This window comes from Haliotis rufescens, unplaced genomic scaffold (assembly GCF_023055435.1).
Source record: "Haliotis rufescens isolate VD_foot unplaced genomic scaffold, xgHalRufe1.0.p SCAF_13, whole genome shotgun sequence".
Lineage (NCBI taxonomy): Eukaryota > Metazoa > Mollusca > Gastropoda > Lepetellida > Haliotidae > Haliotis > Haliotis rufescens.
In genome coordinates, this window is record NW_025963813.1 from 29,456,898 (window position 1) to 29,601,076 (window position 144,179).

The following is a 144,179-nucleotide window of genomic DNA, read 5'->3' on the forward strand; positions in this document are numbered from 1 at the left end:
GATCAAATGTGTTACTGAAACAGCTGAAACATATGGAATACTGTAAGGGACATTCTCGCGATCTCGAGCTATGGAAACGAGCTAAATATGCCCAAAACACAATTTGGCCAAAATCTCGCGTTCTCGCGATCTCGCATTCTCGTGTTTTGGGCATATTTAGCTCGTTTCCATAGGTCGAGATGGCGAGAATGCGAGATCGCGAGAACGTCCCTTACAGTATTCCATAGAAACATGGTTTTATTGAAGGCTAGTTGTGTGGAAACACTATAGCAATGACAATTTCATTGTATGTACGTTATGTGATAGCCTGTCACAATCCCTTAACCATATTATTTTCCTTTCACCCATCCCTTACAGTAACGCTAGAGCTCTAAATGAAGCAAGTCTAGATTGTCCACAGGTTCTGAATCTCCCATCTCACTGGGACACCTTTTCAATTTAAATGTAGTTGTTGTTTTCGTTTCTATCAAAATTATACATTTTCAGAAACTAATCGGTGGTCTAGTGATGTATTTATAGCGTCGCTAATGGCAAACGACATCTACCTGTGAATAAGTCACATAAAACACAAGTTGATCTAGACAATAAATATTGGATATTTCATTAAAAAAATAAAAAATAATACTATGTGTTTGGCTGTCCGAATATTTAAAAAATAATGACCGACAAATTACCCTTTTTGACTTGTACCATAAGTTCCTGTGTGAAAAAAAATAAAAAAAATAAAAAAAATATGTTTCTATGTGTTTTAGCCATTAGTTGAGAACACATCATGCATTCATTAAAGACATGATCAACACAAAGTTGTAAAAGATTATCACAGACTTTTGAATTAACCTCGATAGATTCATGTAACAACGGACAATAAGGGTGATGTTGATAGTTGTAAATTGTATCACAACACAGTCATGTGACCTCAAATTCATTAAACGTCGACTACTTCATTCTTAGATAACAAAAAGGTTCAAAGGAGTGAGTGAGTGAGTTGGGTTTAACGCCGCTTTTAACAGTATTATAGTTACTAGTATATCGCGGCGTGTCAGTTTATTTCGGGAGGGAAGCCCGAAGTGATGCAGGTCTCAGACGTTCACCACTTCGGTGAAACCCACGAGCACGGGTATGGTGCTGACAAACCTAGAAACATAATCGGGGCGAACCGGGATTCGAACCCCAAAATCATAGGTTTCTGGCGTGCCCAAGGGACGCAACTCTGCACAGCGAATCGCGGCGCCTTAGACGACTGGGCCACCCGTGCACCAGGTTCAAAGGAATCGGCATAACTCAGTTATGTTTTTTATATGAAGTGTTTGAGTAACATATGAAGTTCTTTGATTTTAACGCAGCTTTGAACATTTCCTTAGTGAAGTTTGCAAATCGAGCATGCTCTTTCTACCACGATTTCAAAGAGCGTCATACGAGTTGTTTGATTCAAGGCCTCAGAAATGGACATGTACTTGTTGAGGACATTTCCAAATTTGACGCATTCGTGATAAATATGATGTCTCATGCAATTCCCTATAATGACTTGTCCCATATGTTCCGTGTTGTTTTTTCAGGTGAACAATTGATTTGCCTTTTCATGTGTTTTTTGACGTTTTTTGTTTGTTAGTATGACAGCCGTCTCTATTGCTGAGTGCGGCGTTAAACAACAAACCAACCAACCAACCAAACAATTATGACAGGTTCTGTTCGTACTGAAGGTTATATGAAGGTCAAGTTCACACAGAGTAGTCGGAGCGTTGTTGATTAAAATTATGGATATTTTCATAAAACCTGCTTCCCTTGTTTCAAAAGCTTTCAAACATTCCACATCCAAACATAATTCATCCCTCGTGTGGTTAGAAAAAAAGGCATATCTGTGTACTTAAAAAACGTGCAACGAGTAAAGACCGGTTTATAATGCACTTGGGAAACGCTTGTCTAAACCTCTTATCGTTTTAATGGAAAAAACTATAAAAACGAGCAGATAATTAAGCTGCATGAACCTATTGTCGTAATAACTTAACTGCACGCGCACCTTTGAGGGATGTTTATTGGGCGCCCACCAGAGACAGGACAAAGCCATATCCTGTTAATAAGCAGGGATACATTTATGATGTGTTTACTAGATGCTCTCATCTTGCACAGTTACCGAAACATTTTCTGCCCTTCTACATAAAACTATTTTTTAATAAGTGTTCTTTTACATGTAAGCTGAGACTTACGCTAAAACATTTTGTATAATAAAGAGCATTTATTCCCGTGACAACCTTTTTAATAAATACAAGCAAACGTAAGGTGAGATGAGGTGAAATGGGGTTTAACGTCGCGTCCGAGTTTATAGCGACGTGCATGCACGTGTCAGAGGCTGCTTGTACTAATCCGGACTGTTGCCAGTTTTATAGTGCTAGCCCACTGAGATATTATGCCAGTTTCACATGGAAACCACGCTCAGTCATTGAGTCAGTGAGTTGGGTTTATCGCCGCTTTTAACAGTATTCCAGTTATATCACGGCGTGTCAGTTTAATGTGGGAGGAAAGCCCGAAGTGATGCAGGTCTCAGACGTTTACCACTTCGGTGAAACCCACGAGCACGGGTATGGTGCTGACAAACCTAGAAACATGATTGGGGCGAACCGGGATTCGAACCCAAAAATCATAGGTTTCTGTCGGGCCCAAGGGACGCAACTCTGCACAGCGAGTCACGGCGCCTTAGACGACTGGGCCACCCGTGCCCTCAATACCACGCTCAGAAAGAGTTTACTGACTCCGAGTCAATCAGCCCTTGTTTCACTCCCTTATCGAATCCCGGTTCGCCCCAATCATGTTTCTAGGTTTGTCAGCACCAAACCCGTGCTCATGGATTTCATCGAAGTGGTAAACGTCTGAGACCTGCATCACTTCGGGCTTTCCTCCCACATAAAGCTGACACGCCGCGATATAACTGGAATACTGTTAAAAGTGGCGTTAAACCCAATTCACTCACTCACTCAATCCCCTATTGCCGGGTATAACAGGGTAACAACAAGTACAATCCTTTAGCTTATTTCTGAATGACGCGACTAGAGGATCGAACCACCGACTCTCCGCTCTTCCGCCCCACCGGTGGCAATCGTCACAAAACACATGCAAAGGCAAGTCAATTGTTCACCTGAAAAAAGCGGGAACATATGATACAAGTCAAAATAGGAAATTGTATCAGACATCATTTTTATCACTGATGCGTCAAATTTGGAAATGGCATGTGGTAAAACATTCTGAAAGCTTTGGTAAGAAAATGTTCAACGCTTCTTTTAAGCCAATGAACTCCGTACAGTTAAACTAAAAAAACTACAGCAAAGAACATAACTATGTAATGCCGATTCCTTTGATCCGTTTTGTCGCCTAAAATTAATTATTGACTTATTAGGATGTGTCAGATACAATCGACAACTAGTAACATCACCGTTCATCTATCAACGTTAATCCATAAGTCCGTGATATAACGAAATAAATAACTATCGATGTATCCTGTCACATCTGGTATCAAATGTCAAAAAATCGATATCTCGAAATTCCTGGAAATTTAAAAAGTGTTCCAGAGAATTATAATTTTACAAACACAGAAAAAATACTTGTTCACTGGACATATTGGATATCACTCAAACATGTGTTGTGAAAAAGAGAGAGAGAGGAGGGGAGGGGGGAGAGAGAGGGGGAGAGAGAGAGAGATGGGGGAGAGAGGGGAGAGGGAGGGATAGAGAGGGGGAGAGGACAGAGAGTGGGGGAGAGGGCGAGAGAGGGGAGAGGGAGAGAGAGAGGGAGTGAGGGAGAGAGAGAGGTAAGGGGAGGGATAGAGAGGGGGAGAGAGAGGGGAGAGGGAGAGAGAGGGAGAGAGGGGGGAAAGAGATGAGGGGAGGGATAGAGAGGGGAAGAGGACAGAGAGAGGAGGAGAGGGAGAGAGAGGGGAGAGGGAGAGAGAGAGGAGTGAGGGACAGAGAGAGGTGTGGTGAGGGATAGAGAGGGGGAGAGGGGAGGGAGAGAGAGGGGAGAGGGAGAGAGAGAGGAGTGAGGGACAGAGAGAGGTGTGGTGAGGGATAGAGAGGGGGAGAGGGGAGGGAGAGAGAGGGGAGAAGGAGAGAGAGGGGGAGGGAGAGAAAGAGAGGGGGAGAGGGACAGAGAGAGGTGAAGGGAGGGAGAGAGGGGAGAGGGAGAGAGAGGGGGGAGGGAGAGAAAGAGAGGGGGAGAGGGACAGAGAGAGGTGAGGGGAGGGATAGAGAGGGGGAGAGGGGAGGGAGAGAGAGGGAGTGAGGGACAGAGAGAGGTGAGGAGAGGATAGAGAGGGGGAGAGGGGAGGGAGAGAGAGGGGAGAGGGAGAGAGAGGGGGGAGAGGGAGAGAAAGAGAGGGGGAGAGGGAGACAGAGAGGTGAGGGGAGGGATAGAGAGGGGGAGAGGACAGAGAGAGGGGGAGAGGGAGAGAGAGAGGGAGTGAGGGACAGAGAGAGGTGAGGGGAGGGATAGAGAGGGGGAGAGGGGAGGGAGAGAGAGGGGGAGAGGGGAGGGAGAGAGAGGAGAGAGGTGGGAGAGGGAGAGAAAGAGAGGGGGGAGAGGGAGAGAAAGAGAGGGGGAGAGGGAGAGAAAGATATAGGGAGAGAGAGGAGGGAGAGAAAGAGAGGGGAGAGGGACAGAGAGAGGTGTGGGGAGCGAGAGAGAGGGGAGAGAGGGGAGAGGGAGAGAGAGATATAGGGAGAGAGAGGGGAGAGGGAGAGAAAGAGAGGGGAGAGGGACAGAGAGAGGTGTGGGGAACGAGAGAGAGGGGAGGGAGGGGAGAGGGACAGACAGATATAGGGAGAGAGAGGGGAAGAGGGAGAGAAAGAGAGGGGAGAGGGACAGAGAGAGGTGTGGGGAGCGAGAGAGAGGGGAGGGAGGGGAGGGAGGGGAGAGGGAGAGAGAGATATAGGGAGAGAGAGGGGGAGAGGGAGAGAAAGAGAGGGGAGAGGGACAGAGAGAGGTGTGGGGAACGAGAGAGAGGGGAGGGAGGGGAGAGGGAGAGAGAGATATAGGGAGAGAGAGGGGGAGAGGGAGAGAAAGAGAGGGGAGAGGGACAGAGAGAGGTGTGGGGAGCGAGAGAGAGGGGAGGGAGGGGAGAGGGAGAGAGATATATAGGGAGAGAGAGGGGGAGAGGGAGAGAAAGAGAGGGGAGAGGGACAGAGAGAGGTGTGGGGAACGAGAGAGAGGGTAGGGAGGGGGAGAAGGGGAGAGAGGGGGAGAGCGGCAGAGTGAGAGAAAGAGAGGGGGAGAGGACAGAGAGAGGGGAGGAGGGGGAGAGAGAGGGAGTGAGGGACAGAGAGGTGAGGGGAGGAATAGAGAGAGGGGAGAGGGAGAGAGAGATATAGGGAGAGAGGGAGAGAAAGAGAGGGGAGAGGGACAGAGAGGTTTGGGGAGCGAGAGAGAGAGGGAGAAGGGGAGAGAGAGGGGGAGAGCGGCATATTGAGAGAAAGAGAGGGGGAGAGGACAGAGAGATGTGAGAGGAGGGACAGAGAGGGGAGGGAGAGTGGGAGAGGGAGAGGAGAAAGAGCGCGTAAGAGATGAGAGAGTATGACTTGAATGATTGCACTTCTGTTAATCTTGGCATGTTGTTGAACTATTACTGTTCGATTGACGCCGATGCCAGGCATTCAGAAACCCTGCACTTAAATTGCGTTCATAGTGCTGCTGTACTTGCAGTACGTGCAGCTCCATGGCCCTTTCCGTAATGCACTGGGTGTGTTTTTCCGAATCCTACGTGTTTCCCGACCCGCGTTTTTTTTTAAGAGTATTTATTGACACGGGATTGAGAGAGGGGGGGGGGGGGGGGGAGAGAGAGAGAGAGAGAGAGAGAGAGAGAGAGAGAGAGAGAGAGAGAGAGTTAGGGAACCTGTATTCCGTGTTCATGGTGGCCCGTGGCCCTGTGTATAGCGCAAAGTTCAGTAAGTTAAGTATGTTGAGATGTGGGGTAACAAAAAATCTTTAAATTCCCCACGCCGGTTAAAGATTGAATCAGATTGAATCTCTGACAGATACCCTTGTGTTGTCTCTGATCGCTTAGTGTTGTCAGACGGAACACCGCTCCACATATCCAAACGTATTCTAACACTACTTAAATTGTGACCGACTCACCAAGTTACGACACTGACAACAATATCTGTGATCAAATCAATAATTTTCAATCAACAGAAATCTCCTGCACTTATTACCATCCGTGGTGTCTTTATCCCAATGAAACGAATCATCAATATCTCAAAGCCCTGCTCTCATCTAAGTAAACCTACATCGGTAGTTCCCCGGGGGTGGGGATATAAGGAGGGTGGGGTGAATGAGAGGGGTTAGACGTTTGTGAATGTACTGACTGACCTGTGTGCCCTCAAGGTCAAGATCTGTCTCCCCCTGACCACAAATTGGACATAAAGCCCACAATTAGCATCCTGATCCTCTCCTTCAGCAACCCATGCTTGCCGTAAAAGGCGACTATGCTTGTCGTAAGAGGCGACTAACGGGATCGGGTGGTCAGGCTCGCTGACTTGGTTGATGCATGTCATGGATCCCAATTGCGTGGATCGATGCTCATGATGTCAATCACTGGATTGTCTGGTCCTGTGTTGACCCTCAATTAAATCAATTCTAATATCTACATCATATTTCTAATGCGTGGTTACGTTAATAAACGTCAACAGAAATCCAATACATCATGTAATACAATCGAGCCTGGATCAAGCAAACCATATATTGGTATAGTTTGAGAATCGAAGCACTTTATCAGGGTGCAAGTTAAAATTAAATATAGGTCTTCAGAACAGATTGTCTCCAACGATAAGGGACCAACCTTTATATTCGTGGGGATTTATTTTGAAACACACACCATTTACAGTGTGTCTTTGTTTGTTTGTTTGTTTGTTGTTTGTTTGTTTTGTTTTGTTTGGGTGTGGGGGTGGGTTGCTCATTGGCAACTTCTTTATTCATTCATCTTTCTCTACAATTAACAGACTATCGCATCGTCTTGCATTGATCACATGACATGCATGATAGATACGGGCGGTCGGGTAGCGGCTAGCCTTGTAGTTAAAGCGTTCGCTCGTCACACCGAACACCCGGGTTCGATTCCCGACATGGGTACAATGTGTGAAGCCCATATATGTTGTCCCCCGCCGTGATATTGCTGGAATTTTGCTAATAGCGGCGTAAAACCATACTCAATCAATCAATCATGATAGATACACGCTCTCAAGCGTACGACTAAATGTAAGCTTCAAATGAATGTCAATTGATTGATTGTCAACTTACTTGCCAACTTTCTGACTGAACATTTTTGATAACAAATATCAATCTTACAAAACGTAATCAGTCAAAAAGGTGTTATACTTAAATTCATCGCTGACACATATAGATGATATTTCACTAGATTACAAGATGCATTTGTCTGTCCGCTGTCACGTTGACGCAGCATTGATATCACGTTTCAGACCTTACCACGAGCTTTGAACTTCATCACACGCTACGAATGGACGTAAATGACAGTTTCGACTTTACCGCGACACAAATGACGTTGTGGGCGGTATACTAATAGATAACAGATGCAATATTTATTCCCAATAACAGTGTTTAGTTTCTACATGTTAATGTCACTATGCTGACTTAGAGTGGATTATGAGTAGATTGCTGTATATGCCATCACACACAAAACTAACACATAGCATTTTGTTAATCTTTTGTACAAACACATTACCATGCGTCCATTCTCCTACAACTGCCACGTTCGACTAACGGGATCGGGTGGTCAGGCTCGCTGACTTGGTTGATACATGTCATCGATCCCAATTGCGCGGATCGATGCTCATGATGTCAATGACTGTATTGTCTGGTCCAGACTCGATTATTTACAGACCGCCGTCATATAGCTTGAATATTGCCGAGTGTGGCGTTAAACAACAAACAAACAAAACAAACAAATCATCTATCCGCTTTTAATTAAATCTGTCACAACTGACTTCACTTATATGTATCTAATTATAACAGGATTCATTTGTATATGTCGAGGGTTCGATCCCCGGCCGCGTCATACCAAAAGACGTTAAAAGATGGTAGTTATTGCGGCTCGGAGTCAGTATACTGTGTCTGAGTGGGGTTTCATGTTAAACTGCGGCATGGTATCTCAGTGGGCTAGCAGTTTAAAATAAATTTAGGTCTGAAACGTTGTGCATGTAGAATAAAGATTTTTTTGGCGTTGTTTTACTTGTAATCTGACCCATCAGCTTCTTAGAACAATTATCCTGTAACACTTGACAGTTGAACACGGTAGTATCGAACTCTGATGTGTCGAATTCCCGGTTGAGTCGAAATTCGTTAATGCGGACGCTTTTGATAGGACCAGTACGATCTGGATTAACGGAATATCACGGAATATCACGGAATATCACTGTCATTCGCACAGTACCTGATTTGATAAAGGCGATGAGGATCGATTTAAAATAACTACATACATGTAGGTTAAATACCAGGTCATATTTTGGAATATTTATTTGCAACACCAACATGACCGAGGAGCAATACACAGACCCAGCGCACCAAGTGAGATTGTAAGGCGCTTCTATAAGTGACACTGTATCATTTACGGTAGACAGGCCCAAGTTATTAAATTAGTTAGACCATAGTGTTAAACAAAGCTATGATAGCAAATGGAACCAGAATATCATCGCCATAGAAGGTAGGTAGTATACACTGGATAATGGAAGATGGCTGGAGTGTAGACGAATATGACGTTTCGATGACACTTGACCAGTGAGTGAGTGAGTTGGGTTTAACGCCGCTTTTAACAGTATTCCAGTTATATCACGGCGTGTCAGCTTAATGTGGGAGGAAAGCCCGAAGTGAAGCAGGTCTCAGACGTTTACCACTTCGGTGAAACCCTCGAGCACGGCTATGGTGCTGATAAACCTGGAAACATAATCGTGACGGACCGGGATTCGAACCCACAATCATAGGTTTCTGGCGTGCCCAAGGGACGCAACTCTGCACAGCGAATCGCGGCGCCTTAGACGACTGGGCCACCCCTGCCCCCCTTGACCAGTGAGGTATATGACAACAGTGAGCTGGTTCACGTGTAGGGAACCGTGCAGGAAGCTGCAGTGGACGTAATACCTTGATAAGAGTGAGAGAGTGAGTCAATATGGTTTTACGCCGCTTTCAGCAATATTCCAGCAATATAACGGCGGTGGACACCAGATATGGGCTTCACACATTGTACCCATGTCGGGATTCGAACCCGGGTCTTGGGCGTGACGAGCGAACGCTTTAACCACTAGGTTACCCCACCGCCCCTGAAATATCCTTATAATATGCATGGAGACTGTTCGGCTAATTCCGGGTTCTTTTTCGAGGACCTATAATGTGAATATGTATAATCCACTGTATGAACTCAATGGTACCATTGGAGTGTTTGAACCTACTGATTTGACTTGCTAGGTCGACGAATAACCGACGAGTAAGACCAATGGCCGGCACTTCCGGAACTGCCGGAAGTGGATGCACTTCGGCCGGCTACCTGACCGCCCCACCTTGATAAGAAGCATCAACACGGGGCCAACGTCACTTTTGAATGTTGAATAAAATATTTGTGTTTCGAATGGGGAACTATTGTTTCAAAACGCCAATCGAAAAGATGATGCAATCACGTGCACCCATATGCTACCGGTGACATGTCAAAGTTAACCTATTGCTGTGTCACAAGACTCTGCAAGATGGTTAAACGTGTCCCTGCCGGATACTATCGATCTTTGTGCCTTTGTGTCTTCGGATCAAGTATAGACACATAAAATGTCCCCCTCTCATTATTGTTAGGAAATGTCAAACATAAACATTGGAATTCAAACTGAAATATTACTCAGTGCGGCGTTAAACAACAAACAAACAGTGTTTAGGCAACTGTTTTCATCCTAGTAACATTTTCATAACGTTCGTAATTTTTTTATCAAATCTAATTTTGAAGTGTATACTTTCTTTTGCCCAGCACTTTATATTTACCAATAACTCGTTAATCCAGAAATGCAGTACTTCCGGATGAACGGGGCTTCACTGTAAATACTTTGACAGTTATTCACATGGAGTCCGTCCTTTCAAACGCTTGAATCGATTTGCCGTAGAAGATGATTTCTCATGTCAGAGGACCTCACGCACGGTCCCTGTGTTCTTTAAATCTTTCTTGTGTTCACTCCCAACGGAGTGAAAAGTCTCAAATCAGCTGAAAATGACTGATTGCCTGTAACATATCTCAAAAGTCCGTGGAGTCTCGTTGATTCCCCGAGCTGGAGGACCACTCGTGTCATTCCGAGGCAAGCCGAATTGCTTCTTGCTGGTTTCGGAAAGGTGCGAGTGGTGACGAATGCTGTCATTGGTTGATGGATGTCATCGTATCCCAATTGCTGGTTACGGAAAGGTGCGAGCTATTAAACATGCCATCTTTAAGATTCCCTAGAAAATGTTATAATGTGATGCTTCTCTACGATAGCCATGGGAAACAAAATTGGGCATCAAAAGTTAAAAACATGTTATACGAATGTGGATATTGGTTATATTTGGTTACAGCAACATGTAGATATGCCACAGCATTTCTTCTCCCGTTTGACCCAGACCTTAAAAGATATGTACATCCAAAAATGGCATTGTTCTTTGTCCAGTTCTAGAAAAGCAAACTACTACACTACATTTAAGACTACTATTATACTAGAACCTTATCTATTAAGTGTAAATTTACATAAGTTTAGAACTGCTCCTTCTCGATTTCGTTGTGGCTCACATGATCTATGTATTGAAACAGGCAGATATGAAGGTTGCAAGAGAGCATAGACTTTGTAGGATTTGTAAAACTGATTGTATTGAAGATGAATATCACTTTTTATGTGTATGTCCAGTGTATAAAGATTTAAGAGCAAAATATCTAAATAACTATTTCTACCGCAACCCATACGGTAACATATTTTGTAAATTAATGACTTGTGATTGTACAGAAACTATTAGAAAATTATCAATGATTGTTTATCATGCTACGAAACTAAGAAAATGTATGATTTGTAACACGACCGAGACAATGTACTATAGGCCTTTGGCCTCATAAGTACTATGAATAAAGATTGATTGATTGAGTGAGTGGTGACGAATGCTGTCATTCGTGACCAACTCGTGTTATTCCGGGACAAGCCGAATAGCGACTCGTGCCCCTCTCATGGCCATTTTTGCGACCGGGCTCCGTCTTAGCGCAAACGGGCATACCTAAAACAATTGTCAACTCGTTGCGTAATGGTTCGCATATATTATATATGTTTCAGATACAATTTAAAGCACATCTGGACATGCGGAATTATACAGTATAATTGAACACATTTAACTGTGTCATGGGTATATTGTTAGATGCAAGACATAAAATCAAAACTTATTTCTGGGTGATTCTTTGACGAAGAACTTAAAATCATACACTCATTCTGATTGGTTTGTCGTATTTTCGCACATAATATTTATCGATAGGGGGATGAGTCTTCTTGCAGGTCACGGAAAGGGACGAGTGGTGGCGAATGGAATGCTGTAGGCGTGTGCGGGTCGTGGTTATTGCTATTCCTTTGGGGAAGTGATCAACCGTACGACGCCATCTGAATTGATTGATTGGGTAGGTGAGATTCTTATGATCTCAGTTGCGGTTTCTTTGTTAGACAAGTATCATTATTACATTAACGGCGACTGAAACATTCAACTGTTGGACAGATACAGACGGTTCGTGTTTGAAACATTAGTGTGCTTATAAGGAAGATCGGGGGTAAAAAAAGATTTTCAGCAACCCATGGTTGCCGTAAAAGGCGACTATGCTTGTCGTAAAATGCGACACACGGGTAGTCGGGCTCGCAGACTTGGTTGATGCATGTCATCGTATCCCAATTGGGTGGATCAGTCACTCATGATATCAGTCACTGGATTGTCTCGTCCAGACTCGATTATTTACAGACCGCCGTCATATAGCTGAAATATTGCTGAGTGCGGCGTTAAACAACAAACAAGACAAAAAAAGCTCGATACAATTATGTATATAAAACAAATCACGAAAACCCAACCGACGGAAAAGAACGTTAAGGGGGGATAACCCTTGACTCATACGTTCATGTGGTCTTTGTTGAACAACGGGGTCAGACCGAGCGTGTAATGACTAAGACAGATAGATGGAGTGTTGCGCATCCCCGATGACCAGGATAACCCGATGACCCATCCAGCAGTCACCATTTCACATTTAACGCATCTTATTCAAGGACTTCACAAGACAAGGTGGGATTTGGGCCCTTTGCGGCCGACTGGAAATGTCACATTATAAAGTTACGGAAAGGTTTGGAAAGTTCAGATAGTTGAAATACATGGCTGTTGTCTTTTTTTAATTTAAATTAAATGTTTTCAATCAGTAAAAACGTTCTGGTGTCGCTGTTTCGTCCGGTCCATCACTGGATTGCCTGCTCAGGGTTCAATTGTTTACAGGTCGCCGTCGTTTGACAGAGGGGTCGGGTAGCCTAGTGGTTAAAGCGTTGGCACGTCACGCCGACTATGCTTGTCGTAAGAGGCGACTAACGGGATCGGGTGGTCAGGGTCGCTGACTTGGCTGATGCATGTCATCGTATCCCAATTGTGTGGATCGATGCTCATGATATCAATCACTGGATTGTCTGGTCCAGACTCGATTATTTACAGACTGCCGTTATATAGCTGGAATATTGCTGAGTGCGGCGTTAAACAACCAACCAACCAACCAACCAACCAACCAACCAACCAACCAACGTACCCCGACGGTGTTGATCGATCACTGGATTGTGTTGTTCAGACTCGATTATTTACAATCATATATTGTTGGGTATGATGTTAAAAAATAAACATTGAGTGAGTGAGTATGGTTTTACGCCGCTTTTAGCAATATTCCAACAATATCACGGGGAGGAGTACCAGCTTCACACCTTGTACCCATGTTTGGAATCGAACCCGGGTCTTGGGCTTGACGAGCGAACGTTTTATCCACTAGACTACCCCACCGCCCTAAAAAACAAACAAACAATCATAAGTCCAACAACTTGGGCAAATGAGATGTTTTCTTTCAAAATCTGAAATATATATTAGTTCCCGTCATGGTGCATTCAGTGTGCATAAAAAAAACCTTTAATTTCTTTAAATTATAGAACAGGTTTTTTACCGATGTATTTTAGTCTTTTGTTTCACATTTTATTTTAATAGAAATGTGCCGAGTTGAAAAGACAGCAGATGAACGGGAGATGATTAAACACGACACGACATGTAAAAAGACCTGAGTAAAAAAACAACTTTTAGTTAATATATATATTAACTAAATATAACCTTTTTTTCTGCAAATCGAAGCACCTGATTTAAAACCGAAAGAGCCAGCAAACCTAATTTACTGCGATCTTTTTATCCAACACATTACAAAAGACGCTGATCAATTTCAAGTTTAAACCGCTATTACTGTAGTTACATCGCCCTTAATATCTCAAGCCCAATAAAGGCACACGAACTTGATTAAAATGTATTTCACAGCTTGCGCGAACAGAACCGAATACTTCCAACTGCTTGTTAAACATCATTACGCGTGTCTCCAGTTAGGGTTCCGGGTATTTTTTTGTGTTCTATAAAGAAACATGGTTTTATCCGTCAGTATTAAAGGATCACGCCTGTCAACAAACACGATGTGAGGTGTCAAATGTTATTTAACATGAGAAACTAATTAGAGTCACTCGATAAAAACTTTGACAAAATCAATCACACCTCAAAGGAGCGCTTTGACACGTCATTAGTTTTGGCATATTCGGCTGCATCGCGTTGAGATGCAGAAGTTCTTTGCTTCTAAGCTATTAATGCCTCTTATGAAAGTGAGTTATTTTTATGCTTCCGTGGTATTTTCATGACCCATCTAATTACTGATGTAATTAACTAGAATCCACGATCTAACGGTACACTTGTATGTGTCGAGAACCCAACGAGGACGTCTTCAAGTTCCTTCTCAAAAGTACACGTTCGGTTCTGCATTTTCTTTTATTAATTTATCGGATTTTTTGTTTGTTTTAGTCGCAGTTAATATTTTATATGTTGAGGCATTGGGTGAGTGAGTTGGGTTCAAGGTCGCTTTTAACAGTATTCCAGTTATATCGCGGCGTGTCAGCTTAATGTGGGAGGAAAGCCCGAAGTGATGCAGGTCTCAGACGTTTACCACTTCGGTGAAACCCACGAGCACGGGTATGGTGCTGACAAACCTAGAAACATAATTTGGGCGAACTGGGATTCGAACCCACAATCATAGGTTTCTGGCGTGCCCAAGGGACGCAACTCTGCACAGTGCGGCAGGGTAGCCTAGTGGTTAGTGCTTTCGATTGTTTCGCGTATTCTTGGTGTCCCAAACCGTAAATATTCCTGGATTGATGTTAAAGCGGGTGAACTCAACTCACTCACTCACCGACACACTCATCTCAAAGCTAAACTCATTCGAAAATATATGTCCTACTTTTAATCATGTCAACAACAGAGTGACGCAAGCAGTCCGAAACCGCAACACACATCTGCGCATGCGTATCTAGGGGTGATCAATGTGTATACGAGCATAGATCACTCTCCGTGCTAAATGTCCACTAGCGATAGATTGGCGACTGGCAAACAGATCTATCTCGCCTCAAATCTCACGGGCTAGCGATCACAACACACTGAAAGGGTCATCCTGCTGACGTTGCGAAATTGGCCGTAAGCAGTAGCATCAATTAAGTAAAAATAGATCCTGGATTTCAATCACAACACGATTCATGCAACAAGACAAAGTTCTAATTATTCATCCATTACTGACGTATTTGTGGGGTAACATTGCCAGATCGCTGAATGAGCAATAGGCTAAAGGCTGTCGGGTACTAGATAACGCTGGTTAAATGATGGGGATGTTTTATTGGGTGACCGATTCGTCTGCACTTAGGTTCGTATAAAAAGTGCTTCAAACTTTGATTGGGTTGTTTTAAAAGTGATTTGGGTATTTTTCTTAGATTTGTGTTTTGTTTATATGCCTTTTTATTGTTCACGTTTACTGAGCAAAAAAATATTCTAAAGTAGGCTTCATAATGTTGTGTTCTTTCAACCTTAGAAAAGACTTTCCCTACGCATTAGCAAACATGAAAAAGTAATTTTCTAAGTTGTTTGCCAGTTCTGTTTAATGAGCTTAAACCCTCCGCTGAAACTATGTGGCCATGTAGACTGAGTGTACAGAGAGGAGGGGGGGGGGCGAGAGAGACAGGGGGGAGGGACGGGGTTGGGGATGGTGGGGGAGCGGATTTGCTTCGGTCACCACTTCAAGATACACCGTTTCTTTTGGAACGCGTAAACGAACCAAACCATTTTGATTTAACGTTACATTTTTATTCAAGGACATCAAGCATCTCTAACAGATAATTTATTTTACAATTTATTTTAAAATTTAGCTGACTATATTTCAGTACTTTCTGTATCACACTAAAATATCCGTTGTTGGTCGTGACGCTCCTACGTGAAAATTTCTGAAATTAAAAACGGTACTTCTTAACACTTGTCATTAGATAATTCCGCCGGGATCGAATTTGTCTTCAACCAATGCTTGTCCTAAGAAGCGTCTAACGGGATCTGGTTATCCGACTTGCTGCATGTCATCGTATCCCAATTGCGTGGATCGATGCTCATGATGTCAACCACTGGATTGTCTGTTCCAGAATCGATTATTTACAGACCACCGTCATAAAGCTGGAATATTGCTGAGTGCGGCGTTAAACAACAAACAAACATTAGATATCCCGAATGATCAGCCAATATAAAAGTCATTTAAATCGCGCTTCTTAATATAATATGACAAAAGAAATATATAACGGCGTTAGAACCGATCGAACCACATCTCTTGCGTAACAAATTCGCAATTGATTTTTGTTTTTGGAATAGTTTTCCTTTTGTAACCGCTGAGGTCATCAGTACTGGCAGTTGGGCCCACAAAGGGATCACACAACGCAACACCAATAACAGCCAGTCTTTCTAGACAACGAAGGCTTTAATGATGAACGAACATTGCCTGGTAATGACATAGCATATGGTGCAATTGTTTTCATTGAGTACACGTTTAATGACTGCTGAATGTTTTTGCATTGAAGTGCATTTCCTTCAGATTTTTCGAATATATTTTTTATTGTTGGTGTGTTTGATTGCGACAGTGTCCTAGTACTTGATCGATAAACACTGACGGCTATAGGGTTCATGCCACCTGTTTTCAGTGATTGAGTGAGTGAGTGAGTGAGAGTGGGTTTAACACCGCTTTTGAAACTCCTCTTACCAGGGTGATGCAAGTGAGAGGCGATTACCACTCTGGAGAAACGCACAAGCACTGGTTTATTGATACTGACAAGAATCATAATCAGGGCTAAATGGGATTCGAACCCACGATCATAGGATCCTGGGATGTCTAAGGGGCATAACTCTGCATAGTTTATAGGCGACTGGGCCTCCTTTGCCGTTGTCAGGAAGGTTTTGACTCGTAACAATGTAAAAGTACCCGACACCCTTTCAACATGTTATAGACCGTGTCCGTGGTCTAGTGGTAGAGCATCCGCCCGGAGAGCGATCCCCGACCGCGTCATACCAAAAGGCGTTAAAAGATGGTACCCTGTCTGGCGCTCGGCATTAAGTGTCTGAAACAAGGACTTGTCGGCTCGGAGTCAGTATACTGTATCTGAGTGGGGTATTCATGTTAAACTGCGGCATGGTATCTCAGTGAGCTAGCACTATAAATCGGCATCAGTCCGGACTAGTACAAGCAGCCACGCACACACACACACGTGCATGCACGTCGCTATATAAGTGCAATAATCTTGGACGCGACATTAAACCCCATTTCACCTCACCTCACTTCAACATGTTATAGTATAATCATCACCCGTTATTACACGTCAAAGGCTACATATAATACAAAGTAACTAAGTGTGTTATGATTCATCACTCTTTAATACATTCTATAACATATTCGTCACTCAGTATGTCAAGGACTCGTCATTTCATGTTAAAGACTCGTTATTTCATGTTAAAGTCTTCTTATGTCATGTTAAAGGAATGATCTCATTAAAATATGAACTTAGTTCTCGCTACCGCTAAACAAAGATCTGAGGACACGCATTACGGGTCACGTCAGAATAAACTTTCAAAAGATCAATCCCAGAGCGTCGTTTACCAGAACGGGAAATTGACAGTCGGAATGTGTTTTCTAAATCATGCAGTCTCGAAAAGGTGAACACGAGGCATTCCGAACGACAGGTCGAATCTGTCAAAATCATAGTGTATCTTTCGCTACAATCGGATAAATATTTGAACGGAAGAGACCTTGCAGACACCGTGGAAAATACTGCTATAAAATCTCGGCCATCGCTTAGACATTCCAGAATGTTTTTTTGTTCATTTTTTCATTTTGAATCGAGTACTTTGTCAAAACATTCTAAACCGTAGTCTGTAATGGGTGTCGCCAGTTTGAAACTAGTGCCGTATTGCTCGAGAAAGATGCTTTCTGATTGGCAATAGTCGACTTCAATGTGGGTACTCACAGATGGTCTCATAATCATAATCAGGGATAAATTGGACTCGAACCCACGATCATAGGATCCTGGAACGTCTAAGGGGCATAACTCAGCATAACTCACGAAAGGTCGTTTTGAAATGACCTGTAATGGGATGTCCTCGGTTCTTTGTGTATCAGTAGCCAGAACTAAGAACTGATTTTGATGAGATTATGTTAAAGGCGATCAGATTGGCTCTTGTTCAAAGACATAATGTTAACGATATGTTTTTTGTCGTGATGATCTGCCATCAACCCAATGTCCAAGCTTTAAAGAACTGCTTTACTCATAATGCTCGTTTAATCATCAGCATTATCAGATTCGGAGTCACTTTCTACTAGGGCTGGGATGGGTAACTTAGGTTCCCGTGTCGGGTGGGTACTGAGTAGGACCCGGGTACCCACAGGACTACCCGGACCCGTGGTTAGTCACACAATCTATCTGGTCTAGAACTAAACAATGGTGCCTCCGAGAAACAGATGGTAAATTCGAGGATACAATTCAATGAATTTACAAGATCCGGGGTAGAATAGATCTTCAGCAACCCAAACTTGCCGTAAAAGGCGACTATGCTTGTCGTAAGAGGCGACTAAGGGGATCGGGTGGTCAGGCTCGCTGACTTGTTTGATGCATCTCATCAAACCCTATTGCGTGGATCGATGCTCCTGATGTCAAACACTGGATTGTCTGGTCCAGACTCGATTATTTACAGACCGCCGACATAAAGCTGGAATATTGCTGAGTGCGGCGTTAAACAACAACAAACAAACAAAAAACAAAAGCTTGGATCAACATTTGTTTAGCCTCGACGTTCACATATCTCCTGATTTGTCCGATGTTGTGAATATGGTAATATGCACATTTACATATGGCTGTGATATGCTTATTCAAACTGTAGAGTGGATCTGTGATGACGCCATGGCACTAGGGCTGGGTGTGACAACACTCTCTCCAGTGCTGAAGGTGAGGTTGCGAGGATTTTCAGCCGATGACCAACAGCTCTGCTTTGTACTCGTTCAGCCTCAAGAAGTGTGTTGCCATCCATTCCCTGATGCTATCCACGCAACTCATTACAGTTGTGTAGGCACTTCTGGTGGACAGACCGCACTTTGCATTCGTGACCAACTCGTGTTATTCCGGGACAAACCGAATGTCTTCTTGCAGGTTACGGAAAGAGGCGAGTGGTGACGGATGCACACTTTTTAATTGAAGACCAGATATAGCTGTGTGTCAGATGGGAAAACCTCCGGACAGCTCGCACCTCAAGTGACCATTTTTGGTGATTGCGATAGAGTGTCTCTGATTTTCACCTTTTTATTAGTGAAAAACCTGAAGAACTCAGTTTCATCCTGGTCATGTGATATGTTTTGAGGAGAATTGATTGTTTCTTCTTGAAAAGTAGGGTATTTGCAAACCCCAACAATTCCTTTTCAGTTGTTTTTTTATCGATGCATTGAAATGCTCAACCTTTGCCTTCTCAATCAATATGTTGACTTTATTTCTTTAGGCATGGTGCATCTGATGATGAACAGGGAGTTTTGTTCTGCGCATTTGTTTCTCTAATTGTCCCGATGCTGCTTAGAATTTAGAATTTCTTCGTCATTCCATGCAGTCTGAGGACATTCCGTTACACTTTGTCTTTTGATGGGAGCATGCATGTTCAAAGTATCTCTGAGGATAGAAGTGTATTCATCAACAGCCTGAGTTGCAGTTACTGCCTCTGATGGATCATGCCAGTCAGCTCTGTCAGCCTTGAACTGCTCAATGTTGATGTCCTTCCTCTTTCTACACGCCATGGTCTTTACAGTTTCTGCTGGCTCAGCAATGTTCACAGAGAATGTTTTGGCGCAGTGATCCGAGCTAACTGAGTGATCAAATTCAACATTTTGTAGCTAGAGACCACAACTGTCATGTAACGAGATCAAGTGTATGTCCACCATCATGAGATATGTTGCACGAAGTTCTTAGTTTCAAGGAGTCTAAGCAATCTGAGGCATTCTCGGTCTTGGCGATCGTCAACATGAATATTGAAATCTCTTAGGATAATGACCTTAGATGCTCCAGCGCTCATCGTACAAACAAACAGTGTAATTGCCAGACTCGGTGAAAAGTACCCCAGACTGCTTTGTACACGTTGGTCGGTATATAACATACACTGGCTACTAAGTGAAAAGTTTACATGTAAGTCTCCATGTGAAACGTTTTCTGGTGGATGAAGAACTGTGCGCTCAATAGTTTCCGATAAAAACAGCACAGCCGTCTCCTCGTTTCACTATCCTGGGGATATGAAAATGCTTAAATCCTGTGGGTGTCATTCTCTTTATTGCCAACAGATTAATGTCCCCTTCACGGAGCCAAGTCTCAGTGATGAGGCGGGCCCATTGTTGTTGATGTTTTGTTTGTTTGTTTGTTTGTTTGTTTGTTGTTTAACGCCGCACTCAGCAATATTCCAGCTATATGACGGCTATTGTTGATGTAGATGCATGAATCTGTCTTTCTCGGTGAAATCGTTTCTTGGTAAAAATAATTTTCACGAGGAGACGGGAATCCGATGAATAACAATTGGGTTTTCCACTTGATTATCATCGAACGCGCGCTTCACTTGACATACTCAACAAAAAAAGAAAGTATACACTTGTAGAACTGGGTTCATATTTCCTGAACCCAAAACATTATCCCAAACACAACATTTCACCATGCACGTGGTAATCATGTGCACGTGTGCTGCATGCGCTTGTACGATCCTGGGCTGAAACATTCGTGAACACTTGGGAAATTGTTTTCAGGAAAGATTTGTGGATTGTTGAAGTGTGTGTTTATTGGAAACAACAAAAACGCACTTAACGTTGGCTGCAACTTACAGGGAAACTACACCGTGAAGATTAGGGTAATATCATAGGTCCCCATATAGGTCCCCAACCAATACTTGTCGTGAGAGGCGACTAAATGGATCGGGTGGTCAGGCTCGCTGACTTGGCTGATTGTGTGTCATCGTACCCCAACTGAGCTTAGATCATTGCTCATAATATCAATCTCTGGGCTGTCGGGTCCACTCAGAGTGAAACTTCCCGCGATAATTCGGCTAAATCCACTACAACCAATAGTAGAGAGGTGACTAAATGGATCGGATGGTCAGGTTCGCTGACTTGGTTGAAACGATGGTTGGATCGATGGGTATGACGTCAATCACTGGACTGTCCAGCTCAGACTCGATTTTTTTACAGACCGCCGTCATATCGCTGGAATATTGCTGTGTGTGGCGTTCTGTGTTGATAATCATGTGGTGCTATGTTTGAGTATTTATTGATCAGATCTTTACAGGATACATGAGTGACTGCTGGATCGTGTATAATTATGCCGGTAATTTCTCCAGATTCCAGATTCCTGCACCTCGCCGTGGCATAAGACGACATTCGGTAGCCTTTAGTAGGGTTCGCGGGCTCGAATCACACCGACACACGTTAATCAGTAGGAGTCTATAAAGTCAGTGATGAAACAAAGTCAGAAAAACGAAGAAGTCCTGTCATTGCCAAATGCTGTTAAATGAACGAATTTTCGTGGTCTAGTGGTAGAGCGTCCGCCCGGAGAGCGGAAGGCCCGGGGTTCGATCCCCGACCACGTTATACCAAAAGACGTTAAAAGATGGTACTTGTTGTTACGCTCGGCATTAAGGGGCTAAAACAAGGACTGGTCGGCTCGGAGTCAGTATACTGTGTCTGAGTGGGGTATTCATGTTACTGCGGCATCGTATCTCAGTGAGCTAGAACTATAAATCGGCATCAGTCCGGACTAGTACAAGCAAACACACACACGTACATGCACGTCGCTATATACGTGCAATAATCTTGGACGCGACGTTAAACCCTATTTCACCTCACCTCAAACAAAGAGCCCATTGCTGAAGTCAATTTTACATCTTTTCGGGTACAATGACCGGATACTCTCCATAGTGAGACAACGTAGAAAGTAATTAATTCCGGAAACTGTTAGACTGACCATGATCGATCAAGGAATCAGACCAGCCTGGCACAAGGCAGTCACATTCGTCACCACTCGCCCCTTTCCGTACTCTGCTATTCGGCTTGTCTCGGAATAACACGAGTTGGTCACGAATGAAGGCAGTCAGGGACAGTCGAATGACTGATCAGATTTATGAAGGTGCTCGACGTTTCGTCTCAATAATGAAGCGCCCATACAATATGTTTCTACTGATTAATGTGTGTCAGCGGGATTCGAACCCGCGAACCCTACCAAAGGCTACCGAATGTAGTGTTCTGCCACGACGAGATGCAGGACAGTTTGTAGAGTTAACATTTCAATTTAGACTGACATCAATACTATAAGTTGAATGGGGACGTGCTGTGTAATTCAGCATGTTATTCTTTACACTGATCTAACGTGATTTGATAGCTTAGAAACCTATGATTGTGGGTTCGAATCCCGGTTCGCCCCGATTATGTTTCTAGGTTTGTCAGCACCATACCCGTGCTCGTGGGTTTCACCGAAGGGGTAAACGTCTGAGACCTGCATCACTTCGGCTTTCCTCCCACATTAAGCTGACACGATGTGCTATAACTGGAATACTGTTAAAAGCGGCGTTAAACTCAACTCACTCACACTTTACCGATATCTCTAAAGAATTCACACTGCAAAAGCAGAATGCGACGACAGACAGAAAACCTTAGAACACGTTCCTATAGGTAATAAAAGAGTGCGATTTGAAGTTAAATTGCAGAAAAAAATAAAGAAAAAATAAAATAGACAAATGCATTTATTTCTTACACCATTATGTTTTATGTTAAATGCTGAGTACAAAATACGATTTTATTTGCGGCTCGCGTACCACACTGCCGAGGACCGAATACCCTCTAAGTAGACCTCCAACTCCCGAGTACCAAAAGGGGGTAAGCTGATTCATGATAGGCCAATGAACTATATTTTATGAGCGCTTCAGTTATTATGCTCTCGAACGAGTGAACGACAACAGACAGCAGAGATTGGTTCATACATATATATATTCTACAAGAAAACATGAAGATATAACATTTGGTGTGTGTATATGGTGTATGGCTCCATACAAATACTATATGAATTTGAAGTAACTTGAATACTTTGATAATATATGAACATTTAACAAAATATATAGAGATATTGTAACTGTCAAAACCTGAATGAATTTTCTCCAATTGAATTGTGACATCGTACTAATAACGCACACAAGCATTCTGGGAGTAATCCGACACACAAAAATGTCCAATACACACGCAAATTGAGTGTAGACACAAATACATTTACATTGCGAGTCCTTTACGATGAGACAAGGCATGAATGTTTGAATCGTTACTGAATGACCGACATATTGCTTTATTGAAGTCATAGGCGGATCCAGCGGGGTTGGGTCTCGGGAAATACCTGTCGTTTCTGAGCTTCGTGGCAGCTACACCCAAAAGGGAGTACCAGTGAAGGCATATTTGTGTCATGAGTGGGTTTCCTTTTGACAAAAACCCGTGAAGATTCCGGGATAGAATAGGTCTTCAGCAACCCATGCTTGCAGTAAATGGCGATTAACGGGATCGGATGGTCTGACTTGGTTGATGCATGTCATCGATCCCAATTGCTTGGATCGATGCTCATGATATCAATCACTGGATTGTCTGGTGCAGACTCGATTATTTACAGACAGCCGTCATATAGCTGGAGTATTGCTGAGTGCGGTGTTAAACCACAAACCAACCAAATCCTTTTGTCAAAATCAAAATTCCCAAATCAAGGTGGCAGAGAAACCAAGCCATTTTAAAAAGCTGACATCTGACTGGCTCAAGAGCGTTTTCATTTAGATTGGTCAGTAAAAGGTCACTCAGGGTTCACCTGGTGTGACCTTCCTCATATCGTAATGCAAAGGGATCGTTTCGAGGTAAAAGATCTGATTTCAAAGGGACCGCTAAATCTGTAATGTGACAGAAGCAGGGTGTACCAGATTTTATAACTGAAAGTTTACGTACACCATTCAGCTCTTTAAATCCTGACACAAGTAACTCACAATAACTACTTTCTTAAAATGATTTTTTATTTTCATCAAAAATTCATTTTTTTAGTAAAAGCCTCAAATCAGTTTTTTTCCTCTGTCCCCTTAGCATGTTGATGAAGAACATCTTCCAAACCAGAAAACAATTGTGGTGCCTACAGTCAATGATATAGGTATAGTAATGGAGCCATGGGGCTCTGTAGCTCACCTGAACTATGAAGAAATAATGGTGATAAATATATGTCGAATTGTAATTGAGCTAAAAACCATGAGTTGCTGCCTTTTCCAAAGATTGACAGTTACCAAAACAGCATACTGACACAACATTATCACATCATAACATCTCGTAAGACAATGCAATTTGCATATTTGGTCCAGTGGCAATAAAGTAATATTTAAAACACCGTTTTAACATAAATTTATTAATCTCCTGACTCATCTAGCCTAAAATTAATCTGCCCCTTATACAGGTCCTTTGTTTTCATTTCAATCACTATTAAAAGTCAGATTATGATAGCACTGCATTCTGACCCATCGCACCTTCAGCTCTGGTCACAAGATGCCACGTGGTACATAAGAATCAAACTTACTTTCACAGATTTGTAATATACAATAAAAACATATAATAGAACATATAACGACATCACCCAAAACGACATCCCCCAAAATGACATCAACATCAAAAGACTCCAGCCGTCAATCAACTGTGACCAAGGCGTACCATCAACTCATCAAAGACCCCAATCGGCCATAATCCCGTTCTGAAACGTGGCTCTTTATTGTAATAAAGAAGTTGTTCATCCATAAATTCTTATCCTTACTTAATCACCCAAACTAAGTGTGCCAAAGCAAACTTGTAGATACTATAGCATTAATTATTTTCATCAGAAATACTTAAGTTATCGAGTACCTTTGTGAAGCCTTGTTATGACCATGTGACCTTGACCTTCAATGCCATCCAATCACACGTCAGAGATGTCGCTAACATCTGGCATATGGCTGAGAACTCAAATTTGAGAAAACACATAAAGCCACAACCCTCACCCCTACAAGCAAACAAACAAATATTTCAAGGTAAGCTGAGAAAAGGCACATTTGTCACAACTAAGTACATTAAAACATATACGAAAAAACACGAAAACTAAAATTGAAAATAAAATATCACAGGTCAGACTAACTGAAAAATGAACACATCTGCATGATCATTATAACATTATAACAATTTCATCTGAGGAATATGATTATCTTTAGCTTGTACAGTAAACTACGTTATAACGAACTCAAAGGGACTACTAATTTTAGTTCGGAATAACCGTAGTTCGTTATATGCATATAAACAGCATATATACACCAAATGGCCGGGACTAAAAAATAAGTTCGTTATATCCGTCAGTTCGTTATAAGCGTGTTCGTTATAAACGTAGTTTACTGTATAATGGGATCAAACAAAACTAAAAAATATGACAGCAAAATAGATATGGTCATTTTGATTTTCTTTGCTAGACAGGTTATTTCTTGTTTTAGACTTGATCTAGACTAGCACTTAGTCCCTGAAAATACATAATTTGGATAGAAACCAGGAACCCCATACAAATTGAAAGGGAGCCCCATTGAGATGGGAGAATCAGATCCAAAACCTGTGAAGAATCTAGACTTGCTTTATTTAGAGCTGTAGCATTTCAGCAAGAGCTGGCAAAAGGGAAAATAATATGGTTCGGGGACTGAGACTACAGTTGACTCTAGTCTGATCTTCATAAATGTAAACAATAATAGTACATTTCAAAAATACTTTACTCACTGTATTAAGGGCCCATCCCAAAAAAGCGCTCCTTTAGCAACTACCAGACCAAACTGTAAGTAATTCTCACAAGCGCCCCGTAGCATGAAAACATACAAGATAGTCCATAGTTTCTTGTGTATATTACACATCACTTCACAGAAGAAACATCAGTGGAAAAAGGTCATATATTCAGCACAGTGAATTGTGGCGCCTACGCTGATTGCGCCACACATGCACCAATAAGGACACAAAGGAATTATTGAAGCATAATCACGATAATCCCTAAACAACAGGGACCTCGCACAGGCACGTCCATGATAGAAAAATATATCCTCAATACCATATGTAAAGAAATACTATTTCAAGAGAAATTTCAACTCTTAGAAGCATTTACAACTTGATCAATGCTTGTTCTCTCTGGGGAGTCCTGTTTAGAATTGGTCCCTGAAAGCAGCAACTTGGTGGACCACGTGGTCAGGCTCCACTACTTGGTTGGGAGCATGTCAAAGGGTCACTATGGCACAGATCGTTGCTCATAATATCAGTCACTGAATTGTCTTGCATAGACTAAATTATTTACAGGCCGATGTCATATGGCTAGAGTACAGGGGAGTGCAGAGTTAAATACAAACAAAATCACTGCTTATTCCCAGTGTTCGAAATACCTGCCTGCCCGACCGTCCGAGACGGGTTGATTTCAACTCAGGCTGCCAGATTTTCAAATCCCCCTGCCCGACGGTCGGGTTATATTTCATATGTGAAAATATTCAAAATATTTCCCGATGATAAGCATTAATTCACATGTAAAGATGAATGATAAAATGTAACCAAAAAGAAACCCTGTTAGCTTATCCTGAGAAACATATGATTATAGTGGGCAGGCAGGTTTTGGTCAGGGCTGGCAAGTATTTCAGCTAGCCAGTCCTGTGGTCTGGCTGAAATTTTTGGGAGTTTCATACCCTGTTATTCCCCATTAATGCTGCAATACAGCTCAGGAGTTACCTCCCCTAGGCAAGCACATATTTAAATATCACTGCTTTTGTTTTGTTTGTTTGTTGTTTAAGGCCACACTCGGCTATATTCCAGCGATATGACGGCGGTCTGTAAATAATTGAGTCTGGACAAGACAATCCAGTGATTGACATCATGAGCACTGATCTACGTAGCTGGGATACGATGACATGTTTCAATGAGCCTGACCACCCAATCCCGTTAGTCGCTTCTTAGGACAAGCATAGTCACCTTTTACGGCAAGCATGGGTTGCTGAAGACCTATTCTATCCCGGATCTTCATGGGTCAATTCATTATTGAACAACGAACAAAATCACTGCTTGTTCCCCATTAATGCTGGATTACAGCATCAGGAGTTACCTCCCCTAGTCGAATCTTGACTACAATAACAAGCAATAGCATGCCTTGTTCCAAACTTCCGTAATCAAAGTTAATCAAAGTGTGTCAGTCTTATTTGACCCCCCAAATATAAAACCATGTATGTTGAAGGCAGAGGGGATTTTGGGCCCCTCTATCTTCAACATGCTGTATACACCCTTGCTTATTGGACTGGACCATTGGGATGGAACAGGTCTACAGCAACCGATGCTTGACATAAAAGGCGACTATGCTTGTCTAACAGGTGACTAACAGGATCAGGTGGACAGGCTCTCTAACTTGGATGATGCATGTCATCGTATCCCAATTGCATGGATCGATGCTCATTAAGTCAATCGCTGGATTGTCTGGTCCAGACTTGATTATTGCTGAGTGCGGCGTTAAACAACAAACAAACAAATCATTGGACTGTTTTTGCAATGGCAGACCACAAGAAAGATCGTATTTCCACACAAACATTGTACACAAACATTCAAAATAAAAAATATGTCTATCCCACTAATGACACCTGTAACCTATATGCAAAACATGATACATCAATATATTAATGCCTCAACCCTTTTCTTGGTTTGCAGATGTCGAAAGAATACATTCTAAGAGAAAAATAAAAAACATGAAAAAAGACACTTTGGTGGAACAAATATGTTTCAGACAAAACCAATTCTTGTCATGGTTCTTCAAGACTTATTGTATCTGAAAATGTTACCATGTGGGATATTCTGTAAGCTTGTCTCTCCTTATTGTCTCCTTGTTTTACCCATCGAAGCTTAACTTACTCTCTGCACAAATATTGTGGTGAACGTCTTTGGGCAGACACAACTTTGTGTGGTGACAGGCGAATTCAAGGTAACATCAACCCTAATTGTCATCATCTTGCAAACAATTGGCAATAATGCTCTTTGGCAAATCAATACAGAATATAAACATGAACTGATACATGAGTAACTATAAACCGAACAAAAACATAAAGGATCATGAATATTTGGGGGATATTTTAATGAAATTGAGTGCTGTCTTCACTACAAAAATATCCCGAAAAGTATTCATGCTCCCTAACTTTTTTGTTCTGTTTTTATCTAAATATGTAGCAGTCAAACCAACTACTAAACTGTCCATTACAGGACTGCTACACTTTCAGTATAGAAGCAATGCAGTTTCTGTCCTGGGCAGATCCAGAGCCCCATCTTTGAAAACCAACGTAGTATGTTGTAGTAGGGCTGGGACGGGTAACTCGGGTACTCGGGTACTCGGGTACTCGGGTGGGTACTGAGAAGGACCCGGGTATCCACAGGACCACCCGGAGCCATGGTTAGTCAGGGGATATATGGTTTGAGGATAAAACTTATCTGGAACTCTATGTTTACACTACAAGTCACAAATGTTCACAGTTTATTTCTAACTATGCACACATTCATTCTGACTTTTATGTTTTTGAATAAAGACAATACTAAAGTCAACTTTAGTGTCTGCATGACCAGATTATTTAATGCTTGTATCTAAATACATTTTGCCAGGGCTACGGGCCCAATCAGACATTTTGTACCTCTATCTTGAGACCTACAGTGGGTACCCGGTGGGGTCAGGTAATAGGGGGGTGGGTACCCGGGTAGTTAATTTGAACTCGTCCCAGCCCTATGGTGTTGGCAGTAAAATTATCTGAGAGAGGATTTTGATATTTTCGACCCCTCCCTTTTAAAAATGCTGGATCCGCTCTTGTCTGTTATTCTTTAAATACAGACATGGTAATAGAGACAATACAAATGGCAATACTCAACACTACCAAAGTATATAATAATTGTTATCACAGTTTCCCTTCCTATCTACTAAGGAATGATATTTGACTTGTACCTGGAATGTAAAAGTTCATTTCACAGAAAACTAGATTTAACTCCACGATGCCAAACAAGAGTCTGGTTTCAATGCTGCTGTTGTTACTCCAGGTGAGGAGACAAAATAGCAAACCAGCGGTGCAGATTGACAGAAGCCTGTCGGCCCAACTCCGTTTGTCTAATGTTAAAGGTGTCCTAGGGTCTAGTGCCTCCGTGGTCAAATGGATAGAATGTCTGCATGGAGAGCGTAAGGCCCGGTGGTTTGATCAACGGCTGCATCATACCAAAATACATTAAAAGATGCTTGTAACCCTGCCCAACACTTGACCTTAAAGGGATAAAACAAGGACTGGCCAGCTCGGACTCTGTATACCACGTCTGAGTAGAGAATCCATGTTAAACTGGGGCATGTTATCTCAGTGAGCTAGCACTTTAAAACATGTATAACTATGTATAAAAACAGAAACAAATGTATAACTATAAATATTTTTGGTCCGCTGAAAAATGGTAGAAAGCTATGTGTTTTTTTAACATTTGTTGACGCTAATATGGTTCTTTGGTGTGGTTTCAACGGGTATGTTATTTACAACGGTTATCATTCCCACAAATCTTAGGCTTTATGTGGAGCAAATCCTGTCTTGATGCTCTGGTTTCTTCCATGAAGCTCCTTGGACAGGTGTAAATGTTCTGTAGTTCTGTCGTTCCGCTAGTACCTGTTCCTGTTGTTGTTGTTTTGGTTGTGTTCGAAGAACATGAAGTCCTATTGGAACAGAGGAGAACAAATGAGAGCATAATAAATATAATTCTTTTAAAAATTATAATTCAACTGTTCCTGAAAAATGTTCATGGTCAGTTTGCTAGCATCCTCCCGAGGTAACAGTCAAGTTTCCACCTTTGCCGAACTCGGCTGAAATTTCATAGCTCGATCGTAGCGCCACCAGTGGCCATTACGAGTTTGGTCAATATTCCACTTCTCATATCATTTGCATTTGCTTCAAACAAAATGGCACAGCCCAGTGAACACGATCTGATCAATAATAAAGACCTATATTGTAACAAAACAGGTCTTACTTCGCAAAATGGATCAAATCAATTGAGCAGCTTGATTAAAAACAGGAAAGGATTTGGAAAATATCTGTTGACGAGTCGGCGGTACACATGCTTTGCAAATATTGTAATCGATGGAAATCTGCACAGCAGTTTATGAACCAGATGTCAATTCCGTTACATGCTTTTGATTGGACCATGCATAGACTCATTAAGTCCAGTCACACATAACGACAGTCTAGTTCGGCAAGGGTGGAAACTGGACTTTCATGGTCAGTTAATTCCCTTGCCTCAGGAAAATGGTTTGCTAGTTAGTACATAGTACTGACATGGATAACACACACCATAACTGGCTGCCTGAGTCCTGTTTGGGATTCCTTAATAGCACTAGGGCCCCATTCCACAAGGTTAACTTAGCACTAAGATGATCGTAACTTCCATACTTTTACATAGGCTTACGACAGTCGTAGCCCTAAGATCGCTCTGTGGAAGGGGCCCAGGCATAGATTGTAACTTTTATTAATCAGATGTTTTGAGCTGCGATCTGAATAAGGACAGAGATTTGATGTCTTTCATGGATTCTGAAATTTCATTCCATTTTCTACCAGCCACCACTTCAAAAGATCGATAGCTAAACGACTTAAGTTTCCACATGGAGATATCCATCAATGGTTTTGTTGCTTTTCCATATATTCCATATTAACTTTTCCATATATTTGTTCCAAGCATTTTTATGTTGTTTAATGCCGCACTCAACAATATTCCAGCTATTTGAAGGCGGTCTGAAAATAATCAAGTCTGGACCAGATAATCAAGAGATTGATATGAGCAAGCTGTTGGGGTATGGTCACACTACGATGGCACACAATCAACCCCTTTCTCTGTGCATACAGGGGTTTATCTAGACCTAGTCAGAGGCCGATATTCAGCCCAAGTCTGCAGCAGGTGTAATTAAAAACTCCTTAATTGGAACTATAAATTTCCAAAATCAGGTAATACACTAATACCTAATTTCTGGCTTACGGGCAGTAACCTGTATTTCACTGTCAATAGCACCAATAAAGAGAAAGGGGTCATAATACTTAGTTTTATATTATTTCATTGAATGCAATCTTAAAATACAATGTTAAAGTACCTTTGAAAATTAAAATATCCCTCTTGTGGATAAAATAACTTTTTACCCAAACAGCATGCCAGGGACACTTAGTTTTAAATCCCTGGAATATGAACTGCATGCCGGGGACACCTAGTTTTAAATCCCTGGAATATAAACTGCATGCCGGTGACACTTAGTTTTAAATCCCCAGTATATGAACTGCATGCCAGGGACACTTAGTTTTAAATCCCCAGTATATGAACTGCATACCAGGGACACTTAGTTTTAAATCCCCAGTATATGAACTGCATGCCGGGGACACTTAGTTTTAAATCCCCAGTATATGAACTGCATGCCAGGGACACTTAGTTTTAAATCCCCAGTATATGAACTGCATGCCAGGGGCACTTAGTTTTAAATCCCCAGTATATGAACTGCATGCCGGGGACACTTAGTTTTAAATCCCCAGTATATGAACTGCATACCAGGGACACTTAGTTTTAAATCCCCGGTATATGAACTGCATACCAGGGACACTTAGTTTTAAATCCCCAGTATATGAACTGCATGCTAGGCACACTTAGTTTTAAATCCCCAGTATATGAACTGCATGCCAGGGACACTTAGTTTTAAAACCCCAGTATATGAACTGCATGCCAGGCACACTTAGTTTTAAATCCCCAGTATATGAACTGCATGCCAGGGACACTTAGTTTTAAATCCCCAGTATATGAACTGCATGCCGGGGACACTTAGTTTTAAATCCCCAGTATATGAACTGCATACCAGGGACACTTAGTTTTAAATCCCCGGTATATGAACTGCATGCCAGGGACACCTAGTTTTAAATTCCCGGTATATGAACTTACAATGAGAAACACTGCTCCCAGCATGACGGACTTCATCTTGACGTCCAGGTCCATGGGAACTGCACAACAGAAGAGACAGTGACATCACTCACAAAATTCAAGGTCTTTTCAAGGCATAAGTTACTGCCATTTGCATATAATCAAATCTTCGTTGTGTTCATTGTAATTCCTGCAATCTGATAAGCTGAATTGGTCATGCGGATTCATACAGTTTGCATATTGGTTTTTCGATTCAGACCTCAATGAACCAAAAAAATTCCAAGGTCAATCCTTGAATGAAATTGTTATACACTTCAGGCCCTACGTTGTTACAGATTCTGGGATAGTTGTCTGTTCTAGCATTGAAAGGGAGATAACTCTATGGTTACAATGAACAGGTCTAGTTGTTACGTGGCCCACATTTCTGTATTAGTCATCATTATATATACAAAATGCAGTGACGGCAATACAATTCTGTCAAATCCCCCACAGCCTCGATGGACATGGGTTCATATGCTCTGTCCAAAGAATAGAAGCCAGGTATCATAGAATACTTATGCAGGTTGACTTAACTAGGGTCCATGTTGTGCATGTCAAGTTGATTGGAATCTAAAATCTCCCTTGTACTCAAACACATGTTGAGTCAGACATATTTAAGTGTCACTGATGTCCTACATCTGTCTTGGTCACTGATGTCTTACACCAGGCATCTAATACTGTGATATGTTGGTGACCGTTTCCTGAAAATGTACCCGTGTAGATTTAGATTTGGGATTTGGTAAGGTAAGCCTCTAATACATGTAGAAGCCATCCAATAGAGGAAGTACAGTAATAATGACAGGAACTCACAGGAAATGCCGAAGTTGTCAGCATCAGTGAAGGCCTCTCGGAGGTATCCGCTCCACTGCTTAGAGATCTTTCCGACTTGATTCTCCTCATTGGCTGATGATACCTAAACAAGCAAACAGACCCGTGAAGATCCGGAGTAGAAGGTCTTCAGCAACTCATGCTTGCCGCAAAAGGCAAAACGGGATACTTGGGCCTGTTCTCCCCTGCAATCTCCACGAGGGACGAGAATGGAATACCGGGGACTTATTCTCCCCTGCAATCTCCACAAGGGACACTGAGGGCCTTATCTCTGTACATTCACACATACCCAGAGTACAACACAAACTATCTGTCGAAACTCTTGGGATATCCCTAGTATGTGGGAGCCCATATTTCACCAATGTGCCTCGTCTTCCTTACATCGGTGTGTACCACATTAAAAATGTGCCTGACCTACCACAAACTCCTGGTCTTGTGTACAGCAAGGACCTTGGATTATGCACCCAGGTCCAACAATGGTCAGGATCGTATCCATGTTCGGGTCCATGATGGCAAAGCGAGGCTCCATGCAGCTCTTCCTGTACAGAATAGTGAGTGAGTGAGTGAGTGAGTAAGAGAATGAGTGAGAGACTGAGCGAGAGACTGAGCGAGAGACTGAGTGAGAGACTGAGCGAGAGACTGAGGGAGAGACTGAGGGAGAGACTGAGTGAGAGACTGAGTGAGAGACTGAGTGAGAGACTGAGTGAAGGACTGAGTGAGAGACTGAGTGAGAGACTGAGTGAGAGTCTGAGTGAGAGACTGAGTGAGAGACTGAGCAAGAGACTGAGTGAGAGACTGAGTGAGAGAATGAGCGAGAGACTGAGCGAGAGACTGAGCGAGAGACTGAGCGAGAGACTGAGCGAGAGACTGAGCGAGAGACTGAGTGAGCGTGTAAAATGCTCAAAAAGTATGACAATCACAATAACCAGCGACAGCATATTTCGGCTTTGTTTGCATGTGTTAGCTCGGCCCCACAATGCACATGTGGAATGTTTCGAGTCACATGATTAATTTGAAGCTAATTAATATAGAAATTTAACTATAAATCCTACATAAAATGTTACATAAACTGATTGGGGGGTGTCAGCAAAATATGATATAGTCCTAAGACCATTCTCCCCCCCCCCCAGCCCACACTATGATCGAGTCCCTTAGGTATAACAACACTTTGTAGCCCTTGAAACTACTCACATTTGTCTGACGTAACCAACCAGCTGTCCCACAGGGGCCTCGATACTGCAGAGGTGTGCACATCCGTCGGCATTTGCACAGCAGTTCCAGCCGGCGCAACACTTGAACTCACGCTGCACCCGGATCACTTCCTAACAACAGACGCAGAGCAGTACTCAACACACTGTCACAGACCTGTGTTTCTGAGATTTGGTGGGGGGAGGTGTCTCGAAAATATATCTGGACCTATGGGGGTGGGGGTTGGGGGAATGGGGGGCAATAAAATATGATAGAGTCCCAACCTCAATCCTTTAATGAATGACGAGTCCCTAAGTAGTGTGTCATGAATATTCTCTAAAACCTAACCTGGTAAGCAACGTTCAGATTGGTCAGATGAAAGTTCATTCTGACGTGACCCATAATGGGATGTTCTCAGATCTTTGTTTAGCAGTAGTGAGAACTAAGATCTGATTTTAATGAGATTAGTTATTGCACATGATCATTCTACGCAAAGGCCTTATGGGTAATATATGCAAATAAATATGACAGTGGTTTCTCTACGTAAGTTTCTTACAATATGCATGCTTTAATAAAGTCAACTACCTTAATTTCAATTAACAACATACACAATATATACACACGCTGACTGTAAATAAGTCTATACTATCATCATTAAAAAAAGTCAACTGATTATAAAAAAATTATAAGTATTATGATAAATAGTTGTGCATTTATTCGTTGGTGACACATTTAATGTCAATAACCTTTGTGATGTTCTTATTTATTTGTATGTCACTTCCCGAGGCAAGCGTGTCCACTAGCCTATATCAAAGCCTAGTTTCTACCCTTGCCACGTCAAGGCCACTTTCCTTGGCTCTACCCTGGCGTGATTATGAGCCCTTTGTAATGAAAACACGATATCCAATCAGCTCGCTGTTCTTATCTCATATAGCTTCACAAAGATGGTGACTACAATAGGCGATGACCTAGTCGATCAGATAACGAAAACATTCACGATTTCATCCCAGACACATAAACATAGGCAATAGTTGGGGGGGGGGGGGGGGGGGTTTAAGAGGAAAAACATATTTGTGTCAACAAAGACAGGCAGCGGTAAATGACCTTCATACAAAGGTGAACCAGTCGCGGATGTTGATTTTGTGAAACGTTCTCTGATAAGACTATCGATATGTGCATATTTAGCACAGGAAAGTGAGCTTGATGTGGCAAGGGTGGATACAAGACTTTGATAAAAAGGCTAGTGGACACTCTTGCCACAGGAAGATGTTTGTATATGTGTTTATCAATAAGCGGAGACCTTGTGCTGATATAACCCAAATTTCCTTCAGGATAATAAAGCGTTATCATATCTTAATGTCCGTGATCACTAAAATCAATGCACACGAAATTTATTTTGTTTTCAAATGTCTTCCGTTTGAAGCTCACCTGACTATTGTTGTCAGTGATGTGCATTGTGAAACCTCTCTGAGGCCCACAACACTGTCTGGTGCAGGCATCCGATTCTGAAACAGCAACCTCATGGTTAGATATCTGACGTCTTCATGTATTTTATTTGACATTTTAACATCCTTGGGGAAAGTGCAAATGACAAAAGTGACGGGTGATTGCCAAGCAGCCAGCACCAATTTCTACACCTGGGTTGTATTTAGGCGGGCTCGTATTATAGACGGCTATATACGGTGTGTTGAAAATTCCTATCTTTTGCTTAGTTTTTACAAAATGAATTCATCAGGTGGCGTAATCAATAATTTTCTTACTCGAAGGGGTCAGGTTTGAAGGGGACAGGTCCGAAGGGGTTGGGTTTGAAGGGGTTGGGTTTGAAGGGGTCAGGTTTGAAGGGGTCGGGTTTAAAGGGGATGGGCCCAAAGGGGTCGGGTTTGAAGGGGTCGGGTTTGAAGGGGTCAGGTTTGAAGGGGTCGGGTTTGAAGAGGACGGGTTTGAAGGGGTCAGATTTGAAGGGGACGGGCCTGAAGGGGACAGGCCCGAAGGGGTCGGATTTGAGGGGACCGGCCCAAAAGGGGTCAGGTTTGTAAGGGTCGGGTCTGAAGGAGTCAGGTTTGAAGGGCTTGGGTCCGAAGGGGTCACCTGATCACTGTTATCCCATAATTCACTTTAAAGTTAATGAAGCCTTTAAACTGTCCTCCGTTTCATAAAGATACCTCACTGCGAACAGTGACATGTTAGGACCAGACGTCATCTTGTTTTCAAGCAGACTAGTCAATATTCATTGACGAGTCAGTATTCGAGGTCAGTGTCAGTCACATGATATGGGGGTCTACATTGAAATGTAGTGTTTCATCACATGGTACGGATTAACCAACGGAATTGCAAGATTCTAAATAGAGGTATAACAATCTACATTGATCTTAACTCACCTTCAGAAGCAAAATAGACCTGCTGACCCAGACTGTTCCGTATTACATACTTGTTAGCCGTCTCAAATCCAGTTATCACTGAAATGAAATACATTAAACTTCAGTTACTTAATCTTCAGGTTATTCATCAACATACTGCCAATTTTGCCTGTTGTAATGTTGGTGTTTTGCTATCTCATAGTAACTTTGTGAGAGGCCTGTACCACTTCAACATCTACCCGAGGCAAGGGAGCTAACTGACTGTAAAGGTCCAGTTCCCACCATTGCTAAACAAGGCAGGAATTTCATAGCTCGATCATAGTGCCACCAGTAGGGCTGGGACGGGTAACTTGGGTACCCGGGTCGGGTGGGTACTGAGTAGGACCCGGGTACCCTCAGGACTACCCTGACCCGTGGTTAGTCATGTGATATATAGTTTAATGACAATAATTATCTTGATCTCTGTGGTTACACCACAAGTCACTAATGTTCGCATTTCTTACTGACTATGCACCAATTCCTTCTGATTTTTCATATGGTTGAATAAAGATATAACTTAATTCAACTGTATGTTCAGTGTATGAATGACCAGATTGTTTAATACATGTATCTAAATATGTTTTGCCAGGGCTATGCTAAAAATGATCCCAATCGGACATTTTGAGACATCTCCTGAGACCTACGGTGGGTACCCGGGTAGGATCAGGTAATAGGGGGGTGGGTACCCGGGTAGGGTCGGGTAATAGGGGCATGGGTACCTGGGTAGTAAATTTGGACTCGTCCCAGCCCTAGTCACCAGTGGCTATTACAAGTTGTGTCCCTTCTATGTCCCTCATATTGACCAATCAGATTCCACCTCTCATATATCACTTGCATTTGCTTCAAACAAAATTTGCTTCAAGACGATCTGATCGATAAACAAGATCTTTAATTCACTTACCGTAAGTACTTAGATTAAAAAGCATGAAAAGATTTGGACAAAATCTCTCACCACCTAGTTGATAATACACATGCTCTGCACATCCTGAAACTGACCGAAATCTGCACGGCAGTCACCATGTTATTTATGAACCAGATATTGATTTCTTTTACTTGATTTTGGTTATGACTATGCATAGACACATTAGTGCAGGCAAAATTTAACTCCATAATTCCAGCCTAGTTCGGCAAGGAAGCTGATTGGACTAGTTTTAGTCAGTTAACTCCCTTGCCTCGGGAAGATGTACCTTCAAGTGAAACCTGCTGAGACTTGTATAATAACCCTGTTAAAATGCTGATATTTGTCAAAACTTATTTCACATGAAAATTCCATGGAGTGAATCGAACATGCAGCCTCACATGTCATGTATAGTTTTGTAACCCACTGTTTTCCCACTGAGCTGCTGAGACATGTGATGAAAGGTTGTTCAATTTTACATGTCATGACTTAACTTGTCTAATGCTGCAAGTGGTCAAACTCTTGCCTGCTGTCATTGAATTTATTTTATACCACAACTATCTCATGATAAGGCAATCTCACTAAAATCAGATCTTAGTTCTCGCTGCCGCTACTAGACAAAGATCTGAGGACATCCCATTACGGGTCACGTCAGAATGACCTTTCGCAAACTTTGACCGACCACTGAAATGACTAACAAGAAGTCGACAAAAGCCAATTAGAAAGCAGCTTTCTCGAGATTTACAACACTCGTTTCAACTGGCGACTTCCATTTCAGACTACGCTTGAAAAATATGTTGACACATTTCTCGATCAAAATTTTGAAAACTGAACAAACGAACATTTCGGAATGTCTAATATATGGTTGAGATTGTATGGCAGTGCTTCCCACATACTATGCAATGCCTCCTCCATTCAAATGTTTATCCCATGGAAGCGAGATAGACGATAATTTTGACGGAATCAGTCGTATGGACCGTAACTGTCATCCTGAATACCCCGTGTTAATGTTTTCGAGGTTGCATGATTAGAAAACACATTTCGACTATCACTTTCCTGATCTGGTAAGCGACACTCTGATTGGTCGGATGAAAGGTTGTTCTGACGTGACCCGTAATGGGATGTCCTCAGACCTTGGCTTAGCGATAGCATGAACTAAGATCTGTTTTTAATGAGATTGATGATAAGGTATCCTAAAGTTTTTGGTTGAAAATAAAAAACCTCGAGCTTGTGAAAAGAGTTCGGCCTTGTGTGTGCAAACTCTTTAAAATGTCTTTAGTAGTTTAGGAGTGAGTGAGTTGGGTTTAACGCCGCCTTGAACAGTATTCCAGTAATATCAGCTTAATGTGGGAGGAACTGCTGCAGGTCTAAGACATTTTCCAGTTCGGTGAAACCCAGAAGCACGGGTATGGTGCTGACAAACCTAGAAACATAATAGGGCAAACCGGGATTCGAACCCATGATCATAGGTTTCTGGCATGCCCAAGGAACGCAACTCTGCACAGCCAACTGCAGCAACTTACACCACTGGGCCAACCGTGCCCCCTGGTTGTTTAAAAAGAAATAGAAACACTATTGCACTGACTCTCGAGGATCTCGATCTGCTGCTGAACCAAGAGCTGGTCCACCTGGGTGAGGTACTCCAGTCCGGGGGGACACCCTGGAATAGCTTCAGGCCGAGACATCCACTGCACAGGGGGCCTCTGACCTGGCATCACTGCAATAAGAAGGAGTTTGGTCTACTATAACTGAAATAGTGTTTCAATCATACCTCTCCCATGTCAGCTAAATGTGGCAGACACAAGTGTTAACATACAGTTTTGTTGTACATATGTTTTATCTATTTGAGGTCCTTTAGGTTTGTAATATTATTTAAAGTTGTTAGGAAAGTAGGTTCTTAATTCAATATCTATTATGGGCTTCTGGATTAGTTTACTTATAATGTAGAGGGTGGTTGGGTTGGTCCATGTTTGTGTCTTTGTTTCTTCTCTTTGTTCTAACCCAAGCCTTGTTTTTCATTGGCTTGTTCAAACTGTGCACTTTTCATCCATCTTGCACTTGACACTACACCAATTCAGAAGTCAGTCAACAATTTGGACTTGGACAGATCTGGGATAAATAATTCGATTATTAAGGTTAGTAATCTATAAAATTGCTAGCTAATATCTATGTATGTATTTATATAATAATATAACTTATGTTATCTAAGTTATGTGGAATGTTATTTCAGTATTATTAACATGCTTATCTTTGGTATGGTGATTGTGTCACCATATTGCTAAGTTAATAATTAAAAAAGGCTAAGTAAACACGATAAATGCTTTTCATCCTTCTTCTTTCTGTGTGTGAATGTTTGAGTGAATGCGTTGATTTTTATCATTGTGTAAATACTGAATTTGTATGCAATGTCAATCATTGTATGATAGTTTGTAGTTAGTTATATTTCCTCAATTGTATTCTATTTGTTATATTTATTCATAGTTGATTCTGGAAATAGGAGTGTGCTGATAGCTACATAGCTACGCAAGGCGGCTGCCTGGAGAGGACAAACACCCCAGTGTCACCCACACGGGTTACCGATAATTTACATGTTTGTCATGTCATGAAAAATATATTTTGTAAATAGTGTATCATACCAAATGTATGATCAGTTAATGAATTAATATAGTAGTTTCAACAAAGTGGTAATTGTATTTGTAATGTTCATTGTATTTTAGAACCATGGACCATCTATATATTGTAATCTTATCAGTAATGTCGGGATCGAGTTATCGCCCCTGACAAATCGTTTGTTTACTTCAGGGTTAAGATAATGATTTTATATATCATTGATTATTAAGCTCATGTTGATGTAATGAATATAGACTATGTTTTGAAAGGTCGCTTTGTATTGTATTAATATATGTGTGTACCAAACCTGTGTACTACTGTTTTATAATCTTATTGTTTTGTAGGGGCGGTCGGGTAGCCTAGTGGTTAAAGCGTTCGCTCGTCACGCCGAAGACCTGGGTTCGATTCCCGACATGGGTACAATGTGTGAAGCCCATTTCTGGTGTCCCCCGCCGTGATATTGCTGGAATATTGCTAAAATCGGCGTAAAACCACACTCACTCACTCACTATTGTTTTGTACATTACAGGGTGTCACTATATTACTAAGGCAATAAAGACTCACACCCGTGGCCTGTGTTGGACCTTCTTATTGCCATCACAACCCCGGTTACAAATGTGGTAGAAATGCTGTTTCAAGGTTAATACAGATATGGAACACTAAAATTCAAGACCTTTTCAAGGCTTTCAACCTTCAGTTTCAAGGCTTTTTTAGTTGGGTTATTAGCCTTGGTCTGTCAATATTTATTTAAATACTATATGTTAGTCATGAAGTCATCAGACCTAAAAGGCAGTATGAAAGTCACAAAGTTTCCAACAAGATTTACTTTCACAACCAACAAATAAAATAAATAAAGTCATGATGTTTAATACTTCATAAACAAGTGCAGGTCATTTTGTACAAATTCAAGGCTTTTCAAGCTATTTTGGTTTTTTCAAGGCTTTTCTAGGTTGACATTAAAAATTAAGGCTTTTCAAGAATGACCCCAAAAAATCAAGGGTTTTCAAGCCTGTATGATTGACCTTCAGTAGAAACAATCACAGAGCAGCATCCTTTCTCACACTATAAAATATTGCAATATACAACCATCTTAAAGTTAAACAAACAAAAAACCTACTTGCTTGGGGTGGAGCGCCATACCCGGGCTGACCTCCGTATCCCGGTGGAGCGCCATACCCGGGCTGACCACCATATCCAGGTGGAGCGCCATACCCGGGCTGACCTGGAGGCGGGCCATACCCGGGCTGACCTGGAGGTGGGCCATACCCGTAGCCGGGCTGTCCTGGGAGCTGGGCATACCCCTGGTTGGGGGCTGGTTGTCCTGGAGCACCTGAAATAATATTTGAAAACCGTGACTGGTGTTTGGAATTGGTCAATATTTCCAGATTGGTAATCAGTGATCAATAATAGATTATTGATCCATCATGAATGAGAACAGATATATCCTACAATATGAACATTTATACAAATAACAAAAATATGACATGAAACTTCTCCAATGGAAGTTTCCATACTAAGCAACACAAACACAACTGCTTAGAATATTTTTTAGAAACTCCTCACTCTGACATATTCCAGCTATAGGATGGTCTTGTGTAAATAATCAAGTCTGGACCAGACAATCTAGCGATCAGTATTGAGAGGAACGATCCATTTGGTCACCTCCTATGACCAACATAGTTCAGTCGGCTGTATTCCGCGATGCATTGCACAATATTTGTAGAAATGCCCACATAGTGCAGAAATGTAACTATCTTGCAGAAAACAACTATTTGTGCAGAACTTCTGCAGAATTTTGCATTTTTCTGTCACAGAATTCATCAAATAGACTGCAGCATGTTAACATCCGAGTCGAAAGCTGTGATTAAACGTGTAAAACTTACAAAGGTTTACTGAAACGAACAGTCATTATTTGAATTGTCCACAGTATCAATAAAATCATTCCAAATAATTAGTTAAGGTGTTCATATGAAAAAATAAACATTTTTTACAAATATCTTTTAAACATTTGATGTCCTGATATATAGTTAAATGAAATCAAAATCCTGACTTCACTTTGCAAAGTTGACTTTTGTATTATTGCTTACCAAAAGTGCACGTCTGTATGTTTACAGTAGTGATCGCCACTTTCATTTCAATAAGCTAATCTAGACCTGGAAAAGTTTATCATAAATATGCCTGCCACAAGTCAAGCAGGTGCAGATTTCTATAGTGTGAATCAATACACATGACAACACATACCTTGAACTAAGTCACTCACCATTGTAAGCTCCTGGTTGCGGCTGCATGGAAATTGGGGGTGGCTGGTTCATTTTGTCTGAAAAACAGGAATCCTGAAAATTAGTGACTGGTCTATACCACATTTTTCTAATATAATGGACGGTGTTATTAAAAATATAACACCACTGTTGCAAGTCTTGAAGACTCAACGTGTTCATGAAGAAATATTTAGCAGTCACATTCCGGAAAACGAATACTACCCTTATTTGAATCAATGTCCAACTTGTTGCCTTGAAAATGCAAAAGAATATTTTTGTTAACAATTCTTAAATAGCAGAGTGAAACAGTTCCAACACTTGGTGAACAGCTCTTGATGGAGGGACAATCCATGGGCAAACTGTGTTTATTTTATTTATTTATTTATTTATTTATTTATTTATTTATTTATTAGCATTTCGTTTCCTTTTTGTGGGATGGGATTTTTGTCAAAAAACATTTATTTATTTATTTATTTATTTATTTATTTATTTATTTATTAGCATTTCGTTTCGTTTTTGTGGGATGGGATTTTTGTCAAAAAACATAATTCATTCTGGGGAAAATGCTGGGAAATATAATTTTGCTTCAGGTTGTACAAAAAAGTACATGTCAACATAACATGCTGGATATCCTGAAAAAAAAAGCTTTGTGGTCCCCTTAAGAATATGGATGTTCCCCAACCCAACTCCTCCCAGTACCGGAATATTTGATGGTCAGAGCCTTTAAATCCTGGATTTGCTGACTCTACATATGACACAACCTAATGAACAGCCTAGAAGGAAATAAATCGTGGTGGTGTTATTAGATAAGAGTCAGTGAAGGAAGGAAAAGGATGACATAGTCACATGTGTTAACCCTATGTTAGCTGAAGCATTTCCCATTTAGGACATTTTGCTGCCCTTAGGGCAGAATACTAAACGCCACTGAATACAATACAAGAAAATGTGATGTAAATTATTTCTATTTTATGCAATAGTGTCTACATCAAGCCTTTTCAAAATCAAACATGTCATGTGATGATGTGGCATATGTTTAGGCCATTTCGTCATTGTTCATGCTTGCCATAAGAGGCAACTATGCCTTTTGAAAGATGCGACTAAGGGGATCGGTTGGTCAAGCTTGCTGAATTGGTTGATGCTTGTCATCATAACCCAATTGCTTGGATCGATGCTCATGATGTCAATCACTGGATTGTCTGGTTCATACGCGATTATTTAGAGAACCCGTGAAGATCCGGGGTAGAATAGGTCTTCAGCAACCCATGCATGCCATAAGAGGCAACTATGCTTGTCTTGAGAGGCGACTAAGGGGAGAGGGTGGTCAGGCATATAAGACTGTCTCGTCCGGACTCGATTATTTACAGACTGCCGTCATATAGCTGAAATACTGCTGCCGCTAAACAAAGATCTGAGGACATCCCATTACGGGTCACGTCAGACTGACCTTTCGCGAACTCTGATCGTCCAAAGATATTACTGACAAAAAGTCGACATTAGCCAATTATAAGGCAGCTCTCTCGTGCTTTACAGCACTAATTCAAATTGGCGACTACGCTTCAAAACATATTTTGACAAATTCTCGCTTAAAAATTTGAAACCTGAACAAAAGAACATTCTGGAATGGCTAATATATGGTCTAGATTGTATAGATTCAGTGGTTAAGCCTGTAACTATTGTTCGGAATACTCTGTTTTAAAGTTTTCGAGGCTGCATGATTAGAAATCACATTCCGACTGTCACTTGCATGATCTTGTAAGTGACGCTCTGACTGGTCGGATGAAAGGTTGTTCTGACGTGACTCCTAATGGGATGTCCTCAGATCTTTGTTTAGCGGTAGCGAGAACTAAGATATGATTTTAATGAGATTGGCCCTACCATGATTTACATGTGGGAGAATAAATGATAAAATTTACATACATCTTTTAGCAAACACTTCACACAAAGAATATTTGTGATTAATCAGCGTATTTCAAATATGAATCAACCACATAAATTTGATATTCATAATCATATTAAGACAAATTGATCAGTATTAGCCAATCCCTTGTATAACTGGTGTCAATCGTCTAAGGTGCCACAATTAACTTTGAAGAGTTGCGTCCCTTGGTCACACAAGAAACCTATGATTGTGGGTTCAAAAAAGGTCGCCCCAATTATGTTTCTAGGTTTGTCAACACCATACCCGTACTCGTGGGTTTCACCGAAGTGGTAAACATCTGAGACCTGCATCACTTTGGGCTTTCCTCCCACATTAACCTGACAGACCGTGATATAACTGGAATATTGGTAAAAGCGGAGTTACCCTACATTACTACGACGTGACCCTACAATACTACGATGTCACCCTACAATACTATGATGTGACCCTACAATACTACGACGTGACCTTACAATACTATGAATTCATGCTACAATACTATGATGTGACCCTACAATACTAGGAATTCACACTACAATACTATGACATGACCCTACAATACTATGACGTCATGCTACAATACTATGAACAATACTACCCTACAATACTATGAATTCATGCTACAATACTATGATGTGACCCTACAATACTAGGAATTCACACTACAATACTATGACGTGACCCTACAATACTATGATGTGACCCTACAATACTATGACGTGACCCTACAATACTATGATGTGACCCTACAATACTATGACGTGACCCTACAATACTATGACGTGACCCAACAATACTACGACGTGACCCTACAATACTATGACGTGACCCTACAATACTACGAAGTGACCCTACAATACTATGAATTCACACTACAATACTATGACGTGACCCTACAATACTATGATGTGACCCTACAATACTAGGAATTCATGCTACAATACTATGATGTGACCCTACAATACTATGATGTGACCCTACAATACTATGACGTGACCCTACAATACTATGACGTGACCCAACAATACTACGACGTGACCCTACAATACTATGATGTGACCCTACAATACTACGAAGTGACCCTACAATACTATGAATTCACACTACAATACTATGACGTGACCCTACAATACTATGATGTGACCCTACAATACTAGGAATTCATGCTACAATACTATGATGTGACCCTACAATACTATGACGTGACCCAACAATACTACGACGTGACCCTACAATACTATGACGTGACCCTACAATACTACGAAGTGACCCTACAATACTATGAATTCACACTACAATACTATGACGTGACCCTACAATACTATGACGTGACCCTACAATACTCTGAATTCATGCTACAATACTATGATGTGACCCTACAATACTATGACGTGACCCAACAATACTACGACGTGACCCTACAATACTATGACGTGACCCTACAATACTACGAAGTGACCCTACAATACTATGAATTCACACTACAATACTATGACGTGACCCTACAATACTATGATGTGACCCTACAATACTCTGAATTCATGCTACAATACTATGATGTGACCCTACAATACTACGATGTATCCCTACAATACTGTGATGTCACATTGACAGGAGGGAGAGAGAAGGGAGGGACCAACAGAGTGAGGAAGCAAAGGAGGGAAGGAGAGAGAGAGGGAGGGAGAGAGTCAGGTTAACATGCTACCAGTGACTGTGACATCAAGCACAGAATTCTAGATATATTGTGCACAGAATGACCTTTGGTGTTGTTGTTTGTCATTCTTTATGGAAACAAATTGGGCTGAAGAAATAGACCACAATGGACTTATCGTGTTTGCAACCAGTGTATATCAACTATACCATGCCCATACCTACTTACACTACAGAGCTCAGCACAACGCCCCATGGTATGACAAGGAAGTAATCCTGATTTATTGTGTTGTGTTGTATGTGCTAACAGCCTTGAAACCATAATGCAAGGGCGGATCCAGCATTTTTAAAAGGGAAGGGTCCAAAATATCAAAATCCACTCTCAGTCAGTTTTACTGCCTACAACATACATTTGGTTTTCAAAAGAGGGATCCTGACCCTCTGGACCCCCTCTGGATCCACCTATGACAATGGTGGCTCAAATACATGTTTGTTTGTTTGATAACGCTCTCAGCAATATTCTAGCTATATGACAGTGATCTGTAAAATAATCGAGTTTGTACCAGACAATCCAGTGATTGACATCATGAGCATCGATCAACACAATTTGGATACGATGACATGCATCAACAAAGTCAGTGAGTCTGACCACCCAATCCTGTAAGTCGCCTCTTACGACAAGCATAGTTGCCTTTTACGGCAAGCATGGGTTGCTGAAGGCCTATTCTACTCCGGATCTAAGGACTAATGGACTAAAAATGTTAGTTTCTATCGCTGATAATTTCCTGCTGCGAGGAAGGGAGGGTGAGTGAGTTTCTATCGCTGATAATTTCCTGCTGCGAGGAAGGGAGGGTGAGTGAGTGAGTGAGTGAGTGAGTGAGTGAGTGAGTGAGTGAGTGAGTGAGTGAGTGAGTGAGTGAGTGAGTGAGTGAGTCGGGTTTAACACCACTTTGAACATTATTCCTGTTATATCACGGCGTGTCAGTTTAATGTGGGAGGAAAACCCGAAGTGATGCAAGTCTCAAATTCTTTTTTGCAATATTTAGTTTTGTTGACCTAGATTAAAATTCCAGTGTCTAAATTCACTCCTAAAAATAGCCTATCTACCTAACAACAAAAACAACAAAATACAATATAAAAACAAATTGTCTCAAATAAAACCCAGTGCAAGGCCTATGAAGATCAAGGGTAGAATATGTTTTCAGCAACCCTTGCTTGCCGTAAAAGACGACAAATGGGGTCGGGTGGTCAGGCTTGTTTTACAGACTGCTGTGATATAACTGGAATATTTCTGAGTGTGGCGTTAAACAACAAATAAACAAAAAAACATTCTACATACTGCTTACAACTTTGACATGTATGAAAATTAATGTGAAAGGAATTGGAAAAGAGTGAGAGAGTGATACACTTCATTCGTTTAAATACCTATTTTGAAATAATAGGAAATGAATCATGCACTAGGATAAGATCTTTAAATATACTTGAAACGCAAAACCTTTTCTACATTTCGTAATATCTCACACAATAGCTTACAAGTTTCAGGATTGCGAAACAGTCCTGATCAAGAGATAAAGCTTCTGCATGACCAGAACCAGAAGGGTTGCAGTGGTGTGAATAATACAATATTTTATTAAAACCAACATACTGTATATTAGTCGCGAGACCTTAAAAGCAGTATGACCATCACAAAGTTTCCAACAAGATTTAATTTCGCCAAACATTAATTAAGTCTGCCATGAATTCTTCATGGCTTGTGGCACAAAAATCTATCACTGTGCCAAATCACACTTGTACATCCTTGGTACATGTTTTTGTGTGTTTATCTCATTTATAAATTTCAGTCTTTTCAAGCTTTTTGGGGGTGATTTTCAAGGCTTTTCAGGGCTGACACTAAAACACAGTGATGTATACAACACAAGCTGTCTGAGGGAGCTGTAGGCTTTTTACATCCACCACACATAGCAGGTACCCAGTTCATGGGTCCTTCACAGCTCTTATCTACATTATCGACCAATATATCATAATGATATAGGCTAAACAAAGTGAGTTTTGAATAACTTGAATAATACTTGCTAAGACAGCCAAATGACAAAATCTAGGCCCTCTCAGCATACATATCAATATAACATTTTCATATCCTCACATATTTGCTGTGATAATGTTCCTAAACAATTTGAAAACTAAGTTGTCTTTTTCTGAAATAAAACATATCTCACCTCCAGGCTCACCAGTGGCTTTGCCGTCAGCCATTTTGACAACAAAGATTGTAATTTGTATAAATCCACAATAACGAACAATGCAGAAAACACTTCAGTCTCTACCTTCACCCAACCTGCTAGGGTAGTGCTATGTGTCCGGACAATTGCTGTCGGATATTTCCTCTGTAACCTAAGCATGTACATTGCGCAATGTAATCTGACGGCTGACGTAGTCGTTGTGCCTGACTTAGTCAGACGTGGTATCTCGCTTGCTATTGGGACTTTTGCTCATAATTTATTTACTCAAAGTTGTATCTATGCCAGAGGTGGACACATATCAAAATACAACAGCCACAGTCCTGGTTTAATATTTCACAATATAACATAGTCACTTCTTTCAACTACTATCAGCATAAAGGAAAAGCTACACAATCTGACCTAGATCTGAAGACTGAACATAATTTACACTGTCAGTGGTGTCCATTTACAATCTACCACAACCTGGTCAGCCCATCTCAGAAGATAATACACAAAGTCCAGGTTTATTGACTGGCTTACATTGGTCGGAGTGTTGTATATAACATGTCTGATACACATACTCCCTCGCCTTCATTGTGAGTAATGTATATAGTGTATCATCAGTATTCCTGCTGGCTTTTGAAAGGCAACTCTAAAAATTACCAGTCCCCACTAATTTTTCAGTCCCAACTTTCAACAAAATGTGTCAAAATTATTTGGTTTTAATTCTTTGATTTTCATGTTCAGTGCAAGGATGTCATCTCTGAAGTAACTTAGTTAGATCTATACGTCATTCACACAAACTACAGACGCAATTTTCTCTTTGTTTTTTAATATTTCGAGACAAAGTCGCTACAATAGGATGTTTAACCTAGAAATAGACAAGGGGAAACCCTGATGGTAACAGACAAGCTGACTTTGTTTGAAAAATGTACTTATATGCATATCACCGATGTATTGTTCAACAACAAAGATTTATAAGGTACTTTACATGCCGGTCCACAGGGACTGGCAGTCACATGAATTACCGGTCCACGCCTAATTTTACCGGTAAAAAACTGGTAATTACCGGTAAACAGGAACACTGATCATAATTGTTTTGTTATTACAAAATATGCTCCCATGATTCTAACATTAACTTCTTGTTTCTGTTAGTATAATTGTAGGATAACAATTCTAAATGTCCTGCAAAATCAGACTTACCATATTTACTGTATGAAGCGTCCTCAGCGACCATATACTGATATATGGTCTCTGGCGTCCTGCTTTGATAAGTGCCCTCTAACAAATTCTAGACCAATCTGTTAATAATCTCTATAAGCTATCTCAACTTGAGGGACTAAAATTTACATTACACTTCATATTCTTTTGCTTATAATACAATGAGTGAGTGAGTGAGTTAGGTTTAACACCGCTTTTAACAGTGTTACAATGATGTCACGGCGTGTCAGTTTTATGTTTGAGGAAAGTCCAAAGTGATGCAGGTTTCAGATGTTTACCACGAAACCCCCGAGTACAGGAAGAGGGCTGACAAACTGAGAAACATAATCAGGGCAAACCGGAATTTGAACCCACAATTATATGTTTCTGGTACGTCCAAGGGACACAACTTTGCACAGCGAATTGTGGCACCTTAGACGATTGGGCCAGCTATACCCCTGTGTATACTACAGGATACAGTTGGGCAGAAGGGGTATTGTCTCGTAACTATTATCGAAAACATATTGGTTTCATCGATGTTTGAAATAAGTTTGTTCACTACTGCTCGATCTCTAGAAACATACCGTATTTGACATAAGCGCCCAGGGCGCTCTCAAATTTAGAAATAGGGGGCTCTTATTAGAATATTATTTTGGTGGAAAAAAAAGAGTTGAAAGATCATCAATGTTTGAAATAAGTTTGTTCACTACTGCTCGATCTCTGAAAACATACCGTATTTGACATAATAAACGCCCAGGGCACTCTCAAATTTAGAAATAGGGGGCTCTTATTAGAATATTATTTTGGTGGGAAAAAAAAGGGTTGAAAGATCGTAAATTTCTTGGTTTATGCTGACAGCCTGAAATGTTTATATACAACATAAATTTTTCCAGGATTTAATTGCCCATAATTAAGGGTGCATATAACACATGAGTGCGTATTATGCACGAATAAATAAGTTGTGTACATTGATCTATCAGAAGGGGTGCTAATTGAGATTGTTCACTAGCCAATATATTAGCAAATATCGCGGTGGGCGCTTATTAGAGGGAGTGCTTATTACGTCGAATACGGTATTCAAGTTGTGAATGGTTTCAATAAGCAACCCCCTTTGTCAATTATCTAAGTACAGTGTACCTGGGCGCATATTATGGAGAGTATGGTAGCTGTGTCCTGTGGCATAGATACCAGGACAGATCAATGGTCATGTTTACACATCGGACTAGTTCAGCTCGTTGATGGCAGATTGGGAGGCATGATAGTGATAAGGTATTGTAATTACAACATAGTGGATACTCTAGTAGCTTAAGCTGTACGACTATCTACGTCAATTGTGCTATAAATGCTCCAACACTACAAAGAGTTTCTTTTGAAATGTAGCTCAGTGAATCATAAGTGTCTGTCTGTTTGTATGTTTGTTTGTTGTTAAACGACTCACTCAGCAATATACCAGCTATATGATGGCTTTCTGTCAATAATTGAGTCTGAACCAGACAATCCAGTGATTGACATCATGAGCATCGATCCACGCAATTTGGATCTAGGACATGCATCAACCAAGTTAGTGAGTCTGAAAACCGGTCAGTCACCTCTTACAACAAGCATAGTCGTCATTTACGGCAAGCAAGGGTTGCTGAAGATCTATTCTATTCCGGATCTTCACAGGTGGAATCAAAAGTGAATAAACTGGGTTCAGCACCTTTATGAAAAGTATTTTTCCTATACAGGAGAGTGAGTTAGTGAGTGAATTTAAGTGACTAAACTGGGTTCAAATCAAATTTTTAGCAATATTCCAGCAATATCAAAGCGGGGGACACAAGGAAAGGCTTGTGGGGAATGAAATGAATAAGGGAATGATCGGACGAGTGAACACATTAACCACAGGACTACTCACCACCCCTTTTGAAATATAAATGCTTATCAGTTCTACGAAGTCCTTGATGAAGGGAAGCCTAACTGTGAACATTGACATACTTCAGTAGTTGATTCTTCGCTTTCTTTCATGACAGTCATTATAACCATAACATACTAGCATGCGCAGTTTATCCGATTTGTTTAAAATGTGATACGTCATGCTGTCAAAACGACAGAGGTAAATATTGGTTGATTGGTTGGTGGGTTTGTTGTTTAACGACACACTCAGCTATATTACAGTTATATGACGGTGGTCTTCAAATAATCGAGTCTGGACCAGACAATCCAGTGATTAATATCATGTGCATCGATCCAAGCAATTGGGATACGATGATATGCATCAACCAAGTCAGCGAGCCTGACCACCCGATCCAGTTAGTCGCCTTTTACGACAAGTATAGTCGCCCTGAAACTATGGCAAATTTAGACTTGTTTCATTTAGGGCTACAACACTGCAACAGATTAAACTGCCATGAGCATCATGGTAAAGATGTCATCCACAAGGACACACTATTACCCTTTCCAGAAATATACCAACTTAGCAGACTGATGTTAATTTTGAACACTGAATTGGTCTTCATCCTACATTCAGAGACTTGACAGATTAAAGTAAAAGCATCATCACAAGAAATCCAAACTTACAATTTTCTGTGCAGTTGAAAATAATTCCCTCTTGCTGTCACCTATGTCCAAAATAAGAGCTATGCCTTGTTCACATCAACTCTAAACATCCGCCAGTAATAAAACAATGACATACATTGGTAGGTGTATTATCGCGGTGACAAACACCCCTGTTGACAGACATAACGGTAAGAGGACATATTATTGATATCCATCATGCATTAGAAATGCGGCTCTGCAGATCAATACTCAGTATTCTGGTGGACTGACATTAATACTAGGGCTGGCTAACAAGATCGATAATAAAAATTATCGTCGACGGGAAGAAATATTAACGATTATCAATATAAATTTTTTGTCATGGATAAACTTACATGACGAAATAAAGTTCAGATTTACCAAAACAGACTTGCTATTGTCAATAATGTTAATTGTCGAGAACGGAAAGCAATTGTTTTTGTTTTATCTCAAATGTCCACAAAGTAATCTATGCATAACTATGTCACTGCTTGCCAGTGGCGTGAAAAATGTTGATTTCTTTTGGGACTCTTGCATATTTGCTTAAAGTTACTTCTCCGATACATATCAATAATTGATCAATATTTAGTTACTGATTATCGATCTCTATAATCTATATCCAGCCAGTCAGGCCTTATTGATACGACTCCATGCTAGGAGCCTAGGACAGTAGTATAGTAGAAAATAGCGATCATGTGCTCAGTGCATTTACCATGACAACAAGCAGTGGCGGATCCAGGGATTTGAGAAAGTAGAGGATTACATAATACCCAAGTCACAAAATCACATACAGTCCAATTTTTGGCCACGAATTATTACACATTTTCATTTTTACTTTTAATTTACTTTCCGACATAGTCATGAAAGGGGTCTTACAAGAAAGGGGTGTTATATGAAAGGGGTGTTAAATGAAAGGGGTGTTACAAGAAAGGGATGTTACATGAAAGGAGTGTTACATGAAAGGGGTGTTACATGAAAGGAGTGTTACATGAAAGGGGTGTTACATGAAAGTTGTGTTACTTGAAAGGTGGGTTACATGAAAGGGGTGTTACATGAAAGGGTGTGTTACATGAAAGGGATGTTACATGAAAGGGGTGTTACATGAAAGGGGTGTTACATGAAAGGGGTGTTACATGAAAGGGATGTTACATGAAAGGAGTGTTACATGAAAGGGGTGTTACATGAAAGTTGTGTTACTTGAAAGGTGGGTTACATGAAAGGGGTGTTACATGAAAGGGTGTGTGACATGAAAGGGATGTTACATGAAAGGGGTGTTACATGAAAGGGGTGTTACATGAAAGGGGTGTTACATGAAAGGGGTGTTACATGAAAGGTGTCTAACATGAAAGGGGTGTTACATGAAAGGAGTGGTACATGAAAGGGTGTGTTACATGAAAGGGGTGTTACATGAAAGGGATGTTACATGAAAGGGGTGTTACATGAAAGGGGTGCTACATGAAAGGGGTGTTACATGAAAGGGATGTTACATGAAAGGGGTGTTACATGAAAGGGATGTTACATGAAAGGGGTTTTACATGAAAGGGGTGGTACATGAAAGGGATGTTACATGAAAGGTGTCTAACATGAAAAGGGTGTTACATGAAAGGGATGTTACATGAAAGGGGTGTTACATGACAGGGATGTTACATGAAAGGGGTGTTACATGAAAGGGGTGTTACATGAAAGGGGTGTTACATGAAAGGGATGTTACATGAAAGGGGTGTTACATGAAAGGGATGTTACATGAAAGGGATGTAACATGAAAGGGATGTTACATGAAAGGGGTGTTACATGAAAGGTGTGTTACATGAAAGGGGTGTTACATGAAAGGGGTGTAAAATGAAAGGGGTGTTACATGAAAGGGGTGTTACATGAAAGGGGTGTTACAAGAAAGGGGCGTTACATGAAAGGGGTGTTACAAGAAAGGGGTGTTACATGAAAGGGGTGTTACATGAAAGGGGTGTTACAAGAAAGGGGTGTTACATGAAAGGGGTGTTACATGAAAGGGGTGTTACATGAAAGGGGTGTAAAATGAAAGGGGTGTTACATGAAAGGGGTGTTACATGAAAGGGGTGTTACAAGAAAGGGGTGCTACAAGAAAGGGGTGTTACATGAAAGGGATGTCACATGAAAGGGATGTTACATGAAATGGGTGTTACATGAAAGGGGTGTTACATAGAAGGGGTGTTACAAGAAAGGGGTGTTACATGAAAGGGGTGCTACATGAAAGGGGTGTTACATGAAAGGGGTGTTACATGAAAGGGGTGTTACATGAAAGGCCCTGAGGGGTGTTACAAGAAAGGGGTGTTACATGAAAGGGGTGTTACATGAAAGGGGTGTTACAAGAAAGGGATGTTACATGAAAGGGGTGTTACAAGAAAGGGGTGTTACAAGAAAGGGGTGTTACATGAAAGGGGTGTTACATGAAAGGGGTGTTACATGAAAGGGATGTTACAAGAAAGGGGTGTTACATGAAAGGCCCTGAGGGGTGTTACAAGAAAGGGGTGTTACATGAAAGGGGTGTTACATGAAAGGGGTGTTACATGAAAGGGATGTTACATGAAAGGGGTGTTACATGAAAGGGGTGTTACATGAAAGTTGTGTTACTACCTGGGTACCCACCCCCCTATTACCTGACCCTACCCAAGTACCCACTGTAGGTCTCAGGAGATATCTCAAAATGTCCGATTGGGAACATTTTTAGCATAGCCCTGGCAAAACATATTTAGATACATGTATTAAACAATCTGGTCATTCATACACTGAAGTTGAATTAAGTTATATCTTTATTCAACCATGTGAAAAATCAGAAGGAATGGGTGCATAGTCAGAAAGAAATGCGAACATTAGTTCTTGTAGTGTAACCATAGAGTTCTAGTTCATTTTTGTCATTAACAATATATCACATGACTAACCACGGGTCAGGGGAGTCCTGTTGGTACCCAGGTCCTACTCAGTACCCATCCCACCCGGGTACCCAAGTTAACCGTCCCAGCCCTACTAACCACGGGTCCGGGGAGTCCTGTTGGTACCCAGGTCCTACTCAGTACCCATCCCACCCGGGTACCCGAGTTACCCGTCCCAGCCCAGTGTGTTATAGTAAAGGTGTGTTACCTGTTGGTACCCAGGTCCTACTCCGTACCAACCCAACCCGGGTACCCGAGTTACCCGTCCCAGCCCCGTGTGTTACAGTAAAGGTGTGTTACCTGTTGGTTCCCAAGTTGAAATGCCAAGGTTAACACAAACATTGGAATGTACAGAACGCAATTGTGAATCAGCAAATAACTACCGCTACACAAGGTCAATGAATAATTATAAAATTACATTTATATTGAAACACACAAGGTTAGGTTTACAACCATAAGTGGCAATACAATAGGTCATTATGCAACAGCAGCAATAAATAACAGGCCAAGTTAGTTAACTCACAAATATCCAGAATTTGACAGCTGAATGTCTTGAATGAAGTAAGTGTTCCATTTTCAAATCAAGGAAACAGTGTTGGAAGCAGGCGGAAAAGACAAAATGTTTCCGAAATGGTTTACCGTCCACACTGAGAAAATTAATATGACACAAGTCAATTCGCCCTCGTCTCCAAGCCTTCTAGGAACTGTTACCTCACGAAGCATCTAAAACAAGGGAATTCATCCCAGAACTGAATCAACAAGCTCCTCACAGCGAAGCTCTCTATACTGAGGTCCAAAGCGCTGGGTGGAGTTTGGACTTTATTACCCACGTGGTGAAGATACAGGTGGTAAGATACTAAATCCATACATCACACGTGTGCCGTACAAGGTTGACCTCGTTTTATTCGCTTTGATTGGATAACCATGACCTCTGTCACACCTTAACTAATTTTTTCATTCATAAAAAAATCGCGAGATGTCATTCGCTTTCTCAACTACAAAGCAGAATCAAAGGAATCTCAAGAAAGCGAGACATTTACACACACTTTATTAAACCAAAAAAGATCGTCACACACATTAAATTCACTTCTATATTAGTTATGCATAGAGCTACTGCAAATATTAAATAATCGAGCCACGCATATCCATATGCAATGTCTTACAAACGGTCAGATACCATAGAAAGTCCATTGTTACATAAAAATGGTATCTAACGAGAATGAGTGTAGTATTCTCTTTATACACAACTAAGGGAAGTCACTCTATTTTACGAGCTGCAGTAGGACTGCCACTAAGTAAAAACCTAACCACACCATCTAAGGACATTTCAGTGTTTGATTGGCTGCCACTAACTACCATCTACCTTATGTAAATATCATTACTTTAAACAATGTACCAAATACACAATATTTCATGTTGGATTTAGTGCAATAATTCTAAAATGAAAAAAGGCACATGGTCTGTACTTTGCTTGTAACCATAGTAACCCTTACATCCAGAGCTATCTCACTAATGAAGCTACCAATTTTCTGTGTTGATTGGTGCTTACAGTCATAGCATCACCTACCTGACACCAAGTGCTAGCATTACAAGAGATTCGTGTTACACAACACAGTTCACCCTTTGAGCAAATGATCAATTAATCCCGAACACATTGTCATGACTTACATAACAATTACATGCACTAATAGGCTGCACTCAGCAATATTCCAGCTATATACCAGTATTAGAAAATGTTTAACACCAAGAACTGGATATCAAATAGTGTGTCGGATGCAAGTGATTATTATTTGAGAAACTGCTCACAACTGCAAAACATAAAGTGTAAAACAAATAATTATGCCAAATCATTTATTCCAGATACAGCTAATATTTGGAACTCACTACCTATTGAATACACCCATGCCAGTAGCTTAGGAAGTTTTAAATTTTTTAATAAAAAGCAATGATAAGGATGGTATATACTTTGATGTAAATTATCGATCAAGACTCTGTCAGGTTACACACTCCCGTCTCAGGCTTGGCTGTAGTGATCTTAACGCCGACAAATTTGCCAGATTTATAACCGACAGCCCGAAATGTTGATGTGGCTATGATACGGAAGATGCACTTCCTTTCTTTTTTACATGTCCCTTAAACATTTAAGGCAAAATATGTATTGTTTCGTAAAAGACGATGATTTACATTCAGTTTTAAAATGGTAATTCATATTTTACAACCATAACAAATCTTGAAATTTTGAAATCAGTGCACAGTTTTATTCTATCTTCTTGCCGATTTAGAGACTTTGTCAGAGTTTTTATTAATGTATTTATTTATATATAAATATATATATATATATTTTTTTTAAAAGCAATATTGGCTTTCCAATATAATACTGCAATGTTCTGCTGGATGTAAATAATAACATAGATGTAGTTACGAAAGAAACTCGAGTTATATAACATTTATTATTAAACACAATAATTATCAAGTTACTTTAATGTCAATTATATAATATATGCTATTTCTCATGTCATTTTCAATACATTGTAATTTGTCTATGTATCATGTTTGGGATAGGCATTCAGATAGGCAAAATTTGCTTGTTTACCAATTCCTCCACTTTATGGAAGTAAATATGTTTATATCTAAAAAATCATGTCTGGACTATGAACAATGATCCATGCCATCTGAGTACATTGACACGCCATTAATGAAGTCACTGATTAGTGAAACAAACATCATAAATCAGATACAAATTTGAAGGTTGTACATTGAGTTCCATACCTGTGTCATAGCAACCGATTTGGGACAACCTTTGTCTGAAGGAACAAAGGCTAATTACCCTGTAGCCATGACATGTATATGCCTTCAATCATTTAAATGCCTTTATTAAGATGCTAATTCCAAATGTGAATCCTCATTGTATTGTATATTGACAGTCAGCCATCCCGAACTAGCTGTGCAACTATGTCACTGATTAATGACCATTGTTAATATGTTGTTATAATGTTTGCATTCCTTCTGACTTTTATATATTTGAACAGAGACCATAAAATATATTGGTTTGAATAAAGATTCAGCTTCAGTCAACTCCAATGTATGAGTGACAAGAATGCTTTATACATGTACATTAGGGCTGCAACGAATACACTATGAGGCGATTATGATTCATATCATGAATATAGGGTAACGAATACGAATATTAATTCACAAATACAATAACAAGTCAGCAGTTAATGTATTATTTGTTAAATTCTATGCAACAATAACAACATGGATGGTTAACTATTAATATATTATACATTTATATACTGGACTTATCCAGGTACTAGTATCTACTCAAATGCAACAATGACCAGTGACCACAACACTGTCAAATTAAATATAATATGAGTGTTATCTTTGAAGAAATCTATGCATATAATATGTTCTTATTGATATTTTTAGGTACAGGGTATGCACATGATTGCATATTCATAAATATTTGATTCTAGTGGCCACGAATAACGAATTCAATTCATGAATGGATACAGTTCGATTCACCGAATATGCGAGTGAATCGTAACAGCCCTAGTGTACATACACGTATATCTAATAGGCCTGGGAAGACAACAAATTTACTACCCAGGTACCCGCCTCCCTATAACCTGACCCTTCCCAGGTCCACTGTCTCATGTCAGTTGGATACAAAACGTCCAATTGGAACTGTTTTACTCGAGCCCTGGCGAAAAGTATGATCTGGGTCCACTTGCACAAAGCGATCTTAGCGCTACAATTATTGTAAATCCTTAATTGTCATCCACTTGCACAAAGCGATTGTAGGTTAAGATCATTGTAAGCTACAATCGAAACTTACAATTGGTCCGGACCAATCTTAAGTAGCTAAGATCGTTGTAGTACCTGACAAAATGGCGTGCAAGACAGGGCCAGTTTAACATTAATAATCTGCTTTACGATCAAACACTGCCTCTTTATTTTGTTAGATTTTATGATTCGAATCGACACTTCAACAACACAAAGACCGCACCACAGATTTAACGTCAAAAATATCGTTAATTGCGATAGTGAACCACATAACTATCGAGTGGATAGCTAAAAGTACTATTCCCACCCGTGTCAATGCTGAAGGAAGTCTGAAACAACATACCTTATCAAGGGAAGGATAAAACCTAAGTCGTCAAGCGATTTGTAACGTCCGTGACCTTTTAGATAAATCAAGGGCAGCTAATCATAGTTTATACTCTAGATGGGAGTGGTTTCCCTTTGTATAAGTATCGTAGAATCTACCTTGGCCAGTGTATTAATGTTGTAGAACTGCCGAGCTCCCCTTGTATATCTTTTGGGTCACATTCGTGTCAGTTATTTTGTCTTTAGTTTATCATTAAATTAATCTACAAGTAAACACAAGTTGAAGTGCAAAATCATACGTTTATATCTAAAATCGAGTGGGACGGGCACGAGCGATTGTAATATCTGAATTTATAAGAAACTAATACAAAGCAAATACACATGATGAGACATTTGAAATTTGTGTAAAATATCCCACAAATAGCAAAAGTAAAATTCACACTTTTTAAAAAATATATTACCAAGTGAATATATATTAAACAACTGCTTTCTTGAAACATTATTCTTATTTCCCGTACATGCATTCTTGAAATCTCCCGTCTTACTGTGTTTTGAAAAGGTTGTCATAACATCCTTTGTAATAGCAGCAAAACTAAAATATGAAGGATATACATGTATTTAGGATTTTACGGAAAGCTCCCCCAAATAGATGACGATCAAACATTTACCTGTTATGTTATTTGGACATAGAGATCTATTATTATTTTCTATTTTTACTTTCTTAATAAGAATGTCACTAAATCTATATGCCAACATTCTAGTTATAGTTTCCTTCAAATAATTGAGACCTTTCAACTGTGCAAGGTGCGTGGAGGGAGGTACGTGTTGTATGTCGTAACCGGTTCCACACGTTGTATGCGCAAGCAAGATTTGCGCGTTTGCAGACAACCATAGACAGGAGTCTAGTTTAAGATATTCATACCTCCACCATTGAAGATTTCAATCTTAGTTAAGATCGCGATCTTAAATCCAAGCCGTCTTACAATCGCGTTAAGATCGGTTTGTGCAAGTGGGATAGGACAATTGTAGGGTGATTGTAAAGTTGATTGTAGCCGCCTAAGATCGATTGTAACTAAGATTGTTCTGTGCAAATGGGCCTTGGTCATGCATACACTGAAGTTGACTGAAGCTTCACCTAATTCAGCATATAAAAGTCAGAAGGAATGTGTGCATAGTCAAAAATGAATGCAAACAATAGTGAATTGTTTGATAGGCATTACTTATAAGTTGACGGATGACAAGGTAGACACAATTTTATGGATGACAACTTCTACAATACTGTAAAGGCGATGTTTTAGTATAGATTCTTATACCATTGTCAAGCAAGACTGAATGAGGGACATTGTACAGAATATATATAGTAGGTGGGGGATTGACAGTAGACGATTAACAGTAACAACGATAGTTGCATACACAGAGCTCCAGATAAGCTTTTGGTGTTGTGGGTATTTTACCCATGCATTTTAAAATCATTGGGTATCAGTAATTCTATCTGGGTATTCAAATTTCTGTTACCCACTAGTTTTTACACATGTGGGTATTTAAGTTAAATATTTAAAAACACTATTCATCTAGTCCCTGCAAACTGGTGTCGTGTGGGTTCGAGAGCTTTATAGGACTAAACAACACACGATACTTCCACAAGAAAGTGTGATGGCAAATGATCATGATGTAACTGTCATCGTGGAGTTTGGCAAGGTTGACGGAATGTCCGTTTATAATTTCAAAATAAGTTGCTGATTTGTTAATCGAATACGCAGGGTTACTTCACAATATTTTGATGATACGCACAAGTTTTATTTTTGTAGGGAATCTGTAATGTTCGTTGCGTATTTGATACGCTTGGATTTTATTTTAGTGCGTATTTCTGCATTTTTGATGCGTATTTTACGCAGATACGCAGCTTATCTGGAGCTCTGATACATGAGTGGGATAACATGAGTAAGTGATGACAACAGAAGGATAATACTGTCACAACACGATGGACAGAGAACGCATAGGTGGAAGCCAACGGGACATGAAGCAAATTAAACGGGATAAGTGATTATTGCTTAATGAGTTCATAGAAGGCGGATGGGATGAAATAGCCTCGATCTCTGCTGATTGGCCTGTGGCAGCGAATAGTAACTTGAAGTGTAACAATGCGGTTATGGTGAATTTTTGTCATTGAACAATATATCACATGATATCAACTAACCACAGGTCCTGTAGTCCTGTGGGTACCCAGGTCATTCTCAGTACCCACCCGACCTGAGTATTTGAGTTACCCATCCTAACCCAAGTATCTAAATGCTATTTGCCAGTGCTCCACTAAAACAAATCCCAAGTTGACATTTTGTACCAAAATCTTGAGACTTACAACGGGTACCCGGGTAGAATCAGGTGTAGGGGTCAGGTACCTGGGTATTAAATTTCAAATCGTCCCATCTCTAGATGCTTGGAGTTGGTACCTGTGACCCCTACTGGCCCACATATAAGGGACACAACTCTGGTTGTTAAACAAGAATATGAAAAAAAGTCTCTTTCATCATGACTAGTAAATTATGAGGATTACATGTTTCTATATTTAAGTAATTACAGAGACTGAATAAGATTTATAAACACATTAGCCAATTGTACTGACAAAGTAAAATTATTATTCCCTAGAGGCCTAGCAGAGACCATATAATAGAGGGACGGCCCTCTAGCCTATGCGCTAAACCATCAGTGCTACGGCTTGTACTGCGCAGCCTGTTCGGAAGCGAGCAGAAACACGTTCACTTCAGTCATCGTTGACGCCTTTTTTTCCCATGCAAAATATATATTTTACAATACAAAATTACACTCATGTATTTCTTAACATTGTTAACATTACAACTTAAATTTTTTGGTGCCCTAAAGCATGTCGTTGTCACTGTATTTGACGACTGTGATCATGCTTTGTCTTTGTCCGAGAGAACAAAATGGCGCACATGTAAAATCGGCAAAAGTGCAGATTTTGATTTTCAATAACGGCCTCTAATTCGCAATGAAAGTCCTTGGTTACCAAGGTGTATAAAAAGGAAATATGTTAAAAATTGGCTTAGTGCTATTTACAAATTTAGGGCGGATGCGAAATTTCAGATTTTGACTCCAGAAATGGGACTAAATCTGACTTTTCCCAAAATAATTACACCACAACTCTTAATTTTTGCATGCTTTCAGACGAATGTGTTCCTATCATCGGTCCTGAATTAAATAGTTTTACATTCATCACGATTTCCCCTTTGGCTTGGTACCAAAATTATTTAGTAACGATCGGTAGTTTTTTTTGTATGATTTTTGGCGCAAGGCCATATTTTACGTCACATATTTTAAGTTAAATTACCATGTAGCAGACGACATAACATGCATTTTGTCTGGGATTATCATCCGCATATATCTTTTGAAACATTATACAAAGTGACTTATATTGTATGATATTAGAATTGTTTTTGTAAGACGCGTATTGTTTTACCATTGCTTTCGCCATTTCTTCGTAAGTTTAACTTTGTTTCAGTTAGGCTTCTATCACATATCGCGCATATACTACATACTACAATACTACATATTTGTTATATTCTGTAGATTTTGTCTGTATTAATCATGACAACATTTAATCAGTTATTTATTTTATGCCGTGTAAATATTGATTATGAGCAAAATGATCTTGGCCTAAACCCAATCATAATAATGTAAATATGATGAAGGTACTACTTACTTTGTGTATTTACACAACAATGAAAACATCATACAAAAATAAAAATCCATTACATGAAATATTTGTATTAGAATAGTAGTAGATTTGGTATATTTGTTTATTTATAATAGTTAACAATTGCAGCATAAAATGAGATATGTAAATTGAAATAAATGGCCCGGAAGACACACATGTTCAGCAAATAATTTGCAGCCAACTGACATGTGCTAATGAGAGATATCATACAAAAATCTTTGTAATCCACTAAGAGACGTCCTTTTATTGGATTGTCGCTGGTCGTAGTCGGAGAAATCTCGGATAAGGGAATTAACTCTTACCCCGGATATTATGTAATATTGTTTACGTGGTTACCAGAATGGTCAGTCGTGAATGTCGCTCATCTGCAGCGGTACAGGGAGGTTAACAGCAGGGTGTCGGGGTGTATCAGTTACATGCCAGACCGTAGCGCTGATGGTTAGTGATAAACTGTGGGTGAGGGCCGTCCCTCTATTATATGGTCTCTGGGCCTAGTTACTATATTTTTAAAGCTAGACATTTGGACCTATAATCTGCTTAGCATCATAAAAACACGTATCTCTTAACCAGAAGACCTTAACAGCCCTATGAAAAAGTGTTGTATATCAAATACTTCATTGAATGCAACTATAATTGTTTATTACCCCCACGCTCGAAACTTCAAATTCACGCGCCTAACCTGCTCTGAGATACCAAGTGTCAACAAACGCTGGAACAGCAACAGCTCGCTCGTTTCCGAGTGACAGCGGGGACAAGCGAACATGCAACAGTCAAGCCGTCGGCGAAGCAAATATATTAAACACAATCAAACTGCATGAGGCATTTAAGTAAGGGACACACACTCATCTACCTGGTACTTGGTAACGTTGGAAGGCAGGACCCGCTCTCTTTCACCCAGTTGACTTTAATCTTGACTACATTTGGCTTCACTCTCAAGTTCGATAACTCGTGCAAATTGTTGGCGAAACTGTTTGTTGGAAACCAGTTTAATATTCAACCGTTTCTTGTTCGATTCCAACTTTTCAGACCCATCACATGAACGTCCTTTAGGGTAAAATAAAATCCGATTTTTGCGACGGGCTTTTTTAAAAAAAAGTAAATCCTCCTCAGTACTGCAAATGATAACCGGAGATAAAAACATGTTTCAGATAGGTATAGGAAGAAATCTATTTTCGTTCCAGATTTGTTGAGTGAGTGAGTGAGTATGGTTTTTACGCCGCTTTTAGCAATATTCCAGCAATATCAGGGCGGGGGACACCAGATATGGGCTCACACATTGTACCCATGTCGGGAATCGAACCCGGGTCTTCGGCGTGACGAGCGAACCTTTCACTAGGCTGTATACCAGACCGCCCCTCCAGATTTGTTGACCATGAAATACAAGCCTAACTATACAAAACAATATTATTAAATTTTGGAAACATTCAAAGACAAAAATATTTTGTCCTCCATTTAAGTATGTAATACTATGACTGCCATTCAGTTTGCACATGCTTGTCGTAAGAGGCGACTAACGGAATCGGGTGGTCAGGCTCGCTGACTTGGTTGATGCATGTCGTCGGGAGCGGTCGGGTAGCCTAGTGGCTAAAGCGTTCGCTTGTCACGCTGAAGACCCGGGTTCGATTCCCACCATGGATACAATGTGTGAAGTCCATTTCTTGTGTCCCCCGCCGTGATATTGCTTGAATATTGCTAAAAGCGGCGCAAAACCATACTCACTCACTCGTTTTCCCAATTGCGTGGATCGATGCCACAGATGTCAATCACTGGATTGTCTGGTCCAAACTCGATTATTTACAGACCGCCGTCATATAGCTGTAATATTGCTGAGCGCGGCGTTAAACAACAAACAAACATTATGTATATACCCGCACAATGTACTAGTATTTTGTAACAAGTCACATCTACCATACATGCAATTACACAATTAAATTATGGCGTTGTACTCCATATTTTTATTTAAAACGGTAAAAAACGATGATCTTTTTCATTTTTGGATTACCCCCTGTATGCAACCGTCATTAAACAATGAATTTTATCATGCAAGGATTCATTCTTAGTAATTATTTAAAAAATGAAATGAAAGGATGAAAACTATTTCATGTAATATATTACTATATGATCATACAATCCAACCAATCTACAGTACAGTTTATCGTTAATCCTAGAATTAAAGCCTTCCTTTAATAAACACTGGATAAACCGACGCACGGAAATAAATAATTTTAAACGACTGGCTTAGATCTACGAGTGAACCTGGCCAAAAGTTAGGTAGCACCAAAAATATTTTTTTCACATAATGCACACCTTTAAAAATTCCCTGTATGTAATATCAAGTCACGTTTTCCTGGGATATGGGACTCCGGGGTAGAATAGGTCTTCAGCAACCCATGCTTGCCGTAAAAGGCGACTATGCTTGTCGTAAGAGGCGACTAACGGGATCGGGTGGTCAGACTCGCTGACTTGGTTGAAGCATGTCATCATATCCCAATTGCGTGGAACGATGTTCATTATATCAATCACTGGATTGTCTGGTCCAGACTCGATCATATAACTGGAATATATATTGCTGATTAAAATCTAAATATAGAGTTATACAGGTGCACCTGTGCACAGACGGTACCCTAATCGGTCACACTCGCATTGTCCCGGAATAAGGAATTTTTAGGTTCGATGCATGTAATTTATTTGTGCTTAGAATGTATTCACTCAAAGGATATTACACTTGTCGTAACAGATTCCACAGATCATTCAATAGATAGGAACGGTTATCTATTAAATTGATAATAGACAATGAGTTTCCCTGATGGAAATAGAGGTACGGTTTGCCCAATAGTCGATAATTGTTGAACAGAGGATCTGTTGTTAGTGGTTTCAAATCCGAGATTCGTACTCATCCATAAACAAAATGGTCTAACATCACTTTATATATAAGATAACTACGCGATCAATCGCAAAGAACAATGAAGAACGAAGCGTGGTTTATTTAGGAGGTAGACATATCGTGTTTTCAATGAAGAGCTTTACCGCGCTAAATTAAATTTGTAACTGAACACGCAGCGTGCATGAGGTTTCAAATGTGATATTTAGCGCGGTTAAAATCGACATGCAACCTAGCTTTACATCGAAAACAAAGTATGTTTATCTCCATTCTACCATGACTAAATAAAACGCGAACTCTTTGGTGTCAGCAAATATACTGAGTGAAGCGGCATGGGTTGAGTCCAGTGCTTTGAGTGGTTGTCGATCTGAATTACGGAATCACCGAAAACAGCCTGTAAACAAAATATGGCGCTGTATATACTCAAGCAGTTTGTTTACACGGTAATACTTCACGTGAACATATGACAGGCATTGGAAGTATATACGCTGGGCAACTTGGTAAGTTAACATGAGGTGGGCATCCCAAAAGAAAACTAAAGCAAGCTTTGCAAGGCTTTCGTTCTACACGGCGCGTCACCATTATGACGTCATATCGCTTCTTGTGACGCAAAAGATATGACGTCACAGTCGTATATAGAAAAGCGCCAAATTCCAGGCTCTCTGTTGTCACCCAAACTTATTTATGGTATGAACCTTCATAGAGTGAGGGCCAAACTGTACAATGTTTGGCCCTCACTCTATGAAGGTTCATACTCCAATGAACTCACACAAAGTGAATGTCAATTCTTATAATTTTTTATCACAATTGTTTACCTCAAAGAATGTAGGCCTAGATCTATACACAATTTTATTTAGTACGTGTGACTTCATGTTTACAGTGACAGCCATACAACAACCAGCTATATCGCGGTGTAAAATAGTTTCTAAAAAAGAGAGGTGACATCCCAGGTAGCATGCCATCATCGGCCCTGCATCGGCCCAACATCGGCTACACCATCGGCCCAACGTCGGCAAACTGCATCGGGCCGATGAAGTTTTGCTCATCGGATCGACATCGGCCCAACGTCGGCAAACTTCATCGGCCCTGCTTCGGCACTGCACCGGCCCAGCATTGGCCCTGCGTCGGCAAACATGGGCCGATGAAGTTTTGCTCATCGGATCGACATCGGCCCAACGTCGGCAAACTTCATCGGCCCTGCATCGGCACTGCACCGGCCCAGCATTGGCCCTGCGTCGGCAAACATGGGCCGATGAAGTTTTGCTCATCGGATCGACATCGGCCCAACGTCGGCAAACTTCATCGGCCCTGCATCGGCACTGCACCGGCCCAGCATTGGCCCTGCGTCGGCAAACATCGTCGGGCCGATGAAGTTTTGCTCATCGGATCGACATCGGCCAAACGTCGGCAAACTTCATCGGCCCTGCATCGGCACTGCACCGGCCCAGCATTGGCCCTGCGTCGGCAAACATCGTCGGGCCAATGAAGTTTTGCTCATCGGATCGACATCGGCCCAATGTCGTTAATAGTTATCTGGCCAGCCATCGGCCAGACATAGGCAACTGCTATGGAATCAGCATGGGATGGACATCGGCCCAACGTCGACAATAATTATCAGCACAGCATTGGGTTGACTTTGGCGTGACAGTAATTACAGCTAGGTTTAGAATCAGCCTTGTCCAACCTCAAGTCCTATCACCATCCAAGCATTAGTCATTCAGACTTCATCACCCTTTCTCTTCTTTGCTCATTTACAATGGCAGTTAGAAGGTTCAGTATTTTTACCCTTCATAATATTTGATGGCAGTTCTTGATTTTCTTCAAAATAAATACATAAATTATGAAACAAATGTCTAACAATTTGCAATAATCATTTACAATTATCGATATCTTCAAAAATAGTCAAAAACATCCAAACTTATATTGTTAACGCTTTGTTAGTTTTTTCATCTGCCATTGTCTTAAATAGGCTGATGTCATCTAAAGTAGTTGCCTGCAGAAGTCATAACTGACAACATCTCATCTTAATATTTCATGTAAATGATGCCACAATAGAACTTTTCAAAGTGTAGTGTTAGGGTACATAAAACTAAACATTTCTAAAAGCTGCAGCTAGCTCTGATCTTAAAGTTACAAAGATAAAAGGTAAAACTACTAAAAATACTGAATTTTTAAAAAGATAATAATTTTTTATCATAGTTAATACTTTGAAAACCAACTGAAAGTAATATGCATGAATACTTCTAGCTGTACAAAACAATCGAAATGCTTACACTAGTTACAGTACTACTTTTTATGTACCCTAATACATGTGTAGTTAATACTTATAATTAAACACAAAGAGCAAAATAGAATAATAAACTTTATTATTAATTAATTATTATTTCCAAGAAAACAGTGTTACTACCTGCAACAAGGCGGATGTGAAACATATATTCTCAAAACGAGTTTTAAAACACAGTCTAAACATTACCCCTCATATTGGCCTGCAAAATTTCATTTATGTGGCTTCAAATTCGTTTGCGAGACAAACTCCCCCCCCCCCCCATTCCATCAAGTTAAAAAAGCATGAAGCAAAGGCCATTACTCCATACAAAATAAGTTCTCATAACCATCTTTTGGAGTTTGTACCTTAGATAAGCACGGAAAGTTTCATTTATTAACTTCAGTAGTGTCCAGGAGAACCTGGCAGAATATGTACCAAGTTCAAAAACAAGGGTCATAACCCTGTGAAAAATATGTTGTCAACACCAACTTTTTGGATTTATTTGTTCCGTTGCAATTCAGCACTTTTGTTTGCAGATTCTCTATCTGCAGCTCTGTTTTTCAGTACGCGTTTTCCTTATGCCATTTCTAAGCCTTGCTCCTGGAACTCGAAGCCATTCTTTTACACGGGTCACCATGTACTAGTCAGTGGCTTGTAAGAGCCCAGCTGCAAGCTTCCTCCTCAGCTTCTGTTTACAAATGATAGCAAAAAATGTCAGTGTGCATATTATAAGTCACTGCATGCACTCTGACAATTACAAGTAATGTACTTCACAAGTGTGTCAAAACAAGTTATTGATAACATAATGGAATAATAGAATAAGTAATACCCTGTTCACATGCACCATCTTACATATGTGTGTATATAATATTTTAAGTCTTGACACCTGTTAATAAATACAGGGTTCACTTAAGGAATGTTCTGACATGGGCCCTTTATGTGACAATTTCATATATTCCCTAGGTACACCCGCACTTGTCCATACAACACAAAGTTAAAATGCCCCATTTGAAAATGTGGGCCTTTTTCCAAGTTAAGGGGCTAAAAACCGAAGGCACCACCCTAGAATTATCGGAATCCCAGTAAGTAAATTGATGAGTTTATAATATGTGTAAATAAGTAAATTGAATTATGTGTAATTATATATGCAACATAACATAACCCCTCCCAATATTGCATAGTAGGTCCCTAATCTGTTTCTTATGTCAATTAAAAAAGATTTTATAACTGACATATCACCCTATTTATTTAGCCAAATAAACATCCCCAATAACCACTTGATAAACCCCCCCCCCCCCCCCAATCTTGCTGGAGAACAGTTTTAGGTGTGCAATCTCTCTTGTATGTCCATCAAAAGTAAGTCAGCATGAAATTTCATTTGGAAGATTACCTTAGTAAGTGTCAGGGGCCCTTAATAGGGCAAACATGATATTAAATATATGCTTATGAATATTTAAATCAGAAACATGTATCAGTTGGTTTGGTTTGTTGTTTAACGCCGCACTCAGCAATATTCCAGCTATATGACGGCGGTCTGTAAATAATCGAGTCTTGACCAGACAATCCAGTGATTAATATCATGAGCATCGATCCACGCAATTGGGATCGATGACATGCATCAACCAAGTCAACGAACGAGCCTTACCTCCCGATCCCATTAGTCGCCTCATACGACAAGCATAGTCGCTTTTATGGCAAGCATGGGTTGCTGAAGACCTATTCTACCCCGGATCTTCAATATGTATCGAACTTGGAGTAAATTTCCCATACTTAATACATCTAAAGAAATTTAATCCACTCACCAGTGCTCTCTCAGTTGCCCGATTTTGGAAAAGCTGCTAAGAGTTCATTCAGCTCATCCATGTTTGCCAACAGGCAATGGCTGAACCTCTGGTTTTCTTAAATAGAAATATAAGAATATAATGTATTAAGTTTGTGTAGCAGCAGTGAGCACTTAGCTATGATGATGATGATGTCAAGGTTGAGGGGAATATTGCTCAAAACATAAAAGTAACATTTAAATAAAGCTTTGGCCATACACAGATATCAGGTCCTTTCCTTAATTCATACATCTTATCTCGCATATTTGCACTTGTACATATACAGTCCTTATCTGGAGCCATGTAGCAGAAATGTTTTCCCAGGGAAAGTAGTCTCCCTTTAATAGCCATAGCCCTATCCATTGAAAAGCAGTGAGAAAATCCCATTTTGATATAATATTGAACAGATCCTGTGAAGTCTGGTTACCACAAAACAGATTTCATTTATTATATGATACCATATATATGTAGATTATATCATGGTAAACCAAAATTGCAAATAAATGTTTATCATTAAAAGATCAGATACAAAGGTATGTACATATTACAAACACTTGTATGCAAAAAATAGCAGGAAAGTATTGGGGACAAGTAATTTTATGCACAGTTTCATTGCTTGTAAACATAGGAAAAGGGATAATGATAAACTGAAATAATATATCTTTAGTCAGAATAAATCAAATTTGAAACAAGGCTAGCTCTGGGTGTTTTCCTACCATGGATAATGTCCTAAAGAATCTGTACTGCAGTATCTATTCTTCCTCATCAAATTTTTACCATTAATTTGAATTTTGATTAAATAAATGACGTTTTAGACTGTCTTGTAATATATATTTAGCACGCTCTCTGACATTTCTCAAAGTATACTGAAACGCTGAGACCAAGAATAAAGGTTCTAAATGATCAGAAAGAACGCTTATGCATGTTTTCGTGCTAGGGAATTCCCAGGGGTTTCCCAAGGAATGTGGAAGTAGTCCGTCAGTGTTTACGTCATTTCAAGAACACAGTCTCGTGAAAAACGTATGAACGCCAAATTGTGTCGTACATACACTTATGAACGTCAATTTTGCGGTCATGTGACCGACCTCTCGTCCAATGGAAAAAGCCGTATGTCGTGTAAACTTCAAATTAAAAAATTATACATGATTGTGGATTGCCACACATCCTTTGAATATTGTAGTATCCGCAATTTTGCATTTTGTAACCTGTAAATGAAGATATAATTATTTACATATCCTACCGACAATGACTGAAAAAAGTACTAATCTATGAATATAAGCTTCCGCGGTGATGCTGTTTCAATCAGAGGGGGTTAATTGTGATTCTACCATGAATTTGGAATTTACTCGATCCTGATTGGTCAATCAGAGGCTATTAAATCACAATAAACCCCCTCTGATTGAAACAGCTGGTTTGACGGCCGCATCACCGCGGAAGCTAATATTCATAGAATAGTACTTTTTTCAGTCATTGTCGGTAGGCATATTTAAATAATTATATCTAAAATTACAGGTTACAAAATGCACAGATGCGGTTACTACAATATTCAAAGGATGTGTGGCAATACATTTCGTGCAGAACAACACGACAGAAATCAACAAAGGGAATATATTTACGTTTCGGAGACAACAGAGAGCTTGGAATTTTGGCGCTTTTCTATAACGACTGTGACGTCATATTTTTGCGTCACAATGAGCGATATGACGTCATAATGGTGACGCGCGATGTAGAGCGAAAGCCTTGCAAGGCTTGCTTTGTTTTCTTTAGCTTTAACCAAGTTGCCGTGCGTAGATGCTTTCAATGACTGTCATATATTCGAGTGAAGTATAACGGTGTAAAGAAACTGCTTGAGTATATACAGCACCATATTTTGTTCGGTGATTCCGTAATTCAGATCGATAACCCACTCAAAACACTGAACTCAACCCATGCCGCTTCACTCAGTATATTTGCTAACACCAAAGAGTTCGCGTTTTATTTAGTCATGGTAGAATGAAGATAAACATATAGCTAGGTTACCTGTAGATTTAACCGCTCTAAATTTAACATTTGAAACCTCACGCTGCGCGTTCGGTTCCAAATTCAATTTAGCGGGATTAATCTACAGGTTACCTAGCTCTACATTGAAAACACGGTATGTTTATCTCCTAATTCTCTTTGTAGATTTCTATTGTGCTTTCTTCGCGAAATGTATTGCCACACATCCTTTGAACATTGTAAGTAACCGCAACTTTTCATTTTGTAACCTGTTATTGTAGATATCATGATTTAAATATGCCTACCGATCCAAGCGTCGATCCACGCAATTGGGATCGCTGACATGCATCAACCAAGACAGCGAGTCTGACCACCTGATCCCGTTAGTCGCCTCTTACGACAAGCATAGTTTCCTTGCACGGCAAGCATGGGTTGCTGAAGACCTCTTCTACCCCGGATCTTCACGGGTCCACAAGAATTACTAACTACGTTTATACCTAGCTTTTAGAAAATGTAATAAAAGAACCTAAGGAGACCCAGGAAGTTTTGAGCGATTACTTGTCTTTACCTCCAGATTTCGACTTTGAAAAAATCCATAAAGCAAACTATTATTGAAACTAAACTACTTTCCTTTTATGTACGCTTCTTTCATTAAACATAAGGGCCGGTGGGGTAGCCAAGTGGTTAAAGCGTTTGCTCGTCACGCTGAAGACCCGGGTTCGATTCCCCACATTGGCACAATGTGTGAAGCCCATTTCTTGTGTTCCCCGCCGTGATATTGCTGGAATATTGCTCAAAGCGGGCATTAAATAGTAACAACTAATTCACTTTTAGCGAAAATTAAGGTAACTGATGATGATTATTGTACCTTTTGTGGTCACGTTACTTAAAAACATATGATCATTTATTTATAGATTGTATTTTTGTACAGAAATTATGGAAGCAAGTTAGTAAATGGCTATAAATAGTAAAATAGTAAATAGTAAGTTGAATTTACAGTTAAGCATTCATTTTTGGTGACCCCACCTCCAAAATAACAACGTATGCATTCCTGTTAGTTAAATATTCTATCTTCACCAGTAGAATTAGAAAAAGCCTCCCCAGGTTCCAGGAACTTATTCAGTCATTACAGCAGAAATGTAAAGATGAGTATCACGTGGCATGGAAACACGATGTCAAGTGGCAAAACAAAGCGTTCTGCAATTCTGTGTAAAATATAAACCCTTACTGTCCACCTAGAGTAAACATTTAGTATCTATACACATATTTGTGTAATAACCTGTAACCAATGTTATACTGAATAAAAGCGTAAAGAGAAGAAGAAAAAAGTTCTTGTCCCATAGATGTGGCTGGGCTGCGCAGATAATCGAAGGGGCGCGACGATCGCACCAAAAACACTGAGTTCAGCGCAACCTTGTGGCCTTATGTGACATGACATTGAACAGTTTTCACTGCCTTTGTACAACGACAACTATCGAGCTCCAAAAATTCATATTTGTATCTATGATATTAAATTAGATATATCGACTTTATTAGGTACAATAAATTAACTAGAAATCTACCTGTGCGGTTGTTTTGTGTGTGTGTTTTTAAGAGTGTATATTGTAATAAAACGGGTCTTACCCCGCTAAGTGTATCAAATCACTTGAGCACTTTGATTAAACACATGAAAAGATTTGCAAAATATCTGTCGACGTCCAGTTGACGGTACACATTTTTTGCAAATCCTGCAATCGACAGACATCTCCACGCTGAAACCCATGTTTACGAACCGGATGTCTAGTTCGTTACGCGACTTTGATTGGACTACACATAGACTCGTTATTCCAGCCAAACTGTAACTCCATAATTCCAGCCTAGTTTGGCAAGGATGGAAACTGGACTTTTATAGTCAGTCAACTACCTTGCCTCGGGAAGATGCATCGTCACATTCGTGACTAACTCGTATTATTCCGAGACAAGCCGCATAGCGACTCGTGCCCCTGTCATGGCTATTTTTGCGAACGGGTTCCGCCATAGCGCCAACGGGCATACCTAAAACAATTGCCAACTCGTTGCGTAATGGTTCACATATATTTCCCCATATATTAAATATATTTCAGATACAATTTAAAGCACATTTGCACGTGCAGAATATTGCAGTATGATTGAACACATTTAAATGTGTCTTGGGTATATTTTTAGATGCAAGACATATATAAAATCAAAAAATATTTCTGATGGATTCTTTGACGAAGAATAATACGAGCATTCTGATTGGTTTGTCGTATTTTCGCACATAACATTCATCGATAGGGGGGTAAGTCTTCTTGCAGGTTTCGGAAAGGGGCGAGTGGTGACGAATTGCATCGTCAGAGGTGGGGGACAATTCCCCTCTAGTGGCATCGTCAGATTTTTATTTTTTTTTGTTTAACGCCGCGCTCGGCAATATTCCAGCTATATGACGGCGGTCTGTAAATAGTCGAGTCTGGACCAGACAACCCAGTGATTGACATCATGAGCATCGTTCCACGCAATACGGATACGATGACATGAATCAACTAAGTCAGCGAGCCTGACCACCCGATCCCGTTATTCGCCTTTTACAACAAGCATAGTCGCAAGCTGCTGAAGGTTGCTGAAGACCTATTCTACCCCGGATCTTCACGGGTCGGCATATTCAGAGATGGGCAACGTCAACGTCATAGGCATCGTAAAGGCGGGACAGCTTCACAGCATCATCAGAGGTTGGGCAACTCTAGAGACCGAGGCATTATCAGAGGTGGATAACTTTACCGACTGTGGTATCGTCAGAAGTTTGGAACCTTAGTGAGTGAGTGAGTATGGTTTTACGCCTCTTTCAGCAATATTCCAGCAATATCACGGCGGGGGACACCAGAAATGGGCTTCACACATTATACCCATGTCGGGAATCGAACTCGGGTCTTCGGCGTGACGAGCGAGCTCTTTAACCACTAGGCTACCCGACCGCCCCTGGGAAACTTAACTGTTGAGGAGCGACAACGAGGAAATCAGAGACGCCGACGGTGGCGATGTCAGAGTCAGGAACAGCCTCAAACTTAAGAGATTCTTGGTTATATAACATTTCCCCTGTTAACCTTAACTGGCGACTTAACCGGGTGATGAGGCTCGGTGACGCGCATGGTTGATAGCATCACGTGGTTGATAGCGTGTCATCGTCCTCGACGGCGTGGTCAAGTATTCTAGAATACTGTTGTTCTCTCTCTCGGGCAACTTTAGCGACCGTGGCATCGTCTGGGTTCGGGACCCTACAGACTCATCGTCAAAAGTGGATCAACCTGACCGTCGACACCACCAGCGACAACAAAAAGAAAGTGAGTGAGTGAGTTTGGTTTTACGCCGCTTTTAGCAATATTCCAGCAATATCACGGCAGGGGACACCAGAAATAGGCTTCACACATTGTACCCATGTCGGGAATCGAACCCGGGTCTTCGGCGTGAAGAGCGAACGCTTTAACCACTAGGCTACCCGGCCGCCCCACGAAAAGAAAGAAAAACCGTCCTGACATTCTCCGTACCTTTTTATGCATCCTTAATGTGAAAGGTTTCATTTCCTAAACAGGCTCTTTGGGTTAATGGTTGACTCCAATGACAAAGAGCGCAGATTGTTCCCGACCTTTTTAATTAAACGCTTAAAACATCGAACCTAATTAATTGAGCGACAACCGTTATAATATATACCATATGAATTCTGAAATGAATGCAGTGTAGCAAATGAGGCACTAAGTCGTATGGGTGTGTTGACTTTAAACTGAATAATGTGTCTGTATGGTGGTACGGGCGGCCCAGTCGCCTTAGGCACTGCAGTTCGCTGTGTAGAGTTGCGCCCCTTAGCATGCCAGAAACCTATGACCGTGGGTTCGAGTCCCGCTACAAGAAAGCCGTATTTGGACCCCGGTGTAGTGGAAGTACCACCCTGCATGCCCTTGATTATGTGTCTGGATTCCTTCACCATGCCCATGCTTGTGGGGTTCACAATAGCAGTAAACGTCTGAGGCCTTCATCACGGAGTTGGATTTTAAGCTTTACTGAGTCGGTGGTGTCCAACACGTGTTTATAGTTAATCCAATCTTCTGTATTGGTTGGTTTACAAATCCGACTAATCCGCATTTTTTTTAAATATTTTATTTCCCGTCCACATATAACTAAACTATTAAACAACCCAAATGATTTACTGTCGCTGTCAATATAAATAATTATTTAAAACCTGTTGAACATCTTAAAATCGTAACGATTTGAGGAATTCAAAATCAATATTTGAAAGTAGAATCATTAAATTATTTTTCGACATACCTTACCTTAGTTAGGTGAGGTGGGGTGAAATTGGGTTTAACGTCGTGTCCAAGATTATTGCACTTATATAGCGACGTGCATGCACGTGTATGTGTGTGTGTGGCTGCTTGTACTAGTCCGGCCTGATGCCGATTTATAGTGCTAGCACACTGAGATAGCATACTGAAGTTTAACATGAATACCCCACTCAGACACAGTATACTGACTCCGAGCCGACCAGTCCTTGTTTTAGCCCCTTAATGCCGAGCGCCAGACAGGGTAACAAGAAGTACAATCTTTTAACGTCTTTTGCACTCTAAATCTATGTGTTCTAATATAGAACACTGGACGCGTCCATACATTCTACCACAGAATTCGAATGTTCTAATTCGGGCGACACGTGTTCTATTGCTGAACGCCTGGGATCTGTTGTAGAACGCGTGTGTTCTCTCCTGGGAGACGTCCATGCACATTAGCAGAGATAATTTGCTGAATATTGCAATTCAAATTGCACATGTGACTATTTGAAAGTTTCCGTCTATTTGAATGATGTTCAAATAAAATGAATATATTTCAGGTTCTATATGAATCGTTTGAAAGCGCGAAGCGGGCTACATGTAACAATTCTCTGAACATCTATAATTTGGGATCCGAGGGCATGATCAGCATGCATCGACAATGCATCGAAATCAGCAGAGAATAGGGCAAGTATATAATGAACAAAAATAACTGAACCTTCACAGGACATGTTTTGGGCTATTCTATGTGAAATATTTTAGAGAAACAGTCTTGCTGTTTCTTTTACAGGTTGCATTGCAGATAAACAGTACCATCCATGGAAATTATTGCACACAGCACACGTCTACGCAAAGGAGGAAAAGAAACAAGGTTTTGCAGATCAAATAAGAAGGTACTTGTGTCTATTTTGCTCTAGTCTTTATCCAAGTAAGTGATAACTTGTTAGTCAAATGATATTTTTTACCAAAACATTTTGCAACATATAAATATAAATGAAACATATGTCACGGTAATCTTGCGTTTACTAATGAACATTTGTTAGAATAATGTCTTATGTAATATGTACGATTTTGATAAATATATGACTATGACAAAATAAATGTTTGGTGTTATATTTGACATGAAGTTTCCTGAAGCATGCGATGGTTATGTCGCTGTTACGAACATCGTCCTTGGGGATATTTACCCACAAGAAACATCTGCGGAGTACATGCGCTTCGTGAAAGACTTGAAACAAAGTTATCTTAAGTATGGAAATATGCTTCAATTTGCTACACGACTGTTTGTACTGTTTCATGAAGAACTCTGACTCATATATTTAAGTGACTTGAATATCTATGACCACGACAAATAAAGAAAATAAAGAATTCATGGTTGCAGTTCAAAATTTCGTCCGTGTGATTTTATGCCAGAGAATATGCATCGGTGTATAGTTCAAATTATTGCGCCTTGAAAAAACATCGAGTAAATTGTATTCGACACACACGATGAGTCGTCAATGCAGTACTGTGGACGTACGTGTCTGAGAATGTGTAGTGTTCTGAATCTCGATCCAGAACAATTTACAGACGTTCTAAAAGTGTTACATCGTCAGAACACGTTGTGTCTATAGAACACTCCTGTTCTGGGTCGAGAACATCGACGTTCAAAATATTTTCAGAACACATCGACGCGTTCTAAAAGTGCTACATCCATGTGTTCTGTCTATGTTCAGAAGTAGAACACTTGGGTTTAGAGTGTGGTATGACGCGGCCGGGGATCGAACTCTCTACCTTCCACTCTCCGGACGGACGCTCTCTACCACTAGACCACGGAGGCGGTCTCAAGACTGTCGAAATATTACCAGTTTGTGGTTGTATATACAGGGATGAAAAGATCGAATCGTGCCCCCTGTTTAGAAAGCTCTTATACACAAGATTCTTCGGTTGTTTGTTGTTTACGCCGCACTCAGCAATATTCCACCTATATGACGGCGGTCTGTAAATAATCGAGTCTGGACCAGAAAATCTTATGATTTACATCATGAGCATCGATCCACGCAATTGGGATACGATGACATGCATCAACCAAGTCAGTGAGCCTGACCACCCGATCCCGTTAGTCGCTGCTTACGACAAGCAACATACACCTTTTACGGCAAGCATGGGTTGCTGAAGACCTTGCTGAAAAGTTGCCAACGTCGCGGAGACGATTGGCTAGCCGCCTGTTAATCTTTGACCTGCTCTTTTCCACTTTACGTGGGTCGCGTGCGTAGTGACAGTATCGACGTTGAAGGATGTCAGAAAAACAGACATGGGTATCCGGCAGGTGTGCCTGGATCCGCATGATCGGTGTCTCCATATCGAGGAGGAGCTGGCTGGTCTTAGTGGAGCCCAAGTCGTTCGAGCCCAGGTGTATGACCACAGCTGAAGGGCTGCGCCGCGTTGCCTCCACCTGAGCATCTATTACCCTATCCAGGTCGTTCCACCGCGGACCGCCCCTCGCCAACCACAAGATCTTTTTGGGGGGCACCAGCTCCGGGCGCTGTGGGGAGAGTTGTTGCCTTGCCCTTGCCACGAAGCTTAAGCCCACCATCCAGACTGGCACAAATGTACTGTAATAGCATTTGGCAGTTATATTAGTTATGTTTTAGTAACTGTTAACTAACGTGAATAATTATTTCACAGGAAGACGTATATATAGCATTCTCACTTCCACCTGCCGTGTTGCTGGATGAGATGTGGTGGTACCCCATTGATAGCTGCTGTTGTTGCTGCTCCGATTCGGAAAGAGTAGGAAGAATAACTTTCAGTACCAACTGAGCTGAGGGCCAAGGCCTGTTTGAGGACCGCTTGGAACTGTTACCTGGTTAGCGGTGTATGATCGAAGTGGATAAATGCCGGGGCGGGGCCAGATGGGCGCACGTTTAAGTATGCCTTAAGGGCCGCCACTGGGCAGATTGATTTACCTGGTGTCGCCTCTTTAACCACTGAATTGCCGTCCCCACGTTGGTCGCTTTTGGAGTGTGAGAGGTGGATAGTAGTTTTCTCCGGTTCACCTGATATACTTACATTATTGATGGAGCAGCCTGGCTGTGACATCTTAGTTTGAACTAGTTCACTTACCCTGAAGAAGCCAAAGAAGGCTACACAATAAACAGTTCTGAAGAGGCATATCTCGTATGACGAGAGCTCGTATGACGAGGAACAAACATGCGTGAGATTGTTGATGACCACCTTCAACAGGTCCAGAGTAATAGGTTTCCTTGTGTCCTGGCGCCCTCTTGACTTGTACATACCTGTTATTAGTTTAGTAACCAGGAAATGATTGGTACAGTTTTCCTGACCCTTAAATTTATGGTTGGCGGATATACCCGCGATATATGTTTTTACTGTGTTGGGAGAATGGTTGGTGACTGACAAATGAGCAATAAAGTTTACGACCTGATCTAGGGGGACTGGCCACGTTTCCGGAAGCTGATGCACCGATCTGAACTGCTGCAGCGCGTTGATGCCTGTCTTGTAGGTCTTTAGATCTGCCATATGTTGTGTGGGACCGGCGTTGGCGCAGGCTCTACTTCTGGTGCTGCTGGCCGGATCATGAGACCTATCTTGACAAAACATCCGTCTGTACTGATTTTCACCAAATCGGTATCACTTTGGGCTATTTGCGAATTAAAAAGTATTAAAAGCCAAATCAAAACATTTCTGAAATTTGTTGATCCATTTGAAGATATAAAAAATGAAATATAGAGAAGGACAACCATTTCACAAGATGGGATATCGGGTTGGAATGCTTATATCGGGTTGGAATCAGAGGGGGTGGGGGGGGTTCAAATCCCGGTTCACCTCGATTATGTTTCTAGGTTTGTCAGCACCATACCCGTTCTCGTAGATCTCGTTCTGGTGTCCCGTGGGTCTCGTTCTGGTGTCCAGTGGGTCTCGTTCTGGTGTCCCCCGTCTTGATATTGCTGGAATATTGCTGAAAGCGGCGTAAAATCAAACTCACTCCATGAAAGTAAAAAGCCACTTGCGGTCCTTCTGCCTTTTCTGAGCACCCCAATACGTGGATTCAATGTTCTTGTATTGATACAAGCGCCTTGCCAAGACTTACAGAGAATCAGATAAACCAGGCTTTAGGACGACTGTCACTTTTTGTCAAAAACAAGATATCTCCAAAAATTGCATTGATGTTTCAATGGGAAACTTTCATGAATTATTTTCATGAAGTGACATTTCTTTTGCAGTTCGAGGGCACGGGTGGCCCAGTCGTCTAAGGCAACGCAATTCGCAGTTTAGAATTGTGTCCCTTAATTGGACACGCCAGAAACATATGATTGTGGGTTCGAATCCCGGTTCACCTCGATTACGTTTCTAGGTTTGTCAGCACCATACCCGTGCTTGTGGGTTTCACCGAAGTGGTAAACGTCTGAGACCTGCATCACTTCGGGCTTTCCTCCCACATTAAGCTGACGCGTCGTGATATAACTGGAGTAATGTTAAAAGCGGCGTTAAACCCAACTCACTCACTCACTTGTGGTGAGAGGCGACTGTGGAGGGGCATAATGGGTATCCATAATCTATCAAAGAAAAGTTGTGGTTCCGTAAGCATGCACGAGCAGGCAAATTATTTATGTGCTTTTTTTAAATTTCGAAAAATACTTTAATGGTGATTTTATGGAAAGGTACAAAACGCCATGTTAAGCTTCTCAATTTAGAAGTTCTGAAAATCGAAAAACTAACGTGCCTAAATTGTTTCAGATGCATTTGACAACTAAGTTAAATTTGTCTTCATGTTTTTGGTAACGAATATAGATCTATATTGTCTTTACCGTCGGTCGGTTGACATTCGAATTTGTTATCCCTCCTCTATATTCTTGAACTGTAAAGCCATATGACACCCTTCTAAATGTATGACGGCTGACTGAAAAGTTCTAAGCCTAAGTGAGATATCTCAATCGGATTGAAACAAACTTTTGCCACCAACAAGTACAATCATTTAATGAATCATAGACATAAGAACTGCAACTGTAGTGTTATTATTGTCTTTGTACCAGACCATTTTGTGAACCTACCCATTGAAATCACCAGAAATGGACAAAACTGGCTATAGGGCATGCAGTCATCAAGTACCTGCAACTGAAAGGGCTAACTCCAACTCAGATACATGCTGACATGGTCTCCACTTTAGGGGATGATGCCCCTTCCTTTTCCACTGTAAAGAAGTGGGCTGCGGAATTCAAGCGTGGCAGAGAGAGAGCCTTGACGATGACCCGCGTCCAGGAAGGCCTTCAACAGCAACCATTCCGGAAAACATTACCCGGGTGCATGACATGGTGATGGCTGATCGACGATTGACCACTCGACATATGGCCAGTGTTGTGGGCATCTCTCATGAGAGGCTTGAGCACATTATCACCAACAAGTTGGGAATGACAAAAGTTTCTGCAAGATGGGTGCCAAAGGTCTTGACAGCGGATAAGAAACGTATCAGATTCCTGACGTCCCCTGACAATTTATGCCGTTTTGAAGCAGATCCCGATGATTTTTTGGCCCGATTTGTAACCATGGATAAGACCTGGATTCATCACTTTCAACCAGAAACCAAAATTCAGTCTAAACAATGGAAGCATCCGGAATCACCAGCCCCCCAAAATGCCAAGTCTGAAAAGGTGATTGCTTCAGTCTTTTGGGATTCCAAGGGTATTCTGCTGATTGACTATCTTGAAAAAGGCCAGACTATCAATGGAAGATATTATGCTGACCTACTGAGACAGTTGCGTGAAGCTATCAAAGCTAAGCGACGGGGAATGCTCACTAAAGGAGTCCTGTTCCACCAAGACAATGCTCCTGTTCACAAATCGGTGGTTGCCATGTCAGCGATCCATGATTGTGGCTTCGAACTCATTGACCATCCCCTTTATTCACCCGATTTGGCCCCGTCAGACTTCCACCTGTTTCCCAAAATTTCCGCTGTGAATGACTTTTTAAGGGTGGCTGAAGAAAATTTCTTCTTGACCGGCATCCAGGCCTTGCAGCATCGCTGGCAAAAGTGTGTAAACCTGGAAGGGTACTATGTGGAGGCATAAAATGAAAACCATCGATTTGGTACGGGTCTTTCACAGTTAGGCTTAGAACTTTTCAGCCAGCCATCGTAACTTGATCCGACCGTTGAAAACAGCACTCCTTACAACATGTCGGTGGAAAATAGGCGAAGGCTCAGAGTCCCAGGGCAAGTTATTTAATTTGAAGTCAAAATTCTGCTAGCCTATTTATTCAGATTAGTTCTTGACTAGGTTCCGTCTACACTGCGCTTAGTGTTGTAGTATGATTATTTTACGCGCGTTTACACGCTCAACCAATCAGGACGGTCTCGAGCACGTGGCGCGAGATCGCGAAAGTGCGAGAGTCTATACCATTGCATGATAAAGGGTTTCGCGGTTTTTGTTGACTATTTGACAAATACACAAGCTCTTACAAGCAGCCGACATGCCTCCGAAAAAGCGAAACCCAGAGGGTGAGGGCAAAGTACAGGTAAAGAAACGCAAGAAGAAGAAGAACAACGAGGATTCTGACGATTCCGACAGCGACCACGGGGCTGGAAATGGAGCAACACCGTTGAACAATGAACCTGAGGATGACATCGATATCGTAAGAAAACATTAAATATCCACCTTTCAATCCATCACATATGTTTTGATTGGTTGGACTCGGGTTGTATTCCGTAATGTGTCGATCTCATATTATAAATGGTAATTTGACCAAATGTAATGCAGTATGTTTGAATGATGTCTGCTTTGTTACAAGGAAACAATGGGTTAGAATCAATAATAAAACACGAGTTCCCCGGTGAACGAGACGGTATAGTTTATGAAATTTGTGTCATACAGGGATTGGTGCTGTAGTCGTTAATAAAAGCAGATCGCGAAGCGAGTTCCCTCCGTTTAGGGGTGACATTCAGACACAACTGGGGATAGTGTTATTGATTTTATATGAGTTGAGCTGGGCACTGGTGATCTATGCTGGCTCTAGCTTACATGGCAGCTGATACTGTAAATTTCCACCAACTTTGCACCCATTTGAACCTGTCACTAGTGTCAGGACACTGTATTAATCATAGAGAGGCGATCAGTGTTGTTAGTTGATTTGATCGATGTCTTATACTGAATATTTTAATGCTCTTATTAGTGTCCTACAAAGAGTAAGGACAACCAACACAATGAATGAGAGATGACAAGTTGACCTGTGATAGCCTATGGGATGTTAACAGGATATATATGTTTTTCTATAAGGAAGTGTTATTCCACTGATGTAAACAATGCAGTTTAACAAGATGTACTTTAAATTCAGCTATTTTTATTTTGTTTCGGAACAGAATTTGCTGATGTGACCATGGTGACATTTTGTTGTATTTTTAATTTTGCATCTGAGTACGGTGGTTTATTTTTTTAGTTCTTTTGTTTAAAAAAACATGGTAGCTTCTGGTGTATACACAAACACATGTTAGCATGGTTATTATAATAGGGATTTGTATTGCATTAACTTGAACAGGGATAAAGTCACCGGACTTTTATAGTCAGTTAACTCTCTTACCTCGGGAAGATGGTCAAGGAAGGCAAGAAATTATTTCAAATTGTCCGTGTAACATTTAAATATGACTGGCGAAGGGCATAGATATCTGCTAACATGGCTAATAAATCTAAAACAAATGTCACATGTTGTCAAGAGATTAAAGGTTTGAGTTATTTCGTATGTTTGTTTCCAGGGATTCATCTAGGATACTTTGTTGTTGAATTGCCATTTTTTTTATTATACCCCCGACAAAATGTCGGGGGGTATATAGTTATACCAAGGGTCCGTCTGTCCGTCCGACCGAAAACTTTGTCCGCATGATTTCTCTTAAACTATTCAGTGGATTCAGTTCAAACCTAGTACATATAATTTGTGTCATATGGAGGGGTGCAGTCAAAAGAAATTTTTTTTTTTATTAATTTCCATTTTTTATGAATTTTTCAAACCCTAACCCTATCCTTGCTATTTAATTTTAAACTACTGACACACCAGGCAGGTCGGGGGTATTAGTGAGCCACGCTCACTTTTTTTTCTAGTTTCTGTTATTTCTGTCAAGACAGACAGATATATCCATCTGCATTTCATTTGTACTTTTCATTATTGATGGGGGGCGGTCGGGTAGCCTAGTGGTTAAAGCGTTCACTCGTCACGCCGAAGACCCGGGTTCGATTCCCGACATGGGTACAATGTGTGAAGCCCATTTCTGGTGTCCCCCGCCGTGATATTGCTGGAATATTGCTAAAAGCGGCGTAAAATCATACTCACTCACTCACTCACTCACTCACTCATTATTGATGGCCATGGATAACAGGTGTACAATTATAGAGAAGCAGAGCTCCAGATAACTTTTTGAGCAATTGAGTTTTTACTCGAGGGTTTCGATTTTAATTTGGTAATTACACTTTTCATTGGGTAACCAATATATTTTCACTCATCTATTTATCACTCTATTGGTTTTTTCCCAAAGTTATTGAACATTTTAAGATTTAAAAAAATCAAATAATTTTTTATGATGTATATATATATATATATACTGTTCTAAATATATAGGCTTGACTCAGGAAATAATATAGCTCTTAATTGTGTCTCCGAAATTAGCGTGCATGCGTTTCTGTACACATGTTAATTAAAAGTAATAGGGTTTTAAATATGGGGGGGGGGGGGGGGGATATTTTACGCAAATACGCTGCTTATCTGTAGCTCTGGAGAAGTCATGTATCTCTATTTACCCTTTTAAGTTGTTAGTGGTTGAACCATGTGATATCTGTTACAGACTCTGGAGGGCTCCATGCTGAGTGGGGAAGTGTTGTTTAGTGGCGGTACCAACTGGGACTTGATCGGGAGGAGCCAGCTACCTAAAGGAGGTGAGAAACAGGCAAACGTCTCTGTCATGGTGGATCAGTCTCTACTTTGGCTCTTAGGTCATTGGTGTCTTATTCCACATAGCAGTCTTAGCGCTTATGTTTTTAGGTTTGTCAGCACCGTTATCATATTCATATTCGTGAACATATTGCTTTTATTGTTTTAACTGGCAACACTCTTCCTTTGTCAATAACACCCCCCAAAATAATTATCTAAGACATATATTCTTCAACCATGTTTACACACAACATCGTTTATGATGTTAAACATGCTACTTTCCCATAAAAAAACATATGCCAGGCGCACTTTTTTACATTAGTCTGTGACCAGTAAAGATCCGGGGTAGAATAGGTCTTCAGCAAGCCATACTTACTGTAAAAGGAGACTATGTTTGTCGCAAGAGGAAACAAATGGCGACAAATGGGATCAGGTGGTCAGACTCGCTCGACCCTAGTACAAAGTCCTGCGTACTTCGAAATGAAAGTTGGGGCTATTGGTTAGCCTAGTGGTTAAAGCGTTCGCTCGTCACCACGTAGACCCAGGTTGGATTCCCGACATGGGTACAATGTGTGAAGCCCATTCCTGGTGTCCCCTGTCATGATATTGCTGGAATAATCAGTCCCTCACTCCATGAAAGTAAAAAGCCACTTGCGGTCCTTCTGCCTTTTCTGAGCACCCCAATACGCGGATTCAATGTTGTGGGTTTCACCGAAGTGGTAAACGGTCTAAGACCTGCATCACTTCGGGCTTTCCTCTCACATTAAGCTGACACGCCGTGATATAACTGGAATACTGTTAAAAGAGGCGTTAAATCCAACTCACTCACTCACTCCAGTATACTACCACAATTCTATTGCATTAGTTGACAACTGTCTTGATACTATTGCAGTAGTGTAAATAGCCACAATAGTCACCTCATATTTTATTTGGTTCTCACTTTTTATTATACCCCCAACCTTTTAGGTCGGGGGGTATATAGTTATACCAAGGTTCCGTCCGTATCTGAAAACTTTGGCCGCACAATTTCTCTTAAACTATTCAGTGGATTCATGTCAATCTTAGTACATATAATCTGTGTCATATGGAGGGGTGCAGTCAAAAGAATTTTTTTTTTTTTTAATTTTCCATTTTTTTCATGAATTATTCAAACCCTAGACCTATCCATTATTTAATTTGAAACTACTGACGAACTAGGCGGGTCGAGGGTATTAGTGAGCCACGCTCACTTTTGCCCTTATTCTATATGTTTTATGAATCCTGAGAGTTAGAAATATTTTTGTATTTTTCAGTAAAAAACCGAGGAGGGCCGAATCTATGGGGTCCTCATCGTATTGCGGGACTGAAGGATGTCCGAATCCGGACCGTGGTGTCAGGGTGCACCGGGTGTCACTGTGTCGTCATCACTACCGAAGGACAGGTCTACACATGGGGTCAGTTTCAGATATCAGAAAAACCTGTTTGTGCGTTAATACGATGCAGTTTTTTATATCCACACAATAGGTGAGATAACAGTCGTTATTCAGGGAGTAAATGTGATGTTCACTCGCTCATCTGAAGCAGTATGCTGCATGTTAAGAATGAAATCTTTCATATGAGCAGTACAGTGTTGTGTATGTTATTTTTGACAGTGAGTGAAATAGTCTCAAACTATTGCTTGCCAGGTGGGCTAGCTCGCTTGAAGTTACTAACCTGTTTCAAATTTCACTAGCCATGGAAACTGCACTGACAATTTTGGAAGTAGTTTTTGTTTCTGACCTGTTTGTTCCTGTTTCTCCCTTAGGGGGCACGGGTGGCCCAGTCGTCTAAGGCGCCGCAATTCGTTGTGCAGAGTTGCGTCCCTTGGGCACGCCAGAAACCTATGATTGTGGGTTCGAATCCCGGTTCGCCCCAATTATGTTTCTAGGTTTGTCAGCACCATACCCGTGCTCGTGGGTTTCAACGAAGTGGTAAACGTCTGAGACCTGCATCACTTCGGGCTTTCCTCCCACATTAAGCTGACACGCCGCGATATAACTGGAATACTGTTAAAAGCGGCGTTAAACCAACTCACTCACTCACTGTTTCTCCCTTAAGATGTGGTCCAGGTTTTCATCCCCGGAAAAAGAAATCTGTGCTTAACTGAGGAAGTGACCCGTGAAAATCCGGGGTAGTTTAGGTCTTTAGCAACCCATGCTTGCCTTAAACGGAGACTATGCTTGTCGTAAGAGGTGACTAACGGTATCAGGGGTCAAGCTCGCTGACTTGGTTGATGCATGTCATCGTATCCCAATTGAGTGGACCGATGCTCGTGATTATTTACAGACCGCCGTCATATAGGTGGAATATTGCTGAGTGCGGCGTTAAACATCAAACAAACCAAACTAAGTTAAATTTGATCACTTTCTAAATGGCATTGTTTGGCATGTTTTGGAAGTAGGTCACCTCAGCGTTGGTGGACAATAAGTTCTTCTTTTTTTTCACAGTATTTTAGGTTTTTACTTTTGTGATTTGACCATAAACTCAAATTACTCAAAATGCATATTTGGCTAGAGATGTCAACTTTTGTTATCCTCTGAAATTTGCGGTCTGTAGAAAGTGGACTTCGGAATAATGGTGCCATATTGTTTTCAGATCATAAACTTTTTAGTTACTTTTCAGATGTCCACATTTTTATGCTGAAATTATTTAATATCAACCCTGAGAGCAATGTTTGATAATTGGATGTTTTTGCTATATTCGACCAGACGCTTTCAGACGCTTATTTTGAAATCTAAAGTTATTTTGATTTGAAGACCTTGGTTCATGTTGTAAGTTTTGAATGCAATTATGCACCCATAGTATTACGATGTAGCATGCTTACTCATCAAGATATGTGACTACTCAAGGGATACCAGTTGAGCACCATCCCTGTCCAGCTATCAAAAAAATATTTCTTGAACATGTTGAAAATATTTACTTTTTCATTGAAGGTCAGAAGGCGGCCTTTGCCACGCAAATCTGCAATTAAATGTTTTATTTTTCAGGGAATCTGACCCCCAACTTCAAGCAAATGTACTAAATATTCTCTCTCAAGATGGTAACAAAATATAGGTAGAAACTATCTTTTTCAAATTTAGAATTGATTTTGAAATTGTGTGAAATTCCACCTGCATCATGCTTTGTTGCTAAAACGTTCTCTGATAAAAGTACATTTACATTCTTTATAGAGTACTTAGCAATAACACTTAATTACTGAGACTAAAGAAGACATAAAAATGAAAGTCTTCAGTTTGTAGTATTTGCAGTTGCAAGGATAGCATCTTGAATATTGTTCAATTCTGTTTGGATTGCAGTCAGAAATATTTGAAACGTTACAGGTATTCCAGGCCCCCATTCTACTAAGCGATCTTAGCGCTAAGGTGATTGTAGCTCGCATTCATTAACCCCTTTCAACACTGCAGGCCGGTGTACTGGCCAAGAAGCCTTGAATCCCCTTACACCACGGTCGGTAGACCAGCCAAGCCATAGTCACATCAAAATAGTATATAATTTTATGAACCTACTTGTCATATCATTCATTTATTAAATCTTTCACATATCACAATGTCTGATAAATTGAAATGGAATGCATATTTCATTTTTTATCGATATATTAAAAAATTATTCACTCTTTTCCGCAATGTTATTGAAAATAAATTCTCGGACACACTCTTTGACAATGGGTCCACTTCAAACATGTCAAAGAGAAAAATAAAGATGTTTCAAGCAAATCTTTAATTATATTAAAGTTATTAATGAAATCAGCAATAATATATCCAAAAGTTGTCAAACCTACATTCAAGTTATTTCCATCTTTTCGCTTGATCGCGTGTAATGTAAGTCAACTGACATCTCGGCTTTCGTCACCAAGATTTCTCGGCTCGGACACGATATGTATCATGTTTAATGCCAAAATATATGCATGAAAAATCATGTCACAACTCATAACCTAGCACAATACATCCACAAAGTTCCATATTTTTTATAAAGATCGCGATTTCCTGCTCAGAATTACACGATCTAACAATAACCTTTGGTCAAAATCTGAAATTCATCACACAACATGACGATACCATGACTGTAATTTCATTGGCTGCCTCAGGTCACATGCTCAAATTTGATAAATCACGAATCTTGTAGCAGATTTCGGCAAGAAAGCGCAATTAGAAACCAATTTTTATCCAATAAAATCGTATTTTACAGCTACGATAAGACTCTAGGCAAGGTTACTGTCGTGTAGATGAAAAAATAAGCTTTCTAATGGTGTGTCACATGGCAGTCGTCGACGCACATGTTATTCATATGAAGCTTCGAAAAACAAAGGTATTTCTTCATGTTACTGAGCGGGCAGCCGCTGTTATTGTGAAAATGATGACAGAAATTATTCATAATTCTTTTTAAAATAATTTTCCAGTTACCTAAACCATGAAAATAAAAAGGGGCTGTCGGGTAGCCTAGTGTTTAAGGCGTTTGCTCGTCACGCCGAAGACCCGGGTTCGATTACCAACATGGGTACAATGTGTGAAGCCCATTTCTGGTTTCTCCCCACTGTGATATTGCTGGAATATTGCGTAAAGCAGCGTAAAATCATACTCACTAACTCACTATGAAAATAAAAAAGAAATAGGTAAGTGGGTTTTATGAAATCATAATTTTTACGAAAATCTGGACTTTATGAATGTGTTAGCTTTGATTATTTTTTTATTTACAACAAACTTAATTAAGTTTGTCAATGCATTATTTATATAATGTGATAACCTTTATATGTAAAAACAGTAGGATTACACCTTTCAAATGGAGTATAATATGTAGTAGCAAAGATGTTTTACGGGCAGAAATTTTCCTTGATGAATGTTGCTTCATCTATCACACAAGAGTCTCTGGCAGCATTGATGGCAGCATTGAAATGGGTTGTGCAATGAGTTAAGTAAGCTATCAACTAATGTTACTCTATAAGAATTTTGTTAACATGCCATTAAATAGAGGATACCCCTAAAGTTTCCACACAATTCCCTATCAGGAAACAAGCATGTTACTTTTCCTGTCATCTGTCAAGCGGCGATTTTAGTACCTAATGTGTCTTGTGGATCACATACAAGTTTTTCATTTTAAAATTCCGAGATGTTTAGACATGGTGAGACTTAATAGAAATAATGGTAGCCTGAGAAACATTTTGTCCTTGTGAGAATTGTTTGTGCATTTTCTCCAACTTGGCATAATAAGCGCCCAGGCGCTCTCAAATTTAGAAATATGGGGGCTCTTATTAGAATATTATTTTGGTGAAAACGTAAATTTCGGGGCTTATGCTGACAGCCTGAAATGTTTATAAACGACAGATATATTTTCCCATTTTATTTCCCACGATTAAGGATGCATATAACACATGTATTATACACGATTAAATAAGTCTTGTGTACATTGATCAATCAGAAGGGGTGATAATTGGGTTTCTTCACTCGCCAATATATTAGTAAATATTGCCATGTGCGCTAATTACGTCGAATTCAGTAATTGTGCATCATCACATGCTTTCAGTCAGACTCTCATGAAATGATTAGTGCTACTCACAAGGTTTTAAAATAAATTCATCCTCCCTGGTCATATACCAGTTATGACACAAAATACAAACTAAGTTCCAAGAACGCTTTTTCACCAGGCACATTATTTAATGGAGGGACCCGTGAAGATCTGGGGTGGAATAGGTCTCCACCGACCCATGCTCTGCAGTAAAAGGCGACTATTGGGATTGAGTGGTCAGGCTCGCTGACTTGGTTGATGCATGTTTTCGTATCCCAATTGTGTGCATCGATGCTTATGATGTCACAGAATTGAAAGCTCTTCTACGATCTTTCAGACTTGAAGATCAACAGAAATTCAGAGTCCCAGCATGGTACCTGAAAATAGTGGTCAAGCATATATCTTGCCAGCAATTCCTTGAACCTCCAGAACAAACTAACTGTGAACATCTAACACAGAAAATCTTGTTTCTCTGGCACTAGCCACGGCTGCCAGAATGTCAGATTCATGCAATTGACTACGGGGATCAAGCATAGGCTCATCTCGGTCTAAAATGGGACTTAATCGCCAAGAACTAGCTGCAAGGCCAACCAGACAGACAATTCCACGCTCCACCACTCTCATCCATTCTTTGATCAGAGGATTCAGTCGATTTGTCTTAATGTCCAGTCAGAACCTGAGGCATATAACTTCAAAGAGCAAGCTCCAGAAGACAGAAGTAGAAGGCTATTTATTCCTTTATCAAAGAATTCTTCAGCTGAAGTCTCTAGAACAACCATCTCCTTCTGGATGAGAACAGTGATACTCAGAGCATACAAGGCAGCAGGGTTAGACCCACACGAAGTCAAAGGTACAGCTTCCATCCAGCCTTACATGGCAACTGCTCCATCCCGACGGTTTTGGAATGTTGCTTTTGGAGATTCGAAAATGTCTTCACAAATCACTATCTTTGGAATATTGCTACAGAGGGTGTCAAGGGAATTCATCAATTTGGACGATAAGTAGTCGCACAGCAACTGACAGTGCCTACTACATTATGAGTGAGTGAATGAGTTTGGATTTACGCCGCTTTTAGCCATATTCCAGCGGGGGACACCATACATGGGCTTCATATATTGTACCCATGTCGGGATCCGAACCTGGGTCTTCGGTTTCACGAGCGAACGCTTTAACCACTTGGCTACCCGACCGCCCCTACTACATTATGAACCTAATACTAGGGTCACCCACGTTCACGCAGACTTCTTGACCTCAGGATACTGTCCCATAACCAATGAACGAGAGTCCATGTCCCCTGTTTTACTATGTAATTCAGAGCATGAGCGCCAACGATTGTGTTAAAGATTACACTATAATCATTTGAAGAAAGCGGGAGAGACAAGTTGACCGGTTTGGTCAAGTGTTTCCTGTGCGCCTAGGTGGCTGAGGGGTGCTTTTGGGCGAGCTTTTTTCCTGATCTGGGAACACTGTTCAGGAAGTTTCCACACTCTTTTGGAAATGAGATGAGATTAGCAATAAGTATGAGTCAGGAAAAGTATAAATGATATTTTTATTCTAAAAAATATATATAATTGAGATTTGAGACACATTAATAGGGGTTGAATGACATGGTAAAGGAGGTTTAATGACATGGTAAAGGAGGTTTAATGACATGTTACAGGAGGTTTAATGACATGGTAAAGGAGGTTTGGTGACACATTGGGATTTAGTGACATGTTAATGCATCAGTTAAGTTGATACAAAAGGGTCCAGATGATTGTTTTACAAATGGTGTTGGTCAGTATACAAGATGCACAATGCAAAATTAAAATAGATTACGTTATAGCCAGGGTTGATTTGATGTAAAAATACGAACCAACAGATTTCCAAAATAAACAATTTGAAATCATGTTTTCTTTTGCAAAATTATAACAGGCTTATCCATAAAAGTAGGATTTTTTGTAATCTTGACTTTTTTTGTGTTTCAGGTCGTAATGAGAAGGGTCAGCTGGGGACCGGGGATGCAGTGAGGCGGGACGTCCCCACAATCGTGGAGTGTCTTAGGGACATCAACATCATTTCAGCAGCTGTGGGGAAGAATCACACACTATTTCTGACAGGTGGGCCCCATTGTATGCATGACAGTCGATAGTTTCAACAGCTGCAATTAGTTATCAGTGATTGTTGTAGGAGGCGACTAACAGGATCGGGTGGTCAGGCTCGCTGACTTGGTTGATGCATGTCATTGATCCCAATTGCCTGGATCGATGCTTATGATATAGATCACTGGAGTGTCTGGTCCAGACTCAGTTATTTACAGACCACCATCATATAGCTGGAATATTGCTGAGTGCGGCATTTAACAACAAACAAACAAGTTATCAGTGAAACTGATCCAATACCATAGTCCAAGAGTCGACCCTTCTGTACATTCAAACCCACAGGTGCCTTGTGTCCAGACTTTTACAAAATTGTTACGAATTTACAACAAAAATACAATATCCCATCTTAATTCCATCTTCCCGAGGCAAGAAAGTTAACTGACTATAAAAGTCCAGGTTCCAAACACAAGTGATACGAGAGGTGGAATCTGATTGGTCCATAGGAGAGACTTAGAAGGGACATAAATGGTAATACCCACTGGTGGCGCTACGATCGAGCCCAGTAATTCCAGCCTAGTTCGACAAGGGTTGAAACTGGACTTTTAAAGTCTGTTATCTCTCTTGCCTCGGGAAGATGCCTTAATTGGTAGAAGGAAATAATCACAAAGACTGAATTTTCATAAAGACCAGTAAATATTTAGCCTTAGATTGACTGCTACGAATGTCTTGTTTATCAACTGATATGAAGTCTGTCTATAGTGTTGCAACTGTCCATTCAAGACACTCGACTTATGTTATCACAACTTGCTGTAGTCGAAATGGAAACTAAGCTATAAATGTATCAACTGATTTTCGGAATTGCATAACTGTATTGTACTTAAGACCTGTACTTTATTGGTGTCTTGACCAGAAGATCGTAACGAAATGCTGATTGTAATTTGTGAAAGTTGGCAGTTTTGCCAACCTGTGAAATATTGATGGTGACTGACCTATCAATGTCACTGCAGTGTAATCTCAATGTAAACATAGGTCTTCAGCAACCCATTCTTTCTGTAAAAGGCGACTATGCTTGTCGTAAAAGGTGACTAATGGGATCAGGTGATCAGGCTCGCTGACTTGGTTGATGCATGTCATCGTATCCCAATTGCGTGGATCGATGCTGATGATGTCAATCACTGGATTGTCTGATCCAGAATGATTATTTACAGACCGCCAACATATTGCTGGAATATTGCTGAGTATGTTAAATAACAAACATACAAACAAACAATGTAATTTCTGTTGGCAGACAAGGGTCGAGTCTTCGCCTGTGGGGACAACAAGATGGGTCAGCTTGGCCTCGGCCATCAGAGTCCCTCCGTTCCCAGTCCCACTAGGGTAAGTCTTGGTCAGTGTGGGGTTCAGTTTGGTAGTAAATTCATCTTGGGACATTCACATCTGTTGGGGAGTGGGTAGGGAATAGAGAGCCCAGGTGGCCTTGTCAGGGGCACTGCAATGATCTGTGTAGAGTTGTGTCTCTTGGTCAAGCCAGAACTCAAGCCAGAATTGCGGGTTCAAATCCCAGTTTTCCCCAAATATGTTTGTAGGTTTGTCAGCAACATACCTGTACATGTGGGTTTCATCAGAGTGGTAAATGTCTGCATCACTTCAGGCTTTCCTCCCACATTAGGCTGATGCAATGGAGACTGTGCAAAGCTGCGTTATCCTGAACTCACGCAATCACTCAGTACTTGTTATCAAGTGGTTAGCTTTTTACATCCATGCATTTGGGTTTTTGTTTTTTCTTTATTGATTTTTGTTTTTATTGCATCAAAACAAATGGAAAACCCCAGTGTATCAATTGACAAACTCTGCTTCCCCTGGTAGTGTATTATTCAGTTTTGGATTATATTACTGTTAGGAACAAGTATCTGTATATAACCAAATCTGGACCAGACAATCTAATGATTCTCATCAGGAACATCTACACATTTGGGACGTGTTATTAACATTCAATAATCAAACAGTCTGTCTTCTAGTAGTCAAAAAGTCTATTAGCCCCAAGACTCTCTACATCATTGTCAGTAGATGTTAGTGTTTTTGTATGGAGGTTTAGAGCTTAACACTAGCCTGCTAGCCCAGGGCTAGTACAAATTCCTGCGGGCGAGAACAAATTTCCTTATCTCGCCATTGTTTCAACCTGATGATGGCATTTTATCCTAACCCGGGCAAGCAAAGCTTTTGAGTTTAGTCTAACCCTGATATAGACTATTATTGCTTGAGCTGTCAAGATCGAACAGACTTTTACCAAATGTGGGCATCAGACGAGTAGCTAAACATTGCCTGGTCGAGATATGATTATTTACAGACCATGATTTACTTGAATATCGCTGACTGGTGTGTCAAACTACAAACAATATCACTGTTGAATATTGTTGTTGCAGATCCAGTTCAAAGGTCCTCCAATCAGGAAGGTCGCGTGTGGAGCAGAGTTCAGCATGATATCAGACATCAATGGAAACCTCTACTCCTTCGGATGTCCAGAGTACGGGCAGCTGGGTGGGTAGATTTAAACACTACTGTCATCTGGCATTGGTTTAAATTAGGGCGGGGACGAGTCCAAATTTACTCCCCTATCCGGGTACCCACTGTAGGTCTCAAGAGATAGGTACAAATGTCCGATTAGGAGGTGGCCCAATCGTCTAAGGCGCCGCGATTTGCTGTGCAGAGTTGTGTCCCTGGACACGCCAGAAACCTATGATTGTGGGTTCGAATCCCGTTTTGCCCCGATTATGGTTCTAGGTTTGTCAGCACCATACTCGTGCTCGTGGGTTTCACTGAAGTGGTAAACGTCTGAGACCTGCATCACTTCGGGCTTTCCTCTCACATTAAGCTGACACGCTGTGATATAACTGAAATACTGTTAAAAGTGGCATTAAACCCAACTCACTCACTCAATTCTAGGTTTGTCAGCACCATACCCGTGCTCGTGGATTTCACTGAAGTGGTAAACGTCTGAGACCTGCATCACTTCGGGCTCTCCTCTCTCATTAAGCTGACACGCCGTAATATAACTGGAATACTGTTAAAAGTGGCGTAAACCCAACTCACTCACTCACTCCGATTAGCAATATTTTACTAAAGCCCTTGCAAAACGTATTTAGATACATGTATCAAACAATCTGGTCATGCAGACACTGAATTTGACTCAGGTTATATCTTTATTCAACCAGAAGGAATGGGTGCACAGTCAGAAAGAAATGCAAACATTGGTGACTTGTCGTGGATCTATAGAGTTCTAGATATTTTTGTCATTAAACAATATATCACATGACTAACCACGGGTCCGCGTTGTCCTGTGGATACCCAGGTCCTACTCAGTACCCACCCGAGCCGGGCACCCAAGTTACCCGTCCCAGCCCTAGTTTAAATATATGCGAGTTCTGGAAATTCGTTGTAATAAATTGTAGGGGACCGAGGCATCAAAATAGGGTGCAAGAGTGATCACTGTACCACCACTGGAAATAAAATAAATTGCCTAGCTGCCATCAGGACCCACAGACTTGAGAAGCTGCAGGCCCTGACTAAACCCATCATTTAAACAACTGCAGTTTATTATGACAAATAAATCGAAATGTAAATTTACTGCAGGGCCTTAAGGACCCTTACAAATTTGAAGCTACGAGCCCAACATGAGATCTGCCTGCCAGAGGCCTACAGGCAAACGCTTATTTCAAACACTGCCACCAACAAATATAATAATTATGTGTTTGTTGTATAAATGCAACCCGTGAAGGTCTGGGGTAGAATAGGTCTTCAGCAACCCATGTTTGTCGTAAGAGGTGACCGACGGGATTGGGTGGTCAGGCTCGCTGTCTTGGTTGATGCATGTCATCATATCCCAATTGCGTAGATCGATATTCATGATATAAATCACTGGATTGTCTGGTCCAGACTCGATTATTTACAGACCGCCGTCAAATAGCTGGAATATTGCTGAGTGCGGCGTTAAACAACAAACAAACAACGCCAGCTGTATACATGCACATTATGGAAAGGGATTTTCTTGTTTGAATTAATCAGCGTTGAGTTAAAAATGTCACATGGACTGCTTACTTACGTCCATTCTCAAGACATTCTGAGACATATATCGCGGGCAGTTAACTGTAAATCTTCAAGTGGGAAGTTTGCAACAGCACAAAAAGATGCCATATTCATCATGCTCTGAAATTTGTTATGTCCTCTCCTTCTAGGTCATAATTCAGATGGTAAATTTTTCGTCACAAGTAACAAATTGTCATTCAAGTGTGAGCTGGTACCTAGAAAAGTGGTCGTGTTCATCGAGAAGACACGAGACGGCCATGTTGTTCCTGTATCAGATGTAGATGTACGAGACATCGCCTGCGGAGTCAATCATGCGGTAGGTTGCTGGCACAAATACTTCTGCCTTATGGTTGCTGACCTTCAGGGTCCAGAGAATAGAGCTTCTGGCCGTAGAGCAGAAGGTCGTCGGATTCAATCCCCATTTGGGGTGGTGGGGTAGCCTAGTGGTTAAAGCATCCGCAAGGCATACTGTAGACCTCTGTTCGATTCCTGACATGGGTACAATGAGTGAAGCCCATTTCTGGTTTCTCCCCGCTGTGATATTGCTGGAATATTGCTAAAAGTGGCGTAAAACTACACTCACTCACTCACTCACAGACCCGCGAAGATCCGGCGTAGAATAGGTCTTCAGCAACCCATGCTTGCCATAAAAGGCCTCTATGCTTGTCGTAAAGGGCAACTAACGGGATCGAGTGGTCAGGCTCGCTGACTTGGTTGATGCATGCCATCGGTCCCAATTGAGTGGGTCGATGCTCATGTTGTCAATCACTCGATTATTTACAGGCGCCGTCATATGGAATATTGCTGAGTGCGGCGTAAAACAACAAACCAAAACCACTCACTCACTCACTCACTCACTCACTCACTCACTCACTCACTCACTCACTCACTCACTCACTCACTCACTCACTCACTCACTCACTCACTCACTCACTCCAGAGTAGGGTATTCATGTTCCTTGTTAAACTGCGACATGCTGTCTCAGTGGGCTGGCACAATTAAACCGGCATTAGTCTGAACTAGGGTATCCATGTTAGACTGGTCTGCTTGGGGTCAGTATACCGTGTCTGAGTTGGGTATTCATGTTAAACTGCGTTATGGTTTCTCTAGCACTATCAAACCGGCATTAGTCCAGAATAGTCCAAGCTGCTTCTGTGGCAGATTACTGATGTCATTTCATGTGTTATGGTTAACCAATGAGGTCCAATAGTCTACAAATCATGGTGTCACAAATTTCATTGTTGCGATATCTCCTGTGTAAGTCCCTTTTGAATGCACCCTTGAAGATCCAGGGTAGAATGGGTCTCAAGCAACCCATGCTTGCCGTAACAGGCGACTATGCTTGCCGTAAAAGGTGACTATGCTTGCCGTAAAAGGCGACTAACGGGATTGGGTGGTCAGGGTCGCTGACTTGGTTGATGCATGTCATCGTATCCCAATTGCGTGGATCAATTCTCATGATATTATTCACCTGATTGTCTGGTCCAGACTCGATTATTTACAGACCGCCGTCATATAGCTGGAATATTGTTGAGTGCGCTGTTCAACAACAAACCAACCAACCAACATGTGCCTGTATGTAGTTTGTATATCATGATGTATTGTTTTATGACATTCCCGGTCTTTTGTTGACAGTTAGTCCTCGATACAAGGAAAAGAATATTCACATGGGGTTTTGGAGGATATGGGAGGTTAGGTCATGCGGAACCGAAGGATGATCTGGTACCAAGACTTCTGAAATTCTTTGAAGGTCCCAACAGGGGTGCGTCACAAATTTACGCAGGGTCAACATACAGCATGGCAGTCAGTGAACTAGGTATGTACAGGACAGAGGTTCTAGGTTTGGGTGAACGCCAGTAGCACAGTTGGAAATGACGGACTCTGTGGTCTGGTCCCAGTTCGCCCCTATAATGTTTCTAGGTTTGTCGGCACCATACCCGTACTCGCTTATTTTGAGTGAGGGGCGGTCGGGTAGCCTAGTGGTTAAAGCGTTCGCTCGTCACGCCGAAGACCCCGGTTCGATTCCCAACATGGGTACAATGTGTGAAGCCCATTTCTGGTGTCCCCTGCCGTGATATTGCTGGAATATTGCTAAAAGCGGCGTAAAACCATACTCACTCGCTCGCTATTTTGAGTGATTGACTGACTCTCATACAATACTTAATCCCTCAGAAGTGTTGCTGCCTACTGTCACATGTTTCCTGTTTGTGAAGACACCTCACATAGGACCGCCTCCGTTGTCTTGTGTAGAGCGGAAGGTCCAAAGTTTGATCCCCGTCCTCGTCATATCAAATGACGGTAAAGAGATGGTACTTGTTGTTACCCTTACTCTCCACATTAAGGGCCTTAAACAAGGTCTGGTTGGCCCGGAGTCAGTATACTGTGGCTGAGTGGGGTGTTCATGTAATACTGCGGCATGGTATCTCAGTGAGCTAGCACTATAATATCAGCATTTGTCCGAATTAGTACAAGCAGCCACACACTTGCATGCACGCCATGATATAAGTGCAATAGTCTTGGAAGCGACATTAAACCCCCAGCATTCAAATATATGAATTTATTGCAGCAGTATGTTCACAAGATGTTCACTTGACATCATTTCCAGTAGATGTTAGCTGCAGTTGCAGGGTTGCAGCAACCTATGCTTGTCGTAAGAAGCGACTAGCAGGATCAGGTGGTCAAGGCTTGCTGACTTGGTTGATGCATGTCGTCGTATCCCAATTGCATAGATTGATACTCATGATGTCAATTACTGGACTGTCTGTTCCAGACTTATTATTTACATACCGCTGCATATAGCTGGAATATTGCCGAGTGCGGCTTTAATCAACACAAAAACAAACAAATATTGAATGCCAGTTAAAATCACAGGTTGAAACTGCTGAATGTTCACAGCCAGAGTGTATGTTTGCAGGTGCACTGTATTTATGGGGCCAGACGAAGACAACAGGAGAGGCAGCAATGTATCCTAAACTTGTACACGATCTGACAGGCTGGAAAATACGAAGTGTGGGCTGTTGGTAAGTCTGTGTTATGCTTCTTTGATCTTAACTCTGGGGTTTCCGATATAAACTAGGTCCCTATTCTGGTTGTACGAGGCATCCAAATGTATTGGTGGGTCAGACGGTTATGACTTATTTGATAGGGTGTCATGGTACCCCAACAGCGTGGATCATTGATTACTGTGTCAATCACTGGATTGGCTGGTCCATACTTATTTACAAACCGCCATCATAGCTGGAAATTGATGGGTGTGGCGTTAGGCAGCACGCAAATATAACTTTAATCTTAGCTTGGCCCTGAGAAAGGTGTTTCTATTTGATATAGTTTTCAAACAAACATCCCTTCTTTGCATAGAAGGAAAAAATGATTTTGTAATGCAACCATTATTTGGGTGAAACAAATCCGGTAGATTAGCACTAAGCCGATAGTTCTAGTTTAAGGTGTGTAATGTATGACCGATACTCATTAAATGCAATCTCCAATGGTACCAAAATACTTCTATATCTAAACATCTGGCGTTAATCAGTGAGGAATCAATGAGGCAATGATGAAATCAGCCAAAGAGAGGTCGCTACGATCCTATTTATGACAGCATCATCATCGTCCAATCGCAGCTGGTGTTACAAAGAGGAACATTACCCAATCACCACACTGCTTTGTTAACATATCCGTGAATGGCTGAAAACGATTAATGGAAGTAGGTCGTCATTTGTGCATCCATAAATGATCACATGTTAGTTTAAAACTGGAATATTATTTACTAATGTCTATATTCTTTATTCAGTAATCGCAGTATAGTGCTGTCTGCAGATGAGAGTGTCATTAGCTGGGGCCCAAGTCCAACCTTTGGTGAACTCGTAAGTAATAGCTAAGCTGGTACTATTAGTCAATTATTAAAGTGAGTGAACAGTTATGTATGCCGCTTTTCGCAGTATTCCAGCAACATCACAGCGGGCTTCACACATACTACATAGTACCCGGGTGGAATAGCTCTTCAGCAACCCATGATTGTCATAAAAGGCGACTATGCTTGTCGTAAGAGGCGACCAATGGGATCAGGTGGTCAGGCTCGCTGACTTGGTTGAGGCATGCCATCGATCCCAATTGCATGGATTGATGCTCATGATATTAAACAACAAACAAACAAAACATAATTCCCCCCCTCTATCAGAGAAGTTGATCAGTTATTAATTGACTCCTGGTTTTCTGATGTCACCAGATATGTCTACGTACATGTGTTTCTTGGGTGTCACCAGAGTCTTAAGACACATAAGTTTTTGCTCTGCCCCCACTTGTACTGACCCATGCAGAAATACTCCACAAAGTCCTGTACACCTCAGTGGTTTTAAACAAAGGTAACCGCTTCAGTGGTCTAGTGGTAGAGCGTCCGCCCAGAGAGCGGAAGGTCCGGGGTTTGATGGGGCTTGACAAGGACTGGTGGGCTCGGAGTCCGTATACTGTGTCTGAGTTGGGTATTGATGTTAAACTGCGGCACGGTATCTCAGTGGGCTGGCACTATTAATCGGCATTATTCCAGACTAGTACAAACAGCCACACACACTCATACACGTGCATGCAAGTCGCTATATAAGTGCAGTAATATTGGATGCGACGTTAAACCCCATTTCACCTCACCTTAATCAAAGGTTGTATATCAAACATGTGTTTTCCAGGGTTACGGTGAGAACAAGATGAGATCCTCGACTACACCTCAGGAAGTCAAGCTATTGGACGGTGTTCACGTCCACGCCATTGCCTGTGGCTACGCACACTCAATCGTCATCGCAAGATGTGACACGGAAGAAGATCAGAAAAGAATTGAGAGATTCCCCACGTATACACCTTGACCTGTTTACTCAGTGAGCAGAGAGTTGCCGACATTGCAGAATTTCATATGAACCAGGGTGCCGTTGTACAAAGCAATCTTAGCTCTGAGGTGATCGTAACTCCCATACCTTAACATAGATTTACGACAGTCGTAGCACTGAGGTTGTTTTGTACAACGGCACCCACTTCTGTAGAAGATGTCCCAGACAGGCTAAATTCTCCACTCAGAACTACTCATGGCAACAGAACAAATTTGAAGCATGTCTAATAATTTGTACTATACTTAGTAGTATATGACAACCATTTTTATGATCTTGTATTTTTAGGAAACTTTGTTAATATTTTTAACAAGTTTTGAAATACTTACTTTGAAAAATCTAAGTATGATTATACAAATTTGAACATGTTTTTGCATCCACTGACAATGAAATATTTCTGAGCTGTCCCTCAAACGAATTGTTTCGAAGTGTCAGCAGTAGGTGTTATTGCATTATCAATTTGATGACTTCATTCCAAAATGGTTCACGTTCTACCATTGACTGTGAGGCAACATGTATCAATAGCCTTGTCTTTAAGGTTGTGAAGAAACAGCTTCACTAAAATAACGTTCGAAAGAACAAATCAACAATTGCGTGAGGGTTGGGCCAAAACAAAATACATGTGTTTCTTATAACCTGACGACCCACTAGAACTTGATTGTTTTCAATCCTGTTTGTAATTTGAAACTGAACCAGCCTCTCTCAAGAACTGGTGATGTGGTTAATTTGAAACTGAACCAGCCTTTCTCAAGAACTGGTGGTGTGGTGGTCTAGACTAGTGGTGGTTAATGCATTGGATGGTCGCACCTAAGACCAAGAACCAGTTCTCGACGTGGGCAGATTCTTGGTTTGAATGACTGTGATAATGCTAAAAGTGACACCATACTTAAAGTCTCAACATGATGCCTGGCTCGATTTAACAGTATAAAACTTGCACCAGTGCAACCTATTTTTGATGAATGCAATTAGTATTTAGGTCGACATATATACTTACCATTACTTGACCACACAACTTCGATCTTTGAACACACTCAATACCTCTAGGCTTTATTCAAAGTACAAGTATTTATTTATCACTAATCTCTGTGTTATGTGTAATTCATGACACGGTCATCAGAGATCTGAGATCGTCTTATTTAGACAAGTGTATGCATCCGTTTCAACTTCGATAAATTTATGGGACCAGGGTGCAACCTGGTTTTGTCTGGTGCAACCAGCATTTCATGTCAACACCTGGTGCACCTGGTGCAAGATAAATCAGTTCCTTTCATCGAGTGCAGTAATGAAACACAAGTATTTTTTTTTTCTGGTACCCGTTTCCAAGGAACATTTCCACAGCCATGAGAATGAAACTATCTTTGTGAAAATGGATCTTTTCTTTAAGCAATATCAAACAAAACCATGAGAGAAAGATGTACATTGTACCATTCTCCCACTTTGCAATGTCCCTTAATGTATTTTGAATAGTTATGCCAGGATACCTTCAGACATGAAGTAGTTACAAATTCACAATCCCTGAGACTTCACAAGTTCAGTAACTCTCTACAGTCCTAGTTCCTGGAATTACAAATACCGTATTCGACGTAATAAGCGCCCGGTGCAATCTCAAAACTAGAAATAGGGGTCTCTTATTAGAATATTATTTTGGTGGAAAAAAAAATAGTTGAAAGATCATAAATTTTGTTATCAGCAGATATCACCGTGGGCGCAGAGCAGGGCGCTCATTACGTTGAATATGGTATCTGTTCAAGGTCTTGTGGATTTTTATTTCGGACCTATGGCACCATAAATGTTAGGTCAGCCTTTTTGACTGTTAGTATTTGGCGTACAAGAAATGTGAACATTATGACGGCGAACATCCAAATCTAATGCAGATATAATTTGCAAGTTATTGAAATAACATTCACAGTGATAAAGACTAGTCCATTAGCCCAAGACGTGAAAATCCAGAGACTACTTGGTCTGTTTTTAAATGTTCTAGTTATTTTACACAACTACTTGTCTGATAGCTGTGGACTAGCTAGATTTAACCAATGGTGTCTACCTCTCATTGGCTAAAGTTGGGGTGAGTGTTTGGATAGGATACACAAATCAGTCCCTGTGCGAGATGGATTTCCCTTGTTTTAACTCTGTACAGATACTGTTGCAATAAATCAAATATATTCAATATTTTAAAACTAGTGCACCTAAGTGAAGCGGGTTATGTACTCATTGCTGTGCTATGTAGATGGTCATTGTTCATGAGTGTCAGCCATTTGATTCATTGTAAATACCATCTGCATTCATAATGTATTCATTGTCTGCTTCCTGTCTAGTTTCACAGTCATGCTGGATTACGATCATCACGGTGGAAAATAATTTCCAAAACTTGACCCCACTTCGGACAACTGTTTGTTTGAGCCGTTAGAAACTGACACAACACCATTCCTGTGTTTGTTCTGAACCAAACTTTGGGTGAATGAAAATAAACAAAAATTATAAGGTCTCCTTCAATATAATGATTACATATCTGATGGGGAATAGCGTGGCCAGTTGTCCGTTGGTCCATTGGTCCGAGACTAGCAAAAATCTTGAGTGGCTCGTTTTCTTCCCCAAGCTGGTAAATACAGCGGTCATTTTATTTGTAAGAAGAGTTTCTTTTTCTCAAAAATGAAATGAATCTTGGGACATTTCTATTTAAGGCTGCAAGAAATTAAAGCTGTCCTCATTCTGTTGATGTGAAGTTTTCTTCACTTGCGTGTTAATGAACTCATCAGAAAGTTTGGAATCAAGTTAAAAAGAATAGAGAACCTGTCTGTCATCTCTTGGCCTCCTTTTGTAAATGAACTTGGTCTTATTTTTGTTTGAGTGTTGATCGTTTCCATGGTGATGGGTAATCAGATTTGAATGTGACTCTAGTTACCAGAAGCCTTTGGTGTTGTATTTACGAGGCATATTATGTTACATTGTCATTACTTGTTAGTTATCATTTTCAGCAATTTGGTCCAAAAGTGATTCACTTAGAACATTGTATCATGTCATACTTGTGTAAAGGGCATTCAAAAAAATCAAATAAACTGAATGTATATGAAGCCATATGGATTTTACATAATGTTTCTGAACTGTGCTCTTCTTTCTCAAGGGGAGGCAGGTTCATACCATCACTTAAAAACCTCTATGCTGGTACTTGTTATTGAACACAATGTCTCCTAACACTTGTCTTTGAATCCCGATACTTTCAAAGCCATCACTCGACCTCCTCCTTGGTGTTGTGGATAAAGTATCTGCCTGAAGAGCAGAACGTCCTTGGTTTGATCCCTGGCTGTGTCATACCTAAACATTAAAAGGTGGTACTTGTTACCCTTCCTGTTGCTTGGCGGGGGCACGGGTGTCCCAGTCGTCTAAGGCGCCACGATTCGCTATGCAGAGTTGTGCCCTTTGACACACTAGAAACATGATTGTGGGTTCGAATCCCGGTTCGCCCCGATTGTTTCTAGGTTTGCCAGTGCCATACCCGTGCTCGTGGGTTTCACCGAAGTGGTAAACGTCTAAGACCAGCATGTCTTCGGGCTTTCCTCCCACATTAAGCTGACACACCGTGATATAACTAGAGTACTGTAAAGAGGTGTTAAACCCAACTCACTCACTTCTGTTGCTTGGGATAAGTACAAGTTGCCTCGGAGTTAGCTTGAGTGGGATATCCATGTTTAAACTAAAGCCTGGTATTGGTCCGAACTAGTACAGAAATGACCAGGTGTATATAATATCCACAACACCTAGAGCTGACGTTATCCTCCATTTGTAACTGTCAGTCTATGTTGATGTTTGAGATATCGACATCAGATATGCTTCTCCGAATGCCTCTTTGTTTGTACAAAGAATTTAGAAAACCTGTGCTGAAATTGAGACTTTGGGAAGTTGTATTTTCTAAATTAAGTTTATCTTGAATATTAATAACTTGAATGATATTGAGAGTTTTAACTTAATAACTTGATCTTTCAACTTAGTTAATTCAATTTTTAAGATAATAAAAAATGGTATGGCCCGAATGGACTTGTGTAGTGTACACATTTGGAGGAAAAGGTCCGATTGTCCTGAGATTTGGATATCTGACCAGGTTAGAAACTTTGCAAAATATTGCAGTATCTTATTTTCATGATATGCAAAACTTATAACAGCAGTTCAGTTTAATCTGCTTCCATTTCAATACAACATTCTCAGTGTCCACCAGCCAGACTAACTAGATCATACTCAGTGACGTCTGAGATCCTTCTACTATTCAGGTGGTCAGGCTCGCTGACTTGGTTGATGCATGTCATCTCATCCCAATTTTGTAGATCGATGCTCATGATGTCAATCACTGGATTGTGTGATTCAGATTCGATTATTAACAGACCGCCGTCATATGGCTTGAAAAATGCTGGGTGCCATGTTAAACAAACAAAAACTGTTTAACTTGTATGAATTATAATGAATGTGGGTAGTTATCGTTGATATTCAATATTCAAATTTTGTCATATCAGGGCAAGACAATGTCAATTTGGTGTGCTTTTGAGTCAAGTGTAGAGTAGGCATAGATACAGGATTTGCACTAACGGTAGTCTGTGTACCCAATGTTATTGATATTCTAAGGGCTAGTAGAAATAGCCTTTCAAGCTGAAGTATAATACAGGTGTAACTTCACTAGTCAGGTGAGCTACAGTGCATTTTGAGTTGGTATTTTGATACTCACCTTTCCAGTGAATTACACCCCTACTGCAATGTTCATGACAATTACAGGATGGTTAGGTCTTCAGCAACCCATGCTTGCCATAAAAGGCGACTATGCTTGTCGTAAGAGGCAAGCAGCGGGATCAGGTGGTCAGGCTCGCTGACTTAGTTTGACGCATGTCGTCGATCCCAATTGCGTGGATCGATGCTCATGATATTAATCTCTGGATTGTCTGGTCCAGACTTGATTATTTACAGACCGCCGTCATATAGCTGGAATATTGCTGAGTGCGGCATTAAACAACACAGAGGAACTCTGAATTCAATAACATATATTCGTTGTCCATAATAGCTGTGAAATAACATAGAATTGTATGTCCTCGTATATTTTTGTTGCAAAGTGGTGAATTGACAATGCATCATTAAGCAATATTCTTATTCATTCATACTTAATTCTTGCCACATGGAGCCTGAAGGGAGATAACCCAGATTTTGTAATGTTCTCTATCTTCGGAAATATGTCGTGTTGCACCCGCTGGAAACCCCTACCTCTCCCTTAGGTAACAAGTGTCTTTTTATATTAAACATTGATAATTATCATATCTACTTTAAGGTGAAGATCAACCATTACATGTGAATAAATATGTCGGGAGTGGGCACAGGTAGACAAGTTTAAGGAGCAGAGTTATGTCCCTTAGGTGTGCCAGAGTCTGCTAATCGTAGGTTGCAATCAGAGATTCACACTGATTATGATTCTCTGTTAATCAGCACCTTACCTGTGCTGGTGGGTTTCACCAAAGTGGTAAACCTCTAAGACTTGTACCACTTTGGGCTTTCCCCAAACAAAAGCTGACACGCCATGATATGACTGGAATACTGTTTAAAGTGGTGTTGGGCATGTGGGTAGCCTAGTGGTTAGGAGTTGGGATAATTAGTGACTGCGGCTTAAAATACCTTCTTCCGCCCCTCAACAGTCACAATTACAGTTTACAGATGGTAGTCACTGTGGCTGCAGTCTGTGGATTTGTTGGTCACTGGCTGCAGTCTGTGGATTTGTTGGTCACTATGGCTTCAGTCTGTGGATTTGTTGGTCACTGTGGCTGCAGTCTGTGTATTTGTTGGTCACTGTGGCTGCAGTCTGTGGATTTGTTGGTCACTGTGGCTGCAGTCTGTGGATTTGTTGGTCACTATGGCTTCAGTCTGTGGATTTGTTGGTCACTGTGGCTGCAGTCTGTGGATTTGTTGGTCACTATGGCTTCAGTCTGTGGATTTGTTGGTCACTGTGGCTGCAGTCTGTGTATTTGTTGGTCACTGTGGCTGCAGTCTGTGGATTTGTTGGTCACTGTGGCTGCAGTCTGTGGATTTGTTGGTCACTGTGGCTGCAAGGTGTGGATTTGTTGGTCACTGTGGCTGCAGTCTGTGGATTTGTTGGTCACTGTGGCGGCAGTCTGTGGATTTGTTGGTCACTGTGGCGGCAGTCTGTGGATTTCTTGGTCACTGTGGCGGCAGTCTGTGGATTTGTTGGTCACTGTGGCTTCAGTCTGTGGATTTGTTGGTCACTGTGGCTGCAGTCTGTGGATTTGTTGGTCACTGTGGCTGCAGTCTGTGGATTTGTTGGTCACTGTGGCTGCATTTTGTGGATTTGTTGGTCACTGTGGCTGCAGTCTGTGGATTTGTTGATCACTGCGGCTGAATTTTGTGGATTTGGTGGTCACTGTGGCTTCAGTCTGTGGATTTGAATGGTGGTCACAATGCCTGCAAAGTCTGCAACCCAGCCTCTTCCCTATTCAAGGGAGTTAACCGACCATAAAAGTCCAGTTTCCACCCTTGCCGAACTTGGCCTGAATTTTGGCTGGACTAACAAGTCTGTGCACTATCCATTCAAAATTATGTTACGAAGGGGACATCCGGATCTTAAGATGCCATGCAGTTTTTGATTGATTGCAGGATTTGCAAAGCATGTTTCCCCCTGCAACTTGGCGTCAACAGACACTTTACAAATCTTTTAATGTTTTTATAATGTGTTTTTTTATGGACTTTGCGAAGTAAGACCCTTATATTACAATTTGGATCTTGATTATCAGATCGTCCTTAATTAGCACCACTATTTTGTTTGAAGCAAATGCAAGCGATATAAGATGTGGAATCTGATTGGTCAATAGAAGGGATATAACTCGAAATAGCCAATGGTGGCACTACGATCAAGCCCAGAAGTTCCAGCCTAGTTCGGCTAGGGTGTTAACTGGACTTTTACAGTCAGTTAACTCCCTTGCCTTGGGAAGATGGTCACCCTGTTGGTGTGACAGTGAGACTGCACAGTTAATTGTGGAACTTGTAAATCCTGTACAACTCTGCCTCATGACTGAATCATACCTCAGACTTTTTATGTTAACCATCTATGGAAGTGCAGGGTAACTTGGTGCCTGATTTTCATTGTTTCTGCACAAAGCCATTTTGTTTTATAAATCTTGGACAAGATGTGTTAAGGATCCTATTTGCAGGAGTTTCCATTCAATAGTAGAATAGGTCTTCAGGAACCCATGCTTGCCGTAAAAGGTGACTATGCTTGTCGTAAAAGGCGACTAATGGGATCGGGTTGTCAGGCTCGCTGACTTGGTTGATGCATGTCATTGATCCCAATTACATGGATTGATGCTCATGATATTAATCACTGGATTGTCTGGCCCAGACTCGATTATTTACAGACCACCGTCATATAGCTGGAATATTCGTGAGTGCGGCGTTAAACAACAAACCAACCAACCAACCAATATTTGTGAAGGTGTTGTTTACTACAGTAGAACGTGTGAGCGGCTCTGTTGTACCCAATTGTTGTATAGTTAAGTCATATTTGGGACCAAACATACAAATTGTAGAGTAGAGTATTGTGAGTATTCCAAGGTACAGTATATTTTGATCATTTTATGTGGTCAGTGTAAAAGGTTTTGTAGCTGAAAGTGTTTGTCAGCAATCAAAATTAATTGTTCATTGAACTTGAAAATGAATATCAGATTTACAGATGTATATACGTTGTATTTCAGGTTGTTGTTACTGTTGAAGTCATTTCACAAAGAATTTTTTTAGTTTGAAGTAGAAGTTAAAATCTGAGATTTTGATTCTGTAGAAAATGTGTAATTTTTGTAATCATGTTCAACGGAAAAGTCGGAATGTACTCTCCAAGAGTCATCTGATGTATCTTGGAACATGTTTTGATTCTTGGATGAAATTGTTAAAAACTGAAGACGAGGCTGTAATTCTGTTTGTCAGTTTGTTACACATGTTGCTAATTATGTCCAGACCTAAATATATATGAACGAATCTGGAGCCAAGTCAGCATTTAACTCAAGTTTGATTAGGGACAGTTAGAGTGACCTCCCTTGAAATCATAGTGAAACTTGATGTCTTAAAACATGATGTTAGCAAATGTTTGATTAGGGACAGTTAGAGTGACCTCCCTTGAAATCAAAGTAAAACTTGATGTCTTAAAACACGAGTTTAACAAATGTTTGACTGGACATTCTTGTATCATTACCAAAATAGAAAACAGTCTTCAAGACATTGGTCATTAAATATTAGCTGATCTGAAACCCTGCTTAAATAATGGTTTTTTCTATGACCTTTCATTGGTTCATATTTACGTATGGAGTCTTTAAAAAATTTTTTATAAGGTTACACCAAATTAATCAGTTGTGATTTTTGTAAGGTCACAATGAAAAATAACTGTTCTGAGAGTCATTATTTTGTGATCCATATTAATTTAGGACTGGACTAATTTGGAAAGCCAACATTTCATTTCTCGTCTCATTCTGATCTTGGTGCAGCTAAATGGTACCGTGGATGGTATGTCCACATACCACTAGGTGTACTATAACCATACTGCCAGTCTATTTCACACTTTAAAATCCCGTTCCATTTCCATGGCAACTGCAGATGATCGTCCAATGACCATGTTGCGCACACAGAAGAATCCATTGAGTTTGGCAAGCTACTCCACCTCACTGATGTCATGTTGGACATAATCATATTTTCTAGAATTCATAGATTTTGCAAAAGCATTATGCATGTTAAAATTCAAATTCTTTTTGTGATGTTTTATATTAACCCTGTGTTTGTGACCAGTTCAATGTCTGATGAAAAACTTAATGCATGCCTACCCCTAGAGAAACTTACTTCTGAAAATGTTGAATTCCTGAGTTTAGTCTTTGTGGGGCACTGTACTTGGACTTTCTAGGGGCGGTCGGGTAGCCTAGTGGTTAAAGTGTTCGCTCGTCATGCTGAAGACCTGGTTCGATTGCTGACATGGGTACAATGTGGGAAGCCCATTTCTGGTGCCCCCCGCCGTGATATTGCTGGAATATTGCTAAAAGCGGCGTAAAACAATACTCACTCACTACTAGGGGCGAAATGAGACATCGGTGTAGCATGAGTTTTCATGTGCCAATGTATGATACATTTTTTACTGTATCGCTACAAGACAATACACTTGCTAAAATAAATTATTTACTTCTCAAATATGACCTCAAAGCACTTTTGTCAGTCAAATACTTCAAAATGTGTTGTAATTAGCGTTTGAAGTTCACTACTAAAAAAAGCCACTACGAACATGTGTGTACAGCTAGTCTTTCCCTTTGAACCTACTCTGAAATATTTTTCGTCAAGAAGTTTCCATGAGATTTGAGGAAAATATACATATCGTGAACTATGTAAAGTGATGCGTATCATGACCTTCCTGAAGACTTTTGAACTGGTCCCTCAGAGGATACAGTTCAACATGCTAAATTGCCAGCAAACTTGACCACTAGGTCAGAAGTAAGTTTATATTTGATTGTTTATCATCCCGTGGTGTATAATTTCTACTGTTGTCAAGTTACCTCACTTGTACACATTGGATATTTCTTGACTATTAGCAGTTGTATCATCTTCATTGTCTGAACAACTTTGTTATTTGTTCTGTTCATGTCAACATAGATACCGTATTCGACGTAATAAGCGCCCACGGCGATATTTGCTAATATATTGGCTAGTGAACAATCCCAATAAGCACCCCTTCCGATTGATTAATGTACACAAGACTTATTTATTCGCATATAATACGCACTTGTGTGTTATATGCACCTTAAATATGGGCAATTAAATTCTGGAAAAATATATCTGTCGCATATAAACATTTCAGGCTGTCAGCATAAACAACGAAATTTATCTTTCAACTCTCTTTTTTTCACCAAAATAATATTCTAATAAAAGCCCCCATATTTCTAATTTTGAGAGCGCCCTTGGCGCTTATTATGTCGAATACGGTATCCGTGTCTGAGGCCAGATCTGATATGTTTAATACATATTATATCGGCACGTTGTCTCATTTTGTAATTGTTTGAACTTGATCCAACCCATTAAAGCATATGACCAATTTGTAATGCAATAAAATAAAAGTAATCGTGCAATACTACAGGATGTTTGTTGTGGGAGTTGGTGACCAAATCAGTCTGGTGCAGATTTGAGTGAATGTGAGGGTTATGCTGCCTTTAGGAACATTCCAGCGGGGGTACACTAGAGTGAGTTGGGTTTAACGCTGCTTTTAACAGTATTCCAGTTATATCATGGCGTGTCAGCTTAATGTGGGAGGAAAGCCCCAAGTGATAATCGGGTGAACTGAGATTCGAACCAACACCATAGGTTTCTTGTGTCCCCAAGGGACGCAACTCTGCACAGCAAATTGCGGCACCTTGGACGACTGGGCCCCCGTGCCCCCCATGAAGTGATGAACCGGTTCAGAATGTGTACATAGAAATGTGTCGGGGACATTTTTCACATTAATTTCACGATCCACATACAAATTCCAGCAACTCACATAATAGCACATTTTTTACTTTTATTTTTTTGTGTCATTATTTCAGATAATACATAAATAATAAACAATTTCTTTAATCAGAACATAACACTTATTTTTATCCTTGCAGTACACAAAGCACCACATACTGTCATTTATACTGAACAAAATAAGAAGGAGATCATGAGTAGTTTTGGGTAGTCAAAACCTGGGTTTGCCCTGACGCAGAAAACCGGAGTATTTCACGCAATCTAAGTAGAAAACACGCAATATAATTTCTCCATGGCGTCAGTCATGACGAACATCATTCAGACTGTCAAAATCAATTAGTTGCACTATACTGATGGAACATATCCCTTGAGACTTAAATACGAGAGGCGGTCGGGTAGCCTAGTGGTTAAAGCGTTCACTTGTCACGCCGAAGACCCGGGTTCAATTCCCGACATGGGTACATTGTGTGAGGCCCATTTCTGGTGTCCCCCGCTGTGATATTACTCGAATGTTGCTAAAAGCGGCGTAAAACCATACTCACTCACTCACTCACTTAAATACGACCAATATCAGCTTTTTCAAATGTTGGAAACCTAATATCTAAAATTGAAACAGTCCTAATGGAAAGCTCTTGGTTGCAGCCAATCAGAATTAAGTTTCAATAGTTGATCAGCAGGGTGGTTGTACTTTTTCTATCAGTCACTGTCAAGAATGGGTTACACCATACATTACAACATACACGAATACAATTGATTCGGAGGCAGTATCAGCAATCTGATAACAGGTACCAGAGATTGATCAAATGAAACACAACCACAATTAGGGGGCTTTTCGGGAAAGATTGCTCAAGAAAAAACATGTGGTTGGTTTTTGACAGTAAGAATCAGTATATGCATTATAGTGACTGACAACGTGACTTTCGTAATGAAATAGGATGATGTTTGCAAGTCAATTGTATTCGTCATTGTTTAAGATATTGTTTTGTGGTTAACATAACGGCACAAGTAAAGACGTTGTGATACTTTATTGTGTACAGTACCAAGTCTTGTGAGTCTCATCATGATGTAAAGATCTATAATATTATAGAGCAGTTGTCTTATCAGTCTATATCAATCTAATATCTAACAAACATTGGACATTAAGAATAAATAATATTAGCAACTGCGTAGACAGTAGAAAAATACTTAAAACATGATTTTAACAGCTTGATTAGAGAAACAAGATAATGATTTAGAGATTAAAATCAATTTCTTTACGAAATCAACATCAATTAGTATTTTGTTAAAATGAACCGCTTCGAAAGTCATGTGACTCCCTGTAGTTCAGGTAAGGAGTCATAATGACCCACAGTTTTCAGAGGCTAGGGCAAACCCTGGTCAAGATTTGAGCACACAATTTCATATTCCACATAAAAAAATATTTCATGATCCCTAACTTCTTTGGCTCAGTATTGACTTAAACAAGTCCTTGTGATATATATTTTATATATATCGATGACACTTTGCACATTGTAATAAGAGACAGCCGTGAGAGAAAAGAAACGTTTCATTTCCAAAGCTTCAAGTAAATTACCACATGCTGAACAGAGTACTTGGTATCCATCCCACAACTTCATTGGTGATGCGTTGGACATTTGAAAATCGGTTTGTGGCACAGGGAGATAACTCAAGCTTGAGGAGTGTCTGTAGCACTTAGTATTTCTTTCCACAAATATGTACAAGTTCACAAATTTAATCACAGCTCACATCACTTCCATAGCTTTGTGGTACTGCTTCCCCGTAGTCTGAAACATACAACAGACAATACTTTTTCTCATAGAAGGTCTTCAGCAACCCATGCTTGACCTAAGAGGCTGGTTGTCTGGTTTGTTGTTTAACGCCGCACTCAGCAATATTCCAGCTACATGACGTCGGTCTGTAAATAATCGAGGCTGGACCAGACAATCCAGTGATTGATATCATGAGCCTCAATCCACGCAATTGGGATCGATGACATGCTTCAACCAAGTCAGTAAGCCTGACCACCCGATCCTGTTAGTCGCCTCTTACGACAAGCACAGTCGCCTTTTACGTCAAGGACCCATGTTGATGCATGTCATTGTATCCAAATTGAGTAGATTGATGCTCATGATGTCATTCACTCGACTGTCTGGTGCAGACTCGATTATTTACAGACCGCCGTCTTATAGCTGGAATATTGCTGAGTGCGGCGTTAAACAACAAACAAAAATCTTACAAGTAGAATACTGGAAATTTAATGGTCACTGATATTTGGATAAGTTGTCAACAGAGCTTGATGGGTATAAGGTGTGAGGTACCCTGTGTGTCAGCCATTGTACCCAAGTCATATTCACGCACAGGGTACATCACACCATATGCCCCGAGGTATCGTCTGACAACAAATTAATTCATACTGGATTACAAAGATGTGGGTTATTTTCATTCAGGTTAAGAAAATTACAGTTAAACATACAGTAAAAAATGAAATATATGAATCAATATTGCAGTAAATTGTAATATGAAGTCAGTTTTTGAGTTTAAAAAAACTGAAAAATAGTTTAAAAAAAGTCTCCCTACCCTTTACTCTTTGAGGTTTTCTTTGGTTTGTCGGACTGTGAGAGGGAGCTGTCTGTCACCATCTGGTCATCCAGGTCTGACTGCTGGGTGCTCTTCAGCGTCTTCTTGATGTTGGCCACCTGTCACAGTAGTGTAGAGGTGATGGGGGTGAAATGGATTTTAATGTTGCGCCCAAGATTACACATCTCCCCGAGGCAAAAGAGTTAATTGACTATAAAAGTCCAGTTTCCATTACAGGTGGAAATCGCCTGTTCAAAATTGGGGCAGATCGTTTGCTCGAGGTTCCATATTAGATTTTCCATCTTCCTGAGGCAAGGGAGTTAACTGACTATAAAAGTCCAGTTTCCACCCTTGCCGAAAAATAGACTGAATTATGGAGTCATAGTTTGGCTGGACTAACGAGTCTATGCATAATCCAATCAAAATCCATAACTGCTGGGATTGGAACTTAGACCAGTTGTTCCTTCTAGCTAAGGGAGGCAACTCTGCAAAGGGACATATGATCCCCCCCCATGAACCTACTGGTGAGGTGAAATTGGGTTTAAGGTCGAGTCCAAGATTATTGCACTTATATAGTAACGTGCATTTGCATGTGTGTGTGGCTGCTTGTACTAGTCCGGACTGATGACGATTTATAATGCTAGCCCACTGAGATACCATGCCACAGCTTAACATGAATACCCCACTCAGACACAGTATACTGACTCCAAGCCAACCAGTCCTTGTTTTAGCCCCTTAATGCTGAGAGCTAGACAGGGTAACAACAAATACCATCTTTTAACGTCTTTTGGCATTACGTGGCCGGGGTTCAAACCCCGGACCTTCCGCTCTCCGGACGGACACTCTACCTCTAGACCACGGAGGCGGCCCATGAACCTACTGCTCTGACAAGGTAGGTATCCTGAGTCAGCTATGAACAAAACATAATTTAACGCCGCTTCTAACATTATTCCAGTCATATCACGGCGTGTCAGCTTAATGTGGGAGGAAAGCCCGAAGTGATGCAGGTCTCGTACGTTTACCACTTTGGTGAAACCCACGAGCACGGGTATGGTGCTGACAAACCTAGTCAGAGCGAACCGGGATTCGAACTTGGAAAAGGAGCTGACTAAGCTAGCCATTGTATTTGTTATCATTGCTGCTGTAAGGCCAGTCTGTGCTCACATGTCTAGGTAATAGCTGTTTAATGCTTAGTTATTTAAAAAAGAAATATAACGTTACTATAGAAGTCGATGGGAAAACATCTGGTCATGTGTAACCTGTAGCGCAGGAAGTGCAAGGGGACATATCTCTTCCTCACCTCTGTTTCAATCTCTGCCTTGATCTTGTTGTTCTTTTCCTTGTTGGCGTTGGCCTTGGAGATCTGGTCTTCTATACCCTTCAGAACTGTTTCACAGCCATTGCACCTGGAACACACCCAACACTTAGGGGCAACACGGTTTGGTCCTTATTTGTTTGTTGTTTAATGCTATACAGCAATTATCCAGCTATATGACCGCGGTCTATAAATAACTAGAAAAGTGTTTGAATGTGTAGAAATTACACCAGGAACACAGGATGAAACAATCTGTACGTTTATTCAACTTATAAAGTCTGGAGTGCAATCAACGGACCCAACTGACAATAACATGCACACAGAGACACAATCCGCTCAGCCCTCCGTAATCCTCCCTCTCTCTCTCGACCGTTATCCAAAGCTTACTGCCCCACCACGTCACACAATTACATCACAATCTGATAGAACCTATATGCATGTAAAACATACAGTGTAACGAATGCAAGGATACCAACGACACTCAAGCATCAAAAGAAACCGGAAGTGATGCTGTATGGAATGTGAAGGGAGATAACTCTGTAATTGCATAAGGCTAAAAAAATAATAGTCTCAGGCACTGCCCGCAACATAAAGTCTGTCACACATTTCCATTTTCCAATTTTTGTTGTTGAAAATCTTTAAATATTCTGAGTCTCAAACTACACAACCCCGGCAGTTAAATGCTACAATACTTAAGAACGACATGATTTCCCTGAAATTATTGTAAACAAAATTTGGTTACATCCTAGCTTGAACAAAAAAAAACACCACCCGCCTGTGCAATTATTTCAAAAGCCATTGCCTGAGAACCAATGCGATTATTTTTTTAAGCCTAACATATAGGCCACTAGAAAATACTGCCAGAAATAAAATAATACACTTGTAACAGCAAAAACAGGAGCAGTCCCTCACAAAAAAAACACCAGATTCATCAAGGTGTTGATCCTGTCAAACTCGTAGAGTACAAAATAGGTGTACATAAAATACCAACCAGTCTTGCAGTACGGTGATGATTTCTGGGACTGCATCGGAGCGTATGTCTCGACCAATGGCGTAGTCCACTTCCAGCTGTTGATTCCGTTGGTCCAGCTTGCCATGGATGATGTCAGCGTAAATTACCTCAATGATCAGATCCTGGAAGACACATAAAGGCTGCATCACACGGGCAACATAACTCCACAAACACAGGTTTGAAAACTCTAATCTATTTTCACAACAAACATGTGTTTTTACTTAGTTCCTCTTAAATTCTGTCAAATGCAGACGTCAAAAAGTCAAACGATACCAACGCAGTAACTACCAACATATATTTGACAAACATTAACATTGAAAACCTTGAGGTGTTGCCCAAAATATTGGTCAGAGTAGAGACTGATTCTATTTGCCGTTAATAGTACAAACATCACAAACAAGTTTCAAAACTGTTTGGGTAATGTCACGCACATACTTATGTTTGTAAACATAAATGGGGATGTTCGTTTTTGTTTAGTGAAACCATCTTATCGGTTTTAAATCTTCATTCCACAATTTGTGACATCAGCCGCAAGTCTGAATCCCCACCCAGTCTAGTCAAATTCAGTTGAGTACAGTGGGAACAGCTAATAATCATGATAATAGTCAACATAATAACAATTAAATATACTGAAAATTGATGCTTGGACCCAGGTTCGGGTTAGTAAGCGGTAAACGTTTTGGTACAGACAGATTCCATAATTCTATATTGGAAAAACTTATTAGTTAATCATCCAAGTATGGAGCCTGACCATCTGATCCGTTAAGTCGCTTTTACAACCAGCAGAGTTACTGGGCACCGCTTCTAACCCAGACTCTCCTTGCGGTTCATGACCATGGCATATGGCGTCAGTGCTATCTTGATGTATGAAGGCACCAGAGATCACTTGCCTCTTACGACCAGCAGAGTTACTGGGCACCGCTTCTACCCCAGACTCTCCTTGCGGTTCATGACCATGGCATATGGTGTCAGTGCTATCTTGATGTATGAAGGCACCAGAGATCACTTGCCTCTTACGACCAGCAGAGTTACTGGGCACCGCTTCTACCCCAGACTCTCCTTGCGGTTCATGACCATGGCATATGGTGTCAGTGCTATCTTGATGTATGAAGGCACCAGAGATCACTTGCCTCTTATGACCAGCAGAGTTACTGGGCACCGCTTCTACCCCAGACTCTCCTTGCGGTTCATGACCATGGCATATGGTGTCAGTGCTATCTTGATGTATGAAGGCACCAGAGATCACTTGCCTCTTACGACCAGCAGAGTTACTGGGCACCGCTTCTATCCCAGACTCCCCATGTGGTTCATGACCGAGGCATATGGTGTCAGTGCTATCTTGATGTATGAAGGCACCAGAGATCACTTGCCCCTTACGACCAGCAGAGTTACTGGGCACCGCTTCTACCCCAGACTCCCCATGCGGTTCATGACCGAGGCATATGGTGTCAGTGCTATCTTGATGTATGAAGGCACCAGAGATCACTTGCCCCTTACGACCAGCAGAGTTACTGGGCACCGCTTCTACCCCAGACTCCCCATGCGGTTCATGACCGAGGCATATGGTGTCAGTGCTATCTTGATGTATGAAGGCACCAGAGATCACTTGCCCCTTACGACCAGCAGAGTTACTGGGCACCGCTTCTACCCCAGACTCCCCATGCGGTTCATGACCGAGGCATATGGTGTCAGTGCTATCTTGATGTATGAAGGCACCAGAGATCACTTGCCCCTTACGACCAGCAGAGTTACTGGGCACCGCTTCTACCCCAGACTCCCCATGCGGTTCATGACCGAGGCATATGGTGTCAGTGCTATCTTGATGTATGAAGGCACCAGAGATCACTTACCTCAAGTGTTCGAACATTCTGTATTTCTAACTCTTCTAACAGGATTGAATAGGGAATGCACTGCAATGTAAAAGGATGAACAGTGATTAAGTGTATTTCAGTTTGACAAATTGACAGTTTAATGTGGTTGGTTGGTTGGTTTGTTTGTTGTTTAACGCCACACTCAGCAATATTCCAGCTATATGACGGCGGTCTGTAAATAATCGAGTCTGGACCAGACAATCCAATGATTAATATCATGAACATCGATCCACGCAATTAGGATTGATGACATGCATCAACCAAGTCAGTGAGCCTGACCACCCGATCCCGTTAGCATGGGTTGCTGAAGACCTATTCTACCCCGGATCTTCACGGGTCGACAGTTTAATGTGGGACAAAAGTTCAGTTTGACACAAGGTGTAAATATATTACTCAAAAGAAGCTAAAGATCTCCCTCTGGCCATGACAGAGTAGGTATAGTCATATGAAAGAATCGGGTGTTCTTTATCTTCTTTTGAGTAGTTCTACATACCTCTATGGTGAAACCCATAGAAGCTTCATTTGTAATAAGGGCTGTCAGGAATACTTTGCAGTCAGTTAGTTTGAATGTTGTTTCCACCATACTCAGCTATATTCTAGCCTTATCACGGTGGACTGCCATTCTGATACAGGAAAACCAGACATTGACAGCATGAATAACAGAGGTTGGGTAATACTCTGTCCTGGATACCCATGAGAGACAAGCATTGGGTGCTGGGGACCTACTCTGTCCTGGATACCCATGAGAGACAAGCATAGGGTGCTGGGGACCTACTCTGTCCCAGATACCCATGGAGAGACAAGCATAGGGTGCTGGGGACCTACTCTGTCCTGGATACCCATGAGAGACAAGCATAGGGTGCTGGGGACCTACTCTGTCCTGGATACCCATGAGAGACAAGCATAGGGTGCTGGGGACCTACTCTGTCCCAGATACCCATGGAGAGACAAGCATGGGGTGCTGGGGACCTACTCCGTCCCAGATACCCATGAGAGACAAGCATAGGTTGCTGGGGACCTACTCTGTCTCAGATACCTATGGAGAGACAAGCATAGGGTGCTGGGGACCTACTCTGTCCCAGATACCCATGGAGAGACAAGCATAGGGTGCTGGGGACCTACTCTGTCCCAGATACCCATGGAGAGACAAGCATAGGGTGCTGGGGACCTACTCTGTCCCAGATACCCATGGAGAGACAAGCAATGAGTGCTGGGGACCTACTCTGTCCCAGATACCCATGGAGAGACAAGCAATGGGTGCTGGGGACCTACTCTCTCCCAGATACCCATGGAGAGACAAGCATAGGGTGCTGGGGACCTACTCTCTCCCAGATACCCATGGAGAGACAAGCAATGAGTGCTGGGGACCTACTCCGTCCCAGATACCCATGGAGAGACAAGCATGGGGTGCTGGGGACCTACTCTGTCCCAGATACCCATGGAGAGACAAGCAATGAGTGCTGGGGACCTATTCTGTCCCGGATACACATGGAGAGACAAGCATAGGGTGCTGGGGACCTACTCTGTCCAAGATACCCATGGAGAGACAAGCATGGGGTGCTGGGGACCTACTCTGTCCCAGATATCTATGGAGAGAGAGACAAGCAATGGGTGCTGGGGACCTACTCTGTCCCAGATACCTATGGAGAGAGAGACAAGCAATGGGTGCTGGGGACCTACTCTGTCCCAGATACCAATGGAGAGACAAGCATTGGGTGCTGGGGACCTACTCTGTCCCAGATACCCATGGAGAGACAAGCAATGAGTGCTGGGGACCTACTCTGTCCCAGATACCCATGGAGAGACAAGCAATGGGTGCTGGGGACCTACTCTCTCCCAGATACCCATGGAGAGACAAGCATAGGGTGCTGGGGACCTACTCTGTCCCAGATACCCATGGAGAGACAAGCATGGGGTGCTGGGGACCTACTCTGTCCCAGATACCCATGGAGAGACAAGCAATGAGTGCTGGGGACCTATTCTGTCCCGGATACACATGGAGAGACAAGCATAGGGTGCTGGGGACCTACTCTGTCCAAGATACCCATGGAGAGACAAGCATGGGGTGCTGGGGACCTACTCTGTCCCAGATATCTATGGAGAGAGAGACAAGCAATGGGTGCTGGGGACCTACTCTGTCCCAGATACCTATGGAGAGAGAGACAAGCAATGGGTGCTGGGGACCTACTCTGTCCCAGATACCAATGGAGAGACAAGCATTGGGTGCTGGGGACCTACTCTGTCCCAGATACCAATGGAGAGACAAGCAATGGGCGCTGGGGACCTACTCTGTCCCAGATACCCATGGAGAGACAAGCATTGGGTCCTGGGGACCTACACTGTGTCAGATACACATGAGAGACAAGCAATGGGTGCTGGGGACCCAGATACCTATGGAGAGACAAGCATGGGGTCCTGGGGACCATCTCTCTCCCAGATACCCATGGAAAAACAAGCAATGGGCGCTGGGGACCTACTCTGTCCCAGATACCCATGGAAAAACAAGCAATGGGCGCTGGGGACCTACACTGTGTCAGATACACATGAGAGACAAGCATGGGGTCCTGGGGACCATCTCTCTCCCAGATACCCATGGAAAAACAAGCAATGGGCGCTGGGGACCTACTCTGTCCCAGATACCCATGGAAAAACAAGCAATGGGCGCTGGGGACCTACACTGTGTCAGATACACATGAGAGACAAGCATGGGGTCCTGGGGACCATCTCTCTCCCAGATACCCATGGAAAAACAAGCAATGGGCGCTGGGGACCTACTCTGTCCCAGATACCCATGGAAAAACAAGCAATGGGCGCTGGGGACCTACACTGTGTCAGATACACATGAGAGACAAGCATGGGGTCCTGGGGACCTTCTCTCTCCCAGATACCCATGGAAAAACAAGCAATGGGCGCTGGGGACCTACTCTGTCCCAGATACCCATGGAGAGACAAGCATTGGGTCCTGGGGACCTACACTGTGTCAGATACACATGAGAGACAAGCATGGGGTCCTGGGGACCTTCTCTCTCCCAGATACCCATGGAAAAACAAGCAATGGGCGCTGGGGACCTACACTGTGTCAGATACACATGAGAGACAAGCATGGGGTCCTGGGGACCTTCTCTCTCCCAGATACCCATGGAAAAACAAGCAATGGGCGCTGGGGACCTACTCTCTCCCAGATACCCATGGAGAGACAAGCAATGGGTGCTGGGGACCCAGATACCTATGGAGAGACAAGCATGGGGTGCTGGAGACCTACTCTGTCCCAGATACCCATGGAGAGACAAGCAATGGGTGCTGGGGACCCAGATACCTATGGAGAGACAAGCATGGGGTGCTGGGGACCTACTCTGTCCCAGATACCCATGGAGAGACAAGCATGGGTTGCTGGAGGCCTACTCTGTCCCAGATACCCATGGAGAGACAAGCATGGGGTGCTGGGGACCTACTCTGTCCCAGATACCCATGGAGAGACAAGCAATGGGGTGCTGGAGGCCTACTCTGTCCTGGATACCCATGAGAGACAAGCATAGGGTGCTGGGGACCTACTCTGTCCCAGATACCCATGGAGAGACAAGCATGGGGTGCTGGAGGCCTACTCTGTCCTGGATACCCATGGAAAGACAAGCATAGGGTGCTGGGGACCTACTCTGTCCCAGATACCTATGGAAAAACAAGCAATGGGTGCTGGGGACCTACTCTCTCCCAGATACCCATGGAAAAACAAGCAATGGGTGCTTGGGACCCAGATACCTATGGAGAGACAAGCATGGGGTGCTGGAGACCTACTCTGTCCCAGATACCCATGGAGAGACAAGCAATGGGTGCTGGGGACCCAGATACCTATGGAGAGACAAGCATGGGGTGCTGGGGACCTACTCTGTCCCAGATACCCATGGAGAGACAAGCATGGGGTGCTGGAGGCCTACTCTGTCCCAGATACCCATGGAAAGACAAGCATAGGGTGCTGGGGACCTACTCTGTCCCAGATACCCATGGAGAGACAAGCATACCTACTCTGTCCCAGATACCCACGGAGAGACAAGCATAGGGTGCTTAGGACCTACTCTGTCCTGGATACCCATGAGAGACAAGCATAGGGTGCTGGGGACCTACTCTGTCCCAGATACCCATGGAAAGACAAGCATAGGGTGCTGGGGACCTACTCTGTCCTGGATACCCATGGAGAGACAAGCAATGGGTGCTGGGGACCTACTCTGTCCCAGATACCTATGGAGAGACAAGCATGGGGTGCTGGGGACCTACTCTGTCCCAGATACCTATGGAGAGAGAGACAAGCATTGGGTGCTCCCAGATACCCATGGAAAAACAAGCAATGGGTGCTGGGGACCTACTCTCTCCCAGATACCCATGGAATGACAAGCAATTGGTGCTGGGGACCTACTCTGTCCCAGATACCCATGGAGAGACAAGCAATGGGTGCTGGGGACCCAGATACCCATGGAGAGACAAGCATGGGGTGCTGGGGACCTACTCTGTCCCAGATACCCATGGAGAGACAAGCATGGGGTGCTGGAGGCCTACTCTGTCCCAGATACCCATGGAAAGACAAGCATAGGGTGCTTGGGACCTACTCTGTCCAAGATACCCATGGAGAGACAAGCAATGAGTGCTGGGGACCTACTCTGTCCCAGATACGCACTGAGAGACAAGCATAGGGTGCTGGGGACCTACTCTGTCCCAGATACCCATGGAAAAACAAGCAATGGGTGCTGGGGACCTACTCTGTCCCAGATACGCACTGAGAGACAAGCATAGGGTGCTGGGGACCCAGATACCCATGGAGAGACAAGCATGGGGTGCTGGGGACCTACTCTGTCCCAGATACCCATGGAGAGACAAGCATGGGGTGCTGGGGACCTACTCTGTCCCAGATACCCATGGAGAGACAAGCATGGGGTCCTGGGGACCTAATCTGTTCCAGAATCATACAGAACTATTATGATTGTTTCTGTCTTGTAAGGTCAGATGATGACACTTATCAAAAGGCCATGGATCAAGATGCTTAATGACAGTATTGTACTTGCAGACAGACTTTAATGAATGCGCAATGAATCACAACAGTTGAAAAAAGCAAGTTTTCCAGTGTGTTACTAGCGTCCCATTATTACTTATGTAGTGGCCGTGCAAATTCTTTACATAGCTGCCTGTTACTTACTTTGGTTTTTGTGGCTAATGAAACAATTGTTAAATGTCTCAGTTTTGTTAACTGCCCCGCCGTCAACTCTGGGAGCATTGCCACATTGGCTGGAACAAAGCAGGGAAAGAATTACTATGTGTGAAGTTGAAGACGGAACTTATGTTGGTTTGTTTGTTGTTTAACGCACTCAGCAATATTTCAGCTATAAGACGGCTGTTTGGACCAGACAATCCAGTGATTGACATCATAAGCATTGATCTACACAGTTGGGATTCGATGACATGCATCAACCAAGTCAGCGAGCCTGACCACCCGATCCCGTTAGTCGCCTCTTACGACAAGCAAGGGTTGCTGAAGACCAATTCTAACCCGGAACTTCACAGGTGAGAACTAATGTCCACAAGAAAAAAGTCTTTCACATCTTAACTAAATCTTAAAATAATTGGAAGAATTTGGAGGTAATTTAAATAAACAAATCAACCCACTGAAGCTCAACAAAATGTGGGAAGTAATACAAATATTTTTTAAGTTGTCGTCCTATTCACAAAGTTTAGTTTACAATTAAAAAATGATTTTATCATGTAAGGTAGGGTCATCATTGCTTGGTTTATGGAGAAAAAACCCATATAAATCCAAAGTGTTTGGAGATTTTCTCAGAAAGAATTATTTCCCTTCTCAAATCAATCTGATTTGCAGGATTTAGATCACAGAACTGAAATAAGTTAACAGAAAAAACAACTGATCGTTGATCATGTTAATCATGTCAGTCAAAATCAAATCTTGGGTGTGCCAATATGTAAAGAAATAAAAAAGCTAGTGTCTGAATACAAACCTTTGTATTCTCTGTAAGTTCCATATGCAAATAGATTCAAGACCTGGAAATATGGAGCATGTGGCCCTGTTGACAGCTGGAAATACAAAGAAGATGGTATAAGTTATGATAAATAATTGCAAGTGTTTCCATGGCATTTAATTGGCTAACCAAGCATTTTTTGGTTGTTTGTTTTCATAAAGTAAACAAAACAGGCCCCACCCACTAATGGACTCTTGTTTCCGGATTTGCTGATAACAGTTGGGGCGGGGCTTTGTGAGTCAACAATTAGATAAGCAGTCTGCAAAGTTATTATTGTTGATGTAATTTTTATGTTTGTGTTTATTGCGGCATATAGGTAAAAACCAGAGCTCGATGTAATTCCATTGAAAAATGGAACCTTGCATGTATAGCTACGTGCCAAGTGCACTTCAAAATCATTCAAATTTTCATTATTTGTTGAATCATGTCTTTGTCAGCCCTACCATAATCTCATTAAAACCAGATCTTAGTTCTCACTACCACAAAAAACAAAGATCTGAGGACATGCCTTTATGGGTCACATCAGAACAACCTTTCGTGAACTTTGACCGACCAGTAGAATGACTGAGACAAGAAGTCAACATTAGCCAATCAGAAGGCAGCTTTCTTGTGCTTTATGACACTAGTTTCAAAGTGGCGACTACGCTTCGAAACATATTATGACAAATTCTCGTGTGAATATTTGAAAACTGAACAAACGAACATTCTGGAATGGCGAATAGATTACCTAGATTGTATAGATTCAGTCCTAAAGACCCCATATAAAATTTTCAAAGTTGCATGATTAGGAAACACATTCCAAATATCGCTTTGATGATCTGGTAAGTGACGCTCTGATTGGTCGGATGAGAGGTCGTTCTGACGCGACCCATAATGGGATGTCCTCAGAACTAAAATCTCATTTTAATGAGATTTGATTTGTGTCTAACCATACACAATGTTAAATGTCCACACAACATCGCTACTGAACACATTCAATACCTAGAAACATACGATACCACATTAATAACACTAGTGTTTTGTGTAACTTGTCATGTTTTTTTTGGGGGGGGGGGGGCCTTTTATGGCAAGCATGGGTCGCTGAAGACTTATTCTACTTCACAGGTCGCCAATCTGGTATAACAATTCATGCTCAACACCTCACTCCGCAATATTCCAGCAATATGACGGTGGGCTGTAAAGAATCGAGTCTAGGCCAGACAGTCCAGTGATTGATATTGTGGGCAACGATCCACGCCATCGGGGTACGATGACAACGGTCAACCTGGTCACCATGTCACACGTCTGACCACCTGACTCATAAAGTCATCTCTTACGACTAGCATAGATTATTGGGGACCAATTCAAACCCAGGATCCTCACAGAGCCATTCTGCATAGATAATTTGCAATACCTGAGACAAGTGTTTACATGGATATGGTGCTGACATATCAAGAATCACAATCAGTTTGTTTGTTAATTAACGCCGCACTCAGCAATATTCAAGATATATGACGGCAGTCTGTAGATAATTGAGGCTGGACCAGACAATCCAGGGACTGACATCATGAGTATTGATCCACGCAATTGGGATATGATGACATGCATCAACCAAGTCACTGAGTCTGACCACTCGATTCTATTAGTCGTCTCTTACGACAAGCATAGTCGCCTTTTATGGCAAGCATGGGTCGATGAAGACCTATTTTACCCCAGATCTTCACGGTAGTATCATATTGTGGCATATGGTTATATGTAGGGATATAATTGAATTTATGAAATCATTTGTGTGTTTTTTTAAACTCTTTATACATGTTTAAACTTTTCAAGTTCTTTGTCTGCTGTTGGACCTATCCTACCCCGGATCTTCATGAGACAAATCACAATCAGGGCAACAGGCATAATCATATGATTTTGGCACTCCGGAACACCACTCTGCACAGCCAAATGCAGCCTCAGTAAGCTACACAGCCTCAGTAGGCTACATAGCCTTAGTAAGCTACACAGCCGATGAATCCCTACCTCCTGTATGTTAGGCATGTCCAGTAGTTCCCCGAACACGTACACGCCCTGAGCATCGAGCACCTGCTTGATGAGGCTCACTGCCGCTGCCCCTTTAGCCGTCTTGGCAAGAAGTACAAACTGTTCTAGGGGATTAGCTGCTGTCTTCTCGGTGGCCATGATTAGATGTGAGGCAGATCTGAATGAAAGGCAGTTATTATCATTATAACACCAGCAATAAACATTTCTGGGATCCCAAAAATCAAATACTACAGCAGAATAGGTAGTTGATAAGCATGATAAGGAGGGCCTATGCTTAATTTCAAACTTAACACTTATCCTTGTTGGAATAAGACGAAAAGAGTCGAGTAAGCTCGGGGTTGTCGGCTATTGGTTACAAACAAAGCTTCAGAACAGTCAACGTCCTGTCCCTTTAAGGATGGAAAGGGATGTTCGATCGGCAAGGGGTACCCAACCTTAAGGAACATGAAGGGTTGGCGGGAATTAAACTGACTCATGTATTACTACACCGTATTGGGTTCACTCTTTAGCTTTATAACGTATATCGGAGGCAACTAGTCTCAAAGTTTATTTCACTGATGTATAAAATAGTTGGTTGGTTGGTTGGTTTGTTGTTTAACACCGCACTCAGCATTATTCCAGCTATATGACGGCGGTCTGTAAATAGTCGAGTCTGGACGAGACAATCCAGTGATTGATATCATGAGCATCGATCCACGCAATTGGGATCGATGACATGCATCAACCAAGTCAGCAAGCCTGACCACCTGATCCTGTTAGTCGCCTTTTACGACAAGCATAGTCACCTCTTACGGCAAGCATGGGTTGCCGAAGACCTATTCTACCCCGGAGATGTATAAAATAGGACATAAATACATAAATAAAACAATGAAACGATATAACAACTTCTAATACAAAGATACGCCAGAAGGTTGGTTTAATCGGAACGGAGAGCCTAAGCCTAAAGACTGAAAAGAGATGCTTGGTCTCATAAGGGATCTGAGAGTTAATGGTTTACTATCGACAAGATCGAAGAGACACATGCGAGATTAGCGAAGGGAGAACCACAGCCGGAGCCAATTAGATGTCCCCGATAAACTCCCCTTTCTACATAATTCCACCTTTTTTCATGTCACCGACTCCAGTTTCAGTATGATTTTTATAATCGAAACTGACGTCTTGAGTGTGAAAGAAAGTTGCTGTTCGTCAAACGTAAGCCAAAACTTGCATATCTCAAACATATTTCAGTGTTTTTAGAAAGAAAACTGTTAACCCTACTCATATTCTAAAGACACTGGCCACTGTTCACATAAGTAAATATGACGTTGGAAAACGTCGCCCAACACTTACCAGCTTACAAAATATCTATTTCCTTCAACTTCGTGCTTTCAACTTAATATTTCAGAGTTGCCTCCCTTGAAATATGCGCCCTCTGTCGGGCCAACAACTCCGCATTTATCAAATTGAATGCCCACAAGAAAATCAGACGCTCAGTAAAGGAATGATGAATTTTGGATGACATGAAACTTTTTAAGGATTACAACTTCTTAATTGTTTGTAACAATACCGCTTTAATGCTACTTGTCCCTTCGCCTGGTAAAACATACCATGAAATAGGTGAAACCTGAAAAACGATGGCAGTATTTTGTGTCAGGTTATATCGTCGGATATTATAATACTGTAAGCCTAATTATGTGGATATTTACAAAGACAATTTACACATGGTGTATGTGCAAATATACCGTTAAATTGTACATGTTTAAAGCCATTGATATTTCTAGGTCTGTGCTGCGCTTTGCAAAGTGAAGATTGAGACCATTATGCCCTATGCTTATCAGCAGACGGGTCCCTTTAGACTCAGAAATTTCAGTTTCTGGCTTATGATATTGGTATTTGTGTAATGAAATACTGAATGATTGAAACTGTTGGCGTTTTTTTTTTTAATTCTCCTTTTTACTCACAGTAAGACAGTTGTAGCAGAAATACACTTGCAGTCTGTAAAGTAAAAATACAGAATTTCACTTTTCTTAGTAAAATATTCACTTAATATTTTAGTGTGCACTGAAGTGAAGGGTTGCTTTCAACATAACCATCAGAGTGAATGAGTATGGATTTACGCCGCTGTTAGCAATAGTCCAACAATACCACTACAGCAATGGTACAAAGGATTGTTTATGTGTTGTTTACAACCACACGCGGCAATATTTCAGGTATGTGACGGCGGCTATAATTATGGTACATCGTGTGTGGCATTTAATGTATCTCCTCTTATATATGACATCACTGTTTCCGAATTTATTGAAACCTTCTTCTATCAAAGGTAACAAATAAGGGCTTTGAAGTCTCTTTCAAATATGCAGCCGTTCACGACACAAACACAAACACTGTGGATTGGGAGAAGCCCATATATGCTCTTTTGTCATTATAAAAATAAGTCAAACATCCATCTAAACTCTTTTGTCATAAAAATATGTCAAACATCCATCTAAGCTCTTTTGTCATTATAGAAATACAAGTAAGTCAAACATCCATATATGCTCTTTTGTCATTATAGAAATAAATCAAACATCCATATATGCTCTTTTGTCATTGTCATAATAAGTCAAACGTCCATATATGCTCTTTTGTCATTGTCATAATAAGTCAAACATCCATATATGCTCTTTTGTCATTATAGAAATAAGTCAAACATCCATATATGCTCTTTTGTCATTATAGAAATAAGTAAAACATCCATATATGCTCTTTTGTCATTATAGAAATAAGTCAAACATCTAAATGAGTTCTTACATACTGGCAAAATAACACATGAACTGCTAATCTGAATAATGATGCGATAGGTAGGTTATCTTTCAATGAATACTCGATTTGAACAGATTAGACATACAATTAATATACACAGTAAAAAAAGTGTTGCACCCCCTATACTTTTTCATGGAGGGGTGTTTTGAAAGGGTGTAAAGATAACCGAATTAATATTATAACCAGGATTTCGTGTATACCAACAAACCAGTGTATTGTCTATACAATGAACTTAAATGGGGTATTCCATGACCTTATGGCATGTAATAATCTCATGCTGAACTTTTACGAAAAATGAACGAACAACGAAGACGCATTAAGTATGGTGACATCTCAATAATTTTTAGTGACCAAATTCATCCAATAGGGTAAGAATGTCATATGGAGATTTGACGAACACAGTAAGTCAATATCGAGAACTTCCACCAAGCACTTGGATCACAGCTTGAAGTCTTCGTCTCATACTCCTCACCAGACGTTGGAATCGCTCCATGGGCAGCTGCTGCCACTCCTCGTGTAATGCTGCTTCCAATTCACGCAAGTTCTGTGGAGGAGGGTCCCGACGATAAATCAGGCGTCCCAAAATGTCCCATACATGTTCCAGAGGATTCAGATCTGGACTCATTGCTGGCCATGGAATCTGCGTCAGAGCATTGTTGTGGATAACCTGGGTCACAGCTCGTGAACGATGTGGTCTGGCATTGTCATCCATGAATATCGGTCTGGTGGCCAGTGGATGATTGTCAAAATGGGGCACCACAACTGGATTCAGCACCTCTTGGATGTAGCGCTCCCCTGTCAAGTTGCCTCGTATGGTCACTAAATCAAGCTTACAATCAAATGAGAAGCATCCCCACACCATAACAGATCCACCTCCATATGGTACAGTTGGCATGATGTTTCTTGCAGTATAAGCTGTTCCAGGACGCCTCCATACTCTCACTCTGCCATCCACAACATGCAGAAGGAACCTGCTTTCGTCCGACCAGTGGACTCTTCTCCAGGACCTCAAGTTCCAGTTCTGTCTCAGTCTACACCAGGCTAGACGTAGTCGTTTGTGGTTGTCTGTGAGTTTAGGTCGCTTGATAACCCTTCTGGACTTCAACCCTGCAGCTTTAAGACGATTTCTCACGGTCTGGGTACTGAACTGTTGACGAGGAAGCCAAAGACGTTTCAAGGTTGTGCTTGTAGCAAATGGATGACGCCTTACCACCCTCAACAACGCTCTGTCATCTCTAACTGTGGTCTTACGTGGTCTGCCAGAGGGTCTGCGATTCCTTACATCATTAGTTTGTGCGTGTTTTCTGACCAAACGGCTTATTGTTGAGTAGTGATGTCCGGTTCTTCTGCCAATCTCCTTGAACGAAAGACCTGCTCCATGAAGGCCAATAATCTGCCACTTGACTGCTTCTGACAATCGTCTACCCGGCATTGTGGGTTACAATAAACTGGGCTGTCAGAAAACATCTTTTATAGGCGATGTTGAGCTTAAGAAGATACTGCAATCTGCAAATGTCATGCACCATGCAATTCACCTGCTGATTGCTACGTTTTGGTGATCATCTTCCCTCCGAAAACATTACACATTTAACATCAGATCCCCAAGGAATACCTACCATTAAAACCAGAGTCGGGCGTTTTAAATGTTGTGATGTATCAAAATGTATTAATGTGGGGGTGCAACACTTTTTTTACTGTGTATATGTAATATACACGTATTTCAGTTTATTCACACATAAGTTTCAAATGATGTATTTAGTGTCATACTTGTTTCAACTGATTACTAAACCTATTAAATATAATATTTATGATATATAATTAAATATATAACTTTACATGTACTCTAGAATTCCAATTTCGTTTCTTTTGTAAAGCCAAAGTATTACTCCACATACAAATGTTACTAGTAACTGGGTTTCGATGTAAACCACACAAGCGCCTATAAAACCTTGACACACTTCTCCCCTGATTAGGGGGCACGGGTGGCCCAGTCGACTAAGGCGCCGCGATTCGCTGTGCAGAGTTGCATCCCTTGGGCACGCCAGAAACCTATGATTGAGGGTTCGAATCCCGGTTCGCCCCGATTATGTTTCTAGGTTTGTCAGCACCATACCCGTGCTCGTGGGTTTCACCAAAGTGGTAAACGTCATAGACCTGCATCACTTCGGGCTTTTCCCCCACATTAAGCTGACACGCCGTAATATAACCTGAATAATGTTAAAAGCGGCGTGAAACCAAACTCACTCACTCTCCCCTGATTAACAACAGTGGGAGTCCAGCCCACATCCACAATGACACCATTAGTTGGTGCTTGTTTACATCAACCACGAACAAAGCGCATGACGCGGTAATGAACAGCATATATACATGAACATTTTAAAGTACCCCATATTGCAACACTATATTCAATAGTAGACCATACCATAGATTGATAAACTTAGAATAAGTCTGATACTGCATACCAACCAGGAGGTTATATTTTGTGACAAGTAAACCAAGGGCTCTGCTCGCTGAATTTGCCACAGATTTAGTTATACGGCTTAATCTCAATGTTCAGTTACAAGCAAACCTAAATAATATTAGAATCAACCATTTCTAACTTAATATCTCTACATAAAAATAATACGTTAGTTCCAACCACCGAAGGACCTCTAAACTGCAGTATTTTTTACTTAGCACTACTTACAGTCATTTTGTTGGAAATACATCAGTTATGTAGACAACATCGTCCCGAGGCAAGAGAGTTAACTGACTTTAAAAGTCCAGTTTCCACCCTTGCCGAACTAGGCTGGAATTACCTGGCTCGATCGTAGCGCCACCTGTGGCTATTACCAGTTATGTCCCTTCTAAGCCTCTCCTATGGACCAATCAGATTCCACCTCTCGCATTGTTGCGTTTGCTTCACACAAAATGGTGGCTCCCGGTCAGGACGATCTGATCGATAATCAAGATCTATATTGTGATAAAACGGGTCTTACATCGCGAAATGCATCAAATCACGTGAGCACCTTGATTAAAAACATGAAAAGATTTGGAAAATATCTGTTGACAACGAGATGGCGGTGCTCATGTTTTGCAAATCCTGCAGTCGACTGAAATCTGCACGACAGTTTACGAACCGGATTTCGATTTCGGTGTGCGCTTTTGATTGGACTATGCATAGACTCGTTAGTCTAGCCAAAATATAACCCCATAATACCAGCCTAGTTCGGCAAGGGTGGAAACTGGACTTTTATAGTCAGTTAACTCTCTTGCCTTGGGAAGATGGTAGACAACGGAGCATAATATTGAGCTCGTTGATCCATTTAGTCACCTCTTACAATCAACAAAGGCTGACCTATTTTAAACCAGGAAACCCCTCTGGACACAATCACAAGTAATAATGTATATCTGTCGTAAAGAAATATAAACATATCGCAAGTAATAATATATAAGTATGTAATCCTCTAAATAGAAAAAAATAATTTATTTCCGTCGTCCCTGCGGATATTGTGTGTAAAATTCAAGAGTAGATTATTAATTTACTGTGACTCTGTGTGAAGTCAAATCCGTGAGTGAATAGAGATAAAGTGATTTTACGTGCTCATCAGAAGAATCGAAATATAAGAAACGAGATATCACATACAATTTAGGAATGTTTAACTTTGGTTTTGAAGCAGGAAAGTTTAAAACTTTTTATGAACGTACCTAGTACTAGTAAAGAGCAACCAAACAAACGTTTGCGCATGTATTTGTCGTCGTCACTTCCGGTACCTTCAGGCAAAACTCTTGGCTTTTAGGTACAAGGCTTATGATTTGTTGGAAATCCAGTCAGAACTATAGTCCTCCATTCTTGACCAACTCGTGTTATTCCGGGACAAGCTTCTTGCAGGTTACGGAAAGGGGCGAGTGATGACGAATGATAGTCCTCGTCACTTGAAATAGAATCAAGAAATATCGTTTTTATTAATCAACGAAGATAACTACATGTGAGCTCATACTTATAAAATGAAAACAAGCCATTCCGCCGCAAAGGAATATTACTTGCAGTAATGACTAAAAAAAGCAAAATGCGTTTTGCTAGTGATAAATGCCATCGCTGAGTCTTGATCACGTGGTTACTATTCGGGTCAGCTTCAACAGTCAGGAGTGAGTGAGTGAGTTGTGTTTAACGCCGCTTTTAACAGTGTTCCAGTTATATCACGGCGTGTCAGCTTAATGTGGGAGGAAAGCCCGAAGTGATGCATGTCTCAGACGTTCACCACTTCGGTGAAACCCACGAGCACGGGTATGGTGCTGACAGACCTAGAAACATACTCGGGGCGAACCGGGATTCGAACCCTCAATCATAGGTTTCTGGCGTGCCCAAGGGACGCAACTCTGCACAGCGAATCGCGGCGCCTTAGACGACTGGGCCACCCGTGCCCCCTCTACAGTCAGGAGACAATATTTAGGCTATATCTAGCAGTGCGTGCAGTGTACGTACATTGCCAGCACGAACTGAAAGACATAACCGTGCAGTGTTGTATATAGAGCCCTTTTGACCAAGTTCACTGCTAAATATAACCGCCCGCAGTCACATGACTGCTGATTCTTGTAACCACGTGATCAAAACTCAATGATGATGTTTATCGCCAGTAAAGTGGATATTCCTTGAAAAGCGAAATTTGCATTTTTTGTCATTGCTGTAAGTGATATTCTAAATCGGCGGAATGGCTTGTTTATACTTTACAAATATCAGAACACATGCGGCCATATTCGTTGATTAATCATCGCGATATTTCGAAATGTTTCTTGAAATGTAATCAATATTCGCGAGTTCGCTGTAAGTACCGAGCAATCCTCTTTACCGAGGGAGCGGTCGGGTAGCCTAGTGGTTAAAGCGTTAGCTCGTCACGCCGAAGACCCGGGTTCGATTCCCGACATGGGTACAATGTGTGAAGCCCATTTCTTGTGTCCCCCGCCGTGATATTGCTGGAATATTGCTAAATGCGGCGTAAAACCATACTCACTCACTCACTCAATCACCGAGGGACGGTCGGGTAGCCTAGTGGTTAAAGCGTTCGCTCGTCACGCCGAAGACCCGGGTTCGATTCCCGACATGGGTACAATGTGTGAAGCCCATTTCTTGTGTCCCCCGCCGTGATATTGCTGGAATATTGCTAAAAGCTGCGTAAAACTATACTCACTTTACCGAGCAATCAAACTTTCATAGTGTTCAAACTTATTACGTCATCTATGACGCATATTCATAGCAAGGAAAGATCAAATAGTCACTTTTTTGTTTTAATGGAACGTACAAGTTTCACAAACCCACGTTTTTAGAATGTAAAACAGTGCTGTGTTTTTCAATTGTGTTGTTGATGTGTTAGCCATTGAAGCTTGGGTAAAATCATTGCAGCTCTACACAGGTGAAATATGTAAATGGCTTGACACAATCGTTGAAAGAATTTTAGAATTCCACCGAAACAATACGTTCTTGTGTCAAATAACATTTCTTTAAAAGATGGCTCCGTTGTCTTTGACCGTTGTCTAACTAACTGAATTGTTAGTGAAACACCACATATGGCAATGACGGAACTTCTTTTTTCCCTATCATTTATCTTGATGATGGAACAATTTCATGAAAAAGGTGTGTCGCCAGCTGGATTCGAACACGCGAAGTCTGCACCGAAAGCTCACGAATGTAGTCTTCTGCCTTGGCTTCGCGCCTATGACTCAACTAACCATTTCAACGATTAGGCACCAACTCCTCGTGCTCTAACCTATACAAAATTCCAACAGACAGAGTAAGTGAGTGAGTGGTTTAACGCCGCTTTTAACAGTTTTCCATTTATATCGCGGCGTGTCAGCTTAATGTGGGATGAAAACCCGAAGTAATGCAGGTCTCAGACGTTTACCACTTCGGTGAAACCCACGAGCACGGGATTTGTGCTGAAAAACCTAGAAACTTAATCGGGTTGAAACGGGATTCGAACCCACGATCATATGTTTCTGGCATACCTGGTATTTTCTGCACAGCAAATTGCGCCGACTTAGACAACTGGGCCACCCGTACCCCCTCAAATAGAGACTCATTATTCATTTCAAAGGCAACACACTCATAAGCCTCGCGTCTGATTCAAGACATTGCATAATATATGTATTTCATATTTCATATAACAGTAAAGCCCGAAGTGATGTAGGTCTCACACGTTTACCACTTCTGCAACTCTGCACAGCGAATCGCAGCGATTAAGACGACTGGGCCGTCCGATACAGATATCATACACTGCCGGACAAAAGAAAGCATACACTTGAAAATTGGATTTGACCAAAAAATTACAAACGTTATCAAAACGTTACTTGGTTGAAAACAGTCGCCGAAATGCCGAAATGCCGCCCAAAACTGGATGATGGCTTTTCAGGGTGGATGCACAACTTATGTTGTAGCGGGTGGCTGATTTTGTACCGGCGTGGTGTGTGAAATAAATTCAGGCGATTTGACCTTTGCGACCCTGGGTACTCAATAGTTTATCATTGGCTTTAAAAGAAACCACAAACAAATTTGTAAAAATAAGCTTACGAATGTCGTAGTGCTACGAACGCCTTGTGGACCGAGGCCCAGACTACTGTGTCTATATTGCGTGAGTTGCCCTTGCGGTGATGCACGTGGAATACATTCTCTGCCGCTGTTGCACGTGCGCCAAGCTCCGTCGCGAGCTGATATTTACAATACATGGTACACGGTTCTTCATAATTTCGTGGGGTCCTAAACGAATATTCTGTCAATCGCTTGCACGTTCTAAAAACATGAAAAACGTGAATTAAGGGACAGATAGAGCCGTGAACAAGGATTGTCTAATCCAGACTCAATTATTTACAGACCGCCGTCATGTAGCAGGAATATTGCTGAGTGCGGCGTTAAACAACAAACAAACAATAAATAAAGTCCAGTTTTGAGGCATGTCAGCTAATGTTGGAGAAACTTGACTTTTCTAGTCAGCTAACTCCCTTGACTCGGGAAGATGGTTCGAGCCCCGCTCACTTGAGTGTCAGAATAAAAAAAAGTTTCATCTATTCGAAGTGTGAATTAACTGAACTGTTGGTTTAAAGGGGAAGTGTACACGCAAAAATCACTTTCTTTCTTTTTCTAAACAAAACGCAATTTTGGAATTAGTTAGTATCTGTGTTTGAAAATTATTTTTGTTACAGTTAAAGTAGGAAGCTCCCAATAGTGTGAAAATGATATGCCGTTATGAGGCCTTCGTTTTTCGAGCTAAACAGGCCTGAGTTATCCCCCTTAGATTATGACGTAATTGGTGCCAATGTAACTGGGTCCCTGTCTATTCTCAACGCAAAAGATATCAAGTACCAGTTTGCGGTAAAACAACATGGCCTATGACACACTCCGGCGCAGTGGTGACTCAGCATAACACTATGCTGGCTGGCATCTGAGACGCTAGAATCACACACCTAGACCTACACCACGTGAAGCGGCTCTAACAAAGCATGATGACGTCATAATATTTATCAATTGGCACCAATGACGTCATATTGCAAGGGGGCATAAGCCATGGTGTTTTTGTTATGGAAAAAGAACACTTGGTAAATGTGAAAAATATAAATCGTTTTAATGCAAAAAATATGTTAATTAATTGTGATATTTTTATATTTTTGTCTATGACACTACTAGGTTAACACTTTTAATGTGAAAAAAGTACAAGAAAAATATGCAAATAATGGCCTGTTCAAACTATAGACTGACATAACAGATGTGTTTTAAGTGTACTTAAACCACGGCTCCTTTGTCCAACTAACTAAATTAATAGGTAAACATCACTTGGCATTGACGGGACTTCTTCTTCTCCCTGTCATTTAACTTGATGATAAAACAATTTCATGAAAATCTTTGTCGCCAGCGGGATTTGAACCCGCGAAGCCCGCACGGAAGGTTGACTTCTGCCACGGCGACATGGGAAAAAATTGTATGAAATTAACAACTAAATATTTACTTACATCAGGACTTATTGCTTATCCGTTTATGAACTGCGATACAAGTTTTATGCAATTTTTATACAGTATGTTACTCTATGCATATTAGTATTCGTAGGTACTTGTGATTTGGTAGCTTTTCGTTCAACGAAACTAACACATACAAGAAATCACTATTATCTTGATCAGGGCTCTGTTTGCTCATAATAGGCCCATCAACATGGGCAAATAAAATTTAGATGATTGATTAATATGCTTGAGTTGGTCCACAATGAATGGCATACTGGCCCCGGGACATGCATTTCATAACCCAAATCGGCAAAGTGGGAGGCGCACGTGCGAAAGGCTCGGGGAACACATTTCACGTGCTTCACGCAGGGCCGACTCACACAGTGTTCTCACAGTTGAGCACAGAGTTCCTGAATAACTTTCAAAATACTTTTTACAAAACAATGTTTATGAAGCATTTTAGGTGCTATAAATGGTCGACATCGTTTAAGTATGTTAGACCTCTCGGTCCCAGTGTCTAATCGTTGAAATGGGTTTATATAATTAACCATTTCAACAATTAGACACTGGGTCCTCGTGGTCTAACCTATACATTTTCCTAAGATATAAGTCGCACTCTCTCAAACAAGGACAATGTGGTTCATATTTCCATCTACTCCCTGAGTGAGTGGGACTTTCCTCCCACATTAGTTGGAATACTCTCGAAAGCGGCGTTAAACCCAACTCACTCACTCACTACATGCGAGTAAGCGAACATTAATGTGGCTGTTGTATATAGTAAATACTGCTGTAAGTTAGACTGATATCGAAATAACCAGATGACCATGCAGCACCTCAGAACGAGAAGTGAACTCAGGGATGAAAAGCGCAATGCTCGGCAGTGTTCGGGGGTAATCGGCCAAAAGATCAACCTTCCATTGTGGTCACGTGATGTGAAATTGACCAGGTGAAAGATCAAACCTCTTCATCGGTGTTTCAAATCCTCGAATGCGGTATTGTCCCGCCATTCCTCTATGTAAACCTCGTCTTGTGATGTTCGGAACGCTTGATTTACCTGTAATTTCTCACCTATAGTGTTTGGGCACATCACTTTCCATCCGTTCGCGCATCAGTTGGAATTGATTGTTGCCCCCAAATAAAGACAAGATAAACCCGAATAAGAGAAGCGATCAATCTGGTTTTATTCATTCTAAATTGCAATCTTCGTCCTCGCAAGTGTTCATAGCGTCCTAAGCACCGTGGGATTGGACAGTTTATCTGACCGTTAATAGAATTAGCTGAAGTAACACTTTCAATATATGTTTCGTGTTTGGTAATCTACCCATAGTTCACAGTCTTACCGAAACAAAGGTTGAGGGTTATCGCAGTATAGATATTCGCTTATCTAAATTTACAGAAACTTTTTTTTTTCCAATATAGATAAATGTTTTTAAACTGACGATCAAACGAAAGTATACACCTATGTTTAATGGCGGCTGAAAATGAAAGAAACGTGAAAATTATTTTTTCGATGGTCGTGTATTTGATACAGGTATCGTTAGGTTTCGGACCTTAAGTTTGAAGTGTTTCGGCGACTGTTTTGATACATTATTTTGCCCGACTGTATATGTTAAATCATAAAATCAAGCCGGAATGTGACTGTTGTCAAATTTTTTTAAACAAATATTATTTTAGTTGTCTTTCTTGGTCTATATGCCGAAAAAAGAATTTTAACTGATTTAAAACTAATAATTAATAGCATAGGAATATTGGATATTATGTTTAACATGACGATGATGATTGTTAGAGTTGTTTATATCCTGTAAAGTAAAATCAAAAGTGGATCAAAGTAAAAATAAACTACTATCCAGATATACTATCTTATATCTTTTTTCTAATCATTTAAGGTAGGTGACTTCTTTAAACAAACAAAAAAACCTTCTGGCCCTATAAACTCTTTATTAATACCAATTTGCTTTTATTCAGCCACAGGCCGCGACTATTGGCATATGTTCGAGCATATTATGCCAAATAAGTGTTGTATATAACACAAAATATTAAATCAAGTGAAATAAATTAAAGAAGTACGCGGAGAGAAATATCAAAGGGAAGTAACTGTTGTTGGTGTGGATGTGGCGAATTCTGAAGCTTGACAACGATGCGGACAGGTTGGTGAATTGACCACAGAGAATGCTCAGTGGACACTACATCTTCCGCTTGACCAACACCAGTGTCCACCATCTGTTCTGACCTGTCCAGCTAGAACATTGATTTCCTGGCTTTTTCATAAAATTTCGCAGCCGATTTATTTTCCAGATTGACAATTTTAGCCCAAAGGCACACCTGGCTCACCTGACGAGACGGGGTGAAATTCTAGCACCTTGATATATCCTTGTTATATAGCAGTGTATGTCCTATATCCTAATGGTCAAGGTGACCTGCAGTGACCTGCAAATATCGTCAGCTAGCACCTATAGCATCACGATCAATCCTAAGTGTATTACACATTTCCAATCGCATTCATATTGCGACTTGGAGATCATTGTTAGAATTAGACCCCTAGAACTTAGACTCAGATACCATCGCAATAAACGTGGTTCCAAAATATATAAACACGACACGGTTGACATTTATCTATATATTTTATTATAATGAAATATATTTATGTGCAGCAGTAAGCAGTCTCTCAAATAGACCCTGTCATAGTTTGTTAAGATACACTGCCGGACAAAGGAAAGAATACACACGTTTGATGGTGCCTAAGTTGAAACAAGCAAAAAATGGTGATTCGATGGTGATGTATTTCATACAAGTACATGTATCATACAATGAATATCTCACAAAATGTCAACCTTGTAACGTTTTCTTAACAATTGTGATTGTTTGGTCAAATTAAAGTTTCAGGTGTATACTTGCTTTTGTCCGGCAGTGTAGATTGTTTCAGTACCTCATAATGAAGGGATGTTTTCGGCTCCCTTCAGTGATATATTAGGACAGTTTCCAAAGTGATATATTCCTGTTGGCTTTCATGTTGTTGACTTAAATTTTAATTAATTAAATAAATTTTATTTAAATTGGAGCTACATTTGGCAAAATTAACACCTTTGTGAACCCAGAATCACAGGGTAGAGTGCTAGAAGGTCAAGCGTCATAGTCCAGGCCATCTGGTATACGGGATCTTTTTTACTGTTATTATTGTAACGTTATTTCTGTAATATTCTATTCAAAAGATGTTAAAGAGCGCCCTGTTTTTTTCAAATGACTAAAGTTAATCTGTCATGTCATAAAGTTAAAGACCATCTGATTTTTTCATATGACTCTAGTTAATCTGTCCTGGCATGACAGATTAACTGATAGTAGTCATGTATAAAAAAGGTGTTCTGTAACTTCTTTTGAGTAGCATATTTTATTGAACAGTGTTTATCCTTGCTCTTAGATAAAAAGGTCGTTTCTTTCACCCAGTTTATACTTTTGATCGTAAAGTTAAAGCAAGCATGAAATAAGTGCCTAAAACGGAGTGTTAAGCGTTCCTATTAATAAAATGACACATTTTGGTCTAGACATGTTGGAGTGACTTGGCAGGGCTACTCGCAATACGTTCATGACTTCAAGGGTCATCTCGCTCATTAAGTTGGTCACGCACAACTTTCATGATTTTCACAATTCAGCAAATCAATTACGTTGCTCCCGACACATATACAACCGAGGGTTACGAGGCACACAGATAAAGGCAATCGTTTTCTTGAACTATGTTCAAAATATTTTATGACGTTTTTTTGTTTGCTGATCACTTTCAAAATGATCAAAAACATGTTGACTGGCGAGAATGATCTTAGGGGACATGACACGCTAAGAATGAGATCTGAACGGACCCTTAAACACAAAACACCACCCCGAGGACCCAGAACACTGATCCACTACTGATGAGCGTTCCAGCTACAAAGACACTCTCGTTGGGAAAACAGTCAGTGGATGATTAATCGTTTTTTGTAAAACATGACAGTGTCTCTCGACAGTGTTGCTTTTTTGTCGATAGTGATTTAGATCGATTTTCTTGTTAAATACATCTGAGAATTGCGGCTGTACTTGGAAGTGTTGAGACGGTGAGGAGAAGGGTTGATTTATTCTGACAAAGTTGGTGCGACTGGGCGGAGTAGGTAGATTTAGGAGACACCACGGGGTGGTTTATAGGTGCGTCGACATGTCACCAACACCTCAGTATCTTCCTCTTTGTCAACTTTACATTTTCGCTTCTTAAGTCAATATTCTTGATTGATCGCATTTAAAAAAACATATGTTGCTTCACCCAGCAGATACATTCTTAATGTGATATCGCATCTAGGAAATAGAGGTTGAAAAAAAAATAGATGATATTTGAATTTTCCTGTCAGTTAACCAATCATCGAATAACCTGACAATTTCCCAAAGGTGATATGTTAAGATAAATACACAATAGATGAAACGTGTACAGTTTTGGACATATAAAACAGCTTTAAATGGACAATAATAATGAAATTAGGCTATATGAAAAACAAACCGCATTATATTACTGCTAGTATTATCAAATGTTATTTGCGAGTGGTTTCCATTTCTGTGAGTAATTAGGATATCTATTTCTTAGAATTGCAATATTCTTTCGACTTTAAATAAAAATCATACATACTTCATAAATCATTCAACAGAGTACTTCTTTAATACTTGATAAATAAATCCCAAAAAATCGCAAACAGTAATACATGCATGTGATAGTGTTGTTTCATATCTTCTTGAATCCCAAACAGAATCCAAAAAAGGTAATGTCACATTCAATGTAATCATAATCATCTATCACATTCAATACAATCATGGAATTGACATTCACTTAAAGATCACATATCATCCTCACAAGTTTCATGTGAAACGAACTGTAACGTCGCGTTCAAGATTATTGCACATATATGTCAGACACAGTATACTGACTCCGAGCCGATAGGTCCTTGTTTTCCTTTAATGCCGAGAGCCAGGCAGGGAAACATGAAGTACCATCTTTCAACGTCTTTCAACGAATCGAACCACCGAGTTGTAAGCTGAGATGCAGTGATATATTTCTCATTCACTCACTAACTCACTCACTCACTCACTCACTCACTCACTCACTCACTCACTCACTACTACTACTACTACTACTACTACTACTACTACGTCTACTACTACTTCTACAACTACTACTACTATCACTACTACTACTACTGCTTCTTCTTCTTCAACTTCTACTACTACTACCGCTACTACTACTTCTACAACTACTACCTCTACTACTACTACTTCTACAACAACAACTACTACTACTACTACTACTACCGCTACTACTACTTCTACTACTACTTCTACTACTACCCCTACTACTACTACTCCTTCTACTACTACTACTACTAATACTACTACAACTTCTACTTCTACTACCAATACCATTACTTCTACTAGTACAACTTCTACTACTAATACCGCTACTTCTACAACTACTACTACTACTTCTACAACAACAACAACAACAACAACAACTACTACTACAACCACTACTACTACAACCACTACTACTACAACTATAATAATAGTTCAAGTTGATTTGCAGACTTGGAGTGAAGACAACAGCCTGAGATACATGTATCCCGCGGTGCAGAGTTTCATAACTTTGCAAAAGGATCGGAAACCAAATGACTACTTCTACTGCTACTACTACTACAACTACTACTACTTCTACTACTACTACTACTGCTGCTACTACAACTACTACTACTACTTCTACTACTACCACTTCTACTTCTTCTTCTACTACTTCTACTACTACTTCTTCTACAACTACTGTTCTTTCTGTTACGTATTATGTCATTTTCATTTTGTTAATTTATTCTTCTCGTTATCGGATTATGAAATCAGAGTTAAGTCAAAGGACCTCAAACTGGAGGTACCATATATCAAGATATTCAATGGGTCCTAATACGGTAATTCTAAACGAAATGGTGCTGCTAATTTCAATTGTTGTCGGTATCCTTTGATATGCCATTGACATATGTAGTGTTTCGGTAAAGGGGGATTATGGATTTATGCATAAAGAAAAAACGCAAATCTAAGCCCAAAAACATCAAGGGAACAGCGCCATAATACACGCATCAAATATGTTTGCTGAATTGTCACGTTATTGCAAAAGTCAGCCCACAAGAATGTCCAACAATGAAAACCGTTATTGATTCCCCTTGCTTGATGTGGCCATGTCGGATGGTTCATTTGGTTTACAAATGAATCGTGAAAGAAGCTAAACCGAGATCTTATCCGTAAATATTTACCAAGAATCAAACAGCCATTACGGACTGAGAGACGGACAGGTAGGAGACGCGCCCGAGCCGCCATTCATACAGAACAACGACTTTGATTGGTCAAACAATGTATCCCGAATGTCCTTGAACAGCGTCTTTTCATTGGTCCAACAAAAGCCGTTATCCTCTACATCGTCTGTTGGTTGGTTCAACAATAGAGATTAGATCCAGTGCAGGGCTGGATGAGTTCGTAAGCACAGGTTAAACTCGCAAAGCGTGTGATCAGATATGTATTATTCATTATGCATTCATTGTACTGATATGCGGGCGTTTGCTTGACTTAAGGAAGGGCATGGTACGGCTTCTTGAAGAAATGCATGTACCGTGTAGGTACCATGGTTATGATGGCCATGGTGTTATTATAATAGAAACAGTTCGTGTACACAAAGTGAATTATTGAACTGTACATTGTCATTCTATAGACAGTCAGAAAGTGCGTGTTTTCTGTCAGGCGAAACATTAAACTTGAAAATTGATGATTCTCCAGTTGTTTGAAGATCAGGTTTCAGAGCGAGAATGTGTTTTTCTTTTTTTCTGAAAATGCATTCTTGTAACTGTGCCTTGTAGCTATAGCAACGTCAGTGTGGAACTGCGCCGTGAAGTAAAATAATATATACAATTTGAGCATAGCTTAGACAACAATTTTACTCAATGATACTTCTTTATACAATGTAAAATAATAATGTCATTATACAAGAATTGTTTCATATACAGTAAAAATAAAAATGAAAATAATAATAACGTAATTTTGTAAAAATTGTTTCATGCACAAAATAACCTTATTGGCATCGGTATTTTATATTTGAGTATTGCTTGATGACTTTTAAATTATTTTATTTAAGTGATTATCACTTTTTCAGCAAATGCTGTTTCATATCATCAGAAATAATGCTCATCTGTTATCTGAATACACACGTTTTATGATATGC

The 144,179-nt window shown here is 41.0% G+C and overlaps 3 protein-coding genes across 6 annotated transcripts; 1 reads left to right on the forward strand and 2 right to left on the reverse strand.

Moving 5' to 3' along the window:
- Window positions 1-28,496: 28,496 nt before the first annotated feature.
- LOC124152257 (phospholipid scramblase 2-like) lies at window positions 28,497-63,091 on the reverse strand. Of its 3 annotated transcripts, none has more exons than XM_046525127.2 (11): window positions 62,993-63,091; window positions 41,856-41,912; window positions 40,713-40,925; window positions 38,571-38,702; window positions 36,070-36,147; window positions 35,120-35,196; window positions 33,695-33,825; window positions 32,922-33,042; window positions 32,486-32,588; window positions 31,658-31,716; window positions 28,497-29,405 (listed from the first exon to the last, which is right to left on the reverse strand). In XM_046525127.2, exons 2-11 carry the CDS (start codon window positions 41,905-41,907, stop codon window positions 29,352-29,354), a joined length of 1,020 nt encoding a protein of 339 aa, XP_046381083.2. In that variant the 5' UTR covers window positions 41,908-41,912; window positions 62,993-63,091; the 3' UTR covers window positions 28,497-29,351. The 3 variants fall into 3 exon arrangements, with proteins under 3 accessions (XP_046381083.2, XP_048250337.1, XP_046381082.2); XM_048394380.1 differs by lacking the exon at window positions 62,993-63,091 and adding an exon at window positions 51,394-51,415; XM_046525126.2 differs by lacking the exon at window positions 62,993-63,091 and adding an exon at window positions 47,638-47,830.
- Window positions 63,092-81,765: 18,674 nt separating this feature from the next.
- LOC124152254 (protein RCC2-like) lies at window positions 81,766-103,926 on the forward strand. Its single transcript, XM_046525122.2, has 11 exons — window positions 81,766-82,026; window positions 84,221-84,311; window positions 85,599-85,739; window positions 91,791-91,922; window positions 93,193-93,281; window positions 94,328-94,442; window positions 96,137-96,303; window positions 97,623-97,803; window positions 98,902-99,007; window positions 99,775-99,847; window positions 100,664-103,926. Exons 1-11 carry the CDS (start codon window positions 81,865-81,867, stop codon window positions 100,835-100,837), a joined length of 1,431 nt encoding a protein of 476 aa, XP_046381078.1. The 5' UTR covers window positions 81,766-81,864; the 3' UTR covers window positions 100,838-103,926.
- Window positions 103,927-111,398: 7,472 nt separating this feature from the next.
- On the reverse strand, window positions 111,399-135,519 carry LOC124152255 (COP9 signalosome complex subunit 7b-like). Of its 2 annotated transcripts, none has more exons than XM_046525124.2 (9): window positions 135,501-135,519; window positions 126,155-126,332; window positions 124,133-124,208; window positions 123,319-123,407; window positions 118,116-118,175; window positions 116,245-116,387; window positions 115,239-115,344; window positions 113,939-114,057; window positions 111,399-113,145 (listed from the first exon to the last, which is right to left on the reverse strand). In XM_046525124.2, exons 2-9 carry the CDS (start codon window positions 126,311-126,313, stop codon window positions 113,109-113,111), a joined length of 789 nt encoding a protein of 262 aa, XP_046381080.1. In that variant the 5' UTR covers window positions 126,314-126,332; window positions 135,501-135,519; the 3' UTR covers window positions 111,399-113,108. The 2 variants fall into 2 exon arrangements, with proteins under 2 accessions (XP_046381080.1, XP_046381079.1); XM_046525123.2 differs by lacking the exon at window positions 135,501-135,519 and adding an exon at window positions 127,505-127,588.
- Between the last annotated feature and the right edge of the window lie 8,660 nt (window positions 135,520-144,179).

Bases quoted from the DNA above. Each gene is read 5' to 3' on its own strand.
- LOC124152254 (XM_046525122.2), top strand. From the start codon at position 81,865: ATGCCTCCGAAAAAGCGAAACCCAGAGGGTGAGGGCAAAGTACAGGTA. The intron at 94,443-96,136 runs GTGGGTAGATTT...CTCTCCTTCTAG, and splicing joins TCCAGAGTACGGGCAGCTGG to GTCATAATTCAGATGGTAAA. The intron at 97,804-98,901 runs GTATGTACAGGA...GTATGTTTGCAG, and splicing joins CATGGCAGTCAGTGAACTAG to GTGCACTGTATTTATGGGGC.
- LOC124152257 (XM_046525126.2), bottom strand. From the start codon at position 47,671: ATGGCTGACGGCAAAGCCACTGGTGAGCCTGGAG. The intron at 38,703-40,712 runs GTAGGTTTTTTG...TTCTTATTGCAG, and splicing joins TGGCGCTCCACCCCAAGCAA to TGATGCCAGGTCAGAGGCCC. The intron at 31,717-32,485 runs GTGAGTTCCTGT...TCTGTTGTGCAG, and splicing joins TGACAACTTCGGCATTTCCT to TTCCCATGGACCTGGACGTC.
- LOC124152255 (XM_046525124.2), bottom strand. From the start codon at position 126,313: ATGGCCACCGAGAAGACAGCAGCTAATCCCCTAGAACAGTTTGTACTT. The intron at 114,058-115,238 runs GTGAGGAAGAGA...CTACTGTGACAG, and splicing joins AGGCAGAGATTGAAACAGAG to GTGGCCAACATCAAGAAGAC. The intron at 113,146-113,938 runs GTAGGGAGACTT...TGTATGTTTCAG, and splicing joins AAAACCTCAAAGAGTAAAGG to ACTACGGGGAAGCAGTACCA.